At 43.5% G+C, this 126,748-nt stretch overlaps 3 protein-coding genes and 1 long non-coding RNA gene across 5 annotated transcripts; 2 read left to right on the plus strand and 2 right to left on the minus strand.

The window, feature by feature from the left end:
* Window positions 1-1,435: 1,435 nt before the first annotated feature.
* On the minus strand, window positions 1,436-3,592 carry LOC135973650 (uncharacterized). Its single transcript, XM_065557840.1, has 2 exons — window positions 3,001-3,592; window positions 1,436-2,006 (listed from the first exon to the last, which is right to left on the minus strand). Exons 1-2 carry the CDS (start codon window positions 3,575-3,577, stop codon window positions 1,561-1,563), a joined length of 1,023 nt encoding a protein of 340 aa, XP_065413912.1. The 5' UTR covers window positions 3,578-3,592; the 3' UTR covers window positions 1,436-1,560.
* A 9,964-nt stretch (window positions 3,593-13,556) lies between these two features.
* Window positions 13,557-56,159, plus strand: LOC101943352 (caspase recruitment domain-containing protein 8-like). Of its 2 annotated transcripts, none has more exons than XM_065556893.1 (16): window positions 13,557-13,733; window positions 28,463-28,494; window positions 39,390-39,440; window positions 40,236-40,286; window positions 40,821-40,850; window positions 45,071-45,115; window positions 45,211-45,254; window positions 45,355-45,404; window positions 46,497-46,717; window positions 46,805-47,055; window positions 49,362-49,496; window positions 49,877-50,015; window positions 51,327-51,380; window positions 52,289-52,369; window positions 54,009-54,281; window positions 54,946-56,159. In XM_065556893.1, exons 1-16 carry the CDS (start codon window positions 13,696-13,698, stop codon window positions 54,954-54,956), a joined length of 1,506 nt encoding a protein of 501 aa, XP_065412965.1. In that variant the 5' UTR covers window positions 13,557-13,695; the 3' UTR covers window positions 54,957-56,159. The 2 variants fall into 2 exon arrangements, with proteins under 2 accessions (XP_065412965.1, XP_065412966.1); XM_065556894.1 differs by having other exon boundaries at window positions 39,393-39,440.
* Window positions 56,160-60,844: 4,685 nt separating this feature from the next.
* IL12A (interleukin 12A) lies at window positions 60,845-65,578 on the minus strand. The gene is made up of 6 exons (XM_065557423.1): window positions 65,454-65,578; window positions 65,079-65,230; window positions 62,724-62,831; window positions 62,572-62,613; window positions 62,364-62,468; window positions 60,845-61,501 (listed from the first exon to the last, which is right to left on the minus strand). Exons 1-6 carry the CDS (start codon window positions 65,482-65,484, stop codon window positions 61,334-61,336), a joined length of 606 nt encoding a protein of 201 aa, XP_065413495.1. The 5' UTR covers window positions 65,485-65,578; the 3' UTR covers window positions 60,845-61,333.
* A 28,020-nt stretch (window positions 65,579-93,598) lies between these two features.
* Window positions 93,599-99,845, plus strand: LOC135973487 (uncharacterized). Its single transcript, XR_010590346.1, has 2 exons — window positions 93,599-94,041; window positions 98,717-99,845. It is a non-coding gene; the product is annotated as an uncharacterized LOC135973487 (long non-coding RNA).
* Window positions 99,846-126,748: the final 26,903 nt, after the last annotated feature.

Genomic DNA, 126,748 nt, shown 5'->3' on the forward strand with positions numbered 1-126,748 from the left:
CGGGACGCGCTGTGCATCCGGGAGGCTTTGAAAGCTAGGTTCCTGAGTGAGCAGGGTAACCTGTGACTTTTAAGTTTGTGTACAGAGAAGCTGAACTAGGGTTACCATACGTCCGGATTTTCCCGGACATGTCCGGCTTTTTGGGCTTCAAATCCCCGTCCGGGGGGAAAGCCCAAAAAGCCGGACATGTCCGGGAAAATCGGGACATGCCGGGCCGGCCGTGCAGGTGCTCGGGGGCCGGGGGCTCGGGGGTCGGGCCGGGGGCTTGGGGGCCGGGACGGGCTGGGGGCTCCGGGGCCGGGCCAGCGGGGCCGGGCCGGGGGCTCGGGGGCTCCGGCGGGGCCGGGCCGGGGACTCGGGGGCCGGGCCGGGCCGGGGACTCAGGGGCTGGGCCGGCGGTGCCAGGCCGGGCTGGGGACTCGGGGGACGGGCCGGTGGTGCCGGGGGCCGGGCTGGGGACCGGCGGTGCGGTGCCGGGGGCCGGGGGTGCTCGGCCGGGGGCCCGGGGGCCGGGCCGGGCCGGGGACCGCAGTGCTGGGCGGGCCGGGGGTGGTCGGCCGGGGGCCGGGCCCGGGGCCGGCACCCCAGGGCCGAGGTCAGCCTGGGCCGCGCCTCCTCCCCCCACACTCCCCCTTACCTGCTTCAGGCTTCCCGCGACTCAAATGTTCGCGGGAAGCAGGGGAGGGGGCGGAGACTTTGGGGAGGGGGCGGAGTTGGGCGGGGCTGGGGGCGGGGCTGGGGGCGGGGCCGGGGCTCCGTGGAGTGTCCTCCTTTGGGAGGCACAAAATATGGTAACCCTAAGCTGAACCTGCCCCCGTTTCTTTACCCAGTTAATGTTGACTATCCTCTCCAGTTACATACCCCCTTCACTCCCTTCCAACACACGTTTAGAAATAAAATCACTTCTACTTTGTTAATGAACACCATTTTCTTTATTACTGTTTTCACGGGAATGTTTTAAACATGGGACGCAGACTGTGGTGGGGAGCGGGTGTAGTGTAGTGACGCAAATGACGCTTCTAAACTCCAGGATTGACAGGCTCCGCTGTGGTGGACTGGTTGTTTCAACGGAGCCTGTCACCCCTCCTGATTGGGACTGTGTGTATGGGGGGGCTATGTGACTTTGTGGCAGGGGGAGGACGGTTACAGATCCCCTGCTGCGTGGCTCTGTGATCCAGGATAAGGACCGCCGCATAAGATCTGTAACTGCCCTCCCCCCGCCACAAAGTCACAGAGCAACCCACCCCCCACCACAGAACATGAAAACCACCTCCCAGACTGACCAGGGTAACTAGTGACTGCACTGTGTATGTGCCCTGCTGCTGGACCTGCCCCCGCCTATGTACCCTGCTAAAGGTGACTGTCCTGTCCAATTACCAACCCCCTTCCCCCCCTCTTCCCCCCCTCCTCCAAAAGAACATGATGGAAACAGTAATTAACAGAAACGTATTTTTTATTAGCAACTACACATAAAACTGGGAGGTGAAACTTGGACGGGGGCTTGTGTGAGGCGGGAAGGAAAGAACTTGTCAAATTTTGGGGAATGAGAGCCTTCTACTACTAGAGCTGTCTGCAGGGGTGGAGTGAGAGTTTGCACGGACTCTGCCGCCCCTCCTTCTTTGCACTTTGGGTGAGGGGGGGTATGGGACTTGGTGGCGGGGGAGGGCGGTTACAGATAGACTGCAGCGGGGCTCTGTCCTCCTGCCTCCGTTCCTGCAGAACATCCACAAGGCGCCGGAGCGTGTCCGTTTGCTCCCTCATTAGTCCAAGCAGCGTTTGAGTCGCCTGCTGGTCTTCCTGCCGCCACCTCTCCTCCCGTTCCATGTGTGCTTGGTGCATTTGGGACAAGTTCTCCCGCCACTGGGTCTGCTGTGCTGCCTGGGCTCGGGAGCAGCCCATAAGTTCCGAGAACATGTCCTCCCGTGTCCTCTTCTTCCTACGCCTAATCTGCGCTAGCCTCTGGGAGTGTGATGCCAGGCTAGGTTGTGAGACAGTCGCAGATGTGGCTGTGGGAATGGGAAAAAGGGAGTGAATTCCTCAGAAAGATAAATGTAGTTGTGAACAAAGAACATAGTCTTTCTCTGTGAACAAGACCATGCACAGCACCTATCACATGCGCACTCAGGACAAGGTCGAATTCTCGGCCTTCGCATTCAGTGCCTGGGGTCTTGCACTGCAGATCTGAGAAGCGGGGCAGGACACTGGAATTTGTGTAGCAGGCAGACATGGTAAGCCGTAGACTTGTGGCAGCTTAAAACTTTAATAGTAGCACTGGCCTCCTTTCACATTGAAAGCAATGCCAGTCCCTGCTGCCAGCAATCCGGCAAGCAGGAACTCTGCCCCTGTCCCACCCCCTCGCGGCTGTCCCCGGGAAAGATCCCTGTATGCTGCCCCTCTCCTGCCTCCACCGCGTGGCTGCAAACCAGCGGTTACAGTTCTGTAAAGGAACGGGCAAGCAGTCCCAACACTAACATTCCCCTACCTAATTCAAAACAGGTCACCATGAGCGACATCACCCTGATGAGGATCTCAGACAGTGAGAAAGAAAGAATGCTTCGAGAAAGCCTCCAAAGACCAGGGCCATATGCCGCCCTGCTCTGCAGGGCAATGATCCCTGAGTAATTGATTGTCTCGTGGCGCGGAAACGTTTCATACTACGGAGGACCCAATAAGGCCGCTCTCCCCAGGAACCTGATGCAACGGCTTTCCAATTACCTCCAGGAGAGCTTCCTCGAGATGTCCCAGGAGGATTTCTGCTCTATCCCTGGACATATAGACCGCATTTTACTGTAGCTGCACTGGCAGGGACTAAACAGTAGAGCGGCTTGGGCAGAACAATCATGCTAAACCGGACATTGTTAGATTTTTTTTCAATAGTTGCACTGCCCAGGACTGAAACGTTAAGCGCTTAGGGCAAACTAATAATGAGAAACCCATTGTTGTTATTCTTAATATTCCTGTTCTGTTAAAAATAAATGTTTAGATGTTTAAAACACTTACTGGCTGATCCTTCCCCAGATTCTGTGTCCGGGTTAACGGCTGGGGACGGTTGGTAGGGGATCTCTGTAAGGGTGATGAAGAGATCCTGGCTGTCGGGGAAATCAGCGTTGTAAGCGCTGTCGACTGCCTCGTCCTCCTCATCTCCTTCCTCATCTTCCCCGTCCGCTAACATGTCCGAGGAACCGGCCGTGGACAATATCCCATCCTCAGAGTCCACGGTCAGTGGTGGGGTAGTGGTGGCGGCCGCACCTAGGATGGAATGCAGTGCCTCGTAGAAACGGGATGTCTGGGGATGGGATCCGGAGCGTCCGTTTGCCTCTTTGGTCTTCTGGTAGCCTTGTCTCAGCTCCTTGATTTTCACGCGGCACTGCGTTGCATCCCGGCTGTATCCTCTCTCTGACATGTCTTTAGAGATCTTCTCGTAAATCTTTGCATTCCGTCTTTTGGATCGCAGCTCGGAAAGCACGGACTCATCGCCCCACACAGCGATCAGATCCAAGACTTCCCGATCAGTCCATGCTGGGACCCTCTTTCTATTCTGAGATTGCACGACCATCACTGCTGGAGAGCTCTGCATCGTTGCCAGTGCTGCTGAGCTCGCCACGATGTCCAGACAGGAAATGAGATTCAAACTGCTCAGACAGGAAAAGGAATTCAAATTTTCCCGGGGCTTTTCCTGTGTGGCTGGTCAGAGCATCCGAGCTCGGACTGCTGTCCAGAGCGTCAACAGAGTGGTGCACTCTGGGATAGCTCCCGGAGCTATTAGCGTCGATTTCCATCCACACCTAGCCTAATTCGACATGGCCATGTCGAATTTAGCGCTACTCCCCTCGTCGGGGAGGAGTACAGAAGTTGAATTTAAGAGACCTCTATGTCGAACTAAATAGCTTTGCGGTGTGGACGGGTGCAGGGTTAATTCGATGTAACGGCGCTAACTTCGACATAAACGCCTAGTGTAGACCAGGCCTAACAATGGTCGTGGTGGATTCTCCATCGCTCACAATTTTAAAATCTAGATTGGATGTTTTTCTAAAAGATCTGCTGGAGGAATTATTTTGGGAAAGTGCTATGGCATGTGCTATACTGGAGGTCGGACTAGGTGATCACAGTGGTCCCTTCCGGTCTTAGAATCTATGAATGCATTTATAGCACCTTGGCAAGGTTTTATTTGAATGCATTACCAGAGCTTTGCTGGCTAAAGAATAGAGATAATTGATCTTGTCAGCTATAACATCCTCATTTGTACTACTCAGTTCTTTCCTCTGCTGCTTACTTATTGAGCTCAGTCCAATAAATCACAAAGAACTTGTGAACCTCCACTCCTGTCTCTTTGTTTAAGCTATTTGTAAATGTTTTTCCCTATCTGAAACATCTGTTAATGTGGCAACACTGTTTTTCCCAATGAGATGAATTAATATTTCCTTCTTTCATTATTATTAATTCTGACTTTTTTACATTAATTAGTAAACTAATATGAAAATAGCGTTTAAGGGATAAATGCTGATACTCTTGCTCATGTTGTGTAGCATCTTGCTTTGCAAGTAATCCCACTGACTTCAATGGTACCATCTCAGGAGTAAGTTGTGACAGTTTGGAAAGTCTCTCTGTACAGCTTATGAATTCTGGTTGATGTGATGAAGTTGTTATATAATTGCTATATCAGTGAATGCCTTCATATGAATGAGGAACCCACCAGATACTCACATGGGCTGAAGCACGTACCTACCAGATGAGGAACAGTGGAGAATCATTAACCTTAATGACTGTACGGCAAATGCTGATTGAGACATTGGAGGTTTGGTGGAGTTGGGAGAAACTACTTCTCCTACGTGTATGCAGGGAGTGGTCAGTGGAGGGTGAAAAAAGAAAGCATGTGTTTGTAGGGGAACATATAAACTCAAGAGACTCACTGAGACAGGAATAAGCAGCTTTGGGCAGGAGAGGGGAAGAGATTGGCAGGCTTTTGCAGGCTTTCCTGTTTAACTGCAAACCAGACAAGGTCAGAGAAAGCTAGCTGACCTAGAGCTCCATGTTTCTGAAGGGAAGTCATAAACTGGAGGGGCAGATCCTGGACAGCTCTGCCCAACCTCAGAGAACTTTTCAGAATGGTGAGGAATCAGAGGCAGAGAAATGTGTACAAGTGTGTTTATTTTGTCTAGATCTGTTTATCTCTTATGCTGTTAACGGAAGAGCAATGGTATTTTAAAATCAGGTGCCAAATCTGTGTGTGTGTTGGCTTACATTATCATGTACCTCTGAAGAGGTAAACTGTAAACCCAGAATGCCCGTGCAGCTGGAGTTCTGGGAGAGGGGGTGTTTAAGCCAAGAGGGATTCTGAGGGATCACCACGGGTCCCAGGGAGTAGGCAATGGGACTGCAGAGTCTCAACTCCCAAGAGGAGGTGCTAGACAGAGGATCTTCACCACAACAGTGTTCCTAGAGACTCCAAGGCACCAGCACTGCCTGGTTCTGGTCAGACTATGGAAGCTTAAGGGGGCCCAGTGTGGTGGGTTTCCTCATGGCATTCTGGTGAGTGTTCAACAGGCAGAGATCAACTAGATCTGTGACACTATGTATTTCCTTCTCTTTAGCTTCTCTTTCCTTCAGTCTTGTCTGTCTTCCCTCCTGTTTCCACTTTTCAACCTTGGTTTTGTTAAATGTCTGCTTTCCCTTTCCCCTCTCTCCACCATCCTTGTTCCCTTTCTTCGCTTACATTCTTTCATTATTTCTCATCTTTGTCTCTCTCTCTCACTATTTTATTTATTTCACCACGTTCCTGTCTCTTGCTTCCATTTCTCTAAATCCCTCTGCTCTCTCCACCAATTATTCACTCACTACTCCCTTCCCTACCCCACACTATCTATCACTAGCTGAATTAATCCTACACTCTTATGGCTCATTCCTGTCCTCCATACCACATGCTCCTGCATCAGGGCCGGATTATGACATTCTGAGGCCCTAAGCTATGTCAAGTGTAAGAGGCCCATGCCATAACATTTTTTATTATTATTTTCACAGAAAGGACATTGAGTATATAAACATGAACGCTTTATATTGGCATATATACAAAGACGAAGTTGTAAAAATAGAATAATAATCTAACTAAAACATGTCTTGCAATATGCCTGTTTGCATTATAAAATAGTTTCAAATTAACATATTTTCATCTATGATTTCTTAATTAGTAGATATGAAAACTTTATATCTACAGCAACACAAAAGCAGTTACAGTTACACAGACCAGTTTACTTAATGGAAGCAGTACAACCTGCAGTATTGTTACGCTATACAAAGTACACGGGATCTTTTATAGAGGAGAAGGCAAAAAACGCTGCATGTATTGAGAATACAGCAGTTACCATATGCTTTTTAGTCTAGGGTGACCAGATCACCCAAGTCAAATATCGGGACGTGGGGGGAGGGTGACGTGGCGGGGGGCGTGGCAAAACAAAAAACAACAAAAACACCCTTCCTCCACAAGCGCTGGAGGGAGGCCCGGGAGACGCAGGGGAAGCGCGGGGCCAGGGTGAGTGAGAGTCCGGCCTGGCCCCGAGCAGGCAGGACTCAGTTGGGTGGTAGGGAGAGGAGGGGGGCGGCCCACGGGGCCAGGCAGCGGCTGTTCTCCCTCCCTGGGCAGCGGGACTCGGGAGCAGCCGCTGCTGCAGCTCCCACTGCCGCGGGGGGAGGAAGTGGCCGATGGCCAAGCTCGGCGGCTGTGGCTCTGGCTCCCGGGCCCGAACCCCCCGAGCCGGGGCCTGCTGCGGGGACCCAGCAGTGCACACGCTGTGCCCAGCCCCTGGCCAGTCATGTCTGGGCTGCTGCCCAGCTGGTGCTATCCCACGGAGGCCCCGGAGAGGGGGCAGCAGGCCCCAGCCCCCCGGTCCCGCTCGGGACCCTATTTTTAGTCATACACATACATACACAGAGTCCTGCCAGTTGATGTTTATAGTTACCAGTCCAGACTGGATCAATCTAGTGGCCAGCCAGATTGGTCGCAGAGAGGAGCTGGGCTCTGTCGGTCGCGATCCGATGCTCCTGGAGTGTGGCAAGACGAACCCAAACCCCATGCAAAGCATCCTGTTCTTATAGTCTTTTTTTCTCTGTTGAAGTCTATGGATTTTGCTGGGTCAGTTTCTGACCAGTTACTTTTTAATTGGTGTAAACATTCCAGTACACCTCTGAGACGGTCATCCTGTCCTGGTTTAGATTTAATCAATTGTCCTTAGGTGTGCCAGCCTTCACCTCAGGGTCATCAATCTGCCCTTCCTTCATTATGGATGCGCATTGATGGTGTCAGTTAAGTCTCTTCATTCCTTCCTTGACCATTTGGCTATAACAATGGCCTTCACACCTTATCTTTTCCTGATGCATACATTCCTCATTCACACAAACAGTCTTTTACAAAAAGAAGAACAGGAGTACTTGTGGCACCTTAGAGACTAACAAATTTATTAGAGCATAAGCTTTCGTGGACTACAGCCCACTTCTTCGGATGTAGTCCACGAAAGCTTATGCTCTAATAAATTTGTTAGTCTCTAAGGTGCCACAAGTACTCCTGTTCTTCTTTTTGCGGATACAGACTAACACGGCTGCTACTCTGAAACCAGTCTTTTACAGTTAAAGGTATACAGCAGTTTTTATGTTGAGCAAGAAAAGGCATTGTAAATTAGGCCTTCCTAAATCTTATAATAAAAACAATTTACATTGGGGCCCAGGCCTTCAACGTTTCTCTAATCTCCTTAACATAGATACAATTCAAGATCCTGTCTCTTACTTTCTAAACTGTAAAACAAAGAAATGTATATTTAACTAGAGTGCCTAATTTGTAATACATATAGGAAACCATAGTAGACATTATAACTTATCCTAAAACAAAAGGGTGACCATAATCAGTCATAAAGATTGTTCTGGTCTGTCATTCCTTTCTGCTATTCAAAAAGGGTGGCTGGCAGGTTGAAATCAAATCATACATTAATTCTCAGAGTACAGTTATAAAATCCTGCTTCTACGGTATCTGTTTGCATATCACATTAATTTTAACACTGAAATTTAAAACATTTTCTTTCATGACTTTTGGAGAGCAAAGTCATTGATGATGCCCTCAAATGATAAGCTGCAGTTTGTCACTTTCGATGCACAGATTGCTTAGGGCAGATAGAAAATGCTGGAAGAAATGCTATGCAAACATCTCTCTTTGCATTCGTTTCTCTATCCTCTGATTCCCTCCACCACCCCAGACTACTAATTAATCTGAGTTATAGGCTTTAATAATCTATAAATCACATATGCACATAGTTAGAAATAACTTACTCACCAAGTACTCAGAATATTTTGATATATATGTATATCTTCCTTCACTTCTCTCAAAACCCTATAGTTATACTTTTGTCAGCACTCTCTGATATTTACTGTGAAGGTTCCCGAAACTGATGGAGGGAAGCCAACACAAATTTATCTTCCTCAAGATCACTCGACCCAAGTCCATAAGATGATGACCTGCAAACTCAATCATGTGAAGCATGGATAGCGCATGAAGCAAAAAGTGGCATGCACACTAAAATACACAATTGTACATATGTACAGATCAAAAGAAGAAAACACACTAATACTTAAGAAAATGAAGAAAAACAGGAGCGAAGGCACTATACGACTGAGTGTGCTGGACTGTAAACAAAAGATGGCGGCCTTCTGGCTATTACCAGCCAAGGGGGACGCTATACATGACGTCACTCCTAGGACGAGTCCCATATGAGTATGAGCTTGGCAGGATTGCTTCATGACACTGCCGTCTCCATCCTCACATTTTCCCCTATTTTATGGGCAGTGAGATTTATTTATTTATTTAAATAAGTTATGAAGGCACGGTCAGAATTTTACCAGTAGCAGCTGTCCAACAAAACATTGCCTTAGGAGACTGATAGCAGACTTGCTTGTAGAAATACTAATTTTACAAGTGCAATTATCTGTTTTTTTCTCAACCCTGGCCTCCCACCTGTCAATAATAAACAATTAGTGAAGGGTAAGGATAGAGTAAGGGTATTTTTGTAGCCAGATGTGTATATTTTTGTCATAGTTGAATTAAAATGTCTATATTTAGAGAGAATCTTCTTTTTCCCATTCTCCTTTATCAACCAATTTTGATAACATTTGAAATGGAGTCAATTTTTTCTTTTTTGGAGGCCTCCATATTGCAAGGCCCTAAACTGTATTTTAGTTAGTCCATGCCTTAATCCGGCCCTGTCCTGCATTCTCTCCCTCAGGCCAGAATTCAGCTAATAATTTAACAAGGTAGGGCTTCTTCACCGATAACCCACTGTTATGTCCATAGTCTCTTTTATGCAGTTTATTGTCCAGACTTAGGTCAAATCAATTAGCAGGGGTGGCTGTATGTATTTTGCCGCCCTAAGCACGGCAGTCAGGTGGCTTTTGGCGGCGCGCCTGTGGGAGGTCCAGCTGGTAATGCGGATTTGGCGGCATGCCTGCGGGAGGTCCGCCAGTCCCGCGGCTTCGGCGTACCCGCTGCCAAATTGCCGCAGGACCAGCGGACCTCCCGCAGGCATGCCGCCAAAGGCTCCCTGACTGCCGCCCCCACAGCGACTGGCAGGCCACTCCCCACGGCTTGCCGCCCCAGGCACGCGCTTGGTGCGCTGGTACCTGGAGCCACCCCTGTCAACTAGGGTGACCAGGCAGCAAATGTGAAAAATCGGGACAGGGGGTGAGGGGTAATAGGAGCCCATATAAGAAAAAAACTATAAAATCGGAACATCTCGCCACCCTAAAATCAACACACGGTTCCCCAACCCTCCTGGGCTACAGCTCCCAGGATTTATTCCTCCTTTAGTTCTCAGGTTCCTGCTGCCTCCCGTCTCAGGATACTATTACAGTCCTAGTGCTTTGGGGGTCTCTATTTCCAGGCAGCAAGAGCCTCATGTCCATTTTCTCTGCACTTTTCCTGACTGGCTCTGAGGCCTCCTCCTCAGTAGGGGGGTGGGTAGGTAGGTCTCTCTTTAAGTCCAGGTGCCCTCTTTTAAAGCTCCAGTGTGGTCAGCTGTCCAGTCAGAGGATCTTGGTTTTGCTCCCTTTTAAAGGGCCAGGGTCACCCTAAAGAGAGGCGTTTGAATACTTTATTATTAATTATGCCAATCTGTTTAACAGCAGTTCTGCCTCTTGGCATGCAAGCCTGTGCTTTATTGCCATGGGGAAAAAAGGGAAATAGGATCTCAGTATCAGTATATGTAATTCAAATATTAACTTGTAGTAATCTCTGTGTACCAAGCTGTACAAATACCATACCTGGGGGAAAAAGGAACAAATTACCCTGACAACATGAGAATTAGAATATTCAGCAGCAGAGAATGACATCCAATAATATAGGTTGATACGGACAAAAATTAGACTTCTGCTGGAGTGTAGCCATCTCTCCAATGAAAGTCGATATTACATTTCCCTGAGGAGTGGGAGAACACCAAGCCTTTCATTTATGTTCTCCATCATCATACAGGGTTAAACTCAGAGCTCAAGGAACTGTATACATGTAACTCAAGTATAAAGTACACTTGCCCGTGCATGCATTACTCCCCTGGAGCAACATGTTTCTCATACAAGCAAAAAAAAAAAAAAAAAAAAAATCAGTACAGTATGTTTTAATTCAGATAAAATTTTATTACAAATCATGTCTCTTTGTAATAAGATTCATATCTATTTTGTTTAAGCCTAGTATTCAGAAGAAGTATAGGGGACACAGGGAGTGATGCTGATAATCAAGTTTGCTCAACACTTTCTCTTTTAAGACCCTGTTTTCAGTTGTTTTGCCAAACTTTAACCATTTGGGATGATGATTACAGCCTTCTACTCCTATCAGATACAGTACTCTGTTAGCTCAAGTGGTTGAGGACCATGCTGTGAATCTTAAGAGCCTAACACTATTGATGATCCAGGGTGGGGGTGTCAATATAATTTGAAATTGTTATAAACTGCTGTTCCCCCAGAGCAATACAGTAAGGTTTGAGAAAGACCAGGTCGTTTTAACAATTTATTGAAAACTACAATGGGACCTAAATAGATGATCCCCGGCTACAATTACAGCAAGTAAGTAAAATCTCACCCCGTTAGGTGAGGTGTACCAGCTGCGGTCGGATGAATCTGTTTTTCTGGCTAGAGTCTGTCACGACTGCACCGCCACCATAGAAGCCACCAACCTTCATATCATTTTTCAATTCTATTTTTAGACATGACATCATAACTGCCAGTTCTATTTTTAGCCAGTGACTGTTATTTACCTCACAGTTGTATGATCTGCTAATCGTTGTTTACTTTCCCTGCCGCTTTGGTTTTCCTCCCAATTCTATGTTTTTTAATGCAATGTGACCTGTAGCTTCCATTTAATGTTGGAGTGACTCTTGTTTATTCAAAATGGAGGCTAGGGATACAAGATGGAGTCACTCACAATCTCCCATATCATCATGATAATATTATTATTTTTTAAGTTTAAAAAAACCGCAGAAAATTACATTTAAAATTTTCTCTTAAAAGAACATTAAGGTTGAAAAATCAAACACTTTAAACTTAGGAAAATCAGAATTAAGGCTGCCCCATGCACCAGTAGGGGTGTTGTGGAAAAAATAGCATGGGATCATGTAATTAAAGATTGTATCATACTACAGACACATGATGGGGGTGAACTATGCCTGAGGCAATCTTAATTCTGGCATTTCCTATCTTTTGAGCAATTGACTTTGCAACCTTAATTTTCTTTTAATGCAGGGGTTTTTGTTTGTTTATTTGATTTTTTTTGGGGGGAGGGAGGATCTTTCTTATAATACACACAGATGCAGAAGCTGCATAAGTTACCAACATGTGTGGTGGTCTCTGTTTTTACGCTTCCCTTTTGGCAGAAGGTTTTCTGCTTCTACATATAATAAATTATTACTAGGGACCTGAAGTCAATGGGAATTTTTACCTCCTTTTGGTCCTATCAATCATGTAATCTTGGAACACCCAAAATTTCTATTGATGTAACCGAGAGCAGGATTTTGGCTCTCTGCATGCAAGAGATAGAGGGATACTTTAAGGCAGAAGTTAGTTACATCAATGTAAATCCAGAGGTGCTTGATTGGTTTCAGTATGGCTTACTAGCATAGTTTTAATTTCAAAAAAAGATTTCTGTATTGGGTTGGGGGGAGGGCAGGAGGAAAGCAATTCCTGTGGAACTGCTTTTCGGGTGCCTTCTTCATAACTTTTGAATGAATGGGGTTGAAAATACTGAGAATGACATGGCCTTTTAAAGAAAGATAAGTTAGGTCATGTGTTGAGCTGTCAAATCTTTATGGTAGCCCTATGAAAACAAAGCAAATATGAAAAAAGTATGTAGTTTATTGAACATATACTAGTGTTTTCAAAATAGTTCGTAGTAGTGCTCCATCCACTTCCACCTCTCTCTGCCCACTTGTGTGGAATGGGAGAATAATAGGTAGACAGTACCAGCTTCCCCTACATGCCTGGACTCAAGCTTGGAGAATGCTGCTCAGAATCTTAAGGGGAAGTTTTACCCTTCTGCATGGGCATGTAGGCCAGGCTTTGATCTAGCCCTTAGTAAAGTCAATGGGAGCCACATGCCCCACCCTACCCCCAGGACCCACTGCCAGACATGCACATGCTGGCCACTTCTGGGAGCGGCGCGGGGCCAGGGCAGGCTGCCCTAGCCCCGCTGTACACCGCTGCCACCCCAGAGCCGCTCGAGGTAAGTGGCACCAGGCCGGAGCCCGCACCCCAACCCCTTACCCTGAGCCTCCTAACCCTCTGCCTTGAGACCCCTGCTGCACCCCAACCCTGTTCTGAGCCCCCTGCCACACCCAGTGCCCCTCCTGCACTCCAACCCCCTGCCCTGAGCCCCCTGCTGCACCCCCTCCTACAACCCAACTCCTTGCCCTGAGCCCCTTCCTGCACCCCACACTCCCTCCCGCACCCCAATCCCCTACCCGAGCCCTACATACAATTTCCCCACCCAGATGCGGTCCTTGGGCCAAAGAGTTTGCCCCACCCTGTACTACAGTAATGGGGCCATATAAGTACCCATAATACAACACCCCCTAATTCTTATATAAGGCTTTTCATCAGTAGATGTCAATGTGCTTTACAAAGGAGGCTGGGCTCATTATGCCCTGTCCACAGATAGGAAAACTGAAGCAAAGAGAGACGACTTGCCCAAGGTCTCCGAGCAGACAGTGTCAGGACCAGAACCCCGATTTCCTGAGTCCTAGCCCTGGAGGTGCTCGCCAGCCAGGCTGGGAGTGCTCCCTGCCGCGCAAAGCACAGGGGTGATGGAGCTCCAGCAGCTGTGACACTCGGCTCCATCCTGCCAGGTCTCTGCATTGCTGGTGCTGCCATCTCCTTTCGGGGGATTCCCCCGTCTCTGGCCCTGGCCAGTCTCCGACTGCAGCAGTTCTTCCTTCTCCCGCGGCGCTGCGGACGGGAGACACCTGGTCCCTGCCGCGGGAGCAGCAGCCCGGCGGGGAATGCGCGTTCCCCGGTTACGGGACTCGACCGCTTCCCCACCGGAGGCTTCCGTTGTTTTTTTCCCATCCCCCCTCCCCTCCCGCGCTGAGGCGTGCAGCCGCGCGGTACCTGCAGCTGCAGCCGCAGTCGCGCCAGCCTGCGCGAGCCGTTCGCGCCCGCTGCTCCCCGGGCCCGGGCACGATGACCAGCGGCCAGGAGTGTCAGGATGTGCAGGGCAGGTGAGCAGGCGGGGCCCGGGGCTGGGCGCGCGGCGGGGTCCAGGGCGCGCGGTGCGGCGGGGTCCTCGGGCTGGGCTTGCAGCGGGGTCCTGGGGCTGGGCGTGCGGCGGGGGCCGGTCGCGGGCTGCACCTGGCTGCCGGGGGATGGACAGCCCTGCAGCTCCCGGCTGCGGGAACCTGGGGCGGCTGCCTGGGTACCAGGGACAAAGCGCCGCGCTCTCCGGCCTGCTCGGCCTCTACTGCAGGGGGGGGGCGGCTGAGTCGGGCCGGTGCGCGGGAAGCCCTGGCGGACGCAGGGATGGGATGCGGCAAGGGGCGGCCGCCGCACAGGGACAACAAAGGGCGCCATTGCTGGGCACGGGCAGGGGAGGCGGCGCCCGCCGGGCACAGGTGCTGTGCGCACGCTGAGCTCCCAAGGGGAGTGTGCCCAGGCGGGCCGTGACCAGCCCCCTCCTCCGCTGAAACCCCGAGAAGCTGGCGGAATGGGAAGTGGAGGCCTCTCGAGACAGACAGATGCAGCGATGCCTCCACCCCTCCCAGGTACCAGCCTGCAAGGGAGAGATGGACGAGCCCTGCTCGAGGCTACCGCCAGTGGAACGAAGGGCTGGTGGCAGGTACTGCGCAGGGGCCCGGCTGCCTGCCCAGAGGGGAACTGCTTCCCCCTCCGCCCAAGATTTCCCGTGTGATCTTGGGCAGGTCATTTAATATACCCTTTGCCTCAGTTTCCCACGTGCAAGGTGGGACTAATAGCACTTCCCTACCGGGGGAGACAAATACACTCATTACTTCAAGACAGATGCTCAGATCCTAAAGCGACGGGCACCATATAATAACACGGGGATGGGGAAGGGGAAGGGGAACAAGCGCTTCTCCATCACTTTGTCAGTTATTTTTTTCAGAAATTCAGATCTTTATCTTCTGAGATGAGGTGCACAAACAAAGTGCAGAACCAGATGAAGTTTCTGATCTAAATATTTATTTTTTATTTACTGATTTAAAGAAAACATTCACAGAAAAATTCTTGAAAAAACATTAAAATGAGTGTGCATGCAGGTGGCTTGTGATCCAGATTTTTAACAAGCCCCCGAAATATGAACGTTTTATACATTTCCAAAGAAAGTTACAAATTTTCCCTCCAAAACAATTTCAGCCATTGTAGGTTGTTCAGTAATATATAGAATTCTCAAATTTATTTATTATTCAGCATATAAAATGCATTTATCTGATGGTTTCTAAGTCCACATACAAAAGCTAAAACAATAAACAGCTCATAGCAATGTCAAACTAAATACCCTCCCCTCCCCCAATAGTTCTATATTCTCCCTAAGACTCTTCTGTCCAGGCATAGTAAGCATGAATACATGGATCAGCCTTGCAAATATTGTGATATGGGGTTTCTTTCTGTGCTCTTCTGTACCAACTTTTTTCTTACATTAATAAAAATGTTTCTCAAGGAAAAAAGGGAGTTTAGTGCTGTCTAGTTTGTTTTGTAAAACGTAAGAACAAGTGTTTGCATTGGGTAGTATTAACTTCAAAACTTTATGTGCATAAACATTTAGCTTTGCCTGCAAAGCCTTAACCACTGTTTATCTGCAAAACTGTTTCAGTTTCTGTTCCAGTAGCAGCTGGAGGATCAGAATAATAATCCTCGGGTTCATTTTTTTCTTTGTTTAATTTTTCCTGTCTCTTTTTTCACTAGGGCATATAACTGTTCAACTGAAAGGGGGTGGGGGGGAGAAAATAAAAAGCAAAGAATGGAAACTTTCCAGTGAAGATTATATCTTATTTAGTAAAACCAACGCTCAGAGTCCCGAATGTATGTCACTAGTTGATGGGTAGCAGAATGTGAAAACCCCACTGACCACCTTGAAAGTCCTAGGAATAAACAATTTTATCTTGTATTAAAGAATCAAGGTAAGTATAGGAGCTGCTGGGGGACTACTAATGATTGTAGCTAAATGCCCAGTATTTATTGCCCAGGTTATTTGTACCCATTGCATCAGATAAGCAGAAGTAGCAGCAAGTAATCCTGATCCGCTGAATTCCAAACATAGGCCTGGATGAGAGAGGAGAGGCCAGAAGGGAATGAAAGTAGTGGGTCCTGTGACATCTTGAGATGAAAAAGCCCACCACTGCCTATAGCCTCTCTCTGGGCTCCCAGGATATATCTAACAGCAGCTTTTCTGCTAATAAAAGCTCAAGCAGAAAGTGTCAGCAATCCATGTTCTGGCACTTTTCTGCTTCGTGTGAAGATAAAACTAAAGTCAATTATACAACCTCATTTACCTGTTTATTATTCCACCACAGAAATACAATTTGAAAGCTGGTCATTACATAAAAATGTTTACTTGTACTTACAATGTTTTTACTGAACTACGGTTGCTTTGAGAAAAGACTGCAGGCCAATTGAAATGTTATGGGCATTGACACATTTTCAATAAAATACTCATGTATCAAATTGTACATTGATACTGCCCTTTATTTTTCTGAGTTATCTACTTACATGTTGTGATGGAAAGTTTAAACTGCATTACAACGTTTAGTGATGTGGTGTAAAGAGTGCTGAAGACAGTCTACATTCTTTTTTTTACAGTAAAGTTATTGTTGCTAATGTCCATTTTGCCTCTGCGTGACTACCCTGACACGGTGTCAGAAGACAAACAATAGACAGTGCAGAATTTTGTCAAACTGCCAAAGTTCCATTCACCAGAGAGCTTCAGCTTCAACAGACCATTAGACTGGCCTGATTGGAAGGAGTAATTTGCATGTTTCCACATCAGAGAAGAATGGGGAGGTGCAGTGTAGTTTTGTAGTCTATGGCCATGGGCAGGAGAGCTGAACATATCTTTAAATCCTTTGCCTTTGGAGAGGAGACCCACAAGAACAATTATGCTGTGCTGCTGGCTAAGTTTATGAGCTTTTTATATCTCACCGTAATGTGGTTTATGAGTGAGCATGTTTCTACCAGCATGTCCAAAAATGTGAAGAGTCTGGATTCTTTTATGAGAGGCTTGTATGGCATGGCAGAAAACTGTGACTTTGAAGACAAAAAGGGAAGAGCACATTAGAGTCAGTAGCGATTGGCATTTTAGATAAGGGACTTCCAGAGAAACTGAAAGTGAAGAGACATCTGGAAATGATTAAAATTCAAAATAGAGACCAGTGTCCACCAGAAAGTAACCTAGAGGAAGTGACTTACAAACAGAATCACTATAGGAGATATAATACAGTTGCAAAAAGCAATTGTAATAAGTTCTCAAAGAAATGTGGGGTAAGCCCCAGGCAAAATCTAACTTTTCAGACTAGATGCACAAGATGTGGAAAAGATCACAGTCCCAGAGGTGAGTGCTCTGCTAAAGCAGCCAAATGCTGTAAATTCACAAAAATTGGACATTTTGCCACTGTCTGCCACATAAAGGCAGTATGGGAAGTGACTGCTGAGGGTACAACTACACAGCGAGCTTCAGTGAATCTCAGAGCCCAGGTTGACAGACTTGGGTTTGCAGGGCCTATGCTATGGGACTAAAAATAGCTGGGTAGATCAGGGGTTCTCAAACTTCATTGCATCGCGACCCCCTTCTGACAACAAAGTTACTACGTGACCCGGGGGAGGGGGGCCGAAGAGGAGGGAGGAGCAGAGCCCAAACCCTTCAGCCCTGGGTGGTGGAATTGGGGGCCGCAGCCCAAACCCTGCTGCCCCGGGTGGAGGTAGAGCTCTGGCTTCAGCTTCAGCCCCGGGTCCCAGCAACTCTAATGCTGGCCCTGGCGACCCCATTAAAATTGGGTCATGATCCACTTTGGGGTCCTGAGCCACAGTTTGAGAACTGTCTGTGTAGATGTTTGGGCTTGGGTTGAAGCTTAGAAAGAGGCTGGGCTTCAGAGCCCAAGCTTTAGCCTGAGTCAGAACTTCTGCACAGCTGTTTTTACTGCTGTAGTACGAGTCTGTCAACCCAGGCTTTGAGTCTCACTGTACTGTGTAGACATACCTTGTGAATCAAGAGCCATTTTGTCTTGGATCAATCACGTGTAATGACACAGAGCCTTCCTGGAGGGTGAAACTGAATATTTGTGGAAAGATTCTTCATTTTCAAGTAGATTCGGATGCAGATGTAACAGTCATATCAGAAGGGACTTACAGTTATGGAGCTGAAACGAGCAGATGCTGGCCTAAATAGCCTCAGCGGTATTTGAACTGCATTGGACAATTTTCCTCAGAAACAATAGACAAAGACAAAAGCTTTAATTTTAATGTGTATGTAATTAGAGGATTGGAGGCTGACAATCTCTGTTGTCTTAGTATGGTTGCCATGATGGGTCTAGTGAGAAAGGTGGAAGAAATTGATGGAATATTTGGTGATATTGAACTTTTAAAAAGGAGATCCAGTAGAAATAATCTTGAGACAGTGCTGAACCATATAGCATACTTGTGCCCTCCAGAATTTCTATCCCATTACTTCATAAAGTAGAAACTGGTTAAAGAGAATGGAAAATAATGATATCATTGAGAAAATATCTGAGCCCACTGCATTGGTACACACTGATGGTACCTATTAGGAATTAAAATGGGAATATACAAATCTGTGTGGATCATAAAAGACTTAATGAAGCAGTAGTGATAGAAACATATATCCTCCCAATACTAGAAGAATTCCTCCCTAAAGTGGCAGAAGCTACTGTATTCTCCAAGCTAGATGCCTCAAGTGGTTTCTGGCAAATTCCTTTAGCCAAAGAGTGCTAAACTGACTACATTCATGTAAGTGTGGGACTCACCCCTGCGGCGCCTCCTGCTGGTTGCTTCTGGGAATTAGCTCATCCAGCCTCTGGAGCAACCTCTGCAGCACCCTCTGCAGGCCAGTGTCCCCTGCCGTTTGACCCCTGTGTCTCTCCCAGACCCAGTGCCCCATTATCTGGGGTGCTGCCCCCTGACAGTAACCCCTTTCTCTCAGGGTCTCCCCTCCCTGGGGAACCCCCACCCCCTAATCCCACCTTGCCTCAGCTGGTGACTACTGACAGTCAGCAATGAGCCCCTGCTCCCTGGAGCAGACTGCAGTATAAGAGCCAGTCACCACAGGCAAGAGGGTAGGACCTGCTGTCTTCCTCTACCACCCAGTACCTCAGGGGTGGGCCTAGGACCAGGCCCTGCAGCCTGGGGAGTCACCAGCCTGGAGCTCCCCTGCTTCTCTGGCCTTTCCCCAGCCCTGCTTCACTCCCAGTACCTTTGCTTCCAACAGCCAGGCCCTGCTCCCTCCAAGACCAAAAAGAGCTACTCTAGCGCCACACTAGCAGCCTTTTATAAGGACCTGCTATGCTCTGTTTGGGGCATGGCCCCAGCTGTGCCTGCTTTCCTAAGCAACCTGGGCTTTTCCTTACAGCCCCAGGCCTCTCCCAGGGCTGGCCTTAACCCTGTCAGGGCCGGAGCGGGTAACCACCCCGCTACAATTCATTATGCTGTTTGGGAGATTTTGCTTTCAAATATTACCTTTTGGGATTACCAGCGCTCCTGAAATTTTTCAAAGAAAGATGGCAGAGCTGCTTAAGAACATAATGAGGTTGTTGTTTTTAGGGATGAAATTTTAAAAGTGTACAGGTCATCATTGGGAGAACATAAAACCCTCAACAAAGTTCTGAGCTTAATCAGTGAGTCTGTACTCAAGCTAAATAAAAGAGAAGAAGTGTGTTTTCTGCCTAAACCAAATTGAATTTTTGGGACAGAAAGTAACCAAAGATGGAATTAGTCCTTCCCTTGAGAAAGTAAAAGCAGTTAGAGAATTGAATGTACCAGAACTGAGATACATACTCATGGGTATGGTAAGTTATCTTGGCTGATACATGCAAGATCTTTCTACAGTGAGAGAACCTCTGATAAACTATTATGGTCCAATACATCCTGGCTGTGGGTACAAAATCAGAAGACTTCCTTCAAAAAGGAAAAAGAAGTGTTCTCAACTGCTCTACTTTTAATGTTCTACGATGTAAACAAACTCTCAGTGGTCTGTGGTGGTGCCAGTAGCAGGCCTTGGTGGTGCATTCTGCTCTCGTACACTTACAAAGCAGAAAAAGAATATGCACAGTTTGAAAAGGAGTGCCTGGCAAGTGTATGGGCATATAAGAACTTCTACAGATATCTGTGTAGATTGAGTTCCTTTAAACTGATAACTGACTGGAAACTTCTATCCTTATCAACAGAAAGGACCAGTCACTTATCTGAGATCAATTATACTCATATCTCAAACCATTGACAATGCCTGTACCCAGTCTTGTAATAATCTAACTAAAGTTTATTAACTAGGAAAAAGAAATTAGTTATTTACAGAATTAAAACAGGAAATATATACACACATATGAGTTGCAGGCTTAGATTTTAAAAGGTAATATAAACTTCTATAATAAGTGGCTCTATATGTCCTAGGGCTGACCCCTGCCAAGCAGCATGGGGATCTCTTGCTTATGTTTAGGAGTCTTTGCCCCTGAGGCTATGTTTACACTACGGCCAGGATCGAAGCTCTGAGATTGATCCACTGACGGTCGATTTAGTGGGTCCAGTGAAGACCTCTGTACTCTACCCCGACTAGAAGAGTAAGGTAAGTCGGGAGAGTTTCTCCCGTCAACCCCCGCAGTAACTCGACCTAAGGTACATCAACTCCAGGTACGTTATTCACGTAGCTGGAGTTGCGTAGCATAGGTCGACTTACCGCATAGACATAGACTACATTCATTATGCTGTTTGGGAGATTTTGCTTACCTTTTGGGATTACCAGCGCTCCTGAAATTTTCCGAAGAAAGATGGCAGAGCTGCTTAAGAACATAAATGAGGTTGTCCAGACAGCATAAAGAGACCCCATTTCTCCTTGTCATGGATCTTTATCCCCTTCATATCAAAATCCAAGCTGCTGGGATGAGTTTATGTGCATGCCTCCCCTTTCTGGAGTGATTTAGGAATGCCATCGACTAGGTCTCTGTCCTTTGATGCTACACAATGTCTCATTTACCGTCAATGGGCCATTTTGTGTGCAGGATGAGCACTTTACCTTAATTAATTCTTCTTTTCCTGTTTGGTGAGTTACACAATTACAGAGGTTTACAATGCAAACACTCAATATAACTTTATACCATGGGATACAGATATTATAAATAGGATTAATGCATGCATCATCCTACAAGCATTTCATAAAGTCTAAACAAATTCTTATAATATCTGTTTTAACTATATTAACCCACTGGTAAGCCAGACTGGTTTCCAGCTATGCATTTGTCAGTGTTCAATGAGGTCTTGGGTCTTGGCATGAGCTGGGACCTGGTCTGCAAGCATCACACCCAGATAATACACTGGTGAGACAGACAGTGGGGCTTTCAGCAGCTTTCAATATCTTCAGTTCGTTGAGTCAACAATCAAAACTGAGCAACCTTCAAATTGCAGATGCAGAACCAGGAGCAGAAGATTCACCTGCTTCACACCTCCCAGAGACAGCTGTTGCAAACAAAAGGCAGACTAGTCACCACCTTGTTACCTATTCTGGTTGCATAGTTAAAAAAACCACTATGATTTAGGGATGAGTAACAGACCAAAATTTTTTTAGATTAAAGTTAGTTTGAAAAAATAGTTTTCTGGTTTTAAAAAATTGTTAAAATGCAGAAAAGAAAAATTAAAAGAGAGAAAGTTGGGAAGTTGAAATTGCATTACAGTGGTTAGTCAGTAGGTGGCTTTGTGTGAAGAATATTGCAGCACATCTTTCCCTAGTGCTGGAGACAATCCACCCTTTTTTTTTTTTTAAAAAGACAATTAAGTTGTTGCTAGTGTCCATTTCGCCTCTGTCTCTGTGTGGCTAACCTGACATGTAACATAAAAACAGTTATTATATGAGATATAACAATAGTAATCTATATTAAGAAAATGTCAAAAAAATTACATTAAAAAACTGTCTGTCTCTGCTTACCCTACTCTCCTCAGAAAAGCCTTGAGGGATTAGATGATCTTTGCAGTTGGTCTGGCAGGTTAACAAATGTGGACTTTGCCAGACCAAAGGGGGAATTGAATTACAGAGTTGAGGGCCCTCTGTTGAGAATACTCTATCACCAGCTTAAGCTAGTAATTCTAGGGATCTTCAGCAAATGATGCCCAGTTGATCTCAGCTGCAAGTTAAAGCAACTAAGTCCTATTGACTTTTAGATACTTAGGACTGCAACCATAAAAGACTCATAGGTCAATACCAACACCATAAATTGTACCCAGAAATGAGTTGGGAGCCAGTGAAATATCCAGAGCATAGGTGTGATCTCTTTTCATGAAACGCCTCTGAGTAAGCAAGCAACTGCATCCTGCACTACCTGAATTTTCCAAATGGTATTCAGGTGGAGTCCTATGTAGAGTGCTTTGCAGTAATGCAATCTCTGAGACAAAAACATGGGTGTTAGGCTAGGTGGATAATGACTAGCTAATTCCAGGAGGAATTCCTTGGCAAGTGAAGTCAATTGAAAAACAACAGGACTACCATTGTTATTTGGATGTCCAAAAGCAGCTCAAGATCCAGAAAAACTCCTGAACTGTGAACTTCAGTGATAGTAGAAGGGACACACGAATATTAAATCTGCCATTTTCTATGAATATTTCCTGAATTCTCCAGAACAGGCTTGTGCTCTCATCTCAAATGGACACTGGGAAAGTGGAGTTACTAAATGGCCTGGTTTTGATAAGAGAGACACAGAGCTCTGTGTCATCTGTGTATTGATGGGTACAGCAATCTAAATATCTCACTCTTTCCCCAGCAGCCTCTTAGGGTGAATAGTAGAATGGAGAAATGACAACATAGACTTTTGTTGAACCCTATAAATGAGTGTACCTGAGGCTGATGAACAGTCATCTTGTAAAAACAGCAAGATCCTTGCAAAGAGAAATGAATAGAGTCCCTTAAAACAACTCCATTTAGCCCTGCCAACATCTGCAAATGCATCAATACCACTAGGGTTACCATACGTCCTCTTTTTCCTGGACATGTCCGGCTTTTTGGCAGTCAAACCCCCGTCCGGGGGGAACTGCCAAAAAGCCGAACATGTCCGGGGAAAATGGCGGCTCTGCTCCTCCCCGACTCTTCGGCTCTGTTTAAGAGCCGGGCTGCCCGAGTGCTACAGGCTTCGGGCAGCCCCGTGCCTCCAGACCCTGCGCCGCTGGAGCCTGGGAGGGGAAGTGCCCGGCTGGGGGCGCAGGGTCTGGAGGCAAGGGGGCTGCCCGAAGCCGGTAGCGCTCGGGCAGCCCGGCTCTTAAACAGAGCCGAAGAGTGGGGGAGGAGGAGAGCCGCCGCGGCTGGAGGCTGTGCTCCTCTTCGGCTCTGTGTAACTTACACTGTGTCAGTTACACAGAGCCGAAGAGGAGCACAGCCTCCAGCCGCTGCGGCTCTCCTCCTCTTCGGCTCTGTGTAACTGACACAGTGTAAGTTACGCAGAGCCACCGCGGCTGGAGGCTCTGCTCCTCTTCGGCTCTGTTTAAGACCCGGGCTGCCCGAGCGCTACCGGCTTCGGGCAGCCCCCGTGCCTCCGGACCCTGCGCCGCCGGAGCCCGGGAGGGGAAGTACCTGGCTGGGGGCACAGGGTCCGGAGGCATAGGGGCTGCCCAAAGCCCGAGCGCTACCGGCTTCACGGTTTGCTGGGCAGCCTCCAGACCCTGTGCCCCCGGCTGGGTGCTTCCCCTCCCGGGCTCCAGCTGCACTGGGAAGCGCTGGCTGGGGGCACAGGGTCTGGGGGCTGCCCGGCAAACCCTGAAGCCGGTAGCACTGGGGCAGCCCTTTCCCCCTGGCTGGGAGTGGAAGGGAGGAGGGGGCGGGGTTCAGGTGGGGAAGGGGCGGAGTTGGGGCGGGGCTAGGGGTGGGGAAATGGGCGGGGCCAGGGCCCGTGGAGGGTCCTCTTTTTTTATTTATGAGATATGGTAACCCTAAATACCACCTCATGGTTAGAAGTATTAAAGTCAGCGGACAGATCTGGAAAAGTCATGTGGGTGTCTCATCTTTGTGCAGTACTGGAAGGAGATTGTGCACCACTAAAACCAGCACAATCTCTGATCCATACCATGGCTTAAACACAGATTGAAAAGAGTCAGAGAAATCTGAGGACATTAACAGGCCCAGGCTTTATTTTCAGTCTCCTTCTCTTCTTTCTTTTTGTTGTCTTCCAAGGCCTTCTCTCCTTCCGTGGCTTCAGTTACCACCTCTGTTTGTGGTGCTGTATAAATGCTCACTACTATAGCTGCTATTACTACCAATAAACAAATATTTAACAATAATAATAATAATAAATAATAATAGTGTGGTTTTTTTTAAACAATGGTAATAGCTTGGAAAATTGAATTGAAAATCTGAATTGCTTACTCCATTCCTGCTGCTGCCTCAGGCTTTTTGGTCATTGGAGTAGCACTCTTTTTGTGCTTGTTAGGAACTGTGTCTTTGTTTTTTCTGCACCAATAAAGTAGTCGTTTTAGTGACATACTGTGTGGTATTTTGATTATCTTCTTAACTAACAAAAGACAGCATTGCAAGTATGGTTCCTACTGCACTGTCTAAATACTTAGAAAAAAAACGGCCCCTAGAAAACAGTATTCTCTTTCATGGATGGCCACTGCAACAAAGCAGAAAGTCCCTGGCAGCAGTAACTGAGGAAGGAGTAGAGCCAGTGGTTTAGATTGTCCCTTGCGTTTTAAAGAAATCACTATCCATTATGATATTGATTATATCGGCGAGGATGTGGGTTCTTAATAAGTTCAGCACAAATCAGACTTCTCTTTACTTATAGTTATCTTAAAAATAGTTGGTCTATCATTTTAGTTTCTCAGTTTCTTGCACTCTGAGTATAACACAAAATATTGCACACATTTGCATTACAAAGGTATATCATACATATATGTATCAGGCACGCTTTGAGTAACAAACTTTCTGACTGAAAGAAACCTTTTAAAGATGCTGCAGGAGTTGTCTTCCTTCAGCATCATATACAATTTTTATTTTTTAACACAAAATGTTGCATTTAAGAATTACATTATATGTTGATGCCATTTTCCAAAAACCTCAATGACTAGAAGAAGCCTGAATGTGTTTTTTTGAGAAGACAGGTTATAATTGGGAAGGAACAGCTAGCAATTGTTTATATAGCAATGCACTGTGTTTAATGCTGACCAATAACTATAAATAGTAACTGGCATATACCAAAATTAGTGGCAAACAGAAAGTGGCATAACAGCATATTGAACTATCTGGTTGTATATTAACAGACTTTGTTAATTTTTAATCTTATCTCTACAACATTAAGGGATATATGTAACTTAATTACAACGGCCTGATTTTCACGCCTTACTTAGGCTAAAATTGTTGAAGAAATGATCTGATTAATTATATATTATTATTGTGATCAGCAGTTTTAAATCTGTCATCCCTCTTTAGTACGTGACGAGTGTAGAAGGAACATGGGAGTAATATAAACACATTTGTGTAATTAATAAAAAATAGATCCTGCAAGTAATCAGATATATAGCAACATATTTAAATTTCATGTTATCACTGCTGAGAATAATTTAATCATATAAGAGGTAAATTCTGTTTTGACACGTTATAAGATGACTGGTTAAGGAACTTCTTACTGGTAGTGATATTCTTAAATTAGCTGGATTGAGTTGGTGGATTTTTTTGGTAGGTAAACTGGCATTGTTTTATTACTGATCCAGCAAATAATGATGTTTCAACCTACCCACATACCACGTGATATTTGTTGATTGCTTTCAGTAGGCATATCTAGAAAGTGCAGGGTAGTACAAGGTAGTGACGCAAAAGGGAGAAGATGGAACAAATTTGGCAGACTAGTTTTACTCTGAAGTCTCTCTCCTTGAAACCAAAATCTTAATTCCTTCTATTGTCTCATGCTTTCTGACTCCTCTAGTTGCTCTGCATGGATTTTTGTGCTTTTTGTCTTCTCCTGTAGTTGATTTGCATATATTCCCAGTAGAGTTCAAGTGGAATAATTTGTAAAAAAGGTGGTCAAAAATATTAATTGCTTTTTGCAATTTTTAAAAATCCTTTGTTTTGACATTTTCTCTGAAAAAAATTGGGGTTTGGTTTCTTGTCTCCCCCAACCTATTTTTCTCATGCTTCTTTTTTCCTCTTTTTCTTCTACTCCCCATATTTTATTTATAGTGAAAAAATAGAATAAGGAAGGCAACAAGAAGAGAAAGGGGAAAGAAGGAAAATGAAAAATCAAAACCTGAAAAATTTCAAACAAAACGCAAATTTTCCATGAAAATTTTCATTTTGAAAAATAGGCCATTCTTCAAAGCTATTTTCAAATTTAAAAAATTGACCAGTTCTGTTACTGAGCTATGTTGCAAGCAGTGATTGTAAAAAGACAAAAATAAAATGGCACCACATTACAAGACTTAGGTAAGTGCTATCAAAGGAAACAACAATTCAAGACATCAAGCCTCTCTCTATATTGCCTTCTCTTCCTTTATTTCCTTACCACACCAGAAACTGGGGAAGAGATACTAACATAGATTGGACTGAAGTGATACAAGGAATTAATGAGAAGAAATTATACAGTAGAGTAGGTGTATGAACAAGGTATTAAATAGTGTTAATGATAATTCATATGTTAAAGATGAATAGTATAAGAAAACGGTAGGAAAAAGGCAGATTGTCAAGTTAATTAGATGTGAATATGGAAATTAAAACACCTGTTGTTTTGATAAAGTGTAATAGATCAAGAAGATCTAATTAATGGTTGAAATTATAGGATAGAAAACGTGGTAAGTAGAAAGAAAAGAGAATAAAAATGAACTTCAGACCATCCATCTGTCTGATTACAGTGAGGATTTAGTTTATGCCAGTATATTATGTCTAGATGAAAGGTTTTCCTCACAGTGATGCTAGGGGTGTTGTACTAGTGTTACTGGGAGGAGAATTTGATAATGATTATATAGTTCGGCACTGGGTTGCCAGATATTAGTATTGCCTTGTATTTTCTTACATTTTGAAGAGCTGTGTTGCACAATAGATTAATTCACTGGCTTTTCATCTTCAGAGACCTGGCCCAACTCAACTTGAGACACCATAAATGGTCCTGATTTTCAGAAAGTGCAAAATCATGCTCCTCTGCGCTATCTTGGATTGAACATACAAAAATTCAGACACTTTACATCACTAGTCACTTTTAAAAAATTTTGCTTTGGTTTCTTAGGTTACACATAAAATTGAGTTTTTATCCTCATCCAGTCTTTATTGGATTTTGGTCCATATTATGTATTTTCATATACTTGAAAGTCTGAGCAAAAGAGAGGCCTTCTGAGAGTTTTCCCACTAATTTCAGTGCGGTCAGAATTTCACCCCAGGTTTTTGATAGGATACACATTGAAAGTCAGGATTATAGTGCATGGAGTTGCTTAATGGGGAAGTGCTACTTATTCTCCTCTTAAGGAGCTTGAAACAAACACTTTAAAAATGTTTGTTTGTACTTTTAAATGGTCTTCATCATTTCATTACATTTCATGTGATTTTAATGTATTTTGAACTTACTGGGATGTAGAAGTTTGGATACCAAATAAAGAATTGAAAAGGTAACATAGCTTTAGACTCTGATATTGCAAACACTCATGCATATGAATAACTTGATACGTTGTTAGCAGTGTTGTAGCCATGTTGGTTCCAGGATATTAGAGAGACAAGATTGGTGAGATAATATCTCTGTGTAAGTTTGAAAGCTTGTCTCTTTTACCAAGAGAAGTTGGTCCAATAAAAGATATTACCTCAGCCACCTTGTCTCTCTAACTTTATATGTGAGAGTACTTAGAGTGAGTTCAGTGAGTCTACTCACATGCATGAAGTTACTCACGTGCCTGAGACCCTGGACCTGCAAACTCTTGTACTCATGCTTAAGTACTTTAATTGAAGGTAAGTGAGTCATTCTGTTGATGTTAATGGGCCTACTCACGTGCTTAAGGTTAAGCATGTGTTTGAGTGTTTGCAGGATTGGAGTCTTAGTTTATAATACACTTGCTGTCCTTTGGATACCCCAACAAATAATGACATTGTGTTCTGAGTTGGCTTTTCCCATTATATTATAAGGTAGCTACATTCTGCCATTTTGTATGCAGATTCATAATGTTTCAGTAAAAATAAATTTTTAAAGAATATTTTTACAGTATGAAAGTTATTATTAAAGCACTGAAGTATTTTTGACATGGATTGGGTTACCTCATAATTCTTTATACTTTTTTCTCTTCATAATAGTCAACACCCAAACTAGTTGTTCTTTCTACTGTGTTTATGTCTGATCCTCCAAATCCTTACTCACAAGAATAGACCTTACTTATACAAGCATTTCCCCAGTGTGACAATGCACACAGAGTCATTACATGTAAGGCCAGAAGGGACCACCAGATCATCGAATCTGATGTCACAGGGCACGAAACACTACCCAGCCACCTGACACCAAGCCCCCGACCAGAATTAGAACAAAGTTTTACAGCCCAGAGGAGGCTAAACTATTCTGTGAGGGCTTGTAGGATCAAGCCCTACATCAGAATTACTCTTCAGATTTTCAGGGTATTTAGCTATTTATTTTTCATTTTGATTTTTGGGTTTACATTTAAAAATATTTCTTCTTAAATATCATGTTGTAGACTGGTCACTTGTTGGTTGTAGTAACAGAATATAGCTAAATATTAACATATATTACTGACTACCAATCATTTTGTCTTCCAGTGGTGATGATGTTTCCTCTTTAAAAGCAAAAGGTACAGTAACTTTTCAAAATATACAATAGTTTCAAACGGATTTGTTATTAGATTATCAACTGTTGAACTTGAATCTCAATCTGATTAACCAAACTTCATTTATTTTGTATCCCATTAGTCTCATGAAAAAGAGTGTGTGGGGTTTTGTTTTCTATCATTTATATTTTTCTCAGATCCGTCATGTATTCCTTTCATGTTATTTATAAAAGTATAAAAATATCATGATTAGAGGAAAGGTAATCATGCATTTATAATTCATTATGATCATAGAATCATAGAATATCAGGGTTGGAAGGGACCTCAGGAGGTCATCTAGTCCAACCCCCTGCTCAAAGCAGGACCAATTCCCAACTAAATCATCCCAGCCAGGGCTTTGTCAAGCCTGACCTTAAAAAACCTCTAAGGAAGAAGACTCCACCTCCCTAGGTAACCCATTCCAGTGCTTCACCACCCTCCTAGTGAAAAAGTTTTTCCTAATAACCAACCTAGACCTCCCCCACTGCAACTTGAGACCATTACTCCTTGTTCTGTCATCAGGTACCACTGAGAACAGTCTAGATCCATCCTCTTTGGAACTCCCTTTCAGGTAGTTGAAAGGAGCTATCAAATCCCCCCTCATTCTTCCCTTCTGCAGACTAAACAATTGCAGTTCCCTCAGCCTCTCCTCATAAGTCATGTGCTCCAGACCCCTAATCATTTTTGTTGCCCTCCGCTGGACTCTTTCCAATTTTTCCACATCCTTCTTGTAGTGTGGGACCCAAAACTGGACACAGTACTCCAGATGAGGCCTCACCAATGTCGAATAGAGGGGAATGATCACGTCCCTCGATCTGCTGGCAATGCCCCTACTTATACAGCCCAAAATGCCGTTAGCCTTCTTGGCAATAAGAGCATACTGTCGACTTATATGCAGCTTCTCGTCCACTGTAACCCTTAAGTCCTTTTCTGCAGAACTGCTGCCTAGCCATTCGGTCCCTAGTCTGTAATGATGATTTTGTCTAACTTCTGTGTATCACATTTAAAGCATGATTAGTCATATAATGCCAAATACTGCAGTAAGTGGGTGTTTTTTGTGAGAGAAGGTATGGCTGAATTTGACCTATAGTGCCCTTACAATTTCAATTATAGTAAATGTGTAAAAATAAACTATGACAGATATAGCTTCAAATTATGATAGCTACAATAAAGTCAGGATGATCTGTACAGATGCTCTTATACATCTAAATTCTTGTATGCTCTTAATGACCTCAGTTTGAACTGAGTTCCTTTGTTTAATGCACATCTTCATTTTACCACCCCCACCCCCCATATAACCCAGTTCTATGGCCTGTGTTATACAGGAAGTCAGACTAAATCACAATGGTCCCTTCTGGGCTTGGAATCTCCGAATAGCTTCCTCTTTTTGTTGGATGTACTATGGTAATGAGTAGGGGAATCAGTAATTCTGCTGTCATGGCACGAGTTGTGTGGCTGTGAAAGAAGAGTGAGTGACCTCCTCCAGAATGATTCTAGATGATTATGCATCACATTCTCTATTCACTAGTGGCAGGCATGCTGACAGAGTGGGTGACCACGACCTTTCCTCCCTCTCCTGGAGCTGTAATATGTCACTGCCACTTCTCACTGATCTTCCGCACCTAGAATTGAGAGCCCAAATTTGCTACTGGTTACAAACCTTGCATTTTCTGGTGACATAATGTTATGCTTTCCTTAAGCCACTGGATTGGCAGAATTTCAAAGGGTATATTCAATAGTGAAGAAGTCTTTAAAAGGAGAGTGAAGATACTTATTGAACTATCAATTTACAATGGTAAATTGTAGGCAGTAGTCAAATTCTCTGCTTCCTGAAAAACTAAGAGAAAGTTGCAAAATAACTGAAGTCACAAGTGCAAGCTTTTAACTTCTTGATTGTTTTTAGTTGTTTCTTGAGGCAAATTATCTTTATGAGAGGAAAAACGAATAGGTAGAGTTAGAATAACAAGGACAGCAGCATAATTAATTACTAAACTATGGGGTCTGGGAGAGAAGGAAATAGGAATTTACTGTCCAATCATTTCAGTAATTCAGCCACAGGTTTACTCGCCCCAAGTATCATGAGCCATCTGATCCGGTTATGGCCAGATGCTGTGCCAAAAGAAGCATAATGTGTGCCCACATTCCCTACTTTAAACACACATCAATCCATAGGATGAAAGGTGTCATACTTTCCAAAACAAAAACTGGGACACTTTTATGACCAATTTTTTAGGATTACAAAACTCCTACAAAAGTGCACTCTTTTTAAATGTGCTGACATTGCTATTGCCAGCTCCTAACTCAGCAGCAACGGGTGTATTTAAGTGGGAGGATGTTTTTCAGTAATCCGGTGTTCTTCTTCGAGTGCTTGCTCATATCCATTCCATTAGGTGTGTGCGCGCGCCGCGTGCACGATCGTCAGAAAATTTTCTGCCCTAGCAACACCGGCGGGTCGGCTGTGGAGCCCCCTAGAGTGGCGCCTTCATGGCGCTGAATATATACCCCAGCCGACCCGGCGCCCCCTCAGTTCCTTCTTACCGCCCCTGACGGTCGTTGGAACTGTGGAGCGCGGCATAGCTGTTCTCCACTCTCCCTAGCTTATTTAGTCATTCACAGTTATAGTTATAGTTCTAGTTGTTTATAGTTAAATAGTTGGTTTTTTCACTTGTCACTAGTTGTTATATAGTTCAAGGGGATTAAGGGGGTTGTCTCCCCCTTTTTCCCCCGGCCGCGTGGCCGGGCTCATGCCCAAGGCTCCCGGCTTCAAGCAGTGCGCCTCCTGCGCTAAGCCTATGCCAACGAGCGACCCGCACGACTCCTGTCTGAAGTGCCTGGGAGAGTCCCATCAAACAGATAAGTGCAAGATCTGTAAGGCCTTCAGACCAAGGACCAAGAAGGAGCGGGACTTTCGGCTCCGGCAACTCCTTATGGAGGCGGCACTTACCCCGGACGCTCCATCAGCGCGTCAGGCCCCGGCACCTGGCACCTCGGTGCGCAGTGCCCCGGCGGCACCGACTATTCCGACCACGCGAGTGGCGTCGGACAAGCCCCCACGGCACCGGACCTCGTCGGCACCGCAAGCACAGCAAGTGCCTTGGCGCCGGTCATTATCCCCGGGGCATAAAAAAGCCCATAAGACGGGGACCTCCGTGCCGAAGACGCCGGCTCCCCCAGTGCCGGGGGTAGAGCCGCGTCCACCTGTGGAGCACCGGAAACAGGTGCCTCCAGCACCGTCGACTCCGGCTCCGAGGCCGTTGAGTCCGGTGCAGATAGGGTCTCCACCGAGACCGGCGGTGATACAGTGCCTCCCGTCGACCCCAGAGACCTTTGAGACAGCGAGAGACTTGATAGCTCTCACGGAGCCGGCACCGCCCCAACCACCGGCACCACCGGCACCGTTGACTCGTCCGGTCCAGTCTAGGGGGAAACCTGCCTTGATGCGCCCTCCATCGCAAGGGCTGGAACCACGACACCGGTCCAGGTCCCGAAGCAGGTCCCCACGCCGCTCGCAGTCCCGGCGCCGGATATCACCTCGGCACCGGTCGTACTCGCGGCCAAGATCTTCGTCGCGGCACCGCTCTACGTCTCGGCACCGCTATGATCGTCGGCACCGATCAACATCGAGACGTAGTTCTCGGCACCGCTACGATCGACGCTCGACGTCGAGAGGCCGCTCCCGGCACCGGGCCTACTCCAGGTCATCGTCGAGGTCCAGATCCGACTCCCGGCACCGGCGAGGTCATCGGCACCGGTCGCGGTCCCGGCACCGATCGCCGGCACTGCGTGGAGATAGAACATCTCCGGACCGGCACCGTGCGGCACCGCAGCCCACGGGATTCGTCTCGGCGCACTCGGCACCGCCATGGCCATTGAGATCGGTGTCCCGCTCCTCTGAGGACTTATCGAGATCGGCATACCCCCCTCAGGGGCAAGCCGAGGAGCAGGACATAGGCCATTGGCAGGAGGTAGCAGAGGACCCTGCTCATGGCCCATCTCACTGGTCGTTCTGGACCCCGTGGGCGTACCATCAGGCCCAAGGGGCTCCAATAGCTTCGACCTCTCGCTCGGGCCACTCCGTTAGAAGGGCCCCGGAGTCCACCATCTCTCGGCCTCCGCCAGGGGGCATGGAGGCTTCCGTGTCCGCACCACCTGACGTCCTGGACCCAAGCGCAGGTGATGCTCCGGCCCAGGAGCAGGGAGACCAGGACCCTCCCTTGGATCCTTTACCACCGGAGGCATCTTCCTCTTCCTCTCCGGATGAGGCAGTGGCGGGCACATCGTGCACAGGTCCACCCCCAATAGATCTTCGGGCTCACCAGGACCTCCTACGTAGGGTGGCCCGTAATATGGACCTGCAGGCGGAGGAGATAGTGGAGGTGCAGGACCCCATCGTAAATATCCTCGCGGCGGATACCCCATCGAGAGTGGCGTTACCCCTGATCCGCACGATCCAGGCGAACGCAAATACGATATGGCAAACTCCTGCCTCTATCCCACCCACAGCGAGAGGGGTGGAAAGAAAGTACTTTGTCCCCTCCAAAGACTACGAGTACTTGTATACCCACCCCCAGCCGTGTTCACTGGTGGTGGCATCAGTGAATGCAAGGGAGCGCCACGGGCAACAGGCCGCAGCGCCCAAATCGAAGGAGGCTAAGCGCCTCGATTTGTTTGGCCGTAAAGTTTATTCAGCCGGAGGGCTGCAACTTAGAGCGGCTAACCAGCAGGCGCTCCTGAGCCGCTACAACTTTAACTCCTGGAACTCTATGGGGAAGTTCAAGGAGTTGGTTCCCCAAGAGTCCAGGGAGGAGTTTGGGGCCTTGGTAGAGGAGGGTAAGAAGGTGGCTCGGACCTCCTTACAGGCCTCCTTGGACATAGCGGACTCGGCTGCGAGAACCCTGGCTTCGGGCATCGCTATGTGAAGGACCTCCTGGCTCCAAGTTTCGGGTTTGCCCCCTGAATTGCAACAAACCCTTCAGGATTTGCCCTTTGAAGGACAGGGGTTGTTTTCAGAGAAGACGGACTCTCGCCTGCAGAGCCTCAAGGACTCCAGGACAATCATGCGTTCCCTGGGGATGCATGTTGCGGGCCCTCAGCGCAGGCCATTTAGGCCTCAGCCTCAGCGCTTCTACCCCCCCCCCCACCTCGTCAGAGACAGGACTCGGCCCGGAGGCGCGGGCGAGGTGGTAGACGAAGGTGGACCGGCCCTCAACCCGGTCAGAACCAAGGGCCACCAAGACCACCCGCAGGTCCCAGGCAGAACTTTTGAAGGTGCGGTCGAGGACGGCGCCCCAGTCATCCCCCAGGATCCAGCCCCCTCCTTTCGGGATCGCCTCTCCCACTTCCACCGCGTTTGGTCCCTTATAACTTCGGACCGTTGGGTCCTTCGCACGGTGGAGAGGGGATACGCTATCCAGTTTTCTTCAATCCCCCCCTCCCACCCCCCTTCCCCGTCCCTCTTCAGGGACCCTTCTCACGAGCAACTTCTTATACAGGAGGTTTCCACGCTCCTTGCTATGGGGGCCATAGAGGAGGTTCCAGTAGAGTTAAGGGGCAGGGGATTTTATTCCCGTTACTTCCTCATTCCCAAGTCCAAAGGAGGTCTGCGACCCATCTTGGACTTGCGCGGACTCAACAAATTCGTAGTAAAGTTGAAGTTCCGCATGGTCTCTTTGGGGGCCATTATCCCTTCCCTCGATCCTGGAGACTGGTTCGCCGCCCTCGACATGAAAGATGCATACTTTCATATCGCAATTTACCCGCCTCACAGACGCTTCCTGCGATTCGTGGTAAGCAAGGTGCACTACCAATTTGCAGTCCTTCCCTTCGGCCTATCCTCGGCCCCAAGAGTGTTCACGAAATGTATGGCTGTCGTGGCAGCGTACCTTCGTCGGCAAGGGATACAGGTGTTCCCGTACCTAGACGACTGGCTGGTACGCGGTCGCACCAGAGAGCAAGTTCGAGCGCACGTCCATATAATAGTGCACACATTCAACGAGTTGGGCATCCTACTCAACAAGGACAAATCCACTCTAGAACCTACCCAGAGAATAGAATTCATCGGCGCAGTCCTAGACTCCAGACGTGCACAAGCCATCCTGCCAGACAACCGCTTTTGCACCATCACGAGCCTCATTCAAGGGCTCAAAGCCTTCCCAACTACCACGGTGAGGTCGTGCCTTACCCTGCTGGGTCACATGGCTTCCTGCACGTACGTAACCAGGCATGCCAGACTTCGGCTTCGCCCACTCCAGACCTGGGTGTCGTCAATATACCGCCCACATCGGGACAGCCTGAACATGGTGGTCACGGTCCCGAACTCGGTCCTGACCTCCCTCACCTGGTGGCTAGATCACAATGTGGTTTGCGAGGGGATGCCGTTTCACGCCCCACAACCCTCTCTGCACCTGGTCACAGACGCTTCATCTCTGGGTTGGGGCGCCCATCTCAACGAGCACCATACCCAGGGCCTGTGGACTGCACCTCAGCTAGCCCTGCACATCAATGTTCGGGAACTGATGGCCCGATAACCATTTTGAGCAAAAGATTGATTTTCATAAAGTCATTTAACATTTGTCTGAATGCCAAACTGTTCATCACAATTAATACTGTTCCTGGTAAACACAGAGCGTATTCTTGAGGAAACATTATGCAGTTATTAAAAAAACCAAAGCATTTTGACTGATGATATGAAAAGCCAGAACATTTTGTGTGTCCCAGAAGAAATTCTTGGGACAGTAGGATATCATTTGAAAAACTAGGACTGTCCTGGTAAAACAGGACATTTGGCTACTTAATGTAAGATTACGCTATCATGTATTCCCATCTCCAGGTAAAACATACATATATGATACAGAATCATAGTTAAAGTTTTTTATGGAACTTTAACTTAGCATTTTCTGGCTTTCAAACACTGGTTATTTTTACAACTATAACATTCTAATCAGGCTTTCTTCTCATAATATATTTACAATCCTAGCTCTAGCTTACCAAAGTTGTGGGGGTTTTTTGTTTTGTTTCGATCTAGGTTAATCAGAGAATTATGTAGAGCAACAATAATTTTCTAAATAAAGAAATCACTACTTTTACACTTCCATTCACATTTAGAAATGGACAAGTACTATAAATATAGTAATCTTTGAAGAGGAAACAATTGGTGTTTGGACTAAAGAATCGTAATATAAATTTGTGTGGATTTAATTTTACACCCAGCTGTCCATGACTGGTGCGCCTGGGTGCTACCACAATACAAATGATACATAATAATAATTCTAATAACTGAGCAATTTAGTGCTATTTTGTAATAAAGTTGCCAGAAACATTCATGAGTTTTAAGTTTTTGCCAGATAATGGCAAACAAGACATCTACAAAAAATAAGACCAATATAACTGGCCCAGCTAAGCAAGTCCTACACTCAACTTGCCATGGCATGAGTGAGGAGGGAAAGGGGGGCACACAGCCTCTGGCCCATAGGCACCGACTCCGTGGGTGCTCCGGGGCTGGAGCACCCACGGGGAAAAATTGGTGGGTGCAGAGCACCCACTGGCAGTTCCCCGACCTGCCCCCCTGCCACAGCTCACCTCTGCCTCCCCTGAGTGGGCCGCCACATCCTGCTTCTCCCCGCTCCCTCCCAGTGCTTGCGCCGCAAAACAGCTGTTTCGTGCGGCAAGCCTGGGAGGGAGGCAGTAGGAGGAGGAACGCGGCATGCTTGGAGAAGAGGCGGGCCCAGGGTGGGGATTTGGGGAGGGATCCAATGGGGCAGGGAGGGGGCGGGGCCGGGGGTGTGTGAGCACCCACCAGCGCCAACAAAAGTTGGTGCCTGTGCTCTAGCCCATTGGGGAAGGAGGAATGGGGGACACAAAGTCCTTGGCATAAGGAGGGACGGTAGTAGAGAGTCCCTGAAATAGAAAGGGATGGGAGGCTGCAAGTAAAGGGGTGCAAGGAGCCCATGGTGTGTACAGTGAGTTTGGCCTGCAGAAGCTATTGAGTATGCATCCCCCTAGTGGTAATAGTTTATAGGTCTAGGCCAGTGGTTCTCAACCCGCGGGCCCGCATGCAGCCCAATTAACACACAGCTGTGACCCAGCTAGCAAACAGGAGCGGCTAACCAGGGAGTTTTGTGAGGGAGTTTAGAGGGAGAGTCTCGAGGTGCGGGGAGGGGGCTAGATACACTTAACATTCTTTAAACTTAAAGCCAAAAACACCCCCTTATAAAAACAAAACATCATCAAAGGAACGAGCTGCAGGAGTAAACACAGGGCTGGCTCCAGGCACCAGCGAAGGAAGCAGGTGCTTGGAGCGACCAATGGAAAGGGGCGGCACGTCAGGGTCTTCGGCGGCGGGTCCCTCAATCCCGCAGGTGGCGTATGTGTGTGTTCAGTGCAGGGAGCTCCTAGCCCTCAGAGACCGTGTACGGGCTTTGGAGATCAGAGTGGGTGAACTGGAGGAGCTAAGGAAGACAGAGAGGTACATAGATGAGACTTTCCGGGACACAGTAGAACGGTCCCACACCTGGTCTAACAGCCTCTGTGCTGTTGAGGAGGATGAAAGTCTCAGGGAAGGAGAACATCCAACTGAAGCAGAGGGAGACAATCCCATATTTGGGAGGGACCCTCCTTCCAGATGATGATGTGGTATCCTCTCACACTGAGCATACCTCCCCAGGGGAGGGAACTCCAGTTATTAGGAAGAGACAGGTAATAGTTATGGGCGACTCGATCATTAGGAAGATAAATAGCTGGGTTTGCGATGACTGGGAGAATCGCATGATGACTTGCCTGCCTGGTGTGGAGGTGGCAGATCTCTCAAAACATCTAGATAGACTTATGTGTAGTGCTCGGGACAAGACTTATGTGTCGTGGTACATGCAGGTACCAATGACATAGGGAAGGATAGGAGAGAGGTCCTGGATGCCATGTTAGGTACGAGGCTGAAGTCCACCTCCATGATAGCATTCTCTGAAATGCTTCCAGTTCCATGTGCCGGGACAGTTAGACAGACAGAACTGCAGCGTCTCAATGTATGGATGAGACTATGGTGTAGGGAGGAGGGGTTTAGATTTATTAGGAACTGGGGAAACTTTAGGAAGGATGGGTTCCACCTAAACCAAAATGGAACCAGATTGCTGGCACTTAAAATTAAAAAGGTTGTAGAGCAGTTTTTAATTAAGGGCCAGGGGAAAGCCGACAGGTGTGGAGGAGCACGTGGTTCGGACAGAGACATCCCTTAGGGGAGGATCTATTAATGGAGACTCTCTATGTCCTACTAAGGAGGAGAGGATGGAAAATAATAAAATAAGGGCAGGATCTGATAAGAAACAGTCAATTGAAAAAGAGTCCCATTCAATTTCATCATGTAATGACAGACTAAAAAGTGACAAGTTTTTAAAGTGCTTATATATAAATGCTAGAAGTCTAAATAATAGGATGGGTGAACTAGAGTGCCTCATATTAAATGAGGATATTGATGTAATAGGCATCACAGAAACTTGGTGGAATGAGCATATTCAATGGGACACAGTAATACCAGGGGACAAAATATATCGGAAGGACAGAAGAGGTTGTACTGGTGGGGGAGTGGCATTATATGTGAAAGAAAGCGTAGAATCAAATGAAGTAAAAATCTTCAATGAACCAAACTGTACCATAGAATCTCTATGAATTGTAACTCCATGCTCAAATAATAAGAATATAGCAGTGGGGATATATTACCAACTACCTGACCAGGATGGTGATAGTGACTGTGAAATGCTCAGGGAGATTAGGGAGGCTATAAAAATAAAAAACTCAATAATAATGGGGGATTTCAACTATCCCCATATTGACTGGGTACATGTCACCTCTGGATGGGATTCAGAGATGAGGTTTCTTGACACCTTAAATGGCTGCTTCTTGGAGCAGCTAGTCCTGGAACCAAGAAGAGGAGAGGCAATTCTTGATTTAGGCTGAAGTGGAGCTCAGGATCTGGTCCAAGAGGTGAATATAGCTGGACCGCTTGGTAATAGTGACCATAATATAATTAAATTACTCCTTCTGAGAACACAAGAACTAGGGGTCACCAAATGAAATTAATAGGAAGCACGTTTAAAACAAACAAAAGGAAGTATTTCTTCACACAACAAACAGTCAACCTTTGGAACTCTTTGCCAGAGGATGTTGTGAAGGCTAAAACTATAACAGGGTTCAAAAAAGCACTATATAAATTCATGGAGGATAGGTCAATCAATGGCTATTAGCCAGGATGGGCAGAGATGGTGTTCCTAGCCTCTGTTTGCCAGAGGCTGGGAATGAGCGACAGGGAATGGATCACTTGATGATTACCCATTCTGTTCATTCCCTCTGGAACACCTGGCATTTGCCACTGCCGGAAGACAGGATACTGGGCTAGATGGACCTTTGGTCTGACCCAGTATGACCGTTCTTATGTTCTTATATGTATGTTCTTAGCTGTGTGCTAAAGGCCGCCGGGCCCATGCGGCGGGGTCCAGATTCCTGGCTGCCCGGCCCCCGGCGCAGCAGGGTCCAGGCTGCCCAGCCAGACGTGGTGGAGTCGGGGTCAGAGCCGCCAGCCAGCCCCGCAGGGTCCACGGTCTGGGGATGCCACCTGGCCCCTCACCCAGGGCTCATCTCCTGGCCCTGCTATGTGGAGGGGGCTCTGGGTGGGAGGCAGTGCGCATATGGGTCTGGCGGCGTGTTTGAGGGGGGGCTGTGGTTCTCAGCGTGGGGCGCAGGTAACACTGTGGGCCGCATAAAAATAGATGGAGAACCACTGGTCTAGGCACATGGACTTTAACTGTTTGTATGTATTTGAAGATGTTATCTATTCTTTCATTTTTTTGTGAAACATACATGTTTAATTCCCTGCTGTATTTCTTTTTCTAAAGTAGAAAGTTATGGCACTAGAGAGGATGACTCAGCTCAAGAATGTAAATCAGGTAAGCAGAAAAGTATAATTCTTACTAAAGCTCCACATCTTATTGAAGAATCCATTGAAAACTGCAAGCAGATTATACATACAATACTCTCTTCTTTGAGTGTGGGATATTTTACATTTTGAACAGACTTGACCTACTGTTCTGATCTTTTTTAAAGGCGTCTGAATAAGGTCTATCATGTTGCTGAGGTGTTATGTAAATAAAGGGAGGAATTTCTCATGATGTTTTGATAGAATAAAATTGATATCACAGGCTTACTCTAACTCCTCAAATTGAGTTTGTTTCTTACCAATGTTTTCTTTTCATCTTACACTTTTAAAATGTAAGGTAATGAAACCTTTTTGCAACACATTCACTGTCTGTGGATCAAATCATGGCTGGTCTGTGCAGATATGCTAGAGTGGGGAGAGGGTTCATGGAATTCTTTTCCCTGTATGTCTGCTGTGGGCCAGCCATAGCTTAGATTGCTGAACTGGGGGCTTTATGTTATGGGGCTAGAGGTGGTCTCTCAAGTAGGAAGTTCCCAAACCATTCAGGGCTTTATATGTCATAACCAACATCTTAAACTCTACTCATAAACCAATAGGAAGCCAGTGCAGATTCTGGAGCATACTGGTGTTGTATACTCCCAGCAAGAAAGCCCCCTCAGTAAGGGCCGCTGCATTTCTCTCCCTCTCTCTCTTATGTATATAACTTGTTGCCCAGCTAATCTGCTTAAATATCTAAATTTATGTTTTGCTTATCTGTGAAGTTATTTAATTATTACCATGGCTAATGGGATGTAATTTTATTAAGGAGATGACAGTTCTGAAAATAACTCCGAAAGTAGCTCTGAAAGTGAGTCAGGTGAGTATTATGTTGCAGTATCTGTATTTCCTTGCACTCTTTTAAGCTTTTAGATTGATCTTAAATGATTAAAACACTACTATTTATGTAAATAATTTCAAACCAATTGTTTACCATGATCAGTTCAGTGATTAGATACTGAGAAGCTGAATAATATTTTACATGCTCAAATTATTCTCATTCTCATTATTCTTCGTTTATCCCATTCTCTTTCATGAGTAAGGATTTACACAGAGAAGTAATAAAAAAAAAAGGCTAAAGTTGTTTTATTCTAGACACAATACTTGTTGAAAACATTTTTTTGTATCACAATAGTTCACCTAAGCAACAAGAGGTCATAAATACACTTAAAAATTGGCAGCAAAAGTGGCAAAACAGGATGAGCAGAAAAAGAATTGCAGGAAGCGATTGCTGTTGGTGAAAGGCATGAATGTTTTGATGTGTGTGTGTTATATTACCAGCAGTCTATTTATATTTCTTACAAGTTGATTATATAATTTGTATTTAAATAATTAGAAAGCTTTTTGTCTGCAGATACTGAGGAGACAGATATAAGAAAATCAGGTGAGTATATATATTTTTGTTCTTATTTCTGTTGCCATAAAAGGACAAGTTCCATTAGTGATTCTTACAATAATTTATAGGGGGCAATGGGATGCAAGAGCAAGCAAATGATTGAGTGTTGATACAATGTGTAACATAGCCTAGTTGTAAAGCATTACTTCCTGTTAAACCTTCCCCAGATTAATAAAGAGCCCAGTTAAGAATTTATATTGTATGGTCTTGCGCACTCACACCGTGTATTTATAAATAAATACATTCAAAAATACTTTCTTAATGCAATTTTAAAGTTGCAGAGTTAGGAACCCTAAATTCAGGAAATACCAAAGTTACTGTACTTAGTTGCATGTAAGCATTGCAAATAGCTATGTGGCAAACTAATCTCAGGTAAACTAGCGTTTACTCAAGAATGGATTCAACTCACAGCCTTGAATTATGTGTTCACATATTATTTTTCAGATAACATAGTGTAACAGCATGTTTTCCAGACCAAACACAGACACCCTTAAGATAGTGTGATCATATAATTAAAGACTCTCGCAGCCTGATTCTGCAACCCTTTCTGCTGGCAAGTTATCTTAATGGCACTACTACTGTGAGTATACACTACTCACCATGATTAAAGGCTGCAGAATCAGGTCAGTGGTGCATATTATAGGTAGAGCTGGTAGTGCCACCTATAGTTAAGGTAGCCTGACATTTCCCATTAAAAAACCCTGCTTATAACATTACCAAACTTTAATGATTCAGACTGATATGTTCCATGCTGAGTGTCTGCCTCAATTTGAAGCTTTTTGCAAAGTTTCAGCAAAGATGATCTATCTATTTCCAAAAACAATATTAGGGAAAAAGACATTGTTTTTCCCATATTTAAAGAGAAAAATTCTTACAACCATTTAATTGAGAAGCTCTAGTGCAGTGATTCCCAAACTTTCATTTTCACGGACCACTTTAAAATTGCTGAGGGTCTCGGCGGACCACTTAATGATCTTTCCAAATGTTGTTTGTACCGTTAGCTAACTATTGTAAAGCGCTTTGGATAAAAACACTGTATAAAAAAACCTTAATAATAATTAACATTTTTTGTTCTTCAAATAAAAGCACACAACTCATATTTTAATATCAGTAGTCTTACCTTTCTAATGTGATGGATGTGCCGTCTCTCCCTCACTGCGGCAGCCCTGGAGCTGGAGCTGGGAAGGAGGGGAGGTCTCTCCCTCTCCTCCCCACTGCAGCAGCCCCTGAGCTGGGGCTGGGAAGGAGGGGGTGTCTCTCCCTGGCTGCCGCAGCCCAGGAGCTGGGGAAAGTCACCTCTTTCTCTGGCTGCCGCAGCCCTGCACGTCCCAAATTCTCCCCACCCCCTCTTCTCACCCCACTGCCCCCTCCTACCTACCCTCTATTCCCCCCAAGGCCACCACCTCACCTTACATGTACATCTTCTCCAGGGTCCAGGCACCTAATTAGTGGAGCTGCATAGGTGTCTCCACTAATTAGGTGGTTGGCCCTTCATTCTCTCATGTGTGACCACTTGAAAGGAGCTCGCGGACCACTGGTGGTCCATGGACCACAGTTTGAGAACCTCAAATTAGGTGCCTGGACCCTGGAGAAGGTTTTTTTTTTATATAGCGCTTTTATCCAAAGTGCTTTACAATAGTTAGCTAATGGTACAAACAACATTTGGAAAGATCATTAAGTGGTCTGCCGAGACCCTCAGCAATTTTAAAGTGATCCGTGAAAAATAAAGTTTGAGAACCCACAACTCTGGTGCGTCTATGGTTTGAAGCTGGGACTTGAAATTTGGCATGGGGGAATCACCCTAGTGTCAGGGATAGGCTTTTTGTCATCTATGTAAAAGAGTGTCTCAATTTGGCCAAGTTACAAGCCTTTAAAAATCTCATTCACACATGCTCAGTAGAGATTTTTTAGAATTTGGCAGTTAAATTCTCTGAAGATTCCATCTGCTACTCCTGGGAGAATTCTGCACCAAAAAATAAAATATTCTCCACACAATATTTGAAAATTCTGCAAAATTCTGCATATTTTATTTGTCAAAATAACACAATATAATCATGCCAGTTTCACTATTTTGGTATTTTATTTCAAAATATCTGTCAGTGAGTATGTCTGTAACAATATGACCAAAAAAAAAAAGATTCTGGTAATTTTTTTTTACATAGATTCCTTACTAGGCATATTAATGCAGAACTTTGAGTAATTCATTTAAAATACAATACAGAACTGTATTTCCTGCACCTGTCAGAAATAGTGCAAAAGCTTGGGGGAGTCAGGGGTAACCGAGCTGCTGACGGAAGGGGAAGGACCCTAGGAGTGAATCTGGAGGATGTTGGGTGTGGGTGTGAGAAGCTTTTTTGGGGGAGGGGTGATTGTAGGGAGTAGGGAAGCTTCCCTGATGCAGACCCCGGCTGACCCCAAGCCTCTCCCATTCAGTCAGTCACATCTGCCCCTGTCCCTCACTCCCCATCCCCATGGGTTTCTGCAGCCTCTCTCCTCCATCCCCAGGCTCAACGTTGTCACCCCACTAGCTCCTGAGCCCATGCCCCAGTCTGTCCCCCTACTAGGCATTCTGAACCCCAGTCTAACCCCCCAGCATCCCTGGGTGCCCTACTCTGTGCGAACCTGGCTTTGCGGCAGGGTGCTGTGATGAACTTCTACTTCTGGGGGAGTTCTGCAGCACTGGGCATCGAATTTTTTCCCCCCACAGAAAATACATTCTACCCCAGAAGTGCTGCAGTTCCGCCTTTTGACCTACCAGAGGCTGCTGAGGTGCCAGAACAGCTGGCTGCATTCATGCGTTCACACACTTTTCCAATGGGTTTCCCGGACGGGGATAGGGGATTGAGATCAGACAAAGAGCCAGTGGTGGTGGGAACTGGAATAGCTGGGCAAGGATAGTGGGACAAGAAGACCAGGAAGATTGGGACTGGCTGGGCAAGGTGACTGGAACTGGGATGAGGACCCTGTAGGGGTGGAGATTGGAACTGGATAGACAAGGAGAATGGGACTGGGGTGAAGAGCTGGGTGGGGTATGGAGGAAACTGGGATGGGGAGCTGAGGGGAGAGGCAGAACTGGCACAGGGACAGGCTGGAGGGGACATGGGCAGAAGGTTTGCGGGGAACAGGAGCAAAAGGGTCTATGACTTCTATGACTCCCCTCAGCATTTCTCTGCTGTCAGCAAATACCTGGGAAACCCATTGGTAAAGTGTGTGTCTGATCCCCATCTGCTGCTGATCCACCTAGAAGATGACAACCTACTACAGCTATCTGTTATTCTGTTAACTCAATGGCAAGGGTCTGTGCTGTAGATCTAAATGTTCCTATCCTACTGACAAACACATAGGGGTCAGTATGATTCCACATGTTGATTCTAATTTCTGTTTTTAAAAACTTAAAATATTACACACACAAAAAAACTATGTGAAAAGGATATTAAGGTTGTAAAGGCAAACACTGAAAAGTTAGGAGATGCTAAAATTAAGGTGGCCCATGCCCTCTTGTGCATACGCATTATGGTAGAGTCTTTGTGCTTACTTTCATAGGACCCTGAAATTTGTCCATTATTTCATACATTCTTAGTTATGAAGGCCATAAGGGACCATTGTGATCATCTAATCTCTCTTCTTGCATGACACAGGCCATATATTTAACCCAGTGATTTCTGCATCTATGCCAATAACTTGTGGTTGAACCACAAGATTCAACAGAAAGACAACACTTAAACACAGGTGACCATATGCCTTGGACAGTTGAGACAGAAATACAGTATTGATGAAAGAGTTTTTATTATTATTTACATTTAAATCAGACTTTATGAATCTCATGGGTCTGTGTCTATGATCTGAATTGAAATAAAGGAGATGAGGTTGCTGCTGAGGGAAGGGAATAGTAGCTTAATTTCTTTTGTGTAGGCAGTTGAAGTCAGTGGAGTTGTGCCAGTGCACCTGGGAGCAGAAATTTGCCTAGGGGGCAGATGGATTTGATATATAATGTTTTTCCGCAAAATATCACTGGATTAAGCAGTGGAAAAAACTAGAATCAAAGGGAGGTTAGAATGTTTAGAGCCGATAGAAGGGTATTAAAAAAGATCATCCTCAGCTTTATTTTATGCAAAAGCTTTGAATAGGGCTCGTTTCAGCTTGAGAATAGTTCACTATACATATTTGTGTATGAAATGTGTATTTTATAAAAGTAATATTTTTTATAGATGAAGCATTGGAAAAGAATGAATTGCTGCCACCTGTTGAATCAGGTATGAATGGATCTTGTTGAAATTGTTCATCTGACAATTTTTAATAATTTTTCATTTTCAAGAGTTGATTTTTTCCCCTCTGTTTTTTCATTTAGAGGCTCATAGCCAGTTTCGTTGTGAACATGTCAAGACTGAACATGTACGTTTTTAAAATCCACATTAGAATTTGTGTTAGTATTTTGCAAATTGTAATACTGCAAAATTTGTGCTTCACCAAATTTATTCATTTATACTTACAGAACCAGAAAGAGCAAGTGACCCCCAGAAAACTTTCCAGAGGACAATTTTGGTAGGTATTGTTTAATGTAATTGGTGGATGTTTACATTGTCCAGCTCAAAATGGTTCTCTCTTCAGCTGAATTACATAAGAGATTAATTTATTTTATGTGTCCTGCTCAGTAACATGTTCATAATTGTAAGTGAAGATGCCTCAAAATCCATTAAAAATAAACAGTTCATTACTCTCATCAGCACTAGCTTCTTGGCCAAATCCAGCAAAGCTTAACTTGAAGTATGTGAGTAGTCCCATTGAAATAATTAAAGTTAAGCATGTGCTTAAGGCCTTTGCTATACTGAGACTTCTGTAAGGTGTCTTGTTCTGTAATTCCCTTTTTTTCACCTGAACTTGGCTAAACGGTTGTGTACTTTCCATTTGAATGTTTGCCTTGCCACAGTTACTCATGCATTTCTCACCTCTGGATTGGATTACTGTAATGTGCTTTACTTGGGATTAGTTCTGAATATCACTCAGGGTATATCTATATAGCAGCTGGGAGGGTGATTCCCAGCCTGGGCAGACAGATGTGCTAGGTCTGCTTGAGCTAGCGTGCTAAAAATAGCGTGGCTGTGGTGGCAAGAGTGGCAGCTCGAGCTAGCTGTCTGTGCCACCCTATCCACACTTTTGTTTTAGCATACCAGCTCAAGCAGAGCTAGAATGTGTCTGTCTGCCTGCATGGGGAATCACACTCCGAGCGGCTGTGAAGACATACCCTCAGAAACTTCAGCTAAGGTCTGGTCTAACATCCATTGAAGTCAATAGGAGTTGGTTTGAGCCCCTAGCGCAGGTAGCAGCTCTCCACTTTACCTGCGTATCAAGCTCTGCACTGGTTTGGACTTCCTCCATTCCTGCTACTCATTTAGCTGACATGCTAAAAAAACAAACAAATAAACCTAGGTTTAATCTTAAAAAAAAAAATTAAATTAAAAGATTGTATGTGCTATTTTCCACGCTTTTTTGTTTGTTAATAGGGTTCTGTTCTTGGTGGGGAGAAAACCTCCAAAGGAAAGAGTCATTTTTAAAAAATAAATTGTCTCATATGAACCACTGGTATTTAATATGTAATAAAAGTTAAACTGGATTTGTCACATTTGTCCAATACAGGTTGAAGCTGGAGGCAGAGGGAACTTACCAATGTACTGTTACAGGCTTGATTTTCGATGTAACCAAGGCTGCTGTAATAAAATATTCTGTGTTGTCTTGGAGCAAATATGCTGATTATGTTAAAAAACCATGGATAGTTGGTGGCCCTATATTTGATGTCAGTTGTGACACAGCCTCTGTTCTTACTTCCATTCAATTCCCACATTCCCTCAGCCTAAATGGTAAGTACTGTACATTGAGTTTAACAAATGTAGCTATCTATTGCTATTCATTATAAGAAATGTTAATGTTTTGGTATCTCTTTGCAGATCATGAATCTGACATGACATTCAAAGTTTTACATATTAAAAGTACTGGTCCAGCAATTGAACCTTCTGTTGATCATTCAATGACGCATGTCAAATGGCATGTGAGTTCTCTCTCTCCAGTAGGACCGGTTATCCAAACACAAGAGCCAGTACATTACAATGGGGCTGTAATTTTATACAAAGTTGTCAATAATCACCCTTCCTTATCATTTCGTGTGTATGTAGCAACAAACAATGATTCATTTATAAAGGTAAGGTCTGTTTTTTTAATTTACCAGTGGAAAGTGCTCAGATTCAATATAAATATGCCCAAATGTTGATCATTAAAATGTTGACATTGTCATGTAGTTTAGGCCTCAGATCTGACGTACATCAAATTTATAATATGCCCATGGAGTTGTAGACATACAGGGTCTGATCTTCCAATAGAGTGTCTCACATGCAGAGGTCTAAGAGTCATTGGGAATTCCATGCATGGAGGGCTTGCGGGATCAGGATGAGGACTAGAATGGTTTAACTCCCAGACTAGCTCATACTCTGTCATTCATACTCATTGTTCGCGACAGAATTGACCTTTGAACTGCCCCATGTAACATAATAGTGAGAGAATGATATTTGAAAGTTACTGAAGAATAGACACTTGGCAGGACTCACTCTGATCAACAGTCAGCATTATGATGCTGTTTGCAAGGGGCTGACAATAGGTCCGCTCTTTGCTTTTATTCAGTATTTTACCATACAATCCCAGAGAAGGTTAAATATGAAGTCAACATGTCAGCAGTTAGAACCCAGTCCTGCAAAGAATTGGGCACCCTCATTTCCCCTGGGAAGTTTTCTCAATGGCAGTGGGAAGTGCTCAGCACCTCAGAGGATAGGGTTCAATGAAACTAGAGAAAGTAGAAGAATGTTTCTCTGGTGGTTCCTTGCTAATGAATGCTTTTGTAAATTTGTATATTGCTTTTTATAAGGTTTGATGTGTGAAAAGGCTCGTATGTGGTAAAAAGGGATATTAGTAATGAGCAGAAATGAAAGTTGTGAGTAGCACTTTAAAAAAAGCCCTATAGACAATCACATTTGTTATTTGCATAATGCAATATCATCCGAATACAGTGGCTTACTGATCTGCTCAGGGTGAAGGCTCCATCAATATCTGATTGGGGAGGGATCTGGGTGCCTTGGGCACATAAACCTGTCCAGCTGTAAGTGAGACTATATCCCATGATCTGTATGTGACGGGTTGGATCACAGAAACCCCCTTGGGAGCTGCCATCCGATGTGCAAAGACTACCCCTGCTCCTGTTTTCCCTGCCAGCTCAGGACTCCAGCACCCTGTCTTGCTGAGCCAGACACTCCCGTCTGGCTCCAGACACAGATCCAGGGTCTGAATCACTTGTCCCAAAGCTGCAGGTTTACCTGAAGACAGCTCACAGTAGTGTGCTTGTCTTTAGCACTCAGATGCCCAACTCCCAATGGGGTCTAAACCCAGATAAATCCGTTTTACCCTGCATAAAGCTTATGCAGGGCAAACTCATAAATTGTTCACCCTCTATAACACTGATGGAGAGATATGCACAATTGTTTGCTCCCTCAGGTATTAATACATATTCTGAGTAAATTACTAAATAAAAAGTGATTTTATTAAATACAGACAGTAGGATTTAAGTGGTTCAAAGTAGTAACAGACAGAACAAAGTAAGTCATCAAGCAAAATAAAATAAAATGCGCAAATCTATGCCTAATCAAACTGAATACAGATAATCTCACCCTCAGAGATGCTTCAGTAAGTTTTTCTCAGACTGGACACCTTCCAGGCCTGGGCACAATTCTTTCCCCTGGTACAGCTCTTGTTGCAGCTCAGGTGATAGCTAGGGGATTCTTCATGATGGCTCCTCCCCCTCTCTTCTGTTCCACCCCTTTATATATCTTTTGCATAAGGCGGGAACCCTTTGTCCCTCTGGGTTTCCACCCCCCCTCACTGGAAAAACACCAGGTTAAAGATGGATTCTAGTTCAGGTGACATGATCACACACACACACATATACAGGGAGACTTACAGGTAAACAGCCATCTGCAGACAATGGGAGTCATCAAGATTCCAAACCATCATTAATGGCCCACGCTTTACATAATTACAATAGGCCCTCAGAGTTACATTTTATATTTCTAGTTTTAGATACAAGAGTGGTACATTTATACAAATCGGATGATCACACTCAGTAGATTATAAGCTTTGTAATGATACCTTACAAGAGACCTTTTGCATGAAGCATATCCCAGTTACGTTACATTCACTTATTACCGTATTTTCTCTAAACCTATCTCAGTTACATTATATTGACTTATTATCAAGTTTTTATAAAACCATATAGACTGCACAACGTCACACTGTAAATGTTTGATTTGATCATTTACTTTCCAAGGAAAAGCATCGCCATCCATTAATAAAACTGGGAATAGAGAAAGCCACAAGGAAGTTTAGAAGCACATCATTGTTTATGAAATTCTTTAATTTGTAGACCAGGATGAGCATCAAGTAAAATGTATTTTTAAATTTTAGGATATCTCCAATGCAGTAAAACATTCTGATAAGAAATTCATCAAAATTGACAAGCCCCCAGTTTGTAAAAAACAACTACAAGATGGAAAAAGATACAGATTAATTAGTGAATCAGAAGCTGAAATAACTCCTGAGGTATGTTCTATATGAATACATAATTGTGCTGTCAATGTGCATGTCACAGCTCGGCTGCAAACATTTTGTGAAAAATACAGATTTTGTCATTTATACTCCTCATAAATTCAGGGCATGCATCAGTGTAAATGAATTCCAGCACATTTGTTTGTTATCATTACAGGAAAGCTATACCCTTAGAAACTCTAAAACTATAGGGGTTAATCCGGGCCCCCCCCAATGAAATCACTGACAAACTTCCTGTTGGCTTCATTGGGGCCAGGGTTACACTCCAGATCTATGCCACAGCTTTTCTAAAAGCTGCCTTTTTATGTTTAAGCTATTTTAATGCTTATAGTAAATGTTTCAGCTTTTTTTAAAAACTGATTTAAATTTTTTAGGAAATTGAATTTGTTGATGGCTCCCTCTTAAAATTAAAAAGTTATTTTGAAGTCTACTTGGAGCAACCTATGGAGTTTACATTATCTTTGATTGAACTCGAGTCTGAAGAAATTGTCTGGAAAGCAAAACTAAGAGAATGTGAGTATTTTTTGTGTTTGACAGCTATAGTTTTTTTCTGCTGAAAACTTGTGGTTTGGGTCAAATTCTGCTTCCATTGAGATCACCAGATCTGGAGCTGAAAGTGCCAAAACACCAGGAAAAGACAGCTGTGATCCTTGTGGCTAGGACAGAGGCAGGGAGTATTGGAAAATGTAATGTAATTTATATTAATTTAAATATTATATATAATATAAAATATCCCAACATTTTATAACTTTTATTTTGTGGGTTTTCACATGTGCTGCAGCAGAAGTGCAGTTATGAGAGCATAACATCATTACAATCTCAGAAATGAGAATGGCAAAATATATTTTCAATTTGGTTAATAATATATGTATAATATACATTTGAAAAAGAGCAAAGGCCTGAATATATATTTACATGAGCATAGTATAAATATGAATTTACCTAAAACACAAGACGTAGAGCATTGATTACTCTGATTTAGTTTATGGTACATGGTGGAACTTTACCCTGTGAAATATTTATTTATTTATTTATTTGTTTATTTGTATAGCTAATATTACCCAAATTTTTAGATAAACAAGACTGAAAGATGCCCAACAATCAATGTAAAATAAATATTTATACAATACAGAGTTTTATAACTTTAGATCTAGTGATATAATGATAATAATATTGTACTTTGTCATTTTCCATAATGTTTCTTCCCTGTTTTACCCAAGTAGATTGATTTTCTAACAAGTTGCTATTCATTATGAAAGTCTGTAGGGATGTGAATGAATCTCGGTAATGAAATAAATACAGAAAGGAATAGATATTAGGATATTTGGGAACTGTGTTTCAAAAAAGATTTAGTTCATGAATGTTATGTAAATATCATGTTATGCTGATTTAGAATAACATGACACTATAGTAGAACCTTGCTTATTTACACTAATGATTGAGAACCCGTTAGAAGATGGTCAGAATTAGCCAAGGGTTAAATCTTAACTTCCATGGGTTTGGATCAGGCTGTTTATCAATTGACCAAACAATAAAAATTTAAAGAATTTCACATTGCAGAGTAGACTGTTTTAATTTATTTTGGTAAGGGTGGTTGAGTTCTAATTATTACAGATAATACATCATATTATACATGCTGTCAAATAAAAGTAACAAAATCATAGCAAAATGATGTCTCATTACAGTACCCTACTGTTAAATCTTTGCTGAGCAGTGGAAGAGACTAATAATTTTTCTGTGTGAGAATTACTGGATTTGTGGATTAGCAGTGAGAATTATTGTAGTGCCTTTCATTTACCCCAGAAAACATTTATATTTTAACAGGTGACTGGATACTACATGACCAGAACAAGAATGAGCGGAAAAGAAACGCAATCAGTAAGTTATATAAAAGAAAAGTGGGTACTACATGATTTATATTTTTTACACCTCGGTTGTGCTGTGTAAGGTTTCTCCCTTTCGGGGTTAGGGCACCCCCTTCCGGCAGCGTTGGGGAGTCAGTAGGTTGGCCAGATGTTTGTTACGGCGGCCTGACTTGCAGCCATGTAACTGCCCATTTAGCACTTCCTATCTGTACCGGGGGGCACAGCACACTGCCCATCAGCAGGGGTCCCCGGTCCCTGATTGGGGTGTCACCCACAGTCTATATAGCCGACACCTCGGCTCCCAAGTGTGGGGTGGGGAAAGGGGACCCATCCCCACACTGATCTACCAGGTCCCAGCCTAGGAGCCTAGCAGTGGAAGGCAATCCCACAGGGGGTCAGCAGGGAAGCGGGTCCAACTGGACCAATGTCTGGTTTCGCTGGGCAACTTCCTACCAGTTCCTGAGGGTGTCACTCTGTCGCAGCCCAGTTCTGGCTTGCAGTCTTGCAGTAGGGCGGCCCTTGCTCCAGTCTCTTCCCAGTGTCTTCCATCTTCTGGGGCAGTAGGTTGCTGGTCTTCGCCATGACTGGTCCTGGACCTCACTGAGAGAGCTGTCTGCCTCTTTCTCTGGTCCAGCTGAACTGAACTGCAGGGCCCTACTCTTATACTTTCTGCCCTGCCCCTGCACTTCCTGGGGAGGGTGGGATAGGGTTAACTGCACCTAGTGAATTAAAGATTATGTCATGTGATGAAACCTCCAGGAATATGTCCAACCAAAACTGGCAACCTTAGCTGCGCCTCCCAAGGGAAGTTAACCCCCGCTGCACTGGAGAGAGACCACTCTGCTTTACTACATGCTGATTAAGCACAAGAGAAGAATATATGATACAAAAAAGTAACATCAGTTGTCATCTACTCCTTAGGTAATAGAAGACGGAAATCAAGCAACAGCCTTTCTGACGAAGAATTTTATAATAAAAGGCTAAAGGGTAGAGACATTTCAGGTAGAGAATTTTTGTGTGATTCAAAAATATTTGTTTAAGGTTCATTTTATCCTATTTATTTAGTAGGGTTAAATGTTAAATTGGCCTCCACAAATCTGACCACAGAATTTATGGGGACAGAAACCTTCATTTGTGGGTGCAGAAGGCATCAATATACCTCATTTTTAGGAACAAATGTTTGCTTGTATGACCATAGGTTGATGCTATAAATTAGGCGAGTGTGTACATCAAGACAAAAGAGCTGCTTTTGAAGAATTTTTGCTATTGTGCTGGATTTATTTTTCCAGAAGAACTCTCCACCCACGACTGGGACCAGATCTTTCCAAAGTTCAGCTCCTATTCTGGCATCTGAAAGTAGTAGCCTGATTTTTCAGAAGTGTTCAGCACCCAGTAGTTCTCATTGAGAAGTCAATGGGACTCAAGCACACACTTATGTATTTTGCTGAATCAGGGCCTTAATTCAATAGGTTCCAATGTCAGATGCACCTGCTGCTACTGGATATGCTAACAGATAAGAGGTTGCATGGATAATTCTAGATGCCTCTAAGAATCTTAGCTTTATTTTTCTTCCAAGCATATTGCTAAAATTTCAGCCTTGCTGGCTTTCCTAATGGTTACTTTGAGAAATTATAGACATGATAGGGTTAATTACCAAAATGTCATACAGAGGAATATCATATTACAGTAGACACTATTCAAAATTGTACATTTGGATCCAGTTTCTGTTTTCAATTTCATATATATCAAGTTTTAGCTCAGAACTTTACATTACATTTTTAACCCCTGCTTTACAGTGTTTGAATTCTGTCCAGGAAAGGGATACATCTTTTGCTTCCAGTACCTATTTCTGTATGGTCAGCTCATCCAAAGAAAATGATGATGTTTGAATAAGGTGATATTCAAGAAATGCAGAAAGAATCAGGTTTCATTTGCATGTCAATGGTAGGCTCTCTCTATAGTTCTGTGTGATGGCTTTTAGCCACTAGAGGGAGCTATTTAATCATGTAAAAACTTCATTTACAGTATTTTATAAAATGATCCATTGAAATAGAAATTTGATTAGACCATTGAGGTTCTGACTAGATAGATATAACCATGCCGGTTGTGACTTCTTACTGAAGTAATTCTTACAAAGGTATATTAATCATCGTTCTCTGTAAGAAGTAGCACACTTTAAGATAGACTATTATGCTAGATACCTGCGTTTTTCAGGTGATTGAAGGAACTTGGCTTGCACTTTAATGCTGCATATGCATCTGAAGTATCTGGGTATTCTGTATAACAGCATATCTCGATGTTTCAGACTTGTGCATTTTTTCCACTAGACAAGTAGCTGTTTATGATCAGAAAAACTTTTCAAGTCCTGGGCATGAAAACTAAATTTAAGATATTTTTGCAACCTCGGACGTTTTGCACTTCTTCTTCAGGTGACTTTTCATCACTCCTGACTCTTACTTTGCTTGTCTTGTCAGTTCCTATACTGCATGGTAAGCTAGCAAGTCAGTACAGTTTTCATTAGTCAGCATTATAGCAGCATCAATAAAAGAAGTGAAAATGCAGCTTCACTCACTAACTAATATGATCACCTTTGTCGTATGTCTTCTTGTTGCAGCTGATTTGTATCCTGTGTGTTTTTTAGATGGAACTAAAGCTAAAACTACGTTAACTGATCAGCAACTGATGACTCTTGCAAAGAAGATGGGTAAAGATTGGAAAGAAATTGGCATTGAATGTCTTAAGTTAGAAATGAAAGATATTCAGCAGATTCAGGCAAAAGAAGAAGAGGTTAATGTTCATAAATTCCTGATGTTGGAGAAGTGGAGGAAAGGTGAAAAGAGTAATGGAACTGCGCAAAATTTGTATGACAGTCTCAAGGATCATGTGTCATATGAAATAATACAAATACTGGAAGGTACACATCAACTTTTCTTTATACTTCATTATGTGATTGTGTTTCAGACATGCTTTTGGTTTCAGTATCAGAGAATTCACCCTAATATATATTTGTATTGTGTAAATAAAACATGAAGTTTTCCCCCTTAATGTTGATTCAACTGTTTTTCATTCTACTTTATAATTTTAGTATTTTATACTTGCTTTTTGAAAAAATATTTTGGAGTGATTAATACTTAGAACAGTTGGTATAGCTCCATGTCAGTTAAAATCAACCACCCTTATAAACCCAAGCAAAATCTTATTTTTATTACAGAGCTCATTGCAGAAATGTCTGTACCTTTGTTCCTAGATATTTTAGTAACATTGAAGGTGCACCTTTACTCAAGCTTATTGCGGCCTTGATCATGCAAACACTGTTGTATGTACTTTATGCACATTGATTTCAATGGGACTACTCATATTTGTAAAGTCAAGCATGTGCAGGGCTGTTTGGAGAATTGGGGCCTAAACTGATCCAGGGAAAGTCTTTCTGAAGGGGAAAATTAGCTTAAAATTATATCTGTATAGTGTCATAAGATTTTTATGTACATTTGTTATTATTATTACTATTTAACAACAATTCTATTGCAGTAGTACCTAGAGGCCAGCTAATATATACATTTGTGTGTTCATTTCCTCAGGTTTTTTGTAGCAGACATGAGTTCATGGAGAAACAGCTAAAAGGAGAACTCTCATGGGTATTCAGCTGCATAATGGTTTAAACTTTTCATACTGTTAAATATGATTTAATTGTGGACTCTCTCTACAGTTTGGAACTCAGGAGACCAGTTATGAAGATACAAGCCATAAACAATCTTTGGAAAAGTTTAGACAAAACATTCTTTTGGGAAAGAGTGTGAATTGAATTTTGCACCAATGTAAATGAATTTAAAATTTTCAGGAGTAATTATTCAAATGTTTGGATACCAGTCATATTAACAATATAGTTGACACTGAAGCAGCAATCCTAATGCAATTTGAATCTCCCACTGACTTCATGTCTCCTTTGAACCATTCCTGCTAGGTGCTGAACAACTCACCTGAGCTATCTTAACCAACCCTTGAAAACAGCTCACCCTTTCCAACTATTTGACAATATTAAGCATTTTTATCCAGTTCCATGGGTGATTTCCACAGAGATTAGAAATGGCTTGAGGGGCTCATTAATGTACCTCTCATGATCACCTATAAAACAATACTGCCAATTTCACTGTGTACAAAACATTTCTCTGTACATACATTCAGAGGCTCAGGATGGGTTGCCATGTACATGGTGCATAAACCCTTCATGGTAATGCAATTACATGATCATTGTGTGTGTTTGTGTATACCGCCTCTTTGCTAGGCTGGTTTTATGTTTATTCAAAGATGAAACATTAGTTTCAATGTAGCACCAATACGTACTAAAGGCAGCTTTAACTTTTCTCTGGCAGGGCCATGTTGACTCTACCGTGTCTAGTTGTTCACACATTTCTTATAAGATGAGTTTGTATGTTGTATAGCTTTTTGTTGTATTATAATCAGTGTAAAATTAAATGCATTTTTAGTATTGGACTTTTTTACTGTTTTTAATTTAAATTGAACATTAAAATGACAGGTGTGTGGGCTAGAAATAGAAAAATTACTAAAGGTTGCAGAAAAGCAAAAGGTCAATAGATAAATCAGCAAACAGAAAACACATTTATAGGTTTTTAAGCTTTTAAAATACTGTTATCTATAATACAGAACTGCTTCCTTGCAGGCAAGATTGTGGTCTAGTTTTAAGGGCTCCTGTGGATGTCTCTGTATTGTCTCCCTTTGAATGTGTACTGGTTTTGTGTACTTTTTAAAATATGAATAAAAACTGAGAAATACCTATCTGCATTGGAATTTTGAATTTTTAACATTTTATTCTGCAAATAAAATATAATTTAAATTATATCACATGCTGATCTTATATCAGTGTTCATCTTTGCAGCCCTCTATCAGTTCGCTGTTAGATGAAATCCTACTTACTCTTATATACATTCTTCTGTTAGGGGTCTTTGTATTCATGCTGATCTTATAAATTCTGTTCTCATCCTTCTGAAAATGTATATCTCTATAGTGCTATGTCCACTAACTATAAGTTCTTTTGGATCTTGCCCATAGCCTTTTTTTGTGTTAGGTGTGTTAGTTTACTCTATGCCTTGGTCCAGTTTCTGCAGAACTTTCTGTAAAGTCCTGGAATAGCCCCTTCACATTCTAGACCAGGACTTTGAAACCACCAATAGTGTAGAACCAGCCCAGGTTTTATACCTAACCCAATGAATACTAGGACACAACAGTGAAAGTCTAGTCAGGATGCACTGAATATTCGTATAGAATAGACATGATCAATAGAGGTTATGCCTCCAATATCCATGCACAGACAGGAACCACAGAGTTAACCATGCCATGCATGAATGACGTTCAGCAACTCCGTGGCAGTGGTCATCCTCCCTGGACCTCTGAGGGCTCTCCACTAGCCCGAGAATTCCTTTGGATAGAGGAGGTAGAGAGTGAGTGAGCCAGGGGAGCTGTGGGCTGGTTGGAGCAGGAAGGGTATTTATTATCTCTTTCCCTAACCCATGCCAAGTGGAACTTGGGGCAGGAATGTCATAACACCAGAGTATTATGTTTCTGCTGCTCCCATTCCATAGTGTGGATTCCCTTCTAAGGGGAATTCCAGGAGTTTCTACTAACTGCAGAATCCCTGGCTGTGTAGCTCTATTGACTCTTTGCTGTCAGAGAGTGGGACTCGAGGCAGTGCTGGGAGCCCAGAATGCCATGCTTTGGTCTCCTGCTGATCTCTCAGGATCTGTTTGGAGCCACAGAAATACATGGGGCTCAAAGGCTAGTTCTGTAGCCTCTTCTGTGTTTGTGGGGAAACCCTATTCCCTCCAGTGGAATGAGTGAGGAGAGATATACATGAGGGGAACTTCAAGCCCTCCCACCATTAGACCTTGCTGTCTCTCTGGTCAATGGGAGTTCCTTAAATCATGTACATTACTTTTGGTTCTCTTCTTTGAGCTTTCTCTGTTTTCTTAGTTACAGCCAAGATTAATGGCTGAGCACTGATGAGCCCACATGAAGGAGAGTCATTATGATCCGATTTTTCACCTGACAATGCATGCCCTTATTGTTGGTTAAGCTGCCGTTTATATGTTCCAAAGTTGCTTTTTAAGGGCTGACTCTATGCCGCCACATATATGAGAAAACACACTTCAGGAAATTCTGCAGCCACTGATACCGCAGCCAATATACTTAATTTTTGCAGTATGTTAAATTACCGCTCATTGTTTGTTTTTCTGTGACTGCATAAACCCATTACATTTTGGGAAGGCACTTCAGAAAATTGTTTTATTTGGAGAATATTATACGTTACTTTCTTGGGTCATTGTGTGCTTCCTACCTTATTGATGAATGTAACAAACCCTCAAAAATATGGACCTACTCCATCTAATTGCAAAGATGGTTCAGGAGCACCTGCTCCTACAATGGAGCCCAGCGTGTGTACAGGGGGTATGCCTGTGTGCATCTCATTGCAGGATCAGAACGTAAACTATAAGAAGAAAAAAAGAATCAAACACGAAGGAGTCCTTATTCTTCTGAGGCAAATTAGGACTGAGACACTTTAAGTCCCCCTAGAAAGTGGTGGAAATTTTTTTTTCAAAGTTGCTCTAAGATATATTCATACTTTTAAATGTTTTTTATTAATTCAGTTTTTTTAAACCAGCTGTTAACTGAAATTATTTAGAAAAGCCTAATCCGTGTATATTTAACCTTCAACTGTTCCCACACTGGATCATTTAAGATGGCTCCAGTTGGGCTACCTGTTTGGCCAAGTGCTACCTAATTAGAATCAGCGAGGAAATTCCTTCATTTATATGAGAGAGAGATTGTGACAGTAACAGACATTTGTTGTGAATTTTTTAATAAAAATATTTTATAAATGTTTATTGAGCATTCAAAGATTTTTATAAAAATCAGTTAATTTCCTTCATGAAATGACATTAAAATGTTGATATAAAAATGTATTGTATCTGGTTATAAATAAATCAGATCTGCATTTCAATTATTATGTTAAATATCAAGTTCTCAGGGAGACTGTGAAGGTACAAAACTCTGACTTCCTCCCATCTTTATACCATATCAGGCCATAGCATCGGGAGCTTTATGCACCAAAATTATGCAGTAGCACCGGCAGCAAGTACTGTAGACACTGCAACTTTGGGGACTATAATAGTGGGGGCACTGGGGCACTGGTATTAATGTATCAAGAAATTTCCTTCACACTGTGTCATGAAGCCAACTGTTCCTGACTGATGAAAGTCAGAGGAAGCTTTTTGTAGGTGGGTGTAAAGAATAATCTGTCCATCTCTGCTATTAGGGGATCTCTTTAGTTGTTAAAAGAAGGGTATTGTCTTTCTCCATATTTAAAATCAATAACACAGCAGGCTACCTCCCACTCAGAGGGGATTACCAGCTTTTAGTTAGACTTGTAGTTAAATCTGCCTAATTAACAATTACTTTTAATAACATGCCTTTCAGACTTTGTTGTAGTATTAAATATGTATTTAAATATTAAATACACAGGGTGAAATCCTGGCCCCATTGAAGACAATTTTCAAAGTAGACAATGGGTCCCCCCGCCCCCATAGTATGTGTAATTATATTTTAAGTAGTGATGACATACTTGTGAGTGTCATATGAAGAAAAACACAGGAAATACAATACAACATATGTTATCTATTTAATATTCACGTGATACTAAAAAGAATATATAAAACCATTAGTAAATAAACACTATGTACTAGTGAATCAGTCATAGCAGCATGACAAAAATCAAATTTGGAACCCCTGTTGAACTAATGCTGAACAATTGGGCTAGTCTAAACAAATACATTTTTATTTTAAATTTAGATGAAAGACTATTTTACCCATCATTTGGGTGTTTAAGCAAGGAGAGTTCCTCTAGGATTGACACACATAACAAATATTGGGGCAGATTCTATGCCATGTCCATTTTCTGCTGGATGCCACAAAGTGTGAGGACTGCCAGGGAACTGGGTGCACATCCTTGATTCTCTGCTTCTGCTCTGGCACAAGTTAGAGCATCATGGGGGCTCAGGACTGCCAAGGTTGTCTGACACTTGCTATTATGAGACTGTTTTCAGATGTTCATAATCTTGCCAAATTGTAACTGTTTCAGCTGAAACATGTCATGCCAGGTGTCTGTCAGAATAATTTTTTGTTGTTTTTTGGAAGGTTCCAGCAAAAATGGCTCATCCTTTTCCAAGGATGACAGTAGGGGAAAATACGTTGTTTTGCCTCCATTAGAAAAATTCTTATAACCATTTCATTTACAAGCTCTAGCATCACCATGCTGTGGAGCGGGGACTTGAAATTTGGCAAGTGGTGACACCATGGTGTCAGGGATGGGCCCGTTGCAGTTCTGTGAGGAAAAAAACACCTCAAATTTGGCCTACTTATAAGCATTTGAAATATCACATTTCACACATGCTCATTACAGATTTAGAGTTTGGCTGCTAAATTCTTGGAAGAGTACCCCTGCATTGAACATGCTCCACCCTGGAGCCAAGCAGGAGTTTCCCTGCAACTTCAATTCCCTGAAACTGAGATCAGTAAGAATGTCTTTTCTGTGGCATCAATGCGTTTCCCCTTCTACCTTCCCCCCCGCCCCCGAGCAGGGAAGAGTAGTAAATGGCCAGACTCAGATGCAGAGGGAACAAGAATTAGACCTTTTCAGAGAGAGGTAAATCCTTGGTTGCACTTCTGTAATGAAACATTGTCAACTGAAATTTGACTCAAGCTTTAGGTTTGGTTAAAATCAGTAGTATTTATTTCCTTCCCCTCCCCACAAAAATGAATTAAAATTCCCCAGTGGCCTTTGCAGCCCAAACACTGGGGCATTGTATTAGGGCCTGAGAACTTGACAATATCTGAAGTTCAAACAGGAAATCAAATGTGTATTTTAAACAGTGAATATAAAGAACCATTGGAACAGATTACCCAGAGATGTGGTCAATTCTCCATCACTTGGAGTCTTTAAATCAAAACCAATGCCTTTAAAAAAAATGCTTTAGTTCCATTGGCAAATTACATGGATTACTAGGTTACGTTCTATGACCTCTTGTATTACGTAGGAGGGTAAACTAGATCACAATAGTCCCCTTCTGGCCTTAAATATTTATTATATAATATAAATTATATAGACTATTTTTGCCATTGACTTCAGTGAGACCAGGATTTCACCCTATGAATCTAGTATAGTGACTGGAAATTAACTATAAGGTAGACAGAGTAATCTACTTTCATTGTCTTGTCTGAGAGTATATATCCAACACAAATAAAGAAAATAAAATTAGATTTATTTTCCAGTACTTGGGTGTTAACAGTGATGTACTGTTTACAAGCAAATATTTAAATATATTTAAAAAAACAATTGCTGACAGTATCCCTTTTAGATTGATTTTAATTCACAAATAAGAAAAAGACCAAAGTTAATTATACAGATTATACATTTATTATTTATTGTTTAATAAATAAGTCAGGAATGTTATAAATAGGTTTCAATTTATATAATAATTTTATAAAAACGTACAAATGTATAAATAAATAATTTAAGATAAATAAATTATACCTGGGTGTTTGTTATGTTGAGAACATGTTGATATAATATAGCTTATTTTTTCTAGAAATGTAGAAATTTAACATCTTAGCTTAAAAGACACTGATAGTATTTTGCTCAAGACAACTTAGGTCATGAAAAATATTGTAGAATATTATTGTGCTAAATCCTTGAAAAGTTTTTGTAGAAATATTACTGTATTCTTAAATTCAGGTCCATATCCTGGAAGCCCTCTGTGTGTACAAGTTTCAATGACTTCAGTGAGAGTTCTGCACACAGAGCTCTTGCAGTAAGTAGAACCTAATATATATTTTCTTCAGATACTTAAAATAGCTTTGATTCAATGTTTTATAGAAAGTGCTTCCAGGTTTCAGTGATTAGGATGAGCTTCCAGGAGAATTCAGGTAGTTCAGCATCTTGGTTATGGTCACAGTGCGAATTGTAAAAGCATGGAGAACACTACATAACCTCATTCTCTCTTTGAAAGAGGCTGATCCTCTGTTTGTAGATGGTTGCTCCACACTCACACTGCTAATTTTCACAGCCTTTAAAAAAAAAAAGTGGGTTGGTCAGACAATTTAACCATGTTTAGAGTAGCAATATACATCAGTCTTTGAATATGCAAAAAAATTAGCTTAATTTTTTAAATTTAAACTATTAAAAATAAAATGTTTTATGAAAAGGTAAACTATGATAGTAATAATACCATTCATATAGTTAGGGCCCAAACCTGTATTTCTTATGCAGACAAACATTCCTAATGATGTAAATAGTTTTTCCCTGCCAAGGAATACAGGTTTGGGCCTTTAAAGGATAATCAGGGGGAGCTGTGGGTTACAAATAATTAAATCCAGTGCATTTGACAACTATTAGAATCTCCAGTGTATCTAGATATGCTATGTTAATAAAAAGGCAATTATTTTAAAGTAGGGACATGATTGCTACCAGCTATTACATCTGTTAGTCTTTAAGGTGCCACCGGACTCCTTATTGTTTTTGTTAATAACCATGTTACATATGTTCCCTATTTCCTATCAATACATATTAATTATTTACCAAAATATAGTCTTATCTCTCACTCTCACCCCATTTCATGGTAGAGATGGGAGACAAAGTAAGATACCATTAAAAAGACAGAAAATTCGCTACTAGTATGTTTACTACATCACTGATAGGGAATCACTTTTTTAATACAGTAATATACACTATCAAAGTAAGTCCTCATTTATACAGAGATGAGAAACTTTCTTCAATTTTAAGAAAAAATCATAATCAAGATTTTAAATGACTAGATTCCAGAGTAACTTATTATTTGGGTAACTACAGAAAGGAACACATAGAACAGGACTCCATTTATGGTAGAAATAATACAAAGTACTCTTTTAGGCAATTGAAAGGAAAACAGACCTGTATCAGTTTGTCAATAGCAGCCAGTATCTTCTGGTTATTGAAATTCTTGAACTCTGCCTTGTAAGCCTTCAGGTCTTCATTGATACCTCGCAGGCACTCAATCTGTAGAAGATACAAGGATTAAGAAATATTGAAGAGTGCTGTTAGATGCTTACAGACAAACAAAAAGCAAATGATTTGTTCTTTTGGGAGACTGGCAATTTACCTTATCAAAATCAGCTCTTTTCAGTGTAGGACAATTTTCAGTCTGAAAATCAAAGACACCAGACATGAATGTGACATTCTGTATCACTATGATGAATTACATGATGGTTCCATATAAAGGTGATGAAACTTGATTTCTATTTATTGCAATACCTTTGACTCTTCTGCCATACAAGCCTTAATTGTGTTGATTTTATTCTTAGTGATATCTTCAAGATCAACCTCTTCAAGAGTACATTCAAATCCTAGCGTGCCAAGCTCCTATGTAAACAAAGGGGACATTGATTGAATCATTGCACATAATGCTGCAGGGCATGTTTATAAGCAGAAATATACTGGATAGTAGGTGACTTATGGCAACTGAAGGTGCTTCAACGTCCTCTTTATATATCTTTGCGCCTTTAACCAACAAGCAAATATCCAAGCTATGAAGCTCAAATCAAAGGAAATTTTGCCATCATTTTCATTAGGAGCAAGGGTTGTAAATAGATTTATATTTTGCATGCATCGCACTGGATTACATTGTCTACATTATGTTAACATTCTAAATAATTCTAAGAGGATGAATCTGCACTCAGAACATTATATACCACAAACTTACAATTTAAAAAATGATTACTTTTTAAAAAAGAGAAAGACAAATAACATTCAAATGGACAAGTGGCATTGTCTTGTGGCCAACCATCAGTGGCACTTTGTCTCATTGAGGTGATGGAAACAGATTCCCCTTTGTGTTACCACCAGTTCAACTGTACCAGTGAGAGATGCTAAAAAGAAAAGGAGACATATATAACTAAAAAATATGGCAGAGAAAATATGGCAGAGATGCCTCCTGAACCAACCCATAAAATTCTTAGAAAGAGATAATGCGAGAGCATACTTTCATGCTGGGCTGTTTGAATTCTGCCAACACACTACCTAATTGCCTAGTTGATGGCATGTTTTACAGGAGTTAGTGACTATATATGAATAAACCAAACTGAACAGAGGTTGGAAAAAGTAAAAGCAAACACTAGCAGGACACAGATCAGAGGGAGATGCTCTGTGACAGAGGGCCACTCAGGCTGGAAGACAAAAAGTTTAAGGGAAGAAAGTTCTCATGAGAAAATGAAAAGGTATTTTCTTTATTAATTGTAACTAAGCATAAAGTACCTATTTAGTTTAACTTTTACTGAGCATAATACTGGATATGTGATGCAGACCATCTCTTTGCCTTAACCTGATTCTATCTGTTCTTTAAAAAACACAATAACCCCAGAATCTTAGGCTGTTGTGTGACATCCCCAAATGAACTGTCACAGAAAAGAAAAAATAATGAAACCACCAAGAAGTATTGAAGGGAGGATGGCTGGAGTCAATCCCCGTATTGTGTTCTGCTTACCAACAATAATTTATACTACCATATCTATCATCCCCAAATTTGTCCCAATTGATTTAAGTCCTGCACAAGTGGAAGATGACAGGTCAAGCGTCATTTCAGGCAACAATTAGAACAATAATAATAATAAAAAGGATTGGACGCACAAATGAAAGTTAAGTATGAAACAAGCAAGAAAAAAAATGGTAAGGAAATTAAGGACAAATTATTACAGTTCTCTGGAAATACCAAATGATGAATATGGTTAAAAACAGGGACACCGAAATTTGATTAGCTGAAGCAAACAGAAGAGCCAGAGATGTAAGGCTACACACAGTTTGGGAATGTGCACCATCTGGCTGCTTTAGAAAGAGGATGCCTCCTATCATAGAAATAAAACCTTCTACAGCTCCTTCCATCTGAATATCTCAAACACGTTTTTACACACATCGATAAACACAATGCCCCTAAGAGGTAGGTATGTATTATTTTCCCTATTTTAAAAATGAGACAACATGAAGATGAATCCTTGATCTTTCTGTGTACTACATATCAAAAACTCCCAGCTCAGGGTCAGGGACATAATCCATGTTCTAGCATACTTTTTTATTTGTTGTGTAGTAGATGGGACTCCTTAACCTAGCCACATCAGACAAATGTGCAATGGCAGAGTTAGATTTGTAGTATAAATGGTGCCCAAGCCATAGAGTGCATCTAGCCACCAACAGAACCTACATTTCCTGAACTGCACCTCCTCCTATCCCTTCTATCTAGGTTTTGATTGTGCACCCATCACTGGGATATCTGAATCTTTAACCACAAGTCCATTCTTCCTCCTCTGCACAAAACTGTGACTCTGGCAAAACAAATCTGGATACAGAGGCAAAGCTACACTTGTCTCCCTTCTGGAAAAAACATTTCATACCAACTCCTGGTGCCATTAGTTTGTATATTTAACACCTCTCCCACGTCTTCCTCTGGAGTTAGTCCCAGTAACTCTAATATAACCCTTGCAGGTATTGTTTTACTGGGGTTTATTTAGCTGTAAATATATATTGAAGACAAACAGCTTTGCTTAAAGAGTGACACATTCTTTAACAGGTCACCAGAACGGATGGGAGGCGCGGAACGCGAGGCAAGGAAAGACAAACCTTCAGCTGGTGCAGCGCGTCCCTCGCAGCGGTTACCAGGGATTTGGAAACATTTAGGCAGTCATTCAGATTGGGCCAGGAGGAAGGCAGCGGCGAGGTCGCTGCCAAGTCGGCCAGGCTGAGGCAGAGGAGAGTCACCAGGAGCCAGCCACCTGAAACAAACCAGGGCCGCACGTGAGCACGGGAGCCAGCGACAACGGAACGCGGCTGCACTTGCAGCCTCCGCTCCTCCTTCCCCACGCGCTGCCCGCCCCCCGGCCGCGACCCTTCCCAGACCCCGGCCCGGAGCCCTTCGCAGCGCACAGCGCACGAGCCCTCGGCTGGCGGGGTCCTTGCGCTCCCAGGCCAGGCCGCTGCGGGGCGCTGGTCACTCACGGGGGCAGTCGGGGCCGGTGCGCTTCGCCATGTGGAGTCGCTGAGGTAGTGCTGGAGCGCTGCTGGGTCCGGCTGGCGGCAGCCGCTTTTATAGCCGGAGGCGCACCATAGCCAGGACTTTCCCTCCTCTCTCTTTCTCTACATCAGCTGCTTGGTCAGAGCTGAAACCCTGCGACGCGGCCGGCCGGCTCTCGGGTTCCCTCCGGGAGGCAGCGGCCCCCGGCTAGTCATCCCGAGAGAGCGCACGGGCCAGGCCCCGCGCCCTCGCGGGCGGGCAGGGAATCCCGAGAGGCGCGCGGGACTCCAGCGCCGCGCCGGGGGCGAGCTGGGGCCCGGGCACCAGGAGGGGGGCCGAGGGGGACTTTGCCATGGCCCCCCCGCCCGGCCTCCTTTGCTTGGCTAAGCTTGGGCTCTAGTGAGCAACTCCAAGGCCTGGGAGACAGCAGGTCAATGCCCAGCTCTGGGTAACCGTGGATGAATCACGTCACTGCTCCCTGCCTCAGTTTCCCTAACTGAAAACTGGGGATGATAATAGTTCCCCCTCCTCACACTGGTGCTAGGGGACTCGGTGCATCTACCTTTATGAAGTGCTTTGAGATCCTTGCGGTAAAGGTTGTGATGTGACATGCAGACACAGCCTCATACACAAGGAGTTTATCCTGCCAGCCTTGCAAGAGAATTAGTGTGACAGTGTTGCAACACATCAGTGAATAAAGTGTTGGTCCAGGACATACAGGTTAGTATGGTTTTCAGAAATATGTCTTGAAGTTAAATCAGGATTTTAATGAAGAAATGGAATCAGCAAGAGATACACTAGGCCTTCCTTTTCTTTGTTGCATTCCACAAACAGCAAAGCAAAAAGATGAGCTGAAGCTGAACATATTTTAACTCCCTGTAATACAATATATAGTATATAATCTTCCTCCCTAGTTCTAAATAGCCTCTACTCTTATGATACGACCACCTTGTAAACGGTAAGCAATGGTGAAGCATTTCTTCACCCCCCCCTTTTTTTTTTGTGCTGGTGACCACTCAGTCCCGAGCCCTGCATCCAGATTTTGGAGCATTTAGTGATACATATTTTTTTTTAAAAATAATTGAAATCTGTTTTAGTAGTTGGATCAATGCCAATCACTGTAGTATCTGGAAAAAGGTGGTCTGGGGACCAAGCTGCTTGCATTATGGCATCACAGAGTGGTGTCATGAATTTGTTCAAATGTCATTATGGTGCAGGATGATATCATTAGCATGTAAGGAACAAACAAGTGTGATAAACAAGCTTCCTATTGTTGTAGATAGAAAGCATATTCTAGTAATTAATGTATGTACAGTATTGGAATTCAGGAGATCTTGTTGCTATGTCTTGTCTGCTATTTACATGCTGTGAGGCCTTGACAAGTCACTTAATGTCTTTGTGACTCAATTTCCTCATCTTTAAAATAGAGATAATACTTCCCTTCATCCTGTGGATGCTTTAACACTTAAAACATTGACCTTTGGAAAGCACTTTGAAATCCTTGAATTGGAACCTTTGTTTATACTCTCATTACATTGTCTCATATAATGGCCTTCAGTAATGGCTATCATATTAAAGGGGAAAAATAACGAACAAATTAGGAACTAGTATTCCCACTGTCTGCAATTGGGAGAGCATCACTCCCTAAAACTATAATGAACTATATGCAACGGATGAACATTACTGATATTTTTTCTAAAGTTTTAATGTGTAGGAAATGGCAGCACCTGTCTTGTTTAATATTACATAGTTACAGAAATTGGGGGTGAGGGGTTCTAATATAACATATGTAGAACAATCTTTTTAAAGACATCTAGCTCATGGCACGCTTTTGGAAATCTACACAAGCCAAATACTAATGATAACTGCCAAATATAATGTGTAGGTCTAAAAAAGAGATTAAGCAAATTTATTCTCAAAAAGCAATCTAAAATGATTTATTTTGTATCTATTGTATATAATTGTTTTTGCTCCATTTAGTTTAGGGGCACTGGTCTAACAATAGATCATGCAATGAATCACTTTAGGTATGGGATCATCTTTTGATTTAAAAAGTTCCAGGGGCAAGCAAATAAAATTCTTAGAGGTCCTTACAGTATTTGCAGATTTACTTAGAGAGCATTTTCTCAATTAAATTGCTTGGAGTTTGAAACTGGAAAAGCCCTGAGAGCTAGGCATTAGATGTTAGGCCTGAAAACATCTTTGCCTGGAAAGTTCCAGGTCGATGATGAAATCCTGTTTTGTGTAATGCCCTGATAAACTGTTTATTCTTAGTCTCATGTCTTAAGGTCCTAACGTCTCATGTTGCAGGGCTTCAGCCAGTCACCTGTAGGGGTCAAGAAGGGATATTTTCCCCTGATATATTTTGTTTTTCTTTTCTTTCCTCAAGCAGTGATTTTCAGCCTTTAGTTCGCAGACCCCTGGGGGTCTGCAGACAATGCCTAAGGGGTCTGGGAAAGGTTGCTGTTACCATAGAACACCTTTTTTCAGCCTGTGGTTTGTGGACACCTAGGTGTCCTCAGACTGTGTCTAAGATTTCCAAAGGGGTCTGCATCTCCATTTGAAATTTGTTAGGGGTCCGCAAATGAAAAAACGTTGAAAACCAGTGCTGTGAAGCATTAGAGATGGCCATGGCCGGAGAGCACCTACTACAGATGTTGGGCTGCTGCACAGTGGATTAGCCAAGGGACCTTTTGTTCCCTGGTTGCAGCAGAATGAGGCTCTGTGCCAACTTCACAGAAGCCACCACAAGGAAATCTGGACAGGGCAGAGGTCTGAGCTATTCTCTTCTGCCTTTGCACAGTCATTTATACCTGTGTAAAGTGAGAGTATAAAATGATACCAAACCAGAATATATGTTTTACACCTATTACAAGGTGCAAGCTACAAGGCAGTGAAGGATGTGGCCCCTGATTTCCATGGACCCCTGAGTAGTGGTTGTGTGGGGATTATAGCCCCTATCACAACCCAGATGTTGGAATAATGTCAGTGTAAAGATTGCAGAGATGTTTTGTGCTGTGCTTTCAGATTGGGGAATGTATTCCAATCCCCTCCAGCCTCTAAGTAGTTCTCTTCACAAAACCCATTTACTTGGGTTTGTAGAGAAGAAACTGGGTTTGTAATGAATTTTACCCCAACCAGTGGAGATATGAGGAATAGCCAAGAATTAGTGACTGCTTTTTCAAAACAACAATGAACCTCCCCAAAAATTCATTAAATGATAAGACGAAAGCGGGCACCACAGCAGGCAGGTACTACAGAAATCTACAGCTTGACGACCAGTTGGAGTTTCAACACTAGTCATCTCGCTTTCTTTGCACTTACCCACAATTCATGGCTGCAGCTTGGTATAATTTTTCATTTCAAAAATTTAATGTAAGAGGAGTAAAAATATCCAATTAAAATGTACAGACACCAATCTTTTTCTTTTTTCAATTTTGTTTTTATTACCAAAAGCTCTGGAAACTTACAGCAATATGGTGTCATGGCCCATGATAAAGCACATCTGGAAGCTGCTTTTATAGCTTGTATGATCACATAATGTTTTAATATTAGATTATATTGTATGTGTGTTGCACTACCAATATGTAGGTTGGTATTATAGATTTATCATCTCTGGGGTTTGAAGAATTTTTGGTCCAATCTTGTCTTCAATGATGTCAATGGGAGTTTTGTTTTTGACTTCAACAGGAGCAGAATAAATCAAGAGTTTTATGTTGAATTTCCAGGTTCATATTATTTTAATTGACATCTAATTTCCCATAATATGTTTGTGGTATGTTTAGAGACTAGCGTTGCTAGAATAGAAATACTGTATAATTTTCCAGTTTTACTGTGTATTTTCCACTTTTTGGCTAGTCATTAAGGTTGTGGGCTGTGGTTTTAATTTAGTTAGGAGACTTTTTCTCACATAGAAGTGAAACAGGTTTTGGAAATATGAATGAGTGTGAAAAGCATTTATTAGGCTTTCCAGGTTCTCTGCATGGTGAAATTAAGTTATAATGTTGTCTTCAGTAATAATGCATGAGATTTCTCATTAAATGGAGCTGTGCCAATCACCCTGGCAGATAATGTAGACCAGTGGTTCTCAAACTTTTTTTTCCATGGACCGCTTGAAAATTGCTAAGGGTCTTGGCAGACCACTTAATGATCTTTCCAAATGTTGTTTGTACCGTTAGCTAACTATTGTAAAGCGCTTTGGATAAAAGTGCTGTATAAAAAAACCTAAATAATAATTAACGTGTTTTTAGTCTTCAAATAAAAGGACACAGCTCATATTTTAATATCAGTAGCCGAGCTGGGCTGCGAAGGAGGGGGTCTTTCCCTCTCTCCCCAGCAGTGGCAGCCACCAAGCTGGGGCTGGGAAGAAGGGGGTTCTTTCCCCGGCAGCCACAGCCCTGGAGCTAGAGAAAGTTGCCTCTTTCTCTGGCTGTCACAGCCCTGCATGTCCCAATTTCCCCCTACCCTCTCTTCTCACCCCACTTTCCCCCCCAACCTACCTCCTATTTCCCCCACCTCAACGCACTGCCCCCTCCCACCTACCCCTTATTCCCCCCAAGGCCACCACCTCACCTTACATGTGCATCTTCTTCTCCAGGGTTCTGGCACCTAATTAATGGAGCCACGCCTGCGCGGCTCCACTAATTAGATGGACGGCCCTTCATTCTCTCATGTGCGGCTGCCCAGATGCGCACCTTAGAAGGATCTATCCGCGGACCACCTGAATGGAGCACGTGGACCAGTGGTGGTCCGCGCACTACAGTTTGAGAACCCACACAGCCCAGTATTACCAAAGCACAGGTCATAGAGTCATAGAATATCAGGGTTGGAAGGGACCTCAGGAGGTCATCTAGTCCAACCCGCTGCTCAAAGCAGGACCAATCCCCAGATAGATTTTTACCCCAGTTCCCTAAATGGCCCCCCTCAAGGACTGAACTCACAACCCTGGATTTAGCAGGCCAATGCTCAAACCACTGAGCTATATTTAGCCAATACCTTTCCTGCCCTGAGTATGGAAAAGGCTGCATATGCCAGTCCTATGCTGCTCCTGCACTGGGAGTATTCCCCATGAGGCCATTGTGGTCCTTTTAACAGCACAAAAGAGCTGGAACCTGGCCCAGAGGGATTAAGTAATTTGCCAAAGGTCACACAGGAAGTCTGTGGCAGAGCCAGATCTTCTGAGTCCCAGTCCAATGTCTTAACTGTGAGACCATCCTTCCTCTCTAAGATAATGTTGTTTTGGATGTTGCAGTATAAGATTAAATGCTGGGGGTTACTAGTGAAATAAAATGCAATATATTGAAAGTGCAAGTTCTTATACAGGGGAAAAAATGACTTAATAGATTGCTGGTTTGGCTGCCAAAGACAGTTTAGTAAAATCTAGAAAAGAAGCCCAGGTGGCATGATCAATGCAACTGTCCTTGCAGTGATTATTATACCGACTTTTCTCAGTGCTTACTAAAATATCCAATATCTATGCAAAAGCCTTCTGAAGCTTGAACTAGGGGTTGAAGGCTACACTCTCCATATGATGGTATGTGCCAGTGTTTTCTCACCCAGCAGCAGTGAGAAGGGTGGGTGTGGCACAATTCTAGTGCTGAGTGAGCAGCTAATGTAATTCTCTCAGCCAGCAAAAGAAACTTTTTATGTTGGATCTGCCCGAGAAGACTGGCTACAACAGCCTAGACGAGGGGTAGGCAACCTATGGCACGTGTGCTGCCTGATTTTCAGTGGCACTCACACTGCCCGGGTCCTGGCCACCGGTCCGGGGGGCTCTGCATTTTAATTTAATTTTAAATGAAGCTTCATAAACATTGTAAAAAACTTATTTACTTTACATACAACAATAGTTTAGTTATATATTATAGACTTACAGAAAGAGACCTCCTAAAAACGTTAAAATGTATATTACTGGCACGCGAAACCTTAAATTAGAGTGAATAAATGAAGACTTGGCACAGCACTTCTGAAAGGTTGCCGATCCCTGGCCTAGACACTGGGCACGGAGACTTTCCTTATAAACTTTCCAAATTTCCTGTTATGCAACATGCTCTCCAGCATGCTTAAGATGTGTTGCTACTACAGTTGTGTAGCTAATGTAATGTATTGTATATGACTTATACATAAGTTTGTAGAGTCTTCAATTATTGCACACCTATGTCTTAAAGAGCATCATTTTCTTTCCTAGCAAGGCATCTATGTAAAATTCCTCCCCAACCCAGCATGTAGTTACATTTAAAAAAAAAAAAACACTTCAGGTTTTTGGTAAAATTGAATATATCTTGCAAGTTAATACAGTTCTCCTAAAATTCCTGAGAGGATTTTTTCTATTAATTCAATAAAGATCTACAAAAATATCTTTAATATTTCTTAGAGAATAACATCATTGACGGTATTCATACATTTGCAATTACAAAGGGCTGTAGCAACCTTTTTCTTAAATAACGATTAGAAAGAAATGTCCCATATACATGAATCCTGTAATGAATCTATCTTTCAGAAGATGAAACATGAAACTGAGGTCCTAACCACTTGTGGTTGTTAACAATCCCTGGGCACTTTTAATAAGAATAGGGACATTAACTCCAAAGTCCTATCAAAATTCCTATTTTGGTAGTTACATTTTGCCTCTTCAAATTCCCCCTGCAGTATAAAATCCTAAAATCGTTTCTGGTAGATATAATGGATCACATTCTGAGATGGTGTAAAGCACCATAATTCCTTTGGTTATGCCAAATTACATCCATTGCAAATCTGGCCTGATATTTTTCTTCTCATCCTGTCCTAATTTGTGCTGTTTTGCTGTTCTGTGTTAAGCGGCTGCCACATTAATCCCAGAGCTGGCTGAATTTCAGTGGGGATGCTTACACAGAGTTTATCAGTTTATAAAGAACTTCGAGACAATAAAAGAATGAAAAGCGATATTATTATTAAATAATTTCTTGGTTAGTTTATGTGCTTGTTGAAGAAAAGTGCAATATAAAATATTAAGAATATGTATAAGTTATAGATATATGTGTGTATTATACAGTATAAAGTATGTATATATGTGTAATATATACCTATATTGTACCTAATTACTATAATAAATCTATTACAATTTTATATTTTAAAAAATCCAATATGCGGATCTAAACATTCTAAATGAACTAGGAACCAGAATAATATTTTCCATTATAGGTCCTGGCAATCAGGCTCGTATGGTCTAACTGATCTTTTTATTCTAAACAACCATTTGCTCTATTTTTCACTTCCAGCTACCTGCATTTAGCTACTGTAATTGCCTTTTACAGCTTCTTATGTAGTAGAAAACAGTGCTTGGCTGGCTTCGAATGTACTATCTTGATAATTCATGAATCAGCCAGCAAAGGGAGCTGAAGAGCAGTGCAGTGCATACCGTGCTCTGGAAATGCATTTTTTGCCGCATTCTTGGTCTCCATTTTTTGTACAAGCAATTGTCTCTTTTAGCAGAACAGTCTGTATTACCTGGTTTGCTTATGTTAAGTGTGGTCTAATGGCTAGAGCAGCATGGTCAGACTTCTAGGTTCTATTCCTAGTTCTGCCAGCAGTTTGTGGTGTGATCTTGGAGAATCACTTAGCCTCTTTATGCCTCGGTTTAACCGTAGGTAAAATGGGAATAATTATACTTTCTTTGGCTGTGCTGTGAGTTTGCTTAGTGAATGGCTATAAACATTTTTGCAATCCTCATATTATTAATGTATTATATTTTATTTTGATTTATTAATAATATATTATTTTTATTACAGTAGCACCCAAAAAAGGAAAAACACCATCCCAGTTTCAAGAGCTTAAAATCTAAAATCACATATATTGAATATATACTAGATATGTCTTGGCCACAAGTGGTCATTTCATCAGGCAAAAGAAAGGCTATGAAGCCAGATTGATGGTCACAAATATTCTCATGAGTTAAGACCCCAAATGTAGATACCCATATTTTAGAGGGTTGAATGCATTTTTAAAGAAAGATACTGTGTTAATAGGATGTGAGATGTGATCATTCTGTGTTCAGCACATAGATTTTAAGCTATAACAATCCAATGATCAAAGCAGACGGGACCAAATTCTGCTCTTGATTACACTGGTGTCAATAAAGCAATACTTTCAAGCATTGAAAAAGAAACAAAAATAGTATTAAAAAACCCCATATATAAGAAACCAAAGAAAAAAGGCATAAGTTTAGTTTTGAGGGCTGGATTTGTAAATGATGAGAAAAAGGACCTTCCTTACCCACACTGTTCTAAAAAGTTAGGCAGTTCCTGGAAATGTATTATGACATAACACAAATATGATGCTTAGGGCTATGATTATCGCCTATCAGTTTATGAATAGGAATCAGATTTTCTTTAATTCTCTGGTTTGCATCCCCGTAGATTAGTGTTTCTCAAATGCAGCCACCGTGGTCACATAAGGTCACCAGCACCTTTTTATTGCGGCCATGTAAGCCTCCAAAGCAAGGGCAGAGATTGGGGAAGTAGGGGGGGCAAAGCAACGGCTCCTCCTGCAGTGCCCAGCTGTTGCTCCTGAATAACTGTTACCAAGTGCAGTGAGATGTGTCACCTTGGTGTTTGTGCTGGCAGCGCCAACAGAGATCAGCACCCTGCACCATGCAGACTCCTCGGGGGCTCCAGGCAGCACCTCTGCAGACACATGGGACTGGTGTGTGCAGTGCTGGAGGTGGCTCTTGTCAATGCAGCATTCAGTCACTGGGGCACTCCCCTGGGCAGCTCCCCCGCTTCCGCCTGGCTGGGGCATGGGGAGCCTGGGAATCCGCAGGCAGCTGATGAGTTCCTGACCCACCTTCCCCAGGCTCTCGCTGAAGGGCTGTGGGAGGCAGGGACAGAGAGATGGGCTTGTCAGAGTGGCCAACAGCAAGAGTGTGTGGCCGCACTTTGAGGCCACCCAAAAATTTGTTGTGAGAATCAAAGAACATCTTGTTTCTGAAGTTTTACCACAACAAGAGTGACTTATGATTTTCTTTCTTCCATTTCTCAGCAGAGGAGCACATTTTTCTTATTTGAGATACATATGGCTAGATCAGGGGTGGGCAAACTTTTTGGCCTGAGGGCCACATCGGGTTTTTAAATTGTACGGAGGGCGGTTAGGGGAGGGGGTCGTGGCCCGGCCCACACCTCCTATCTGCCCCCCCCCGGGACTCCTGCCCCATCCAACCCCCCCTGTTCCCCCCCGACCGCCCCGCCCCCTATCCACACCCCTGCCCCCTGACCACCCCCCAAACTCCCCTGCCCTCTATCCAACCCCCTGCTCTCTGCTTCCTTACCGCGCTGTCTGGAGCACTACTGGCTGACGGCGCTACAGCCGTGCCGCCCAGCTGGAGCTGGGCCACACTGCTGCCGCCACCACACAGCACAGAGTACCGGATGAGGCTGGGCTCTGCAGCTGCGCTGCCCCAGGAGCTCACAGTCCCACTGCCCAGAGCATTGTGCCGGCGGCGGGGCGAGCTGAGGTTGCGGGGGACGGGGAACAGCAAGGGAGGGGCTAGGGGCTAGTCTCCTGGGCCAGGAGCTCGGGGGCCAGGCAGGACGGTCCCACGGGCCGGATGTGGCCCACGGGCCGTAGTTTGCCCACCTCTGGGCTAGATGGAATACAAGAAAAGTAAGCATGGCTGAGTCTTCCAACAAAGCTTTTGTATCCAGCACTGAAGGAATGAAGTTTCTTTTTCTCTATTGTGAAACAGAGAAAACAAAACACAGGGCTCTGTTGAAACTGTGTCAGGATCCAGCTCCATATGTTTCCTAATGTGATTTGAATTGTATAGCAAACCTTTCTAAAAGGGACATTCAATTTGGGACAAGTCTGTCGTTTACAAGTTTCCCTCACACCTGACATATTAATTGAGAATAAAAGACATAAAAGTGCTAGACTGGGGCCCAGATCCTTGAAGGTATTTAGGTGCCTAACTACATTGATTTCAATAGGAGCTAGGTGCCTAAATACCTTTGAAGATTTGGGCTTGGATGTCTCAGTGGATGTGGAATAGGATATGGACCCAGATTTTCAGCTGGTGGTTAACTGTGTCATTTCATTGACTTCAATGGCATTGCAGCAATTTACATCATTTAAGGATCTGGTCCATGGAGTATTTTACTTCTGGATATGAATCCAGCCCAGATCGCAATTGGCCTACAGTTGGTATTGTCCCATAGTCCTTTCTAGTGAAATATATTGTTGATCTCAGCCTAAACTCTAAGCGACAGGTGTCTGCACCATAAAAACTACCACTATATTTGGCAATCTCAGCAAAGAGGTCAAGGTTTAAGTGAATATGAAGACTGAACTACAACCTAAGCTCTAGAGATGAGCCACTTTCATGGGCAGCATAGAAAAGCTTTCTACCATCTATACTTGGCTAGCAACTCTGTCTCATCCTGGCAAATGAAGACCTGGCCTCAATTATTTAGGCCTTTGTCACTTCTCAGATGGATTACAGGAATTCAGTGTATATGGGCATGAAGCCTTCAGCACTTACGAAACTCCAGCTAATTGAGAATGCTGCACTGCGTCTCCTCAGCAACAAAGGTACCAAAACATATCAAATCTGTCTTCCGCTCACTGCACTAGCTTCCCAAAGTATTTTGAATTAAGTTAAAGGTCTCAGTAGTTATCTTCAAAGTGGTTGAGGGCCTGGGCCCAGGATATCTAACAGACCATCTAAAACTCTGAGATTAAGACTGTGTCTGACAACTGCACTCCTGTGGCACAGTGGAACTCTCAACAATAAATTTTGTAAAAAGAACAGGAGTACTTGTGGCACCTTTTTGCGGATACAGACTAACACGGCTGCTACTCTGAAACCTGTCAGTAAATTTTGTCTGTGTGAGGGACAGAATTCTCTCAGCTGGAGGCCTGAGATTGTGGAATGAACTCTTCCAGGAACTAAGGACCATCACAAACATCACCCCCTTCTGCTCCAAGTGTGAGGCATCATTTCTTTGACCTTGCCTTCTTTAACAAAAACACATAGCAACAGGTATATTTATATTAAAAAAAAAGACACAATACTAAAACAAAGACACTCCGCAGCACAAGCTTCTCTTTCTGGGGAGAGGATGAAACAACAAATAGCACGTGACATGGTAGTCACGTTACCTAATGCAGTACAGGAAAGCACTCAGATACTACTATGATGAGCTCAGTATAAAAATCTATATAGAAGAGAAAGCTTACACTGAATCTGATTATAGATAAACAAAAAAAGAAGGTGCAAAACAAATGTTATGTATAATGTGTGAAAGAACAGAATGAATTATTTTCAGGCTTCACATATGGCTATTGATCTTTCACTTTTTCCTTTGCTCCAGTTTCTCCTTCTACCTCTGTATCTTTTTTTTCTGTCTTTTTCAGTTTCCAATCAGGGTAACTTTTCTACAATTCTCAGTAGCTTTTCCATTCTGTCTTTCTCTTCATGTGTGTTCTCTCCCGGCTGTTTATTTGATGTAACATGCAGCAGAAACGCAACTACTAGTTCTCAGGAAAAGAGTGAGTTTGTTTTGCTATATTTTTCTTGACAATTTTCTGCAATTCTGTTTTACTCTTCATTGTTGCTGAATCAAGAAATGCAGCTTTACATATTTTTGTTGCATATGTATCTTTGCTTAGAAATGAACTTCATTTCAATTGAAATTCTACCCATTTTCAAGTGAAACTCAGTCCTTTTCTGCCTCAAAAAGAAAGACAGCAAATTCAGAAAAAAATCAGAAATCACTAAACAAATATGGTTCTTATAAATATAAAACAGGCAGGTGCTTAGCGTTGGGGAGCAATATAGGGATCCTATCCTGTGAGCTGTTCCTTGCAGGTGTCGGACCCCTTAGCCTCTGAAAAGTATTGTTGAATTCAGTGGGGCTGCACATAAGTGCAGAAGTCTGCCCATGCAGAGCAGCTTGCAGGATCAGGGCCTAGATGTCTAACTTAAATACGCTTTTAAAAGGAGAGAAAAGCCATATATATGAAATAAGAAAATAAAGTCAACGCACAAATAATTATTTCCTCTGATATGATTGTTGTTGATGCAGATGCACATGCAGCATCTATGCAATCATGTGTTTCTCCTTTCCCAGGTGGAAGCCTTTGCTTTTGTTAGTGTCACATTATTCAGAAGAATAAATGTAACATCCCACCCCTCCCACTCCCTAAATCCCACCACCAACAAGCAAACAAAATTTAAATATTGTGGGGATCTGTAAAGTATCTGTGGTTTCAGCATTGAACTATTTGGAGGTGTGGAAGTTGCAAAGCACTAGGGGTCACATTTGGAGCAAATAGTTAAACAATCAGTTTCATAGAATCATAGAAGATTAGGGTTTGGAAGAGACCTCGGGATGTCATCTAGTCCAACCCCTGGCTCAAAGCAGCACCAACCCCAACTAAATCACTCCAGCCAGGGCTTTGTCAAGCCAGGCCTTCAAAACCTCTAAGGATGGAGATTCCACTACTTCTCTAGGTAACCCATTCTAGTGCTTCACCACCCTCCTAGTGAAATAGTGTTTCCTAATATCCAACCTAGACCTCCCCCACTGCAACTTGAGACCATTGCTCCTTGTTCTGTCATCTGCCACCACTAAGAACAGCTTAGCTCCATCCTCTTTGGAACCCCACCTTCAGGTAGTTGAAGGCTGCTATCAAATCCCCCCTCACTCTTCTCTTCTGCAGACTAAACAAGTCCAGTTCCCTCAGCTTCTTCTCGTAAGTCATGTGCCCCAGCCCCGTGATCATTTTAGTTGCCCTCCGCTGGACTCTCTCCAATTTGTCCACATTCTTTCTGTCATGGGGGGCCCAAAACTGGACGCAGTACTCCAGATATGGCCTCACCAGTGCCAAATAGAGGGGAATAATCACTTCCCTTGATCTGCTGGCAGTGCTCCTACTAAGCAGCCCAATATGCTGTTAGCCTTCTTGGCAACAAGGGCACACTGTTGACTCATATCCAGCTTCTCGTCCACTGTAATCCCCAGGTCCTTTTCTGCAGAACTGCCGCTTAGCCAGTTGGTCTCCAGCCTGTAGCAGTGCATTCTTGCGTGGGATTCTTCCATCCTAAGTGCAGGACTCTGCACTTGTCCTTGTTGAACCTCATCAGATTTCTTTTGGCCCAATCCTTCAATTTGTCTAAGTCACTGTGGACCCTATCCCTACCCTCCAGCTTACTTACTCTCCCGCCAGCTTAGTGTCATCCGCAAACTTGCTGAGCGTGCAATCCAACCCAGATCATTAATGAAGATGTTGAACAAAACCGGCCCCAGGACAGACCCCTGGGGCACTCTCCTTAATACTGGCTGCCAACTAGACATTGAGCATTTGCAAACATCTTGAAGATAATAAGGTGATAAGTAACCGTCAGGATTTATTTGTCAAGAACAGATCGTGTCAAACCAACGTGATAGCTTTCTTTGACAGGGTAACAAGTCTTGTGGATGGGGGGAAGTGGTAGACGTGCTATATCTTGACTTTAGTAAAGCTTTTGATACTGTCTCGCATCACCTTCTCATAAACAAACTAGGGAAATGCAACCTAAATGAAGCTGCTATAAGGTGGGTGCATAACTGGTTGGAAAACAGTTCCTAGAGAGTAGTTATCAGTGGTTCACAGTCATGCTGGAAGGGCATAACGAGTGGGGTCCTGCAGGGATCAGTTCTGGGTCTGGTTCTGTTCAATATCTTCATCAATGATTTAGATAATGGCATAGAGAGTACACTTATAAAGTTTGTGGATGATACCAAGCTGGGAGGGGTTGCAAGTGCTTTAGAGGATAGGATTATAATTCAAAATGATATGGACAAACTGAAGTAAATAGGATGAAATTCAATAAGAACAAATGCAAAGTACTCCACTTAGGCAGTTGCACACATACAAAATGGGAAATGACTGCCTAGGAAGGAATACTGCAGAAAGGGATCTGGGGTCATAGTGGACCACAAGCTAAATATGAGATAACAATGTAACACTGTTGCAAATAAAGTGAACATCTTTCTGGGATTTATTAGCAGGAGTGTTGTAAGCAAGACAGGAGAAGTAATTCTTCCACTCTACTCCGCGCTGATTAGGCCCCACCACCCAGGGCTGAAGCCAAAGCCTGAGAAACTTACCTTTGTGGTCTCCCCTGTGGCATGGGGCCCCAGGCAGTTACCCTGCTTGCTACCCCTTGACGTCGGCCCTGGCTCTAGGCCATGGAGTTTTGATAGCATGTTCGGAGGGGCTTCAGAAAGAAAAAGGTTGAGAACCCCTGCTCTATAAGATATTAAAGCTGAATCCTGCAAGCCCTGTGGACAGAACTTACATAGATTTCAATATGGGGGTTCAATATAGGAGGTTCGTATGTTTCACTATAGTAATCCTTAATTGTGGGCCAACTCCCACTGAAATTAATGGGAATCTTTCCATTGATTTAGATGGGAGAGTAATCGGCCCTCATGTAAGCCATATTATTATCTTCAAAGGATCTACTTTTTGTAAGTAATGATTTTTCAGGGAGCAAGGATTACATGATTGGGCTTTTAATTTATGATGTAAAGAAATAACTATAAATTTTCATTAGGCATTTGGTCTTGTTGACTGGAATATAATTTTTAAACCCACCTTGATAAAAATGTAATTCAAATCAGTATCTTCTATGAAAAACTGAATATAATTAATTTTTCAGACGCAAGTTATTGTTGGTTTGTCTTTGTCAGCTTGTCTCCTAAATAAAGGCAGGACAAAAGTTCTGCTCTAAAAGGGGGGGGGGGGGGGGAAAGGTGTGAAAAGCCCGGGAAGTCCCAGAAACTGAAGTCTGACAGTTTTAATGTATGTTATTTGTGAAGAATGGAACTATTTGTGCTATTAGCTGCATGGCTTTAACTAGTCACAAAACATGTAAAATTCTGTTAGATTTACTTTCAGTTATTGGTGAAATCTAAGAAAAATTTTATCATACAGCAGTGCGTGGCAGATCCAGTTCAAGGTATTGTTGTGACAGACTGACAATGTCTTGCTCCTAAACGAACCTTATGGAATTAAGGGAAAATTTACTGATTCAGTTAAATATTATTGAATTAGTTTTAATACCTTTGGGATGCATTGTATTAAAATGTAATTGTTTATGTGTCATTGTGTAATTGTATGAAACTTGTATAGGAGGAGGGGGATGCTAATGTAATTCCTCTGGTTGTCAGCCCCTTTTAAGCCACCCCCTGGTGAGGGTTGCATGTACTAGTGCAGACTGGTTTCTTCAGGGACCTACAGACAAAGAAAGGATTTTTGGATAAATAGCCTGGTGTGGAAGGACTGACCTACCAAGGCCCCACGAGGTGGCTTGTTCTGCACTGAAGCTGTGATGAACTTGAAACCCCATGGGTGGGATTTGGCAGGACTGCTCTGACCAAAATCCAAGTTAGAGTTGGGATGATCTCCGGTAAGTTTATTAGCATGCATGTAGGTTCTTTTATTGTTTTAAATATGTGTTCTCTGCAGTGCTTTTTACCTTAAAAATAAAATAGGCATGCATAAAATGAACTGTGTAGTAACTATAACTATGGGCAGTCACACTGTTTAACTGTCTCTGACGAGAAAGCAAGCCTTGTCTGCTTGGGTAGCCTGTCTCTGCTGGGAATAACACAGTGAAGGCAAGGAACTATTCAGCCTGTAGATATCCTGGTAAGAAGGGAGAGAAAAGCATGTTTCCACCCAAGAGAGGTGACAGCCCGGGGAGCAGGAAGCCTGAGAACAAACCATTGAGGGGAAATGCAGGTGCAGTTGCCCTGAACTGTGACAACTATTACCAAATTACCTAGTACAGCATTTTTCAAAGTGTGAGTCGCGACCCAGGATTGGGTCACAGCATGTAAGGCACTGGGTCGCTCTGGTCAGCACCGCTGACTAGGATGTTAAAAGTCCCGTTGGCGGTGCTGCCCAACTAAGGCAGGCTAGTGCCTACCTGCTCCGTCACCGCGCTGTGCCCCAGAAGCGGCCAGCAGCGGGTCCAGCTTCAAGGAAGGGGGGCCACGGGGCTCTATGTGCTGCCCCCACCACAAGCCCCGGCTCCGCAAACCCATTGGCCGGTTGCTGGGGGGGGGCGGTGCCTGCAGGCGAGAGCCACACCTAGATGTCCACCTAGGAACTGGACCTGCTGCTGGCCGCTTCAGGCACAGCGCGGTCCGCGGTGCCAGGACGGGCGGGAAGCCTTCCTCTGCACCCCAGCTGTGCCACTGATCGGAGGTAAGTGAGCACTCCAACCCCGTGCCCCAAACCCCTTCCACAGCCCTGAACCCCCCCAAACCCGGAGCCCCTCCTGCACCCCAAACTCCCAGTCCCCTCATCCTCGGCCCCACCCCAGAGTGTGCACGCCCAGGCCAGACCCCTTCCTGCACCCCAACCCCCAGCCCAGAGCCCCTTCCCGCACCTCAAACCCCTCATCCCCAGCTCTGTTGGGTAACAGGCATCAACAATTTTCTTCAACTGGATCCCCAGAAAAAAAGTTTGAAAACCACTGATCTATTAAATACTACCTTACTATGAAGTCTAGTTTTTCCAATGGATGCTGCTGACTTCATAGGATTCCATCATTAAACTAGGTCTGGCCAGGGATTTACAACCTTTATGTTCTTTTATTCATTGTTCCATGGCTTTCCTTTGAACATTTTATGCCTGTGTCAGAGGGAATGTCACATGCCTACTTTAGAATAAAGATTAGGGGAGAGGGCACAGCCATCCTGTTTGCCTTCCTCATGGCAGAAGTTCCATTGTTTTCACGGGGGGCAAGCAGGATCTGGCCTGAAGTTAGTTTGGGTTTTACAAGTGTCATTGAAGGAGATTTTAGTACACTTTAGAACATAATGTGACTATTCTGATTTTAGAACTCAGTGAGGGTGGACTGAGGCTAAATGGGGCCCAGCTGTGCCAACATATAATGGTTACACTGGACACAGTATTCCTTTCACCCTCTCTTGAGAGAACCCACTCTTGGTCCAAATCATGAGTGTTTGATTTTCCATGCAAGCAAAGAAGTTTATTCAACTACTTAGACAAGCAGGCTTATTATTATTTCTGTTCAGCCAGTTGTTCTATACTGGCCTAGGGTTTTTTCCTAAAGACATACTTCAATAGATGATGATATATTCATAATAATAATATCGCTGATCTACGCAGACTTCTAGATTCTGAATCAGTCTTTCACTAATACAGGACCCAACTCCTCCTTCAATGATATTACAACACAGAATACCACAAATGGAGATTAAAGAAGTATTTATAAGCTTAATAGCAGAGCAACAAAAAGAGTTGTTGATTGCATGGCTATGTTAATTGTAATTCAGAATATTGTACAATTAAGAGAGTCCCTTGAGAGAGAAAATGAATAGTTAATGCCAGGAAACAGAATTAGTTTATTTTTTAAAGAAGAGATTGATACAGGGAAAACATCTATTTTGTTATTATATGAATTCATAGGGTCCAAAACTAGTGTAATAGTAAGGGCAACAGCATTAAATTAACAGTATAGAGAGGAAACATACAGTACAGTGGTTAAAGCACCGAGTTGGGAGTCAAAGCTAGCTTGTGCTCCCATCTTAGCCAAAGAGATACTTTATGATCACAGGCAGATCATTTAATTTCTCTTTGCCTGTTTTCCCACCTGTAAAGCTGGGCTAATAATGTCCTTTCAGGAATGTTCAGAAGCATAATTTGTTAGAGTTGTAAGGTGCTTTGTCAAGTTGGTTGAAAATGTATGTTACTATAATATGTTGTTATATTTTAAGAGTAATATATGAAATACTTCACTCTTATCCAGTCTAATCTTCCCGGTATATCTATCTTGCATTTCATTGCCAGTGCACAACAACAAATATTTAATTGCTAAAGAGTGCTGACCCCTTTACTGATATGTGGATCCATATGCAGTATTTGGGGACCTCTGTGGCTGTGGAGACATACAGTAAACGCCTTGTAGCTTTGCAATACGTTAAAAACATGTAATGCCTGTCTCAATATTATTTTCACCTACTCGCCTCTCGTTAGGCAGCTGGGGAAGAGCCTTCTCACAGACTGATTTGAGTAGTTGCTCTCATGTGGTTTATGTAAAGATAGCAGGATGTGATGCAGCTGCTGATTTGCATTTCTGATGTCCTGCAGACTAGAAATTTAGGAAGTGTGATTTTTGTAGACTCAGGGTATCTGAATGACTATGTTTGAGCAATCCAAACTTTCTTTTACTGTTTACCATTATTGCCTATTATTTATTTGTTTTATTAACTTCCCCTGCCATATTTATCTTAGTGTTTTTTTGTATTTGGTGATTCCCTTTGGGGGAAGGACTACTGGCAGTGGAGGCACCTCGGGGCAAACAGCCCCCTCTGTTTTGAATCAGATATTTGATCATGTTTATTCAGAACTCTGAATTGGCTGAGTGAAACTTTGTGTGTTTGTCACTTACTCATTTTTCAATGCCTTTGGCTTTCATTGACTTCAAATAACAGTGGTTTCTTCTAGGAGAGACTCGTAGCAGCACAAAGAATTACACAAAAGCTGTGTCTCTTGAGTAGTTTAGGGCATGTCTACATGTACAGCACTGCATCAGCATAATAAAACCATCTCTCCTGCCAACATAGCACTGTCAACACTGGTGCTTAGGTCTGTGTAACTTATGTCATGAAGGTGGGTGGTTTATTCACACCCCTAAGTAACATAAATTCTGCAGACATAAGCTGTAGTGTAGAATAGCCTTAGATTAGGAGAGTACTGTTGCAATCGCCATTCAGGTACAGGACACGTAAAATAAACCTCTGAGTGTACACACACACACATTGGATGGTACAGACAAGGACTGTCTTTTTGTTCTGTATTTGTACAGCACCTATCACAGTGGGCCTTGGCCTGTAATTGGGATTCTCGGTACTGTTGAAATACAAATAAATAATAATAAGCCATCTTATGCTACCTAGAAAAACACAAGTTTGGAATGGTCTCAGTTTCAAGACATCCCACAAAAGCTTTTAGGGATGGGGATTTAGAACAGATGGGTCCCAAACCACTGGACTAGTACCCTTCAAATTCTTCCTAAAACCCATCATCATTTCCTGACAAGGCAGACTCTTCCACCCTCTACCAGTTGTGCATGATTTCAAACTCTTTCAGGAGCTGCTGTCTCAAATTGCTAACACTCCAAAGCTGGAGTCTTCAGTGACGGAGAAGATCATCAATTATTCAACATCCTGTACTCCAGGCAGGTTAGCAATATTCGTAAAGAAAGGCATTTTAGAGCCATCGAAAGACCTCTGGCAGACCCTCCTGCACTTGCCCCAACTAGCAAGAGACCAGAGACCAGTTTTACAGGCATCTGGTCCTTGAATCTGTAGAGTATCTTGTGGAGTCTTCATTTACTGAGATTTTGAATTGGTGAGGGAACTGAGGGACGGTTGTCGTTGCTCCGCCCTTTATACCGTTGGGTGAGAGGGCATGGTGTTAGAGGGCTTTCCCTTCACCTTCTCCCCTGGTTCTTGTCATGCAGACAGAAAGCAGAAGACCAAAAGTCTGAAGTGCAGGCAATGTGATGTTTTTTGGGGTTAGTTCCCAGCAAGCATGTGTCTCAACTCTGACGCCGCAGAGCCTTGTTTCCCAGTGTCCCATTCCCAGCTCTGATGCAACAGAGCGTTTACCCCGTATCCCCCCTTCCCAGCTCTGATGCCGCAGAGCCTTGCCCTGTGTCCCCATTCCCCCTTCCCATTTCCCTTTTCCTCCTTCTTAGCAGGCCCAAATATACCTGCAATGCATGCCCTCGGTCCCACCCCTTACAACTTACGGTCATGTTCCATTTTGGAGAGCCGTGAGTCTAGGGTCTTTGTCCCACCTCTTTTGTATCCCATGAGAGGGGGTGAGGAGTGAGGTTGTTAGGGTGACCAGATGTCCCTATTTTATAGGGACAGTCCCAATATTTGGGGCATTTTCTTCTATAGGCGCCTATCACCCCCCCCACCCTGTCCTGATTTTTCACACTGGCTGTCTGGTCACCCTAGAGATTGTGCTGCGGTCAGGGACAGGCATTTCTTTGGCCGTTTAGTGTTTTATACCTTTCCCCCAATTCCCCCTTGTCCCTCCCGACTGGTTGCTTTGAAGGGGGCCACGGGAGACTGCAGGCGGAAGGGGGACTTGCTCTGGTCCAGGGGCCCCACAAAACCCTAATCTGCTCCTGGGTGCAGGGCAATGGAAACTGCTGTTCAAAGATTCTGATCTTGTGTGCATGAGGTGGGCTCCACACAGACAAAATATTTAGAAAATCCACAGTTACTGCAAGGTATTTATTATCTCCTTCCCTCAGATTTAAACATAGGTTAATTTTTCTCTGAATAAATTTGATTTTATTGATGTATTATTTACTTTGGACAGCATAATTACAAATCTCAGTGTGATTTTTGTCCTACAGGTTGGTATGCATTTGACTGACAGATTGCATGTACAGTAGAACCTCAAAGTTACGAACACCTTGGGAATGGAGGTTGTACGTAACGCTGAAATGTTCATAACTGAACAAAATGTTGTGGTTGTTCTTTCAAAAGTTTACAACGGAAAAGTGACTTAATATAGCTTTGAAACTTTACTGTGCAGAAGAAAAATACTGCTTTTCCTTTATTATTTTTAGTAGTTTACATTTAATACAGTATTATACTGTATTTGCCTTTTCTTTTTTTTTTTTTTGGTCTCTGCTGCTGCCTGATTGTGTACTTCTGCTTCCACATGAGGTGTGTGGTTGACTGGTCAGTTTGTAACTCTGGTGTTTGTAACTCTGAGGTTCTACTGTAGTTATATTCCGGGAAGAAGTGTCACCATCTAAATAGATAAGCATAAAAACCCCAGTCTCAGGGTAGTGTAGAGTATCTGTGTCAAGAAAGTGTAGAGTATGCAGGTGGGATGTGGTCTAGTGGTTACAGTAGGAAACTGGAAGACTTTTGCTTGAGAGAGCAGGTTTCTAGACAATGTGAAAGTCCTATATGATCATAAGGACAGGGCAGATAGGCAGAACAGGAGGTGTTACGGAGTGGAAATGTTGCTTCCGTTCTCGGGGCTCATAGTGGCAGAGAATACCAATGCCTAACTTTTGTTGTTGTTTTGGGGGGAAAGGGAAGGGGAGAATGGGTTGTGTGGTCCCCTACTTGTGTAACTGTGGATTAAGGTTTACTTCAGCCCTTTTGTTTTGATATGAATGCAATTCAGGGATAAAGAAAGCAGCATAAGGGAGAATATTCCATTTATAAACTAGGCAAAATTTGGGGCGTTTCAACCTTGACAGTGTCTTTTCAAAAGGGGTCAGCAGTAGGAAATGTACTTATACATATCAGTGCCTTCTATAAAACAGTTTCTGAGGAAATCCTTCACCCTTATAGATGCTGTGTTATTAGAAGATATAGGGTTACCATACGTCCGGTTTTTCCCGGACATGTCCGGCTTTACGGCAATTAAACCCCCGTCCGGGGGGAATTGCCAAAAAGCTGAACATGTCCGGGAAAATGCCGGCCAGGCACTTCCCCTCCCGCGGAGGCTCTGCTCCTCTCCTGACTCTTCGGCTCTGTTTAAGAGCCGAGCTGCCCGAGCGCTATGGGCTTCAGGCAGCCCCCATGCCTCCGGACCCCAGCCGCCGGCCGGGCACTTCCCCTCCCAGGCTCCAGCGGCGCAGGGTCCGGAGGCATGGGGGCTGCCCAAAGCCGGTAGCGCTCGGGCAGCTCGGCTCTTAAACAGAGCCGAAGAGTCAGGAGAGGAGCAGAGCCTCCGGCCGCGGCGGCTCTGCTCCTCCCCTGACTCTTCGGCTCTGTTTAAGAGCCGAGCGCTACGGGCTTCGGGCAGCCCCTATGCCTCTGGACCCTGCGCCGCGGGAGCCCGGGAGGGGAAGTGCCGGACCGGGGGCGCAGGGTCCGGAGGCATAGGAGCTGCCCGAAATCCAAGCGCTACCGGCTTCACGGTTTGCCAGGCAGCCTCCAGACCCTGTGCCCCCGGCTGGGTGCTTCCCCTCCCGGGCTCCAGCTGCGCTGGGGAAGCGCCGGCCGGGGGCACAGGGTCTGGGGGCTGCCCGGCAAACCGTGAAGCCGGTAGCGCTCGGGCAGCCCTTTTCACGTGGCTGGGAGTGGGAGGGAGGAGGGGGCGGAGTTAGGGAGGAGTTGGGCGGGGTTGGGGCGGGGGGTGGGAAATGGGCGGGGCCAGGACCCCATGGAGGGTCCTCTTTTTTTATTTGTCAAATATGGTAACCCTAGAAGATACTAATGTATCCCAGAACCATAGAGCTTTGTATATGTCTTTTCACCATAACATTTGCTCAGCCCAATCAAACATATTTATTATAATGATAGCATAAAATATTTAATGTTAATAAACAACCCAATAATATTTATCATGCATTTATAAATGATAAGACATTTCTCACATCTGTCCCTTTCTTTCTGTTTGACTATCTAGGCCTTCTTCATCTCCCATCTTGATTACTTCAGCCATGTTCTCTCTGGCCTTCCTACTGCACACTCATACACACTGCTTCCCTCCAGTCCATTCAAAACACAGCTGCTAAAATAATTTCCCTTGCCTGTTGTTCTGACCACATCACCCTTGCTCTTTGAATGATTCCTTTTCCACTGCATCAAGCTTAAACTTGTGTGTCTTCACTTTTGAGACTCTCCACAACTCATGTTTGCCTGTTTATCTTTTGTTTATCTCCTTCATCCTTTCTCTCCAATGCCAGCCTTGAAGGCCTTCTTGTGTACACTTCTCGGTAACTGTCTCAGGATGTTCTTCCGTACTACCTCTTATGTCCACCCTGAACTCATCAAGAAGGCTACTGCCATCATCTTCAAATTCGTCCTCCAGACCCACTTCTGCAATAACTCCTGTAAGAAATTAGGCAGGTTGAAGGGCAGTTGAATATTTATATCTGTATACTTACAAAAACAAAAGTAAATGTATATAAAAACTTGTATATCTGTTGACTGTATCTCTCCTACTAAGTGTATTTCTCTTGTCCTCTTAAATTTTAAGGTCATCAGAGCAGAGTTGGTGTCTTCCTATGTGTTTTTATAGCACCTACAATGGTGGGACCTCTGCTATATCAATTCTGAATAATAATCATTGATAATAAGTTAGGGCCAGACTCTGATACACTTACTCAAGGTGCAGCCTGCTACAGGAGTGGCAGAATGTGACCCATTAAAAGTAATTTGATTTACTTTCTTAGGCTCAGGATTAAATCCAAATAGATCATATAATGATAGATAGACTTTTCTCTTTTTTATGCAGTTGTTTAAGAAATTTTTATTAATTAATCAGGATTGAAGGATAAATTATCCTGCATTTGAACAGTAATTCCTGAAGAAATCTTCATTATTAAAATGCATTGACTAATTTTCTTGCAAAAACTCCGGGGCTGATATGGAAAGCAATTAACTTTCAGGCAAAACAGCTGTTAAGATGTTTAAATCATTAAAAGTAAAAAATCAATGGCATTTCCAACAGATCTTCTGCTTTCAAGTTAAGAGACCACAGTGTCCTCACAAGTGAAACAGGAAGAAGGAGAGTTGCAGAGATACATGACAGCGAGTGAGTAAAGGTTTCAAGAAGCCTGCACTATATTGCACTAATAAAAAGGTCAGTGGAAAACCCTCCTTATTATACATAATAGGCAATGGTAAGATTTTGCCCATGATGAAGTACACTACTGAATTCACTGTTTCTCCGTTAACCTACCAAAAATCAGCATGAAGTAGTATTCAAGCAAGGATCTGGCATGTTCCTGATGGGCACATATGGTAGCACTGGAAAACATTAAACAGGATTGGATTTCTAAAAAAATGTCATGTGAAAGCATTCACACAAAAAGCTTTTATGTCTGTGTCAATTATTTAATCTCTGTCAGTTCAGATGTACATCTTTCCTGGCACAGCTTTAATCCACACGGACATCTGAAGTATACCAAACTGTCTCACTGTCTTTTAGAAATGAAAGTGGAGGAGCAGAGCTAATGCACTAAATAAACTGTTAACATTACTAACAGGTGAGCTTCAAGGAGATCAAGTTTTTGCAAAGTTCCAGAGATGATATATTATTTTACAGTTCAAGTTTATGAAATTTTTCATGGTTATTCTTATTTTTATAGTGTTGCTTACTCTTGTGATTTTATCATGAGTCTTGTGGTATTTGGTGTGTTTCTTAAAGCCTCCGCTTCTGGAGGCATGTGAGTAGGTGAGAATCTCAGCTTTCCTTTTTTTTTAAAGTAAGTTTCTAGCCCTCATGGTTGCAGAGGAAATTTTGAAAATCTGACCCAAGTTCAACTTAAAGCAGGGGTGGGTAAACTACGGCCCGTGGGCCGCTTCTGGCCCGTCAGATGTTTTTATCTGGCCCTCGAGCTCCCACTGGGGAGCGGGATCAGGGGCTTGCTCCACTCCGGCACGCAGAGCCACACTGTGCAGGCGTTACTTCACGGCAGCCCCCCCTGAACGCAGTAGTGTGCCTAATTCCCTCCCGGTTTCCTACGGCCCCACCCTCGAGAGCCTCGAAATCACCCAGGGGCCGCACCCGTCCCAGCTAGGGTGCCTCCGCCCGTGGTGGTGCCTGGTACGGCTGCCTTAGTGTCCCTGCCAGCAGGGCCCCTAGAAGTCCCGATACCGCCCCTGTAGAATTGCTCTGCCCCGCCCCCCTGCACCACACCCCATGAGTCCCCTCTCCCCCCACCTTGTTAAAATCCCTTATAGAGTTCTGCCCCCCCCCCACTATACCCCATAGAGTCCCCCTCCCCCACTGGGCATTCATGGCCCGCCATACAATTTCCATACCCAGATGCGGCCCTCAGACCAAAATGTTTGCCCACCTCTGACCTAAAGGCTCAGAACCAAGAAGAAGAGAAAAAGAATGCCACATGTACTAGTTTTATTGGAATCCCATTATTTTGGGGGCCTGACTCATGATTTCGAAATGCTTAGGATTGGCAATACTGCCCTGGATTTGAATTTCTAACTTTGGTCATCAAGTTTGAAAATTTTGGCCCTAATTTTCTGAATGATGTGAGCTTCTAGCGTGTTGACACTTGGAGCCTGCTCCACAGCTCGCTGCAGTCAATGGGAGTCCTTCCACTGACTTCAGTAGGCTTTGGATCAGGCCCTGGATATCCTTTGTGAAATGGATCAGGTTGTTTCACTTTGTTTCCTCATAGGTAGGTGTTCATATCAGAAAAGTCAGCAGTAACAACTGGCCTTCTCTTTGGAAGCCCCATCAGAGGTCACGGATTAAATGGGCACAGAGCTTGAATAAAGATTCGGCTTTGGGAATGGCTTTTCCAGGTCATTCATAGGCCTGGTAGTGGGCAGAAGCTTGCATTGCCATTGTCTGTGCTGTATCTGTTCTTAGGATAAACAGAGGATTTCAGCCAACATAGTCATCAGCTGGCACCTTCCACAAGAACTAAATTCATATGAAAAATATAACATTAAAATTAGATTCTGTCCTACATAAGGCTGCAGCTGCCATGGTGGGCAGCACTCACTTTAGGGACTAGCACATTAAAAAGTATATCCATGTAAAAGCATAGTAAATGGCCAGAGACACTCACATTATGTTTTATGTATGTACTACTCATCACAAGACATGATCCAAAATGTGCATTAACAGCATAGCCATGGCTCTTAAATCAGCAACAGTGCTATAGATTGTTAGCTGTGAGAAAACCATATTACAGCTGCTGTATGTAACTGGACTTACTGTTTTGAAATAAATGATATAAAAGGAAAATTTTCATTGAGAAATGCCATTCATATGTAAACAGAGGTATAGCACAGTGGTGCTGGCTGTACATTGCATCTTCTTAATGAAACAGTCAGAAATGTATTAGATTCAATTCTGAGCTCACATACTGAGGTAATTCCACTGACTTCAGTTAAGTTATTCCTAATTCACATGGGTACAGGGGAGCTCAGAATTAGGCCCATTCATCTGAGATCAGCTGAGGTGCTGGATCTGACTAAAGCATGGGAGGACTTAAGAATGAGGAAAGGTGCTGCCAGAGTATTTTCACTGAAGGGTCCTTGGTACTGAATTTGATTCCCCACTATGGAATCCCAAGTTTGTCAACCTGCTGCATGTCCTATTGATCTGCCTCCAGTCTTTATTAATGGTGTGGGTTGAATGTGTGAGGAATGGCACCTTTTCCTTCCTGCCCCTGCCAATATTTGTTAAAGTGAATGTTTGTGATTTGTATTAATTGTATATCAGCCAGAACAATAGATGGCCCAGACTGAACAAATCAAAGTATATCAAAATAAAAGCAGAGGTGGTATGTGCCTTTACTATATTTAATGATTTAATATTTATGATGACAAATAGTATGTGACACTTAGAGATTTCTTTTCATCTCCAGAGCACTTTAAAATAATTCATTATTTAGTGGCAGGAGAAAAAAATTACATACATTAATTTAAATTAATCTTTTCATGTGAATTCAGGGCTCAGATTGATGCTAGACTGAAGTTCTCTGTCTAGCCTCCTAACACCTAATGCCCAGACAACAGCAGTGCAGGCTGCTGCATCGGTGTGCCTTAGCTCTGAACCAGAAGATCTGCCCCTGAGGGGAAGAGGGTAGTGAGTTCTTTACACTCATTCCAATCATTGGCCTCTCTTCTGATAGTGCCAACAGGGTGCCAGTTATTGAGCTGGTAATGGATGGGACTTATTCTGTCAACATCCATCCAGAGGGAACTAGACTGAGATCACCAAACTCATTTCACATAGTCCCCCCTGAGCAGCCATCAGATGGAGGTCTGTGAAAGCAGGTCCCTCTCCTTTCCAGCCCCTGATTTGGAAAGTGCATTGGTACAGCATTTGCACCACATGGGATATACACTTCATTTTTGTCTTAGTCAAAGCTCCTGTGAATGGAAGAACCCTTTGAAATTTGCTGTCTGAAACCTGGTTCAAGGAACAGTGTGATTATGACCTCTTTGGGGTCTCGCAGGGATCAGTTCTTGGCCCTATACTATTTGACATTTTTATCAGTGACCTGAAAGAAAACATAAAATCGTCACTGATGAAGTTTGCAGATGACATAAATTGGTGGAGTGGTAAATAGTGAAAAGGACAGGTTACTGATTCAGAGTGATCTAGATCATTTGGTAAACTGATCCTCAAGCAAACAATATGGGTTTTAATATGGCTAAATATAAAAGTATACATCTGGGAATGAAGAATTTAGGCCATATTTACAGGATGGGAGACTTTATCTTGGAAAGCAGTCACTCTGAAAAAGATTTGGGGCTGTGGTGGATAATCAGCTGAACATGAGCTCCCAGTGTGATACTGTGGCCAAAACAGCTAATGTGATCCTGGGATGCATAAACAGGGGAATCTGGAGTACAGTAGTAAAGAGGTTATTTTACCTCTTTATTTGGCATTGGTGTATCTGCTGCGGGAATACTGTGTCCAGTTCTGGTGCCCACAATTCAAGAAGGATGTGGATAAATTGGAGAGGGTTCAGAGAAGAGACATGAAAATGATTAAAGGATTAGAAAAACGTGCCCTATAATGATAGACTCATGGAGCTTAATATATTGAATTTAACAAAGAGAAGGTTAAGGGGTGAGTTAATTACAGTCTGCACGTACCTACATGGGGAACAAATATTTAAGAATGGGCTCTTCAGTCTAGCAGAGATAGCTAAAACACAAACCAACGGCTGGAAGTTCAAGCTAGAGAAATTCAGCCTGGAAATAAGGCACTTTTAACAGCGAGAGTAATTAATCATTGCAACACTACTAAGGATCATAGTGGATTCTCCATCACTCATAATTTTTAAATCAAGATTGGATATTTTTTCTAAAAGATATGCTGGAGGAATTATTTTAGAGAAGTTTATGGCCTGTACGATACTGGAGGTCAGACTAGATATAGGCGCTGACTCCATGGGAGCTCTGGGGCTTGAGCACCCACAGGAAAAAAATGGTGGGTGCTGAGCACCCACCAGCAGACCCCCTACCAGAACCTTCCAATCCCCCCCGTGCTTCCTGCCCACCTGCGGGCCCCACCCATCAGCACCTCCCCCACTCTCCCAGTGCCTACCGCCTGCCGCGGATCAGCTGTTTCATGGCATCAGGAGGTGCTGGGGTGTAGGAATGTGTTCCTCCCTAATCACAAGCCTTGAAGAACGGCAAACTGTTCCCCTGGCAGTGACGCAGGAGTGACCTTGTTCTAGCGCCTATGTTTGGGAAACTTATTTGGCTGATTTGATTGTTCCCTCGCAGCTGGTGTTCACGCGCTCAAGAGATGGGTTCGTTATCTTATGTGCATGTATATTGCCTAGCCTTTTTACGCGCATGAAATGTAACCACTAAGAAGTGTTGTAAACAAAGCAAGGAGAGAAATAAAAACCCCAGGAAAAGTTTTCCTGGGAGGCTTTTTGCAAGAGGCTTGTAAAGCTCTCTGGCTACCAACAAACCTGGCGTTCTGTTTCCTGCGTCGTCACCACAGCTGGTGACCCCGACGTGATACCCCTCTACTCACCGGCTGGATACGCCGAGCGCGCCCGCGGCTGTTTGCCGCCCCTTATTCGTGAGTATGGGGGGGAAACTTTCCAGTGCCCAGAAGGAGCACGCAAGAGAGTTACAAGAGATTATACGACAGCGATCATGTGTCGCTGTCCCGGTCGCTCATATTGAGGGCCTCCTAAGGGAAATAGATCGCCAGTGCCCCTGGTATCCGGACTGCGGGTCATTACAGCTTTCTGATTGGATACGGATTGGGATCACCTTGTATAGTAAACCCCGTGCCCCAGTTCAGTGCCTGCTGCTCTGGCAGCGCTGTAAGGAGGCACTGGAGGGGTTCGGCCCAGACAGCCCCAAGCCGGTCCCCCTTTTGCCCCCAAGTGATGGGCCACCCCCCTCCTGCCCACAGCTGACCCTCCCTGCGCCGCCGCCCGTGGCGGCGCCCCCCTGCCTACCGGTCGGGCGGGGGGGCGCTGTCGCCGCGGCGGTGCGGCGAGCACGTGAGGCCGGTCTCTTGACCGACGAGGAATCCAAGTGTGGGTTCGAGGCGTTTCCCGTCTCTTGGCGAGATAATGGAAATGGGGGGCAGATAGTGGACTGGGAGGCTCTCCCCTACTCGGTTCTGCGCGAGCTCCGCAAGGCGGTTCGTGAGACCGGGGTGCGGTCCACTTTCACCCTGGGGATCTTGGAAAGTGTGTCAAACGGTTACTTCTTGCTCCCCCAAGATTGGAAAGAGATGTGTCGCATGGTGCTGTCTCCCGCGCAATACGTTGTGTGGGACAGCGAGTACCAGCGAGAGGCGCTTGCGGCAGCAGCACAAGGTGGGGGGGCCTATCTCGCTGAGCAGTTATATGGCACCGGGCAGTTTTCGGGCATCCCCGAGCAGGCGGTGGGCACGCCCCGGGTAGCTTTTCCCATCATTGGCCAGTGTGTCCGTCGAGCGTTCCGCAGGGTCCCCGCTGCAGGCGAGTCCTCTAAGTCCTTTGCGGTTACTCGGCAGGGTGCCACCGAACCGTTCCACCAGTTTATTGACCGCCTCCAAGAGGCAGTCCAGAGGCAGATTGATAACCCACAAGCCCAGACTGAACTAATGATAAAATTGGCTTACGAAAATGCCAATGCAGACTGCCGCCGTGCCATGCAGGCAGTGGTCGGGCGCCCCGGGTATACCCTGGCAGAATTGCTGCAGGCGTGTGCTGACGTAGGCACTCAGACCCATCAGATGGCCCTGCTGGCAGCTGCCCTGCACAAGGGGCAGAAGCCTCAGGGGAACTGCTTTAACTGCCAGAAGCCTGGACATTTTTGGCGGGAGTGTCGGGCCCCTAGGGGGGGCGTGTGTAAAAACAAACCCAAGCCCCGGACAGACCAGAGGCCCCGCACGCTGTGTCCGAAATGCAAAAAGGGCTACCATTGGGCTGCGCAGTGTCGCTTGGCCGGGGGTGACAGCCGGGTCTTGGCTGCTATCCGAGACAACCCCCCGGGAAACTAGTAGGCGGGCCTGCGACCAGCCCGAGACCCAAGGCCGCGCCCCTCTCCGTGCACGACGCCCCTGCCGCCACAAGGGGCAGTGCGGGGATTGACCTTGTTAATCAGGAAAATATGGATATCACTCTCCCCGGGGAGGTCCTCCTCATGCCGTCCCAGATTCAGGGCCCGCTGCCGGAGGGCATGGTGGGCCTTGTCCTACCCCGCTCGTCCGCCAGCAAGCAGGGCCTGTTTGTGGTGCCTGGGGTGGTGGATTCGGACTATGGTGGAATTATCCATGTTCAACTGTGGAGTCATCTCCCGAAACAGCTGTTTCAGGGAGATGCCTGGGCGCAACTCATACTTGTGCCCTACTCCCTTCCGGCAGGGGGAAGAGACGTTCCCCGAACCGGAGGCTTCGGGTCCACCGACCAGCGCACTATTCACCCACAAGTGGCAGCAGTCGTTAAAGACATTGGAGCACCCCAACCCAAACGCATTTACTGCCTCAACGATCAGCCGTTCGAGGGTGTTATCGACTCTGGGGCAGACATCACCGTCATTGCCGCTGCGCAGTGGCCCGCCCATTGGCCCACAGAGCAGGCTCCGGCAGTTTGGGGTGTGGGCGGGGCGCAGGACTCACAACGAAGTGCCCGATGGTTGGAGGTTAGGGCGCCCCAAGGCACCCGCCGCGCCCGTATCCGGCCTATCATTCTCCCCGTCCACCTCAACCTGTGGGGCCGTGATTTATTAACACAGTTCACTGCCACCATTCATATTGATGATTAGGCGTACGGCCCTCCCCCTCCGTTGGCTCACTGACGAGCCCATATGGGTTGCGCAGTGGCCGCTTCCTTTAGAAAAGCTGGAGGCCCTCCAGCACTTGGTTAATGACCAGCTGCAGGCAGGACATTTGGAGGAGTCTACTAGCCCCTTTAATACCCCCGTGTTTGTGATTAAAAAGAAATCTGGCAAGTGGCGCCTCCTGCAGGACCTTCGCGCCATTAACAAAATTATACAGCCTATGGGTCCCCTGCAGTGTGGTACCCCTAATCCCAACCTTATCCCCTGTGATTACCGGTTATTTGTAATAGATTTAAAGGATTGTTTTTTTACCATCCCCCTGCACCCTGAGGACCGGGTGCGTTTTGCCTTCACCGTTCCGGTTTTGAATCACTCCCAGCCCACTCCACGCTATCAGTGGAATGTGCTCCCTCAAGGCATGTTGAATAGTCCCACCTTGTGTCAGCATTTTGTTGCGCAGGCCTTACGGCCCTTCCGCGCAGCACACCCAGATGCCTTAATTTACCACTACATGGACGACATCCTGGTGGCTCACCCCGTCCTCCCTGATGACTGGCTGGACGAACTGCGCCACCAGCTTGCTGCGTGTGGCCTGGTTGTGGCACCGGACAAGATCCAGCGTCAGCCACCCTTTTTGTATCTTGGTCACCGCATGCTCCAGTCATATGCCCGTCCAGTTTGTCCCGAGTTGGTATTGCCCAACCCTCTTACGTTTGTACAGCTTCAACAGTTATTGGGGTCCCTTAATTGGATTCGTCCTTTTTGCCCTCTGACTACCTCCATGCTGTCCCCTCCTTTTTCTGGCCTTCGGCAGGGCCGCCTCCCCGGAGATATTATTCCCATTTCCCAGGAACAGCGCCAAGCGGTCACCCTCATTAACCAGACCCTGGCCCAGGTGTGGGTCGACCGCCGAGAAAGGGAACAGCCCCTTTTTGCCATTTTGCTTCCCACACTCTCACAACCGACAGCTGTCCTCGCCCAGGAGGGGGCGGCAGCGCGTCTTCGTTTAATTGAATGGATTTATTTGACCCACTCCCCTCCGCATACTATTCAGACACTCCCTCAACAGGCCGCAGAGCTGATTTTTAAAGTGCGAGAACGGTCCCGCACCCTCTTGGGTTGGGACCCCGTTGCCATTATTGTCCCCATCCCGGCTAAAGACTGGGAACGCGCTGTCTCTTGCAGTGCCACCCTCCAATTGTCTCTTGCTGACTATGTCGGGGAAGTTAAATATCACATTCCCCCTGACCCTCGTCTTTCGCTCCTACAACAACGTTGCCTTCACCTCCGTCCGTCTTTGTCAACCGTCCCCATTAAGGATGCACTTACCCTTTTTACGGACGGCGGCCCAACACGAGGTGCGGTCAGCTGGCAGGCGCAAGGCACTTGGCAAGTCCGCTTTACCCTGCCCCAGCGCTCCCCACAGCGCGCAGAGCTGGCTGCTGTCATCCTGGCCTGCCGATGTTTCCAGGATGACCCTTTTAATTTGATTACTGACAGTCTTTATGTTACTAATGTTCTTAAGTCTCTTCCAGGTTCCTATGTGTCGCCCTCCTGTGATAACAATTTGTTGGCCCTTTTTCTTACCCTGCAACAGCTCCTTTCCTCCCGCTCTAGCCCACTGTTTGTGACACACATTCGCAGTCACACCACACTACCGGGCCTATTAACAGAAGGTAACGCGGTGGCCGACCAGGCGGTCAAATCGGTGGCCTCAATTTTTTCCTCCCCAATCGAAAGCCACGCCTTTTTTCATCAGTCCGCCAAGGCCCTTGCCAAGCAGTTCACTCTCCCATTGCATCAGGCGCAGGCCATTGTTCGCCAGTGTGACCTTTGCGCTTCTCTCTCCAATAGCCCGGAGGTAGGGGTTAATCCTCGTGGAACCTCGGCTAACCAGCTCTGGCAAATGGATGTTACACATTTCCCTCCCTTTGCCCCCTGGCAGTATCTTCACGTGTGTGTAGATACCTTTTCCCATTATGTGTGGGTCACCCCCCAGAAGGGTGAGGCCTCTCGTCATGTTATTAATCACATGATTCGCGCTATGGCAATCATGGGTCACCCGTCCCATCTTAAGACCGACAACGGCCCCGCCTACTGTAGCTCGGCCTTTGCCTCCTTCTGTACCACGTGGGACATTGTCCACACGTTTGGTATCCCGCATAACCCCACAGGCCAGGCCATTGTGGAACGGGCCAACCGTGCGCTCAAACAAGCCCTGGTCCGCCAAAAACAGAAAGGGGGGATTCCCGTAGGCCTTCCTCCCCGCCAGGAATGGCTGGCTGCAGTGCTTTTTACCCTGAATCATTTGAATTTGACTGACAACTACTCTGCAGCAGAATGTCATTTTCGTAGCTACCAGGCCTTGCCCCGCCCCTTTGTTAAATATCGCAAGGCTCCAGACCCTCAGTGGCATGGCCCAGTGCCCCTTATAACGTGGGGACGGGGGCATGCTGCCGTTTCTCTTCCTACAGGTCCGTTGTGGGTCCCAGCGCGTAACGTCCGCCCGTGGCACGGCGATGGCCTGGCACCAGGGACTGTCGAACCCCATTCCACAGTTCAACCTACATCTGCAGGATCCCGAGCGTCCTCGCCAGCGCCCCCCACGGGGGCCCCCGCAGCGCATAACCTGGGGACAGGTTAAAGCCCTTTCATTGCAGGCCGAGCAGCTGCGAGTGCAGCAGCAGCTGGAACCTACCGCAGAAAATTACCTTGTGGCATTGTTAGCTTGTCTTAATGCTAATTCACTCCTTATTTTGTGTGTATTGGGGAGTTTCCTGTTGGCCCCTGGCTGCCAAGGCGAACCCCAGATGGAGCAGCGGCTGCAGTTTAACACCTGGGTCCACCTGGCAGAAGTATTAAATCAATCTGATTTCTGCCTGGCCGTTGCCCCGGAAATGCAAGGTCTGTTAAGTACTTGCCTTGTTCCTGTCTGTAAACCACCCAGCAACATCTGGGATGTGAGACAGTGAAAGAAATGTGCTGTTTTAAGCTTACTGATAATAGTAATTGCATGTAATAGCAAATTGATATGCTGAAATATTATGCTTAAGCTATCCACCAGGACGTTTTTCCTCCTTGGTGGGATTATATCTAGTCATAGCCACCCTTAGAGTGGATAAAGACCCTTTTATAGTATGGGGTCCTAGTTTTGATTTTTGACGTTTTACTTTGCTGTTTTGTTTGTGTATACCCAATCTAGTGACATTGTGTATGCTATCCTGCGAGAGTGCTTTGTTTAAATACTGCATCTATAAAATAAAATAGGAGGGGATGTAGGAATGTGTTCCTCCCTAATCACAAGCCTTGAAGAACGGCAAACTGTTCCCCTGGCAGTGACGCAGGAGTGACCTTGTTCTAGCGCCTATGTTTGGGAAACTTATTTGGCTGATTTGATTGTTCCCTCGCAGCTGGTGTTCACGCGCTCAAGAGATGGGTTCGTTATCTTATGTGCATGTATATTGCCTAGCCTTTTTACGCGCATGAAATGTAACCACTAAGAAGTGTTGTAAACAAAGCAAGGAGAGAAATAAAAACCCCAGGAAAAGTTTTCCTGGGAGGCTTTTTGCAAGAGGCTTGTAAAGCTCTCTGGCTACCAACAAACCTGGCGTTCTGTTTCCTGCGTCGTCACCACACTGGGGGGAAGGGGCAGGAGCAAGGGGTCAGCGCACTTAGCGGAGGGGGCGGAACTGGGCGGGGCAGGAAGAGGTGGGGGCAGAGCGGGGGATGGGGCCTTAGTTGAAGGGGTGGTGTGAGGGTGGGGCTTGGGCAGAGCCAGGGGAGAGTATCCCCTGGCAGATTAGAAACTTGGCACCTATGAGACTAGATGATCAGGTCCCTTCTGGCCTTGGAATCTATGAATCTTTAATGTTAGCCTAAGGGAACTGCATGGGTGACTGCTAGTATATCCATCATAATATGCAGCTATGGCACTGTGTCCCCAAAGGTAACCCACATCCATATCAATCCCCTGTTTTAAATACTGAATCAGGTGTGAAACACACACTATTGTCCTTGGAAAAAAATACATAACATTCAATTACAAAAGGCTGCAAAACCCTTTTTTGTGACAAAGACTCCAGGCGTTTAAACCTGAGCGCTTCTCTACTCAGGGCAAAAACGAAGGGGCAGCACACTTTTTCGAGTGGTCAGAACATGAGACCAATCTAAAGATGTTTGTGGAGACTTTTAACTTCTTCCTCTACTTATGTAATCCCAGCCTCCTGTATTATCAGCTGCTGAACCAAGGACTGAGTGTCCTAACCCAGCTTCTTTCTTTACATGTGCAAAGCACTATAGACACTAATTACTTCCCCTCCTCCTCTATTATTCTTGTGCAGTTCTGATGGTTTTTCATAAGACAACTCAACATCAGTAATAAAGTAATGCTGCAAGAACACCTACCAGTTCTATCCTGATTGCTATTCTGCACCTTTTTTAAGGGAACACTAAAGTGGTTCTACTGACTTGTGCAGGTGGATGATTGGAGGGCATAACAGGCCTTTAGGCTGTGAAAATTATTTTTATTTAGCCAATCGCCAATAAAAATGCATGAGTGTGAATTAAGATTTAGCAAATGGGTCAAAAATGGATCTCAAATCTGGTATCCTGCCTCCAGCACTGTTCAGTGCCTGATGCTTCAGAGCAAGGCAAAAATAACTCATAGGGCACCTAGTCAGTTGTACAATAAGGCACATAGGAGAAAATTTCCTTCCAGACCTACTGGCAGGTTATACCTTGAAGTATGAGATTTAATTATGCTTATCATAATAGAGACAGAATAACTACAAATTATTTATTGGTCATAAACTTAATCCAGCCCTTTAAAAAAATCCAGCTGCAGTTTGATTGTGTGAGAGGGATTTTTCATCAAAAATATTTTAAGATGAATTTAAAATGAAACTAATAAAATGTACTGCAGTTTCACTCTTTCTAAATGTATTTGATTGTCCATAGGGCAAAACCCCATTGTCAGTTCATAGAATCATAGAATATCAGAGTTGGAAGGGACCTCAAGAGGTCATCTAGTCCAACCCCCTGCTCAAAGCAGGACCAATTCCCAGCTAAATCATCCCAGCCAGGGCTTTGTCAAGCCGGGCCTTAAAAACCTCCAAGGAAGGAGACTCCACCACCTCCCTAGGTAACGCATTCCAGTGTTTCACCACCCTCCTAGTGAAATAGTTTTTCCTGATATCCAACCTGGACCTCCCCCACTGCAACTTGAGACCATTGCTCCTTGTTCTGTCATCTGCCACCACTGAGAACAGCCGAGCTCCATCCTCTTTGGAACCCCCCTTCAGGTAGTTGAAGGCTGCTATCAAATCCCCCCTCATTCTTCTCTTCTGGAGACTAAACAATCCCAGTTCCCTCAGCCTCTCCTCATAAGTCATGTGCTCCAGACCCCTAATCATTTTTGTTGCCCTCCGCTGGACTCTTTCCAATTTTTCCACATGCTTCTTGTAGTGTGGGGCCCAAAACTGGACACAGTATTCCAGATGAGGCCTCGATCTGCTGGCAATGCCCCTACTTATACAGCCCAAAATGCCGTTAGCCTTCTTGGCAACAAGAGCACACTGTTGACTCATATCCAGCTTCTCGTCCACTGTGACCCCTAGGTCCTTTTCTGCAGAACTGCTACCTAGCCATTCGGTCCCTAGTCTGTAGCAGTGCATGGGATTCTTCCGTCCTAAGTGCAGGACTCTGCACTTGTCCTTGTTGAACCTCATCAGGTTTTTTTCTGCCCAATCCTCTAATTTGTCTAGGTCCCTCTGTATCCGATCCCTACCCTCTAGTGTATCTACCACGCCTCCTAGTTTAGTGTCATCTGCAAACTTGCTGAGAGTGCAGTCCACACCATCCTCCAGATCATTAATAAAGATATTAAACAAAACCGGCCCCAGGGCCGACCCTTGGGGCACTCCGCTTGAAACCGGCTGCCAACTAGACATGGAGCCATTGATCACTACCCGTTGAGCCCGACGGTCTAGCCAGCTTTCTATCCACCTTACAGTCCATTCATCCAGCCCATACTTCTTTAACTTGGCAGCAAGAATATTGTGGGAGACCGTATCAAAAGCTTTGCTAAAGTCAAGGAATAACACATCCACTGCTTTCCCCTCATCCACAGAGCCAGTTATCTCATCATAGAAGGCAATTAGGTTAGTCAGGCACGACTTCCCCTTCGTGAATCCATGCTGACTGTTCCTGATCACTTTCCTCTCCTCTAAATGTTTCATAATTGATTCCTTGAGGACCTGTTCCATGATTTTTCCAGGGACTGAGGTGAGGCTGACTGGCCTGTAGTTCCCCGGATCCTCCTTCTTCCCTTTTTTAAAGATGGGCACTACATTAGCCTTTTTCCAGTCATCTGGGACCTCCCCCGATCGCCATGAGTTTTCAAAAATAATGGCTAATGGCTCTGCAATCTCACCCGCCAACTCCTTTAGCACCCTCGGATGCAGCGCATCCGGCCCCATGGACTTGTGCACGTCCAGTTTTTCTAAATAGTCCCGAACCACTTCTTTCTCCACAGAGGGTTGGTCACCTTCTCCCCATGCTGTACTGCCCAGTGCAGCAATCTGGGAGCTGACCTTGTGCGTGAAGACAGAGGCAAAAAAATCATTGAGTACATTAGCTTTTTCCACATCCTCGGTCACTAGGTTGCCTCCCTCATTCAGTAAGGGGCCCACACTTTCCTTGATTTTCTTCTTGTTGCTAACATACCTGAAGAAACCCTTCTTGTTACTCTTAACATCTCTTGCTAACTGCAACTCCAAGTGTGATTTGGCCTTCCTGATTTCACTCCTGCACGCCTGAGCAATATTTTTATACTCCTCCCTGGTCATTTGTCCAATCTTCCACTTCTTGTAAGCTTCTTTTTTGCGTTTAAGATCAGCAAGGATTTCACTGTTTAGCCAAGCTGGTCGCCTGCCATATTTACTATTCTTTCTACACATCGGGATGGTTTGTTCCTGCAACCTCAATAAGGATTCTTTAAAATACAGCCAGCTCTCCTGGACCCCTTTGCCCTTCATGTTATTCTCCCAGGGGATCCTGCCCATCTGTTCCCTGAGGGAGTCAAAGTCTGCTTTTCTGAAGTCCAGGGTCCGTATTCTGCTGCTCTCCTTTCTTCCTTGTGTCAGGATCCTGAACTCGACCATCTCATGGTCACTGCCTCCCAGGTTCCCATCCACTTTTGCTTCCCCTACTAGTTCTTCCCTGTTTGTGAGCAGCAGGTCAAGAAAAGCTTTGCCCCTAGTTGGTTCCTCCAGCACTTGCACCAGGAAATTGTCCCCTACACTATCCAAAAATTTCCTGGCTTGCCTGTGCACCACTGTCTTGCTCTCCCAGCAGATATCAGGGTGATTAAAGTCTCCCATGAGAACCAGGGCCTGCGATCTAGCAACTTCTGCTAGTTGCCAGAAGAAAGCCTCGTCCACCTCATCCCCCTGGTCTGGTGGTCTATAGCAGACTCCAACCACGACATCACCCTTGTTGCTCACACTTCTCAACTTTATCCAGAGACTCTCAGGTTTTTCTGCAGTTTCATACCGGAGCTCTGAGCAGTCATACTCCTCTCTTACATACAACGCAACTCCCCCACCTTTTCTGCCCTGCCTGTCCTTCCTGAACAGTTTATATCCATCCATGACAGTACTCCAGTCATGTGAGTTATCCCACCAAGTCTCTGTTATTCCAGTCACATCATAGTTCCCTGACTGTGCCAGGACTTCTAGTTCTCCCTGCTTGTTTCCCAGGCTTCTTGCATTTGTGTATAGGCACTTAAGATAACTCATCGATCGTCCCTCTTTCTCAGCATGAGACAGGAGTCCTCCCCTCTTGCGCTCTCCTGCTTGCGCTTCCTCCCAGGATCCCATTTCCCCACTTACCTCAGGGCTTTGGTCTCCTTCCCCCGGTGAACCTAGTTTAAAGCCCTCCTCACTAGGTTAGCCAGCCTGCTGGCGAAGATGCTCTTCCCTCTCTTTGTTAGGTGGAGCCCGTCTCTGCCTAGCACTCCTTCTTCTTGGAACACCATCCCATGGTCGAAGAATCCAAAGCCTTCTCTCCGACACCACCTGCGTAGCCATTTGTTGACTTCCACGATTCGACGGTCTCTACCCCGGCCTTTTCCTTGCACAGGGAGGATGGACGAGAACACCACTTGTGCCTCAAACTCCTTTATCCTTCTTCCCAGAGCCACGTAGTCTGCAGTGATTCGCTCAAGGTCATTCTTGGCAGTATCGTGGAGAAGCAGGAAGGGGTAGCGATCCGAGGGCTTGATGAGTCTCGGCAGTCTCTCCGTCACATCGTGTATCCTAGCTCCTGGCAAGCAGCAGACCTCTCGGTTTACCCGGTCGGGGCGGCAGATAGATGACTCAGTCCCCCTGAGGAGGGAGTCCCCGACCACCACCACCCTCCTCCTCCTCTTGGGAGTGGTGGTCGTGGAACCCCCATCCCTAGGACAGTGCATCTTTTGCCTTCCAATCGGTGGAGTCTCCTTCTGCTCCCTTCCCTCAGATGGGTCATCTAGTCCACTCTCCGCATTAGTACCTGTAGAGAGAACATGGAAACGATTGCTCACCTGTATCTCCATTGCTGGTGCATGGACCTCTTTCTCCTTCTGGAGGTCACATGCTGCCAAACCTCCTCACAATCCTTCTGTCCCTGCTGCGCCTGCTCTGAATCTTCAGAACATTGCGGCCGTAGAAGCATCTCCTGACGTCTGTCTAGGAAATCTTCATTTTCCCTTATGCAATGCAGAGTCGACACTCGTTTCTCCAGCCCTCGAACCTTCTCTTCCAACATGGAGACCAGCTTGCACTTTGTACAGACAAAGTCGCTTCTGTCCTGTGGAAGAAAGACAAACATGGCACAACCTGTGCAGGTTACAACAGCTGATCGCTTTACACAGAAAAGGTCAGGCCTGTGATACTATGCTTCCGAATGGAACTTCTATTGACCTCAATGGCAGACTTGCACATGTAGGAGAACATTGGAGTTCAGATCTGCTAGTGGCCCTCAGAACAGAATTTTGTGCTCAGACTGGATGAAAGAAAAGATATGTAGAAATCCCATAGGACACAGGAGATGTAGAAATCCCTTAGGCTATTGCCATATGCAGTGCCATTTCTCTGTGGCTAACAGTTATTCAATGGTTGGTTTCAGAGTAGCAATGAAAAGTTATTCAATGAAAAGTCACATCAGCTCATTTTCAGCAAGTAAGAAACAGAGAAGATGATCTCATAATGTGTGATTAAGGCTTTTCAAAATACGTAACCCTTTACTGTACTATAGAAAACACACTGCATGGTGGAAATATACTATCACTTCATTGTGGTCTGATCCAAAGCTCACTGATGTCAATGGCAGTCTTTCCATTGACTTGAGGTGGCTATGGACTGGTTCTGATATCAGTCATTCCTCAGTAAATCTCAAGTAGTTACACTGAAGATGATAGAATTTCTCTAGATTTACTTCAGAGTAATGAGCTCAAAGTCTGGCTTTAATTTGAAGTCAGCATGCACTTTACAAGAGCGGTGGTTTTCCCTGTGTTTAACTTCTGTTTTCAACAAGGGTGGACCAGGAAACAGCTGTGGGTAGCGGTGGGAAGGGGAGAGGAAAGACGGGCATAGTAACATTCATGACTTGTGATCACTTCACTGTGAAGGGGTTATGTGCCTATCTGGACAGCCTTGTATGGATCACAGTCACAGGTCAGGGTTTGCTACTGCTTTAATAGTAATCAATGAATATGCACTACAAAAGGAAGAGAAGTTGATATTTGGCTCATGCAGCATCAACAGTAAAGATTCTGCTATCAGAATGCAGTTAACAACTGTGATAATGATGCATGAGGCGGAATGGAAAGTTTTACTCATTCGCTCACCTTGGGCAAGTTCCTTCTCCCATAGCTGTGTATTTAACACACCCAAGGAACCGATCTCTGGGATAAACAAGGACCATTTACAGTTACTTTTCAAAGTAGAACTAGACCAATAGATTCTGCAATCTGATTTTTTTTATGTAGATGTGTACTTATTTTCCTCTTGAGATTATGTCAGGGGCTCTTTAGCAGTTAGAACCTCACTTATTTCTACCACCCTATTCATCCGGTAAAATGATTGTATAGTATATTATGCAAACAAAGAGCAACTTTCTGTGCTATTGGGTGTGCATTTGCACACACTGCGCACCTAGACATAGATTTAATAATTTAGGCTGCAATCCAAAGTACTATGTATGTGAACTATGTCTAAATTAAAGGGCTCTTCAATCTAGCAGAGAATTTTATGGCCTTTGGTATACAGGAGGTCAGATTACAAGTTCTAATGGTCCCTTTTGGCTTTAAAATCTATCAATCTACTAATGCAATTGAAGGATATTAATCTCTGGATTTCCTGACTTTTGTGCGTCTCATTTCTCAGTCTTAACATAACATTTACGCTTCTTCCTGCATCATGTAATTTTAGTAATCATAGCTGCTGAGTAAAGGTCTGCTAAAGGCCCATCACACATATAGCCGCAGTGAGGAGCAGCAGTAGCAGCAAGGAGGAAGTGAAAGGATTCAGCTATGAGAATTTCTCATCTTTTACTCATTCTTTCTCGGCATTGACTGAAAACTGGAATGTGTGTTGCATTTCTTTTTTGAGACTGCTGATGGGATTTGGATTGATAGTTTCATTTAATTTCTAAGCAGTAATTTCTCTCCTAGGTACAGCATATGAAGTGTAAAACTAAAAAACAACAAAACAACTATGTCTGAAATGATTACTACAAACAAACAACAGCGTGCTAATTCTTAGGCTTCTGAACTGTTACCATCTCACAAGCAGTGGCAGTTCTGCAGGCCATGTCACTTCTCTGAGGCCATTGTTTTAATTTAAAGCAGTAGCAGTTTGTGCTTGCTACTGGGAACACAGCTGCGTATATTAGTAGCTTTCCAGAAATCATATACTGACACTAGCCTTGGAAAATTTTACTCATTCACTCACCTTGGGCAAGGCTTTTATTTTGTGTGTGAATATCATATTGTTCTATTATAATTATCAATATTGATATTCAGATAGCACCCAAAATGTGCTAGGCACTGTACAAACATATGGGACAATACAGTCTGTGCCCCAGAACACCCACAGTTTTGGGCTACCATACACTGCTTACCTCACCTCAAGGTCCCTGTAGGATGGATTAAAAACATAAAAGCAGCAAAGAGTCCTGTGACACCTTATAGACTAACAGACGTATTGGAGCATGATACGTCTGTTAGTCTATAAGGTGCCACAGGACTCTTTGCTGCTTTTACAGATCCAGGCTAACACGGCTACCCCTTTGATACTTAAAAACATAAGAATGGCTACACTGGGTCAGATCAATTGTCCATGTAGTACAGTATCCTGTCTTCTGACAGTGGCCTTTGCTAGATGCTTCAGAGGGAGTGAACAGAACAGGGCAATTTATCGAATGATCGATTCCCTGTCATTCAGTCCTAGATTCTAGCAGTCAGAGGTTTAGGGACAGTCAGACCATGGGGTTGCTGACTATCCCTGACCATCTTGGCTAGTAGCCATTGATGGACGTATCCTCCATGAACTTATCTAATTCTTTTTTTAACCCAGTTATACTTTTGGCTTTCACAACATCCATATCCTGGCAACATCCAACCCTGGCAGCAGGTTACACAGGTTGACTGTGTTATGTGAAGAAGAAATTCCTTATGTTTGTTTTAAACCTGCTGCCTGTTAACTTCATTGGGTGACCTCCTGGTTCATGTGTTATGTGAAGGGGTAAATAAAACTTCCTTATTCACTCTCTCCACACCATTCATGGTTTTATAGACCTGTATCACATCCCACCTCAGTTGTCTCTTTTCCAAGCTGAACACTCCCAGTCTTTTTAATCTCTCCTCATATGGAAGCAGTTCCATACTCCTAATAATTTTTGTTGCCCTTCTCTGTACTTTTTTCAGTTCTAATATATCTTTTTTGAGATAGGGTGCCCAAAATTGCACACAGTATTCAAGGTGTGGGATTACCATGCATTTATATTGTGGAATTATGGTATCTTCTGTCTTCTTATCTATTCTTTTCCTAATGGTTCTTAACATTCTGTTAGCTTTTTTGACTGCTACTGCACATTGAGCAGATGTTTTCAGAGAACTATCTATGATGACTCCAAGATCTCTTTCTTGAGTGGTAACAGCTAATTTAGAACCCAACATTTTGTATCTATAATTAGAATTATGTTAGCCAGTGTGCATTACTTTGCATTTATCAATATTGAAGTTCATCTGTCATTTTGTTGCCCAATCATGCAGTTTTGTGAGATCCCTTTGTGACCCTTTGCAGTCTGGTTTGGGCTGAACTATCTTGAGTAATTTTGTATCGTCTACAAATTTTGCCATCTCACTGTTTACCTCTTTTTCTAGATCATATATAAATATGTTGAACTGCTCTGGTCCCATTACAGATCCTTGGGAGACCCCAGCTATTTACCCCTCTCCACTGTGAAAACTGACCATTTATTCCTACCCTTCGTTTCCTATTTTTAACCAGTTACTGATCCATTAGAAGACCTTCCCTCTTATCCCATGACTGCTTACTTTGCTTAAGAGCCTTTGATGATTGACCTCGTCAAAGCTTTTCTGGAAGTCCAAGTACACTATGCCCACTGGATCACCTTTGTCCACATGTTTGTTGACACCCTCAAAGAATTCTAATAGATTGATGAAGCATGATTTCCCTTTACAAAAATTGTGTTGACTCTTCTCCAACATATTGTGTTCTTCTGTATGTCTGGTAATTCTATTCTTGACTATAGTTTCAAACAATTTGCCTGATATTGAAGTTAGGCTCACTGGCCTGTAATTGCCAGGATCGCCTCTGGAGCTTTTAAAAAAATCGGTGTCACATTAGCTATCTGCCAGTCATCTGGTACAGAGTCTGACTAAAGTGATAGGTTACACACTGCAGTTAATAGTTCTACAATTTCATATTTGAGTTCCTTCAGAACTCTTGGGTGAATACCATCTGGTCCAGGTGATATCATCATCCCCCAGGAGGTTTTCTTATCTTCCCTCTTTCTCTTTTTGGGGAGAGATGGCCCAGCATCTCCTTCTCTTGTCCCTGTGGAAGGAGAGTGAATGTATCTCCCCATGGAAAGAGTATTTGATCTTCTTGGAGGGCTCAGGGAACTCCACACATGCTACCTCTCTACTATGGGTCTGAGTTGACTGGGCATGTGTTTCATTCCTCTGTATTCATTACTCAAGTAAAACTCCCTTTGAAGTCAATGGAAGTTTTCCCTAAGTAATGACTGCAGGATCAGGTCCAGATGTATGTCATTTATACATCCAATGCAGTCTAAGACTAACACCTGGGAAAATTTCTCCACCCACGTTTCCTAAATGGCTTTCATTTGTCAAACAAGCCATTAGAGAAATGATGTGTGGTCTAACTGGAAATGCTTATTTGGGACTTAGGTCACTATTCGAAATAATCCAAGTGAAACTCTGCAATTCCCTTTTTCATAACTTTATATATTTCACTTTTATTTTGAAGGCATGTTTCTTTCCCAGATGATTTGTTATCATGAAGGACAGAACTATATTAAGACTTATCATGCAGCTCTCTCTGATTCCAGGATTTTGGTACATGAAATCTTGTTTGTTTGTTTGTTTTTCTACAAGATTTGTGCTTATTCTGTTTTTGCATTTTTTCCACTGGATGCTGAAGATTATGGACCAGAAAATCCATGAAATTAGTGGAGTGACAGTAATTTACACCAGCTGTGGATCTAGTCTTTGATTTTATCCTGATCAAAGACCTGAAAATGTGTATTAATTTTGCACCAACATTTTCAAACAGCTGGAAGCATACACAGAACAATGACTTTATGATATGAAAATAGTACAACAATTAGATGTGAATTAAATCATGGTTTAATTAAAAATGAACAGGGAGGGCCTGGTTCATTGGGGTTACCCTAGGGTAAAACAGCTGCAACAAACTGAAGAATCAAGACCCAAATATTTTGCAGCAGATACAGAGAACTCCAGATCCTAATGTTATGTGTGACCTAAATGTACATAGAAGAGGCCAGTTACTGCTCTCATTTGCACAGGGGCAAATCCAGAGTGAGTCCATTGACTTCAGTAGAGTTACTGCATATTTACACTCATGCAACTGAGAGCAGTATTTGGTCCAGATAGTATACATTACCTAACCATATGGTTAACTCAGGTTTTTCAGCTAAATTCTAAACCAGTTGCTCAATTAACAACCACAGAACTATTTCTCTATTAATAAGGAAGAAATAAAGAAAAAGGTTACAAGTTTATTTCCTATTTGCTGAGACCACTGATGAGTAAAGGAGTTGGGCTCAAATAAGAAATAAGAACCTTTACTTTACAGTCCAACTAGACCTCAATCATTTTCAATGTTCAAATAGTTTGCCTTCTTTTGTTTCCATCTTCATGTTCCTTAGCACTTCCAAGCTTTGACTGGGCTGGGACTGTAAGCAGAACTGCCAAAATACCATGGTTACGGGTTTCATAGGGGTAGCCATGTTAGTCTGTATCAGCAAAAACAATGAGGAGTCCTTGTGGCACCTTAGAGACTAACAAATTTGTTAGTCTCTAAGGTGCCACAAGGACTCCTCATTGTTTCTGCAAAATACCATGGTAATTCCTGGCAGGCTCTTAGGGAAACCTGATGTTGCAAGGTTTTCCAGTTCAGAGCAGTTTGGATAAATTTTGGCTCAACCTGAACTTCTTGATGCTTATCTGACCCAAATCTCTGAACATTTTTTTAGTTTGCCCATCTTTATTTCAGTGGGCCCATTCCAGCTTCCATTGGTATGAAGGCAAGATTTTGCCATCAACTTCCATAGAAATGGGGTAGAGTTATACAGGAATGGAAGAAACTCAGTAAGTGGAAATTTCTGAGCTACATAGGAGACTATTGAGACAAATACTGTGTCTGGGTTTTAAAAGAATTGGTTAATTGTAGAAATTTAGCTAGAAATGTTAATTGAGATGATGGAATAATAACATGGCTGTGAGCCTTCAGAGGTCAGGGAGGAAACCGTCCAACCCATGCACTGAGTTGCCTATTTTGTGCTTTATAAAATTTTAAATTGTGCTTTTTACTGAAGCATCAGTTATTGTTCATTACAAAAGCTGGGAAGCTGCCATAGATGCCCCAATATTTTCATCTGGTCTGACAATTCGTACATCTATTTCTTAACTGTTTTGGGGGCTTCCACTATAGCTCACCTCCTCGCACCAGAAACCCTTCAATTCTCAGTCTCATTGTCAAATAATTTACTAAGTAAACATAGGTAAAATCTAATCATCATGTTGTATAAATTCAGGAAACATTGGCAAGTAAGTTTAAAAAACAAGGTTCATTTAAAAATTCTATTTTTAATTTCAGAGAGATGTAACATTCATTGTTTGAACTGAAAAATGCTGTGCCTTGAATCTCTTACCTTGAGTTTAGGGCCTGATCCTGCAAACACTTATGACTGGACTTAACTTTACTTGATGTCAACTTTAGGTGCGCATGTGCATGAAGTTAAGCCCATGCATTAGCATGTGCAGGATCAGGTCATTAGTGCTGAGCATACTTCAATGGGATGACTCATGACAGTTAGCACCATGCCCAGGACTAAGGGTTTGCAGGATCTGGCCCTTTGTGAATAAAGGTTTCATTTTGTTTTACAATAACAAGGAAGAGAAACTGCATTAGAGAGCGTAGGCTTACATAGGAATCTGAACTTCCCAGATCGTAAACCTCCCCCGTTGAATTTTCCTGGGGATGCCCTCTGCTAGGGCCAAGCAAATACCAAATTGGGGTTGAAACCACATGAATAGACTGAGGGCTATAGGACATTTTTTTATGCTTGCTATAATTTTTATTCAAGAAAAATCCATATAAAGGATATTGCTGTGACTTCAGCCAGCAGACTTAGGGCTGAATCCTGAAAGTGCTTATGACTTGTGAAGAGTTTAGATAGTAAGGTCTTTGGGGCAGGAGCTGTTCTGTTCTGTTGTTTGTTCTGTTTTTGTACAGTACCTTGCATAATGGAGTCCTGGAACCCTGGCTGGGGCTTCTGGTGGTACTGCACTACAAATAGTAATAGGACTTACTGTCAGAAAGAGACTACTCACAGCACCCAGCATTTTCAGGATCAGGCCCATTAAGATTGACAGCTGTGGCTCAAAACTACAATCAGCTAATCAGTTGGTTCCTAAATCCTAAGTTATCTATTTATGTGCTTATTGTCACAGGAATGTCAGGAGGAGAAGAAATTAGAGAAATCTGTGAATGTGCTGATCTGTGAAGCTTCTGTTTGCCACTTTTCAACAATGAGAGGTAGAGCAGATCACAAATGTATTTATTTTCTTGCAAGAAAATTCAAAGAAAATTAATTATTTCATCAACATTTTTTGATGTGAAACGAACAAACTAACCCTTATTTTTCATTTTTTTGACTACCAGAAACTAGATTTTTGTTTTTTTTCAATGAAAACCTGAAAAATTTAAACAAAAGAATATTTCTTTAGAAAATTTTTGTCAAAAAGCCAGTTTTTCATGAAAAAGAGTCTTGTTGAAAATTTTGCAACCATCTCTAGTGTCAGTGTGCTGTTTCAGTAGAATACTGAAAACCTCAAGCCTGAGTGGTCTGTCGATCATGATTAGGGCCCTACCAAATTCACGGCCCATTTTGGTAAATTTCATGGTCGTAGGATTTTAAAAATCATAAATTTCATTATTTCAGATATTTAAATCTGAAATTTCACAGTATTGTAATTGTGGGGGTCCTGACCCAAAAAGGAGTTGTGGGGGGTCACAGGTTATTGTAGGGGGTTGCGGTACTGCTACCCTTACTTCTGCGCTGCTGCTGGCAGCGCGCGCCCTTCAGAGCGGGCGCCCAGCCCACAGCCACCGCTGTCCAGCCGCCCAGCTCTGAAGGCACCGCAGAAGTAAGGGTGGGAATACCACGACCCCCCTAAAATAACCTTGCAATTCCCTTTTCGGTCAGGTCCCCCAATTTAAGAAATGCTTATTTCACGGGGAGACCAGATTTCATGGTCTGTGACATGTTTTTCATGGCCATGAATTTGGTAGGATCCTAATCATGATGTGAGTACGATGTAGTCAGTTATGGCCTTACTCTGCTCCTAGTGAAGTCAATGTCAAAACTCCCATCCAACTCAGGACAGGGGGGACTGGTCCCTTACTTAGCATCTGGCTAATATCCTTGTGGATGGGTGGATAGCACAGATTAGGGAGCAACCATGGAGACTCTCAAACATCATTCAAGCATTAAAAAACAAGTTGATATTCTGGAGAAGATAGTCTATACATGCCCAACAACATAATGGTAAATGAGTTGAATAGTGGTCTGTTATTTTGTATTTGCTTTCCCCTGTCATATATGTATTAGCTCCTTGACCTTTAGGAATGTATGAGGAAGGGGAATGAGACTCGTATCTATCTGCGTATCTGAGTGCCCAGACACAGAGGTACGATATATGTAAGAGAAAATGGATACAATCTCTAGATAGAGATGGTGTTATTCCTCCTCAACTTCCATGAGAGGCGCTTGATGGATGCTTGATGGCTAAAAAAAGGAACCCAAGCTGCAATATCTCGACTATATTTTGACAGGAAGTGGGTAGTACTGAAGCTTCTCGTATAAAATATGCACTAAACAGCGTTAGTTCAATTTCAGAAGAAAGTTAGTCCTGTAACAAAAACAAGGCTTATTTTTAAATGCAAAATTGCATGTTTTTCAAACAGAGGTGGTCCAAGACATGTCGATTTAAAACCTGGGGAAACCCTCTGATATCAGGTAGATGCAACGATGGATAGAGGAAAAAGCAGCTTTTCCCCCTTAATGTTGGTATTTCTGATATTTTAAATATACTGAGAGATATTGAAATGGCAAATAAATATTTTTGTCTATTTATATACTCAAGATAATTAGGTAATTCAGTCAGTGTTCCTAAAATTAGTATCATATACCTTCATTTATGCAAAAAACACATTTTTCTGATGCAGTGAACAGTATCATGAAAGAACCAGATTGCTGGAAAATGGAACATAAAGAGATACAATAAATAAAACAGCTTTTTGCTACGACACTTTTGCAGCCTTTTAACATAGTCATCAAATAGGTGATTTTGGATTACAATGTGCATAATTTGATGTTATTTTATGTTTTATTATATCATTGGAATTACCCCATTGAATCAAACATCTAGTCCAGAACTCTGTCTCTGACAGTGACCAGTTGCAAATAGCTCAGAAGAAGGTTCATGTACCCGCAGAGTAAATGGAGAATTTTTTTTTTTAACAAACCCTTTCAGTTAGTGGCTGGCTAATGTCTTGATGCATGAGGGTTTGTATCTCTTACAAAAAATCCTATGTAGTTTTTACTTTGGATATTCTCATTATCCATATAATGCATATCTTGTCATATTTTAAACTCTACTGTCTTGACCTGATCTGTGGCAATGAGTTCCACAGGTTAAATATTCATTGTCTATTTTTTATACATTTTTAATTTGTTGCCTTTCAGTTACATTATATTATGAGAGAGTGAGTAGGCATGATCAGTTTACCTTCTCCATGCGAGTCACTTTTTTTATACTTCTATTATTCATGTCCTTTGCAGACTCAACAGTCTCAATCATTTAATCTTTCCTTACATGGAAATAGTTCTATGCCTTTACTTAATCAACCCATTTCTGAAGCCCTTCTATTTTTTCTGTACATTTGAGTGAGGGTGATAAGAGGTGGAGACACTGCTCCAGGCCAGTGCATACCATTAAGGTATATAATGGCACTATATTTTCAGCATTATTTTCTAACCTCTTTGTTATACATTCTAAATCTCCACTTACTTTCTTGATTCCCCCACTGCACATCGGGCACCTACTTTCACTGACCTGTCCACAATGATGGCCAGATCTTTTTTTCTAAGTAGTTACAGTTAGTGTAGCTCAGTGGTCCCCAACCTTTTCGGTGTGGCGGGCGCCGGACGATGAGCCACCGAGGACCGTGGCCAGCGGAAAAGCATCCGCCGAAATGCCGTCGAGAAGCGGCAACGTCAAGAGGCGTCGCCGCCGAAATGCCGCCGAAAATCAGTGGCATTTCGGCGGCGATGCCTCTTGATGATGCTGCTTCTCGGCGGCATTTCGGCGGATGCTTCTCCGCCAGCCAGTACACAGGCACACATAGATGCCCAGGCGGGCGCCATGGCGCCTGCAGGCACTGCATTGGGGACCACTGGTGTAGCTCATCAAGCTGCCTCTTCAGTTGTCCACAGGGGGGAATGGATCAACATTCATATTGCACTCCTGGTCAGTACCCAGCCCGGGCCGGGAAAGCTAATGATTCAACCAGCGGACCAAATTCAGTGATGAATCCTGGTTGTGTGCCACCTGGGGCACATTGTGTGTACACTAAGAAGAAGAAGGAGTTGTCCACATGGGGCTGTTGGAGACTGATGTGAGGCATCACCTCCTCTTGCTGACCTTGGGAGCTCAAGTTTGAAATTCTCATCTCCAACTTTGTGTTGACACTGGACTACTAAGTTGGACACTTGCTATAACTGGGCCAAAAGTTCACATTTGTGTACACTCAGTTTAACCCGAAGCCCAGTGAATTCCACAGGTGTGAAATCCTGGCTCCATTGCAGTTCATAGGAGTTTAGCCATGGCTATCAATGGAGTCAAAATTTCACCCCAGAAGTCTTTCCATTGACTTAAGTGGGCTTTATATCAGTCCTGTGTACAAGTCAGAGTTAGTGCACACACATGGGTCTATGAATAAGCATTTGTTTAATTGTTATTTTTCTTTTTAATAACTTTAGAACTCAGAACTTTCTGAACAAGATATAGTTTGTGATTCTGAGTACTAAGGGTTTTTTTTTTAATAAACAGAGGCTTTTTTCTTTAGTTTGTGAAGGAAACATTAAATTTCTTTTATTGCTAAATGGTAAATTGTACTTGGAAAGCTTTCTGCTGGGTGAGAGCATATCTTTTTTCTGTTAACTTAGTTTAGAAAAGAATTGCTAGTCATCTCTATAAAATCCAAAATATCACGCTAAACATTACTTATGGAAAATCTCATTATCTTCTATGCCTTTTTGCCTTTTATGGAGCAGTTCTAGCTGCATTCTGATTCCATTGCAAAATGAAATTGCTTATTCAATTTGCAGCTACTGAGAACAGCTCAAGTCTTGACTTCGGGCACTGTTGTAAGATCACAACTTTGATGGGCATTGTTTCTTCATAGTGAGTATTTGGATCAGCTGAGCCATTATCATAGAAAGTAGGAGATAATTTTTAACATTCCTGTGGCCCATCAACAGAAGACTATTGAAGTTAGCTGTGCTCAGCAGTGGGATGCTTGCAGGTAATTAGCGATGGCCTCCGAGGAGGTGCTACTACATTCAAGTTACTGTGAAAGGGTTTTAATGGTATATGAATAACTCTCTGAGCCAAAGGGAGATTAACCTACTTGTCCACTCCATGGACTGTGTTATACTTATCACATTTTGCACTGATCTCTACCTAAATTGAATGGATTTTTATTTAATCTCTAGTTTTTTTAAAACATCCATTGTGGACATCAATGTTTAGCCAAACAGTAATTGTCAGATCACTTTTATTTCCAAGGGCCTTGATTTCATTAGCCAGTTACTTTAGTAAGAGCATAATTATCACATCCATGTAACTATAACGTTCTGGACCAGATCCTGGCCTAGTGTAAATTGGTGTAGCTCCTTAAAAGTCCATTAAATTAATTGGAGCGATGCTGATTTACACAAATCGAGGATTTGGCCCATAATATATACAAGAGTGATCATTATCAACCAAGTACTTTATACTGTTATATGATATTGTTTAGAACAAAACAAAAGCCATGGAAAGAGAACGTGAAACAATAATAGCAGTTGCGTTCAAGGCCGACATTTTAAAATCATTTCCTGTAGTCATCCACAATCCTAAAATATTGCCTTGTGTACAGTGACACTTACCTTATTTCACCGGCTGCTGGATATGAAAGCATTTGATTCTATCTATCCCTGTTGTAGTATTTACTTTTTGAGGGGTAGGATAATTGAATTTATATACCCCAACAAAATGTGACAAAACCCTGTTACAACTTTGGCCGGATTGGTCCCACAAGCTGTCAACATCAAAAGAATGGGTAGCCTGGAAAACGATTCTTGTGACAAGTTCTTGGCCACTTAGTCTTTTTCCTTTCATTGCTCAGCCATGCTCTATATCACGCTGGCTGTTAACAGTGCCATAGAGGGCATTCAGCTGGCCTAGGATTGCACAAGCACAAAGTGCACTGGCCACGCCCCCTACATTAGAGGGGCCAGAAGCGGGTGGTGTAGAGTCAACTGTGAATTCTCTCAGGAATTCCCCTACACAAGAGGAACCCCCATCTGGCTGTTTAAGGCACAAAAGGTCATAGTGGGGTTGAGGCTCTGGCTCAAAAAAGAATTGCAACTATTTGCAATGTTTAAATCCAGAGCATTCTGATGCTCCAGTTACATATGAAATGCAAAGCAGATTTATACCCTTTCCCCTTTCCCCTGGCAGGTAGAAAAATTACAGAAACCTCTGACAATGCAGCTACTTTGCATTCCAAATGACAAATATTTCTCTTTTCATTTCTGTCATATGTCAGGAGCTCTGAAGAATTGCAATCCCCACAACACTGCTAGGGCTAGCCCTATGGCAGAAATCCCAACCTGAACATATAGCATCTTGGGGGATGCCCTGGAGCTAGACTGCATTTATAGGCTAATGTGTGACGACACAGCTGTCAATGCAGGTTAATTCAAAGGTGGCATGGAAGCTCCACATCAACACTTTATGCTGGTGACACTTAAAACTGATTTAGCTGCAGCATTTGTTGTGGTTTTGATTCATGGAATGTCTGCTGTAGAATGCCAATTAAGAGGTAATTTCAAGCAAAACTATTTTTAATACAAAAATAAAATCAAAGCTTATCCTTATAGTTTCTCTTAAAGTAATTTAAAAGGGGTCTTTGTGTGTGAATTGGAAAGCAAGGTATTACTAAAGGGATCTAGAGATTTTCTTCTATAGGCCATCAGTTCCAGTCTGCCTGAAAGTGTCACAAAGTTATTATCATCTAATGACTGTTTATGCACTAAGTGAAATTATTATTACTAATGTTGATATTGATGATGATGTAATATTTGTTTATGGTAGCCCCCACGCTGTTCTAGGTACTTTCCAGGCAGACAAGAAGGAACAGCTCCTGCTTTAAGGAGCTCACAGTTTAAGGACAGAGTTTAGATGCATTGATGGGGCAGCTTGCAGTGGTGCTTTCTGTTCTGTAGCTGTTCAGATAGAAGTCTTCCCTTTCCAGGGTTGTCAGGCTATCACTTTTCACAAGCACAAAATTGACACACAATTGAGAAAAAAATGTGGGACACGGCTCAGTCATTCTGGCTGGTCTAGTACTGGGGTCCAGAGCAGAAATGGAAATGGAGCTTGGTACTACCCTTTGCTTTGGATTCTTTTAGCTTTTTAGTATTCGGTGCAGCATCACTTGGAGACTTGCTGTAGTTCCAACACAGTGGGAAGTCTTGGGAGGCCTCTCGTAATGACAAAAGGGAAAAGGAAAGCAGGCAGGCAGGAATTTTTAAAAGCACTTACTCAAGTGTCGTAACTAGCAGCCAAATGGCTGTCTTACTCAGCTGAAGCGACCTTCTTTTTTCAGGGCTCTCCAGACAGAAAGGATCTATTTTAGGGTGACCAGACAGCAAATGAGAAAAATCAGGACGGGCGTGGGGGTAATAGGCGCCTATATAAGAAAAACCCCCAAAAATCGGGACTGTCCCTATAAAATTGGGACATCTGGTCACCCTAATCTATTTGCAAATTGCTGGATGCATTGCACACCAAGGCTGACAGCTGTGTGTCATGCTGTACCTTTGCCAGAGAGCCATTTGACTCCCTTTCTTCGAAGAGCAATAACCTAGTTGGCTGGAGTTAAGCTGCAGAGTGACACCTAGGGCATGTGCAGAACATGTCCTCAAGCTTGTGGTAAGGTTGAAGATGGCTCTTAAAATCTGAAAAAAACACCAGTAATGGGCTGGTGAGATATTTGAGAGTCTGGAGGACCAGGGAAGGGTAAAAATCCTAGACTTGTTGTTATGGGATCTATAGTCTCTGGGGAGAAATAGATCAGTGCTTTGTTTAACTTAAATGAAAAAAGAGACTGAGTTTGAAGTTGCTGGGAGACCTGGATGCTTAGCACCTTTTGAAGTCAGGGCCTTATCCTTAAACTACAAATTAAACAGGGTTGGGAGGTGGGAGAAATTGTTATTTTTCATCTTGAAAGCACTTGAATTTAAATAGAATTAAAAATACAGTGTATTGCCCATGGGAGCTCCTCAAGGTACATTTGCCTATTCCTGGATCATTCACTTACTTGTATTTATTATATGATTTGCGGATGGATTAGCAGACACATTGTTTGTGCCTTGAGGCGTCTCTCAAGGTTACAGACAGTAACAACAGACAGCTGTTATCTTTCTCTCTGAATGCTCAAATGCTGTAAGTTGGGAAATCCCAACCTGATACTCCAAAGACTCCCATTGTATCAGTGAAGGCTCTAGAGAATTTCTATTTCTTGTTATGTGCTGAAATAATCTAGAGAAGATGCCAAATTAATGCATTGTTTTCTGTCTGTAGTATTAAATTAGGGTTCCAATTCCATATGAAAATGATTGATCAGAGTAAAGACAGTTTAAGGAAAGCTGTATTAAATTCATCAATTGCAAATTCCTTGATGGTGACTAGGTGTTGTGTCACTGATGTGTGGTATATTAATTGAGCAAGCAAGTGCAGTACAGAAGTCTGTAATCTCATCTGTGCCATGAAGAAGTTTGAGTTAACTCATTACTATGTGTCTTTGTCTTGCTAATTTAGACAGACACCACACAATTAAAGAGTAAGAAATGATCCAACTAATAAGAATAGGCACCTTTTACAGATTGCACTAGCATGTGATAAGCAATATGTTTTTTCTCTATTTATATGTCATAACCAGTGCAAAGCAAGTGTTCACAAAGAGTTGTATTAAAAAATATTGTGCTCCTTAAAATATATTTAAAAATGAATTAAAATAAAACACTTATTTTATGGGTTCAGTATTGTACACTAATTGTTCGTATTTCAGTTGTTGTGACTGTTTGCCAATCGAATGAAAAACTAACATAATTCCTGTGAAAGAGGGACAGTGAATAGAAGTGTAAGCCCTGTGCACTTGGATAAATTTCACCCTAAGAGAACAGCAATAGCTAATGCTGAGGACACAACCATTAACGTCTACTGATTATTGCTTAACAATTGAGGCAGATTATTCTGCTTTTAGTTCATTTATAGCATTATAAATGATATAATGGCTTTTTCTGACTAATAACCCCCAACTGATTTTCTGCCAAGGGGAAGAATGCTTTGAATTATAGCTTTCAATTTACTATTATTTCAAATTGGTCCTATAGATTTCTTTCAGTGGGAAATACGCTAATGGTGAAATGCTGGTCCTATTGAAGTCAAGGGTGAAATCCCCTCGACTTCAGTAAGGCTAGGATTTCATTTCAGATGTAATAATACCAAGATAATCCAGAGTTATTTTCCTGTATGATTTGACAAATATCTTGTTGGATAGCAACATAATATGATGAGCAAAACGTAGTTTGCTTCAGAGATGGGGAAATTAATCTTTGTTGAAAGAATGATTAACAAATAGGGAAGCTGACGAAAGAGTGTGAAATGCTGAAAAGGCAGTGGGGGGAACCAGTGGAAATAAATGGAGTAGGCGCCCTCAAGGCTCATCAATAAGGCAGGAAGAACGGATGGGAAGTGCTTCTGGAAAAGAGGGCAGCAGAAGCTGAGAAAAGCCCCTGCAGATTGAAGTCCTGGCTCCCCCAATTCGGCAGAAAGAGCCCAGTTCAGCAATGTGACTGCTGGTCAACTCTGTAGGCTTGTGTAGGTTGGCCTTTGGCACTCACTAGCATGTATTACTACTAGGGCTGTTGATTAATCGCCGTTAACGGAGACAATTAATTCAAAAATATTAATCGCGATTAATCACAGTTTTAATCGCACTGTTAAACAATAGAATACCAATTGAAATAAATATTAAATATTTTGTCTGTTTCTCTACATTTTCATATATATTATTCTGTGTTGTACTTGAAATCAAGGTGTATATTATTTTTGCTTGCAAATATTTGCACTGTAAAAATGATAAAAGAAATAATATTTTTCAATTCCCCTCATACAAATACTGTAGTGCAATCTCTTTGTTGTGAAAGTGCAACTTACAAATGAAGATTTTTTTTGTTACATAACTTCACTCAAAAAAGATCAATATAAAACTTCAGAGCCTACAAGTCCACTCAGTCCTACTTCTTGTTCAGCCAATCACTGAGACAAATAAATTTGTTTACATTTACAGGCGATAATGCTGCCCTCTTCTTATTTACAGTGTCAACAGAAAATGAGAACAGGCATTTGCATGGCACTTTTGTAGCCAGCATTTCAAAGTATTTACATGCCAGATATGCTGAACATTCGTATGCCCCTTCATGCTTTCGCTACCATTCCAGAGGACATGCTTCTATGCTGATGACGCTCATTACAAAAATAATGTATTAATTACATTTGTGACTGAACTCCTTGGGGGAGAATTGTATGTCTCCTGCTTTGTTTTACCCACATTCTGCCGTATATTTCATGTTATAGCAGACTCGGATGATGACCCAGCACATGTTGTTCATTTTAAGAACATTTTACTGCAGATTTGACAAAGTGCAAAGAAGGTACCAATGTGAGATTTCTAAAGATAGCTACAGCTCTCAGCCCAAGGTTTAAGAATCTGAAGTGCCATCCAAAATCTGAGAGGGGCGAGGTGCGGAGCATTCTTTCAGAAGTCTTAAAAGAGCAACAACAATCTGATGCGGAAACTACAGAACCCGAACCACCAAAAAAGAAAATCAACCTTCTGCTGGTGGTATCTGACTTAAATAATGAAAATGAACATGCATCGGTCTGCACTGCTTTAGATTGGTATCGAGCAGAACCTGTCATCAGCATGGACGTATGTCCCCTGGAATGGTGGTTGAAGCATGATGAGATATATGAATCTTTAGCGCATCTGGCATGTAAATATCTTGTGATGCTGTCTACAACAGTGTCATGAGAACCCTTGGTCTCACTTTCAGGTGACATTGTAAACAAGAAGTGGGCAGCATTATCTCCTGCAAATGTAAACAAACTTGTTTGTCTGAGTGGACTTGCAGGCTATAAAATGTTATATAGTTTTATTTTTGAATGCAGATTTTTTTGTACATAATTCTACAAAATTATGTCGTAGAGCAGTTTTTAAACTAAGGCAAAGTTCTCAAACTCAAATGACCATGAAGGCCACATGAGGACTAGTACATTGGCCCGAGGGCCGCATCACTGACACCCTCTCCCCCCCCCCCGCTGCCCAACTCCACCTCTTCCAGGAGGCCCCGCTTTTGCCTCACCTCTTCCCACCCCTTCTCCGCCCCCAATCCAACCCCTTCCCCAAAGTCCCCACCCCAACTCCACCCCCCTGCCCCATTCCAACCTCTTCCCCAAATTCCCGCACTGCCTCTTCGACGACTCCTCCCCTGAGTGCACGGCTCCCCTCTCTTCCCCCCCCCTCCTGGAAAGCGCCGCCAAACAGCTGTTTGGCGGCGGGAAGTGCCTGGAGGTAGGCAGAGGAGCTGGGACACAGCGCGCTGGGTGGGGAGGGGAGCTTGGTGCCCGTAGGAAATAACTCGGGGGGGGGGGGGGCGCGGAGAGCTTGGCGGGCCCCAGCAAATAACTCTGCGGGCTGCATGTTTGAGACCCTGAACTAAGGGCTGGGGGAAAGCCGACAGTTGCAGAGGGGCACATGGTTTGGACAGCCACATCCCTTAGGGGAGGATCTATTAATGGAGATTCTCTATGGCCTAGTAAGGAGGAGGGGATAGAAGATGATAAAATACAGGTAGGATCTGATGAGAAAGAGTCAAATGAAAAAAAGTCCCATTCAATTACATCGTGTAATGGCAGACAGCTAAAAAGTGACAAGTTTTTAAAGGCTAGAAGTTTAAATAATAGGACAAACTAGAGTGCCTTGTATTAAATGAGGATATTGATATAATAGGCATAACAGAAACTTGGTGGAATGAGGATAATCAATGGGACAGTGGAATACCAGGATACAAAATATATCGGAAGGATGGAACAGGTCGTGCTGGTGGGGAAGTGGCACTATATGTGAAATAAAGCATAGAATCAAATTAAGTAAATATCTTAAATGAACCAAACTGTACCATGGAATCTTTCAGGATAGTAATTCCATGCTCTAATAATAAAAATATAGCAGTAGGTATATATTATCCACCACCTGACCAGGATGGTGATAGTGACTGTGAAATGCTCAGGGAGATTAGGGAGGCTATAAAAATAAAAAACTCAATAATAATGGGGGATTTCAGCTATCCCCATATTGACTGGGTACATGTCACCTCAGGACCAGATGCAGAGATAGTTTCTTGACACTTGGAGCAGCTAGTACTGGAACCCACAAGGGGAGAGGTAATTCTTGATTTAGTCCTAAGTGCAGCATAGGATCTGGTCCAAGAGGTGAATATAGCTGGACTGCATGGTAATAATGACCATAATATAATTAAATTTAATGTCCCTGTGGTGGGGAAAACACCACAGCAGCCCAACACTGTAGCATTTAATTTCACAAAGGGGAACTACACAAAAATGAGGTTAGTGAAACAAAAATTAAAAGGTACAGCGCCAAAAATGAAATCCCTGCAAGCTGCATGGAAAATTTTTAAAGACACCACAATAGAGGCTCAATTTAAAAGTATACACCAAATTAAAAAACATAATAAGGGAATCAAAACAGTGCCACCGTGGCTAAACAACAAAGTAAAAGAAGCAGAGAGAGGCAAAAAGGCATCCTTTGAAAAGTGGAAGTTAAATCCTAGTGAGGAAAGTAGAAAGGAGCATAAACTCTGGTTAATGAAAAAAAAATGTGAAGAACAGGTAGCCAAAGATTCAAAAAGTAATAGGAATTTTTTTTAAAGTACATCAATAACAGGAAACCTGCTAAACAACCGGTTGGGCCCCTGGATGATTGAGATGCTAAAGGAGCACTCAAGGATGATAAGCCCCATTGTGGAGAAACAAAATAAATTATTTGCATTGTTCTTCATGGCTGAGGATTTGAGGGAGATTCCCAAACCTGAGCCATTCTTTTTAGGTGACAAATCTCAGGAACTGTCCCAGATTGAGGTGTCATTAGAAGAGGATTTGGAACAAATTGATAAACTAAACAGTAATAAGTCATCAGGCCCAGATGGTATTCACCCAAGAGTTCTGAAGGAACTCAAATGTGGAATTGCAGAACGACTAACTGTAGTTCATAACTTATCATTTAAATCAACTTCTGTACCAAATGACTGCAGGATAGCTAATGTGACACCAATTTTTAAAATGTGCTCCAGAGATGATCCTGGCAATTACAGGCTGGTAGGCCTGACTTCAGTACTGGGCAAACTGGTTGAAACTATAGTAAAGAACAAAATTGTCAGACACATAGATGAACATAATTTCATCTATAACATAACAACATGGTTTTTATAAAGGGAAATCATGCCTCACCAATCTACTAGAATTCTTTGGGGGTGGGAGGAATCAACGAGCATGTGGACAAGGGGAATCCAGTGGATATAGTATACTTAGATTTTCAGAAAGCCTTTGACAAGGTCCCTCACCAAAGGCTCTTCAGCAAAGTAAGCTGTCATGGGATAATGGGATAAGAGGGAGGTCCTCTCGTGGATTGGTAACTAGTTAAAAGATAGGAAACAAAGGGTAGGAATAAATGGTCAGTTTTCTGAATGGAGAGAAGTAAATAGTGGTGTCCCCCCCAAGAGTCTGTACTGGCCCAGTTCTATTCAACATATTCATAAATGATCTCGAAAAAGGGGTAAACAGTGAGATGGCAAAATTTGCAGATGATACGAAACTACTCAAGAGCATTAAGTCCCAGGCAGCCTGTGGAGAGCTACAAAAGGATCTCTCAAAACTGGGTGACTTGGCAACAAAATGGCAGATCAAATTCAATGTTGATAAATGCAAAGTAATGCAATTGGAAAACATAATCCCAACTATAGATATAAAATGATGAGGTCTAAATTAGCTGTTACCATTCGAGAAAGAGATCTTGGAGTTATTGTGGATAATTCTCTGAAAACATCCACTCAATGTGCAGCGGCAGTCATAAAAGCGAACAGAATGTTTGGAATCATTAAGAAAGGGATAGATAATAAGACAGAAAATATCATATTGTCTCTATATAAATCCATGGCCCGCTCACATCTTGAATACTGTGTTCAGATATGGTTACCCCATCTCAAAAAAGATATATTGGAATTGGAAAAGGCTCAGAAAAGTGCAACAAAATGATTAGGGGTATGGAATGGCTTCCGTATGAGGAGAGATTAATAAGACTGGGACTTTTCAGCTTGGAAAAGAGACGACTAAGGGGGGGGATATGATAGAGGTCTATAAAATCATGACTTGTGTGGAGAAAGTAAATAAGAAAGTGTTATTTACTCCTAATAACACGAGAACTAGGGGGTCACCAAATGAAATTAATAGGCAGCAGGTTTAAAACAAACAAAAGGAAGTATATATATATATATATATATACATATACATATATGCATTCTTTATACAATGCACAGTCAACCTGTGGAACTCTTTGCCAGAGGATATTGTGAAGGCCAAGACTATAACAGGGTTCAAAAATGGCCTAAATAAATTCATGGAGGATAGGTCCATCAATGGCTATTAGCCAGGATGGGCAGGGATGGTGTCCCTATCCTCTGTTTGCCAGAAGCTGGGAATGAGCGACAGGGAATGGATTACTTGATAATTACCTGTTCATTCCCTCTGGGGTACCTGGCATTGGCCGCTGTTGGAAGACAGGATACTGAGCTAGATCGGCCTTTGGTCTGACCCAGTACGGCCGTTCTTATGTTCTTATTTGTAAGTTCAACTTTCATGATAAAGAGCTTGCAGTACAATACTTGTATTAGGTGAATTGAAAAAGAGTATTTCTTTTGTTCTTTTACAGTGCAAATATTTGTAATAAAAATCAATATAAAGTGAGCACTGTACCCTTTGTATTCTGTGTGGTAACTGATATCAATATATTTGAAAATGTAGAAAACATCCAAAAATATTTAAATAAATGGTATTCTATTGTTTTTACAGTGAGACTAATTGCGTGATTAATTTTTTTTAATCGCTTGACAGCCTTAATTACTACACAAATGGTGGAATGTTTTCACAGGCACCTGCCCAAAACAGATAAAGAACTTCTTTTTATTTCCGTTTGAAA

The sequence above is a fragment of the Chrysemys picta genome, chromosome 9, assembly GCF_011386835.1.
Source record: "Chrysemys picta bellii isolate R12L10 chromosome 9, ASM1138683v2, whole genome shotgun sequence".
NCBI lineage: Eukaryota > Metazoa > Chordata > Testudines > Emydidae > Chrysemys > Chrysemys picta.

What these genes read in the sequence shown, in the direction of transcription:
- LOC135973650 (XM_065557840.1), bottom strand. Translation starts at nt 3,577, where the DNA reads ATGCAGAGCTCTCCAGCAGTGATGGTCGTGCAATCTCAGAATAGAAAG. An exon ending in ATCTGGGGAAGGATCAGCCA is followed by an intron (nt 2,007 to 3,000) that starts GTAAGTGTTTTA and finishes CCATTCCCACAG; the next exon opens with CCACATCTGCGACTGTCTCA.
- LOC101943352 (XM_065556893.1), top strand. Translation starts at nt 13,696, where the DNA reads ATGACCAGCGGCCAGGAGTGTCAGGATGTGCAGGGCAG. An exon ending in AGCTCAAGAATGTAAATCAG is followed by an intron (nt 39,441 to 40,235) that starts GTAAGCAGAAAA and finishes AATTTTATTAAG; the next exon opens with GAGATGACAGTTCTGAAAAT. An exon ending in AACATGTCAAGACTGAACAT is followed by an intron (nt 45,255 to 45,354) that starts GTACGTTTTTAA and finishes TTATACTTACAG; the next exon opens with AACCAGAAAGAGCAAGTGAC.
- IL12A (XM_065557423.1), bottom strand. Translation starts at nt 65,484, where the DNA reads ATGGCGAAGCGCACCGGCCCCGACTGCCCCC. An exon ending in CACCGGCCCCGACTGCCCCC is followed by an intron (nt 65,231 to 65,453) that starts GTGAGTGACCAG and finishes GGTTTGTTTCAG; the next exon opens with GTGGCTGGCTCCTGGTGACT. An exon ending in CTATTGACAAACTGATACAG is followed by an intron (nt 61,502 to 62,363) that starts GTCTGTTTTCCT and finishes TTTTTTTTAAAG; the next exon opens with GCTGTGAAAATTAGCAGTGT.